Source organism: Lygodium microphyllum, chromosome 6 (assembly GCF_053477565.2).
Source record: "Lygodium microphyllum isolate KBCC chromosome 6, Lygodium_microphyllum_v1.1.10, whole genome shotgun sequence".
Classification (NCBI taxonomy): Eukaryota; Viridiplantae; Streptophyta; class Polypodiopsida; order Schizaeales; family Lygodiaceae; genus Lygodium; species Lygodium microphyllum.
In genome coordinates, this window is record NC_141140.1 from 7,245,007 (window position 1) to 7,389,185 (window position 144,179).

Here is a 144,179-nt window from a genome sequence, read left to right on the forward strand (position 1 = left end):
TGTTCAAATCATAGGCATAACCTAAATAACTGAAGTGGTATGGCTTGATTGTGAGGCACCTTTTGCACCCATGAATGTTGACATGCAAGAGAAGAAGTTCCTTCTCAAACAAATCAAGCCACCTAAATTCGATGGTAAGGGAAGGACTGTCCAAACTGATGCCGAGATCTGGATCAAATCCATGGAGGATTATTTCGAGGCAGCAGGTGCTCCGCTAACCAAGCCATGCTCACCAAACTTAAACTTACAGGTGAAGCGAGACTTTGGTGAAAACAGTGGTGTAGAGATCAAGCGATCTCGGAGGGGACAGTCACTTGGAACAAGCTTAAGGAAGCTGTGTGAGGGAGGTATCTGTCACCTATTTATCGCACATAGAAGATGAACAAATTCTATGAATTAAAGCATCTTGGACTATCCCTTGATGCATACTATTCAATATTCGTCTCTCTCTTAAAATACGTGCCACAAATGGATATGACGCAATAGGTGTCAAAGTTCTGTGCTGGGTTGAATCCACCCATAAACACTCGATTGGAATCAATGCGCCCAATGGACTTGCAAGACGCATTACTCCAAGCAAATCCAATCGTCCAAGAGCTTAAATCAGGCAACTATGATGTAGATGACTCACGGGATCAAGACAAGAGGTGCCACAAGTGTGGTGAGATAGGTCACATCCGTAAAAGATGTCCCAACCGTCGATGTTTCCACTGCAATGGACAAGGACACATCCAGGCAGGTTGTCCTAAGTTGGACCCTGAGAATCAGGAACATACAGTCAAACGAAGCTGTCTAAACTCCACTTTTGTCTCATATTATGAACCACATGATGATGAAGGCTTGGAGCCTGTTGTAACCTTTGAATATGACTAGATATCCTAGGAAGATCCTCTTGAGGTAATAAGTCTTGTAATAAATCCTATTGAACACTATGAGTTGTGACAAGTTGTTATTTTAAATTAAGAATTTGAGTACTCAGAGTAGCACAGCGGAAGCATAATGGGCCCTAGCCCACAAGCTCTAAGGCCGAGTAATGCTTGTCTCCCCCAGGTCTTTTCGAGATGAGGACATCTCGATTCCTCTAAGGGGGAGAGGATGTAACGTCCCCACGCCCCCCATAGGAACTCACCCCCCTTTAATTTTTGACAATTTTTTTTATCTCACCCCCTCTCTTCCCCCCTGTCGTGTGCATGGCGGGAGAGAGAGAGAGAGTGTGTGTGTGTGTGTGTGTGTGTATGATGTGTGGAAGATAGGGGGCATACAACCCCCCAGGTGGTGGGTGGCACCGCTGTGCCACCTCCCCCCTCCACCTATAAATCTCCCCCCCTCCGTTGCAAGTTTCATCCCCCTCCTCCCTCGCATTTACGAGCATCTCCCCCCCCTGTGCTGGTCTGCAGTCGCACCCCCCCTCTGCGCCTACGATAGCAGCAGGCTCTTGTCGGCAACAAGATTTTTCTCCCCCCCCCCCTGTCTTCAGAATTCCAACCCCCCCCCCAATCGGGTTATCATCAGGTGCCACCCCTGCCCCCCTGACATCAGCACCCCCTTTTGTCGTCGACTGCCCCCTGCCCCCCGTGACATCAGCACCCCCTTTTTTTCGTGATTGAAATGAAACCCCCCCTACCGTGACTAGTGTGAAGGATAGAAGGGAGGAAGAGAGGGAGAGGGAGAGGGAGAGAGAAGAAGAAGAAGAAGGAGAGGAAGAAGAGGAAGAAGGAGAAGAGAGAGAAGAAGAGAAGAAAAGAAGAAGAAGGGAGGAAGAGAGAGAAGAGGGAGAGAAGAGAGAAGGGTAGAAGAAGAAGGAGAAGGAAGAGAAGGAGAAGAAGAAGGGTGAGAGAGAAGAGAGAGAAGAGAGAGAAGAGGAGGAGAGTCTAGGGGAGATAAATAGAGAGAATATAGGCTGAGAGAGAAAGGTTAAGAAAAACAAATAGGCAGAAATAAAGGGAGAAGGTGAGAGGTAGGGAGAGTGAATTGATAGTGAGAAAAAGAGAGATAAGGGACAGGGATAGAGTTAGATTTTGTTATCCTCCCTCTTGACTATCATCATCACCTTACCCTCTTGATATCATATCCGCAATTTTTGGCTAGCTACTTACCATGGCCCCCAAGCATCGTGAAGGAGTGAAGACCGTGGGAGCTACCATAGTTGCTCAAGGGACAAGTACAGATGGAATTCATGGTGGAATTGGAGTCGTTGGAATTGCCGCCATTAATGGAGCACTGGGTATAGCCAACGCGGAATTAGCACAACTCCAAACCTCGTCTCGCGGAACCAGGTTCTCCTTGGCCTAGGGAAGAACTATTGATTTCATTCCGCCACATGAAATGATAAGTCTTTCATAATATGTCACATAAAATGATAGACTTTCACTTAGTTTAGTGCATGATTTGTTAACTATAATTCATGGTTTACTTTCGTGATTAAAATAAATACATGAAACATTAGTTTCCATTCATAGGATGCAACTGCACAGAAGCATAGAGGACTTGTCACATATCTTGCATTCCACGCGGAAGATAGGTCTTGATCTTGCATACCACAAATAGGTTGTCTTATCCTACGATAGCCAATGTTTATGTTTGGAGACTGCATGAAATATTAGGGTAAAATTGCATTTAGAATATTAACAGGTTCTTAGACTTTCATGGATCGCTTACAAGGAAAGATTTTTATGCTTTATATGATTATCTTTTACCTATGTTAGAGCATAGAGGTGATAAGTGATTTGAGTTTAAACTTTTATATACTCAAGTCACATGAGACCCTGCACTTTAGGAACAAGTACTCATTGCCAGATATGAAGAGAGTTAAAGATTGTTTAGGCTATACTAATATATTAAACGCACCATGTGCATGCGAGATAAGTTTGATTAGAAAATTTAGCATAGCATCGCACTAAGAGAGGATGGAAAGAATGTATGACAAGTCTTGCAATATATTCAATGTACTTTAAAGATTACCAAGTATGTTAAAAGACCTGCAAGAAATCAAGGATTCACAACTTGGAACCCTAGGATAAAACCCAAGGGAAAGAGAGATTCAAAAGAAGTTGGGTGATTAAACACACGTGCTTATGAGTTGTTTTTAAGGATCTTGTCTTAGATTATTGGAAGTGGATATCCTCCAGGTTTAAGCTAGGCTAGTAAGCTGACTCTAAATGGAATGTGGATCAAGGCTTATGCTTGGTTGTTTTGAAAAGGATATTTCTAAGTGAATTGACTGGTTACCTTGGTAAGAGGAGATCCTACTGACGACAACTGGTTTATAAGCAAAGCGATTGCTTGATGTAGAAAATGATATTTTCTTGATTGGAAAATGAAAGGGATGTTTTCCCTAGAAATTGTTGCTATGCTGGTTGCTTCATCTGTGGTTGATTTCCTAAAGGAATAATTAAGAAAGGATGGCACTAGCTACCCCCCGCGAACCACCAAACCCTAACCAAGGGGGTTGTGAATCCGTGCCGGGAATGTGGACCGAACCCATCGCGAGAGGTCTCTCTGTGGAAATCACTTGGCATAGGAGGACGCTTGGGTGCCAGTGGGGGCTCTGGCTGCCGTAAATCCCAATGCCTCCGGGCCCTACACAAGTGTTCTACGTGACTCAAGATGGGATCTCGAGGCCTTGATACTAGTTACAAGGTGGAATCTTGGGAGGATAAACCTTCGGGTTTTATTGCTAGAAGACGTAAGGATTTTTCTACGGAGGCAAAAAGGAACACTTAATTCTCCTGTATGGGCAGGAGGCAAACATTAATCTTAAGATAAGTTAAGGAAGTGTTTGATCTTGTTTTATCTTGTCTTCGTGTCAGTGTCCTAAATTACGTAAAGGAACATGTGACTAACGGGTTAGTTAAGGAAGCTGCTTTTATGTGTCAAACATAACATGGTAGGTAATTAGATAACTAAAACAACCCCCGAGGAAAGCGTGGTGGATGTGACCAATAGGTCTATCCTATGGAAGGGTGATCTCGGTTAGCCGAGAGCTTTCCTCAAAAGGAAATGTTAACGAGGAATGTTAGGGAAGGACTGACGATGACCTTAGACAATGTGGTTAGAACCCTGATTCATACCGTTTTAGGGGACCGGAATGGGACTATGCCCTACAGGCAAAGAGGTCGAGAGATGCATCCCTCTCGTTTCCCATTCTCTTTGAACCAAGTGCGGTATGAGTCTGCTTGGGTCTAGTTGTATCTACGCAAATTGGAGCGGCTGTAGACCGACGCTAGAAGGCTGTTAGGAAAAATCGACTACTAGGAACCCGGACTTCAGGTCGATCCTAGTGGGAACGACCGGATAAGTTATGTTGCGGGGCAGACTCGAGAGACCCTAGTTGGCAAACTCCGTGTCATTCCTTAGGAGTGTCAGGCGGTGTCTTCTAGATTGATCTCTCGATGGGTTGCTAAGACATGTCTCGCAATTTGAGGGGTGGGCACGTTACAGTATACTCTCAAACTCAATAGGATTATAATTGTGCAATTTCCGAAGAGGGCATATGATTGGCCCCCAAATGGGGTGAGTTTGGCATTAGTGGGTTGTAATTGTTGTTTGCCAATTTGGGTCCAATATGCATGAGATAGGATATTAAAGTTAGCCCCCTCATCAATCAACGCACTGAGGGTGGTCATGTGCTTAGCAATGACTATCATTCTTAGCTAAGCTAGTTCTACCATTTCCTCATCCTCATCTTCAATCTCTATAATTGTGGCAACTCATACATTGACAAGGGGCTCCAACATTGGAGGCTCATGTAATGGGTGTGTGGGAGGGTAATACTTCTTGATGGGACTACCATTGAAGAAGTCTATGCCCTCTCCTTCTAGGGTTTCGAGTTCCACATTACCAGTTCTACTGATGGCGCGGACCTTGAAAGGCCCCAGGCCTCTACACTTCATCTTCTATTTATGACCCTTGACAGAATACAAGAGTACCAAGTCTCCATGTTCGAAATCTCGATGTTTGACATGCTTGTCAAACCAACGTTTGCGTCTCTCCTTCTCACATACTAGCGCGTGGGTGGCTAGAAGTCAAGCTTTTGATAGGTGTTCTAGCTCAACTAGGCGCTCTGTCCATGCCTCCTTTCCATCCCATCTCTCTTGATGAGCAATTCTCAAGCTAGGAACAAGGAACTCTATAGGTAGAATTGCTTCACTTCCATAGGTCAACCTAAAGGGAGTCTGGCCCACAATCGTTTTATATGTTGTGCAGTAGGCTCATAAAGTGGCCATGAGCTTGTTATCCCAATCGAAGTAGAGACTACCTTTGTCAGGACATTTACTAGAATTTTATTCGTAGACTTAGCCTGGCCATTAGTCTGAGGATAGTACAGTGAGATTTCTGATGGATGATTAAAAGGTGGATAGGAGATGAGCAATCACTTCATTAATGAAGCGTGTGCCTTGGTCACTAAATGAATTTAATGGGAAAGTTGAATCGTGAGATCACCTGCTCCAAAAGGAACTTAGCAGTGGTCCTAGAGTCATTCTTTATTGTAGCTCATGCTTCCGTCCACTTCGTGAGATAGTCTATGGGGCAACAATAATGTATTTTGCTTGTGAATATTGTGTTGCAGGATTGATTGGCCCAATGAAGTCGATTCCCCATTTCTCGAATGGTTGCCTTGCAATGATCAAACTCAACTCCATTTTGTCATTTCAAACTGGGACCTTAGTCCTTTAGAACTCATCACAGTGCTTTACCAATTGTGTTGCATCTCGGAAAATATTAGGCCACCATAGCTGTGTTGAGATATCGAACTCCACTCATGATATGCCAGGGTGACCGTTGTGCATTTATGTCACTGACTTGTCAGTTGTGCAGATGCGGTTGGTACACCGCCCATGAATAATAGCTAGATGATAGCTATCCTTATCTACTCTAGTTCGTGGCTCAGTTAGTATGCCACCTTAGTTAGTTGAGTTTGGTTTGAAACCCATATATAGGGTTCTTCTATTTCTTTGTACGAGAGTTCTTTTTGGCTTACACAACTAAGAAGAGGAAAATTGTTTTCAGCCTCCACCTGTGTGTGTATTCCCCCATTGTGCAAGCAAGAAAGCTACAAGTGAGACTCCTTCCTTCTCTCCCACAATCTTGACATGGTATCAGAGTCTTGTTCGTGGTAAGGAGCTCAAGAAAGCAAGCCAAGTTCGCGGTGTTCTGGTAAGAGGACCAGTGTTGCTTTCATTTTTCTGTTTTGGGAGCAAGTCTCTGCAGGTAGCACAGTTGGGAAGTGAAAGAGTGCATTGTCTCAGATTGAGACACCCTTCGCAGTGTAGCAAGAGGGCAGTATATGCTGCAGGATAGGGCTTTAGCCCTAGATTGCCCTGTTTTTTTTATTCGAGGCCATTTCGGGGCCTGTTTTGGAGGCAGAAGTTTTCTGCGCGCACTCAAGAAAAGGCCCTATTTTATGCTGTGTGACCACTGTTCTACAAGTCGGTGAAAAGTTACTATAGAAATTGTATCGTATGCCTGTGCACAGAGACATTGGGAGTTACAGAATCATCCTTGTTGCCTATTGATGCAAAATCGTCACTAGGAAGTGACTGTATGGTCAAATACCACTTTCGTCAGTTTTGCAAATTTGCCCTTGTGAGGTTGAAGCTGTGTTTTTTGCAGTGATAGAATTTTTTGCAGTGTTCTATAATGGCGTCTGATTCTCTTTCACAGATTGTCACTGAAAAGCTTGACAAGAACAACTTCCAAGCATGGAAGTTTAGAATGACGAATTTTCTTATGGGAAAAGGATATTGGGAATTCGTTGCAGGAAATGAAGAAGAACCAGTTCTTCCTGATGTTCCCAATCAACAACAAATGCAGCCATTTAAAGCATGGCATGAGAGAGCCAGGAAAGTTATGTACTGGCTGTCTATCAGCATTTCAGACTCTATGATTGTGCATATTCAAGATGCAAGTACGCCAAAGGAGGCATGGGATACTTTGTCAAAAATGTATAGCACAAATATGCAAGCCAGGAAAATGCAGCTCAAGCAAGAGTTGCACAATGTGCAAAGAGAAAGTATGAGCATCAATGACTACCACATGAAGGTGAAGAAGATTGCAAATGCACTTGCTTCCATTGGGTCGCCAGTGAAAGATGATGATTTAGTTTCTGTGACCTTGAATAGTCTAGGAAAGGATTATGCACAGTTCCGAACATCCATTTCTGTCCGTGAAAGATTTCCTGATTTTGAGGAGTTGATTGCTTTTCTAATTTCTGAGGAGCAGAGAAATGGTGGTGCATCTTCTTCAGGAGGAACTTCAAAAGAAGTTGTCTTCTACTCAAATGCTGGAAGAGGTAGAGGCAGAGGTAGAGGAGGCCGATCTGGAGGCTATGGTGGAAATCAGAATATGCAGCAAACTCAAGAAAACCAGTCCTATGGAGGAGGACGTGGTCATTCTAGAGGCAGGGGGAGCCAAAGAGGTCGTGGTGGATGGCAAAGAGGCCAAAATGCAAACAGCAATGTTGAATGCTACTACTGTGGTAAAATGGGTCATATGGCCAAAGACTGCTATAAAAAGCAAAATGACATCATGAATGGAAAATTGCAACAAGGGAATTATGCATCTTCTAGTAAACAGGGTGATGACAGAAATGAGCATTTGTTTATGGTGCAGCACATGAACAATTCTGTGACAAGTGCAGAAGAAAGCAACGAAGTGTGGTATGTTGACTCAGGTGCAGTCAAACCACATGACAGGTCATGCAGAATGGATGCAGGATGCAAGGAAAATGGAAAAACCAGGATTTGTGGAGACTGGTGATGATACTGCACATCCTATTGTGTAGATTGGAAAAATTCCTTTGTCTATGCAGGATGGGAAAAAGAAATACCTATCGGATGTATTTCATGTCCCGAATATCACCAAGAACCTGGTTTCTATTGGTCAAATGGTTGAGCAGGGCTTGCAGGTCAGATTTAATTCTCATGGATGCTTTGTTGAGGATATGAAAAATAAAGGTCGCTTGATAGCAAAAGGAAAGAAGAAGGGCAGAATGTTTGCGTTGGATGCAGACATGCCTGAATTGAGTGCAGCAATGTTTGCACATGGGACCGGTGTAGTTGCAGATATTGATATCTTGCATAAACGCATTGCCCAAAATATTGTTGCAGGATTGCCTAAATTCAAGGTTGCAGAAATGCATAAGGTATGTGAAGCCTGTCGATTTGGAAAATAGGCAAGGAAACCATTTCCTAGACATGTTCAAGAGAGTAAGAAGCCATTGGAATTAATCCACTCTAATGTGTGGACTACTAAAGCTACATCTCTTAGAGGCTGTCATTATTTCGTCACTTTTATTGATGACTATAGTAGAAAAGTTTGGGTGTATTTTATGAAAAAGAAAAGTGAAGTTTTTGGGCATTTCAAAACTCTTAAAGCTATGGTTGAAAAAGAAACAGGCGTACAAATAAAATGCCTAAGGTCAGATGGAGGGGGAGAGTACCTCTCAAATGAGTTTACAAGGTTCCTGCAGGAGCATGGCATAAAGCAGCAATATTCATGCAGTCATACCCCACAACAAAATGGAATTGCAGAAAGGAAAAACAGGCATATTGGAGAGGTATCTCATGCCATGCTCAATGAAAAAGACCTGCCAGATTTTTACTAGGCTGAGGCAGTTGCTACAACAGTCTACATAATGAACAGGACTCCCATTGCAGTAATACATGGGATGACTCTAGAGGAGAGGTATACTGGTAGGAAACCAGATATTTCTCATTTGAAAATTTTTGGTTACATTGCCTATGTTCATGTGCCAGATGAATTGAGATCCAAGTTGGATCCAAAAGCTGAGAAGTGTATCTTTATTGGTTATTCTCTGCAGCAAAAATGGTATAGATACTATAACCCTTCTACTCGTAAGTTTACAGTGAGCAGAGATGTTGTTTTTTATGAGATGAGTAGCTCGTATAAACCAGTAAATGTGATTGATGATATAGATGCACAAAATGGTAATGCTGCACAGAAGTCACAGCAGCAGTCACAAAATATTAGTGGACCTGGAGTGTCCTCTAACAGTGTTTCGCATTCTCCGCCATGGACAGGCAGTTTGAGATCAGGAGAATCTTCTCAAAGCAATGCAGATAGTGGTATGCAGGTATCACGAAAAGGAAAAGAGAAGGTAGATCAGCCCATGTTTGATGTGAATGCAGGTCACTTTTATGTGGATGGTGAATCCAGTGGCTCAGAACAGAGCATTGATGATGATTGGGTATTCCTTCTATTGTTACACCTGGAGTAAGGAAGACCAGGGATGTTTTGAGAGCACCTGGGAGTGAACCTACTTTGCGCAGGTCTACTAGAGCTAGGTATCCTGTGGATAGGCTGAAATATGATGGATTTACAGCCATTCACTATGCATATATGGTCAAAGTGATACAGGAACTAGAACCCACTTCTTTTGAGCAAGCCATGGGAAAAGAAAAATGGGAGAAAGCCATGGATGAAGAAAAGGATGCCTTGGAAGCAAATGCTACATGGGAATTGGTACCTTTGCCTAAAGATAAGAATGCAATTGGTTGTAAGTGGGTTTATAAGGTGAAACATAATGCAGATGGTTTTGTGAATAGATACAAGGCAAGATTAGTAGTCAAGGGGTATGCACAAACATATGGCATTGATTATGAAGAAACATTCAATCCGGTTGCAAGGATGGCAACCGTAAGAGCAATCATTGCTATGGCTGCATCAAAGGGATGGTCTTTACATCAGATGGATGTAAAGAATGCCTTCTTGCATAGTGATTTGCAAGAAGAGGTCTATATGGAGCAGCCACCAAGTTATGTGCATGCTGTTCATCCTGAGTTTGTTTGCAAGTTGAAGAAAGCCTTGTATGGCTTGAAGCAAACACCTAGAGCATGGTCTGACAAGATAGGACAGTATCTTGTCACTATTGGCTTTCAGATTTCCAAGGCAGATTTCTCACTTTATATGAGAAAAACAGAGAAATGTATTATGCTACTTGTCATTTATGTTGATGATTTGATTATGACAGATGATAGTGATGAAGATATCCTTCGTGTGAAAATGCTATTGAAGCAGAAGTTTGAGATGAAGGATTTGGGAGAGCTACGTTATTTCTTGGGCATTGAGGTGATTAGATCACCAAGTGGGATATGGCTCTTGCAGAGGCAGTATGGATTGGACATGTTGTCCAAATATGGGATGACAAGCTGTAAGCCTATTTCAGTTCCTTTGGAGAAGAATGTGAAGTTGAGCGCAGATGCAGGTGAGCTTCTGGAAGACCCTACTATGTACAGATGCATAGTAGGAAGTTTGATTTATATGACTATTACCAGGCCAGCTATGTTGTTGGATTGGTAAGTTAGCTTATGCAGGCTCCAAGGAAACCGCATTTGGATGCAGCTAGACGCATACTCAGGTATGTGAAGTCCACATTGCAGTATGGACTATTTTATGAGACTGGGGTTCAGATACAGTTGCATGGATACACTGATGCTAATTGGGCTGGTAGTATTTCTGATAGACGATCTACCAGTGGATATGTGTTCTCTTTTGGGAGTGCTGCAGTCACTTGGAGCAGCAAGAAACAGCCTACAGTTGCCTTATCAAGCACAGAGGCTGAGTATAGGGGTGCAGCAATGGCTGCAGGTGAGGTAGCTTGGTTGCACAAGCTACTTTATGATATGCATAAGCCTATAGATGGGCCAATTGTCATTTATTGTGACAACATGAGTAGTATACACTTGGCAAATAACCCAATCTATTATGCTAGAACAAAGCACATTGAGATGCATTATCACTATGTGCGGGAGAGGGTTTTACTAGGTCTTATTGATCTAGTTTATGTCAGCACAGAGGATCAGGTAGCTGACATATTTACTGCGCAAGTTCAGAGACCTGCTTGGTGTGCAGGAATTGCGATTGAGCTTGAGGGGGAGTGTTGAGATATCGAGCTCCACTCGTGATATGACAGGGTGACCTTGTGCATTTATGTCACCGACTTGTCAGTTTTGCAGATACGGTTGGTACACCACCCATGAATAATAGCTAGATAATAGCTATCCTTATCTACTCTAGTTCGTGGCTCAGTTAGTATGCCACCTTAGTTAGTTGAGTTTGGTTTGAAACCCATATATAGGGTTCTTCTATTTCTTTGTACGAGAGTTCTTTTTGGCTTACACAATTAAGAAGAGGAAAACTGTTTTCAGCCTCCACCTGTGTGTGTATTCCCCCATTGTGCAAGCAAGAAAGCTACAAGTGAGACTCCTTCCTTCTCTCCCACAATCTTGACAAGCTGAGACTGTAGCACCTTTCGGGTTATTGTGTCTCCACTGAAATGCCCTCTTGCTATTCTGTCATGTGCTTCTATGAGTGCATTGTGTATTTCATGCTCACACACACATCTACACAACAATTCGTCTTGCCCTAGCCAATAAAGTTGGCTTGCTATTAGCTAATAGGGTTGGATTTTCAGGATGACTCGCCTAAGTTGGCCCTTTTCTATTGGTCATTCAAGGAGTCCATGCTAAAGCACTTGGGTTATGTCATCTACCCAATATGGTGTCAAATCAGCTTTAAATAGATCTCTTTTGATGGATAAGTTAAAGAGATGGGCATCAGGTAGTTCATTCATAATGCCTTGTCTAGAAATGCAAGACATATGGTCAGTCATGTAATGATTTTTTCCCTTGCATCGTACGAACATGGAGAAGTCAAACTCCAAAAGAAAAAGTAGCCATTGAGCGATGTGTCATGTAGCACAAGGTTTGTTAACGAGATATAGCAAGGCTTGATGGTCAACAAAGAAGGTAAAGGGTGTAGCCAAAAGATAGCCTGAAACTTCTTCACAACAAATACCATGGCTAGCCCCTCTCTCTGTATTGTCGAATAATTTATTTCTATATCCGCGAGTTGTTTACTAGCGAAACTCATAGGATAGTCCAAGCCGTGTTCACCAGGCTGGCACAACACTGCTCCTACAGGCAACGAATTTAGAAGCATCAATGTGAACATGAAAGGTGATTGTCCAATCTGGGGGCCCATAGGATTGGTGCAGTGATGAGAGCCTTTTTCAATTGCTCATACACATGCTGGAATTCTTTGGTCCATTTGAATACAATTAGCAGCTTATATAGAGGTCTAACGGTCAATGCATAGTTCAACACAAACCACCAATAATACCCTGTATGGCCCAGGAAGCACTGAACTCCCCTGTAATTAGTTGGTGGTGGAAGATCGACGATGACCCTAACTTTTGAGAAGTCAGTGGCGATGCCGTTCTTCAACACCACATGCCCTAGGATGCATTCGTGCTTCACCCAAAACTAGTACTTTACGGGGTTTAACGAGAGACGATATAGTCAACACTTGTCTATGTGCTTCTTCCAAGTGGAGTGAACACACAGGTTGTCAATAAAAACCTCTAACTCATTTCTTAGCATGTCCTTGAATATAACACACATGAACCTCTGGAAGGTAGCTAGTGCATTAGTCAACCCGAAGGGCATGAATATGTAGGCTAAGATTCCCCATTCAATGGCAAAGGCAGTCTTGTGCCTATCGTCAAGGTACACTTGCACTTGGTTGTACCCCGAGAAGCCATCCAGGTAGCTGTAGTTTGTGAGCTACTCTTTCAAGCATGTGTTTGGTATACGGCAATGGATAATTGTCTCTCTTCGTGGTAGCATTTACCTTTTTGTAGTTGACGCACACTCTGATTTTCCATTCTTTTTCAATACGATGATTATGGGTGAAACCCAGACTGTGTGCTCAATCTCGTAGATGAATCTTGCTCTCATTATCTTATCGATTTCCTCCTTGATAGCGTGAGTGTGTTTTGGGTTCATGGGATACGGTCGTTGCTTTGACCAGTGTTGCATCGGGTGTCATGGGTATATTGTGAGTCATTACACTCAGATTTACCCCTTTGAGTTCTTCCAATGACTAAGCAAAGATGTCTACATACTCTTCCAAGAGAGCAATGAGACTTTCTTCCTCTTCCTTGATCAAGTCATTGGCTATAAAGACAGGTTGAGGTGTCCCCCCTTCCCTAGCCAAATTGACCTCCTTGACCTTGGCAGGTCCTTCTATTGGTTCGCTAGCTTGCCCTTGGGGTTTGGCTCCTAGCAAGATCACTATCCTATCACCTTTCTGGAACTTAGTGGACCTCTTTGGTAGGTCTTGTGGTTTTCTTTGCCCTTTTGCCTGCATGTCCCTAGATTGTCTCCTCCTTTAACCTTCTGCACCTCTAGTGAACAGGTAGTTCCCCTTTGGTGCGTCTAGTCTTAGTAGGTCTCAGGATCACTGTCTGAGCTCACTTCCAACTCAAAATCAAACTATCCTTCTTCACTAGAAGAGAGAGTCTCTCCTGGTGGTCATAGCTCAGAAGGTGAATCCATCCTATATATGGGCGTAGCACTTGGTTGGGCTAGTCCTGCTTGCTCATAGTCTATTGCACCTATGTACTCTAACCAAGTGCGATTGCAATCCATGTGCATGACTCCTTTTCCGATTCTAAAGGCATTTCCCTTGTGCGATATGCTTGTATTTTCTCGATTATTTGTCTCTCAGTGTCGTATTCTATCATATCAATCTTCCCTTCACTCTCATTATTACTAAAGAAGCAACAGTTCTCGTACTCGTCATTAGAATCGCCCTCATCTAACTGTCCATCATCTCCTAAGTCCTGATACTCAGGCTTCTTCTCATCGGTGACTAAGGCCCAATTGTACATCAAGTTTAAGTCATGCACTTTGGTCCATCGATACTTAGGTTTGTTCAAGAGATCTTCGAGTGGTTTAAGGTTTGCTGATGAGTTACCAGGTAACTTGTCAGTCAGGTTTTCTAAGATTTCATGGAGCTCTCGTTCGTTGTTTGGTACTTGGAATGAGATTGTGTTGGGTCCCCTCTGCGTGCTCCTAGCCATCATGCAGATTGCCACTGAGGGCTCTTCTCAGGTCTTATCAACTGCTTTAATGACTTGCTCATATTTCTCATCATCTGGCAGGTCAATAGTAGCAAGGACATGCATCCAATCTCGCTCATTCTCAGGGCAAGGGATGTACTTAGTCAATGGCCCATAAGATGTCCTAGCCTAGCCATCACCCTTTAGCATAGAGGAGATGGTGTCTAGGTCAGTTGTCATGGTCTTCCAAGTATCCATCTCTACTCTTACAGCTTCAGTTTGATTGCCTAGGAAGATTAACCCATTGCCCTAGTCTTCTATGACTCTCATATTGCGCATCCAGGGTCGGCCTATCAGGATATCATAGTCCACTCCCTTCATGACTATAAAATCAACCAAGAATTAGACTCCGGTAATTTTTACTCGCCAATTCTTTAACACACTAAATGGCTTCACTTTCATTCCATTAGTGAGAGTGATGTCGAACATGGTTGTCTCAACTAGTGGATTACCCCAGGTTTGGAGCACTACATGGCTCAACACAATGACTCCTACTCCCATATCTATGATTCCTTTCCTTGTGGTGTTGCCTGGAGCTAAGACCGACAAGATCGCATGTGTTTCAATGCCCTCCCAGAAAGCATTAACGTGTAAGGATGTTGGCATTGAATGCAATGTCAAACTCGGTAGTTGTATTTCAGCATCGTGTTCATTCAAGTCAATAGCACCTCGCCCTATTGGTTCTTCAACCCACTATTTCAGCTCCTGCCACAGTAGTCGATGCTACATAAGCAGATCTCCTAGGCTTACATCACAAGGGTGGTTACCACTAAGGTGAAGAGATTGCTAGCTGCTTTCTGTGCTCCTGTCTCTATGCTTCCTGGTCAATGGCCTTGGCTAATCCACTGGCCCATAGCGTTTAGGCTTTGTTTATGTGGCACTATTTGTGGTGCCACCGTATCTCTTGATTTTGGTTGTGGAGGTGATACTGTCATGCTTATGCTTGAGAGATCATCGATCTCGTCCTCCAATATGGGCTCAGCATCTTTTAGGTGTTCTTGAGTTTCCTCTACCCACTCCTTCACCTTTTCTACGGCTTCGAGTTCGCGCCTTGGGTTGGGGTACTCCCCAACCCTTGCACTTTCTTTCTCAGTCGTCTTTGGAGTTGACGTTTCTGCCTCTGTGCCGGTCACTTTCTTTTCAACAGGCAGCATTATGGCACTCTGAGTTTTCAGCAAGACATTTGCATTTGGTCTCTTCTTTCTTCGTCTCCAGCCCTTTTTCCCTATTGAGGCTACATCTAAGTTGCTAGGCCATAGCAATGATATGCCGGCTTGCTTGGTCCATACGTGGGTCATGACATGCAATGGGATAGTCATGGACTCCCAATTGAGTGTCTCAACACCAAACAGTCCCAATGGAACTAATGGCTCGTTTGCAGAACTAGAAGATGGCTTCCATATAGGGCAATCAACAAATAGATGAGTGATTTCGAATTCAGTGCATCTCTAATCAGCCTTGCCTCGATTTGCTTGCTCCCATTTAGGGCAGCGTGAAGAGATATATCCTAAGTGACCACAAGTCCAGCATGTGATTGGTTATGGGGTCTGCCCTCCTAAGCTTCTACCTCTCCCTCTTCCTAACGCCATCATTAGTACTAGTCGGTAGTCCATAAGGATTGCACTGCCTTCCTTGTCGTGCAATACATAAGGGTATGCATAAGGCTCTTTCTTGTTCGGCTCTTCCACGTAGTGGATTAGAGCATCACTTGGTGGGTGGGTCACATAGAGTCTAGGTGGTCTAGGTATGCCTATAGGGTTTATCTCCATCCTAGGAATGGCTAGCTTGGCATGATTAGGTGTCGGAAGAGCCAATGGGGCTCCTTTTCCGAAGAATTTTGGCAGTCTATTATCTAGATAAGGCTGATTGTACGGTTGCGAACAAGTATGGAAGTCTCCTCGATAGTCTACAATGCATGGCATCATGGCCGGAACCTACCGCAGTTCGCACAAGGTCGGGACCTAGGGTCCTGACCCTCAACTCACAAGTGGTTTTCGCTGCAATACACTTATTGGATGTGAGCGCGTGTCGGGATTCCTAGAGGTAGTCTCTTCTTGATTGGAGCTCCTGGAATTTCTCTCCTTAAGTTGATCGTCCACTCTAATGGCTCCTTCAAAGACCCTCGTCAACATGTCTCACTGCAAGCTCAAGTTGCCGACCAAGGCCTTGTAGAGCTCTTCATTTCGTATTCCATTAATGCATACTATGGACACTGCTCTCTCAGTTGGTCGCTCACCAGTAGGGATCCTCTTAAAGAGACTCTTCACAAGGGTCACATAATCTCGGATATCCTCCTTATCCCTCTGTTGCTTGACATTCATCGGCTGCACTAGCAGGTTGTCAGAGTACCCAAGCTCAAAGAATCTCTTAATGAACAGACTCTTGAGGTTGTTAAAGTCAGTTTGCTCGGCAACGTCTAGACTCATGTACCAAGTCCTACCCTTGTCTCCTAAGCACAGACCAAAAGCTTGCAAGCGCAAAAGTAAGATCAGTGAGGCCATTGGCCTCGCAGACTTGCTCAAACTGCTCTACGAAGCTATATAGGGGTCATCGTTAGGCTAGTACTTGTCTAGCTACTTTTTGCAACTATCGGATTTTAGATTGGCTCTTGGAGCCCTGAGTAACTCCTAATCTTGCAAGCAACAAGGTTGCCATTGCAGTGGTACTTCGCTCGGCAGAAGCGTTATCTAATAGTCACTTCATGAGAAGCTCACTCAGTGTACCCACTAAATTTCACACACTTCCATGTTTTACCACAAGTTCCTAGCTTGCTGTTCTTGATTGTAGGTCACTAGGCTTCACAAAACTTCGCTTGCTAGTCTCCTCTTCTCTCCTAGGTCCGCCATCACATCCTTAGATGTCCTGCCGTGGTGGTTTGTCCGAGCCTATAGGTCGTAATTGGTGACCAGCCCCACTGGATTTCATTTGGGAAACCTCCTAGATCAAGCTCCTTATCGTATCCGTGGTTAGTGCTTGTTTTTTCCATGTCCGTGGTCTCTCTCTCCACCAAGTTGTCGATGAGGTTGATTAGATCGGGTAGATCCACTCCTCCAATGGTGATTGTTCCTCCTAGATTTCCTATTGCATCTTCTGATCAGTCCTACACATGGGGTTTTGATCACCTGACTATGTCTCTATATCTCCTCCTACTGGTGGGTTTGTTGTGGGGCTATGTTTGGGTGAGTTATTTGTTATTTACAAGCATCTCGGAACTTACAATCACTCAGTGTGTGTGGGTGTGCTCTTTTTAGTGCATTGTGCATAGTTAGGCTTTCGGCTCTTACCAAGTGGACTTCAAGTGCTGAAAATAGTACGAGTGCAAAGACAAAATGACTGTTTAGCTTTTGCACTCTCTCTTGTGCTTGTGGCCTGATGGGGTGCTAAGCTTAGTTCTTGGCCTTCCTCGCCACCACTTGTTAGGGTCTACAATGTGTCGTTCAGCTTGTTTAGGGTCAATTTGGGGTCTTACAACCAGCCTACATCTCTAAGCATGTCAAGTTTGTTGAAATGTGCATCAGCACGGTTTCTAGCTATGTGGTTATGATTCCTAGGTTTGTAACTATTTTAAGGCATTCCGTGAGTTCCCCTATGCCAAGTCATGCTCTTCGTCGGTCAGGGTTTGTCAAATTTCTACATTTTCTCTCTCAGGCTGTATTCGATTTACTAGAGTCCAATTTTGAGAATCGGACGTTCGATTTACCAGTGTCTAATTTAGGGTGTATCTGATTCTAGGAATCAAACAGGGTTAGGTCTAATTGTCACGATCGGATAGGGTATGTCCGATCGGACAGTGTGGGTTGTCCATTGGTCCTGGTCCTATTTTCGAGCGTCCGATTCTAGGGTATCTGATTTTGGGATGTCCGATTTTGGTAATCGGACGTCGGATTTGACACGTGTCCGATTCTAGATGGTCTAATTGTCATGATCGGATGACACTGTATGTCCAATCGGACGAGCTGGTGTCTGATTCTCGTCTCTCTGATTCTTAGAATTAGACAAGGTGAGTTGTCCGAGTGGTGACATGGAAGGTCTAATCCTAAGTTTCCAATTTTGGAAATCAAACAAGGTGGTTCGAGCATCCGATTCTTGGAATGAGACATCCGATTTTGGAAATTAGACATTGTTTTACGACCGTCCAATTTCGACAATTGAAATGATAATTCGATCACAATTCGATCAAATGCCACTAGTGCGAACAATGCTAACCCTCTAGATTTTCCAAAACACAATTAGGGAAGTAGAGGAAGGGCCTCATATCTATCTCAAGCTATGATTTGGGGATGAAACTCTTACTTCGATACTCAATTTGAAGCGTGCAAGCGCTCAACCTTGAATCTATGGTCCCAAAAAATGGAACCAAAATGTAAACGGAGCTCTCGCTCAACCGCTAAGACCCACTAACTGCTTATTCCTTCAAGCGTTTCAAGCGAGCACTAATGGCTACCTCTCACATAGCCAACGCGCTATCCCTCTCTATGAAAGTAATGAGCTTACCTTGATGCCCGATTGAGTTGCTTCCTCTCTCAAGCACTCCGATAGCTCCAGATTCGTGATGCAATAAGCTCAAGAATTCTCAAGCCTCTTCCTCCAAGCTCCATCCTCCATAGCCACGCACAAGATGAGAGAAGAGAAGAGAAGAGAAGAAGAGAGGAGATGGTGGAGGGCTTCACCTCCAAGGTCCCTCACCCTCATCACTCACACTCCCTCCCTCAAGCACTCACAAGCAAGCAAGCAAGAGAAGAGAAGGAGAGAAGAAGAAGAACCCACTTTGTCACACACCAAAGAATGAGCTCTTCATTTACTTTTCAACTTTATATACAAAACCCTAAATCCTTTTTGAGTGATCATCCCCTTCTCCCCTTTTTTACATGACTGGCCATTATGCAAGGTCCTTTTTTCATCTCCTCCTATGTGCCTTCTATTTGCCTTCCTTTCTATCACCCATCTACCTTTGCAATTTGCATAGGAGGGAGCCTAGTGCTCTTTTACAAAAAGTTTTAGGGGGCACCTTGCATTTAAGAATGTGTTTCTACCTTTGACTTAGCTTGCGCGTTTTCACTTTTCCGCTTTCTTTTTATGCTGCGGTTAACAATGATCAATGGAGTTTGAGAGTTTTTGGGAGCTTATTGAATGATTCTCAATAGTTTTGAATGGTTTTAGTTGATCTAAAGGCTTTCTAATGACCTTTTGTATGGTTTTGCAGACCCTCTATTGACATCTGTAGAGCCTATGTTTTTGTTCTGTTATGTTCTATATGCCTCTATAAGTGTTATTGGGAAGAATGTGTATCTTGGGAAATTTTTCTAGCCTTTGGAAAAGATAAATACAAGTTCAAAATAGATCAAAGAAATGGAAGAAGTAGCAGCTAAAGGCTCAAGTGAAGGCTGAAGTGACAGTGACACTATTAAGTTGTGAAAGGACACTTTAGTGGCTCTAATGACCTTTCATGGTAGGCATACCTCTTGGGAGGGATATCCACGTTCAAAGAGGGGTTATGGATGATTATTCTTCATTATTCCAATGTACTATTGAGAGATAGCATGTGTCACATGAAATATAAAAAACATGCTTGTTGATAATACAATACAAATTTTCTTATAGTAGATTCTCCATTTTCTTGGTGTTCGTCTTGGGGCTCCATGTTTTTGGTGCACAACTAGGAAAATTTGCCATCAACAGGCATTAAAAGGGAATGAAAATGAAGGAAATGGCATTGCTAAGAGGAGAAGAATTCAATGGATGCTTGCAAAGTTCCTTCAACCACTAAAGAATTGGATATTCTCATTGCCAAAGCCACTTTTCAGACATCATCAAGTAGAAAATTATAAAGAAGCTTCAGGAGTCGTGATTAGTTAAAGTTCACAAGGATAAGAAGGAAAAGAGTTGGAATCTATTCATGGATGCCCAACAGCAAGATATGTGGGATGCCTGGTGCACTGATAACCTTATGTTTGTACAATTAGCAATCCACTGAAAGCTGGTAGACAAAGTGTTCTTCACAACATACACTGTTCAAACCATCAGAAGCTAGTATTACTATGATGATTGCACCACAAGGATGCTCAAAAGAATGAGTTTCGATACCTTCAAAACTAAATATCTTCCCCTCTGTAGTGGAATGAAAGCTAAATTCAAAGACATTGAAAAGAAGAAAGTAAAAGAAATGTTGGCAAGAGAGTCCTCCAGAGACTAAAGCCCCTTTGATTCTGTTCTATTGAGTACAAACAAACTTGGAGGAGCTAACTCATTTATGAATGACGTGATCAAGAGGCCAAGCACTAGAATGAGTCCAAAGGTACGTGAAAAGAGAGAAGGCAAAAATCAAAGCTAAGAACAAGCTAGCAGTAGAAGTCTTCTTTGATGCCCTTGCGACACTCTTTACATAAGTCCCCATGGTGACTCAAGATCCCCTTCCTAGTCAGATCCATCCTGGAGATATTGATAACATGCCAGCAAATATAGTCATGTTGCCCACCTTTATCTTTAAAGGAGAGTACAATGAAGACCCTGATCTTCATATAGCTAAGTTCACAATAGCATGTGTAGCCAACAATGCCAGAACCCCCGAGCATTGGTTGATAATATTCCTCGCCGCTTCGCGGCATTTCAGCGGTATGGAAAACAAGCAATATAAACTTTTGGCACATGAGACAGCCTTCCTCACTAAATTTAGGCATGAAGGTTTTGAAGAGTGGATGTGAGAGGAGTTCATTAACTTAAATCAATCCTCTGGTGACTGGGTGGAAGCATATGTCTCTAAAATGGAATCCATATTGAAGAGATGGACTAACCATCACTTAGATGAAGGTATCCAAATGGGAGTTTTTCTTAGAGGCCTACAACCAGAAGTTCATAAGTTTGTGGAGCTGAGAAGACTAGTCAACCTGCAAGAAGCTACAGTGTGTTGAGAGTGTAAGCATGTGAACTCTCCTTATGCTGGAGGGGATAAGGGTAGCTGAGTGTGAATGGTCCTAAGGGGAAGGGAAAACCCTAACCCTAGCCAACTGGGGCTATATAAATAGCCCATGGGTCTTCATCAACTGATGAGTGAGGGTGACACAAGTTGTACTTTCATGAGCAACTTAATAAGCAAGACTTGTGTAAAATATTACACGGCGCAGCGAACAGAATCTGAGAAAGAGATAGAGAGTACACAACAGATAAGAGGGGAATCAGTAAATTCTTTAACTCCAAACAACTGATACAAAGATGGCTCTGTCCACCCGTGCGCTTCCACTGTGTGAAGCTTAGATGGCGATCTAGACAGAAGATAGGTGACGAGCTTAAGGCTAGCTGGAACAACAACTCTGACTGGGTGAAAGATGAGTGAGTGATGGCTGCGAAGGGGTTTAGCTTTTATAGCCTGCGAAGGTCGCTAGGTCGGCCTGCTGATCGACCTACCATATGAGCCTCCACTAGTCGGCCAGGGAATATTCCAGGGAATATTCCCTTTACCATCGGGCCGAGGGCCCAGGGGCCGCTTCCGCGGCCCCCGGACCCCACAATAGGGGCCCCTTTTAACTCCCTTACCATGCAACTCAATGCAATGTGCCTCGAGTTGCTACCAGCTTAACCACTCCGTCTAACCCAAAGATTAGACCCACAACAGTCACCTTTTTGCCATCCGGTCACATAGACCTCATCTGATATACAAGTCAGGACTCAACCAATGTCCGGGCTCACATTTGGCTTCTCCTCATAATGGGGGCCTTACAACTTTGAGCACCATGGATCATTGGTAGCACCTAATGAGGGTGGGGCATTGATCATATCCAACAACTTGTTCTTGTACTTTTGAGCTCTTCTCTCCCTCTTGTGCACATCTCAATGTTGCTTCACTCTGATTTTCCACATGGTATCAAAGCCATCTCTGATCTCCTCAACTTCCTTAGCATCATTCATCACTAAGTGCATATGAGTCTTCATCATACTCTCCACTTCGATAGCTACCTACCATACGCACCTCTGTTTTGGAGGACTTGGGGAGAGCAAAAGAGAGCATTTTAGCTCAAGACCCCTTCTAAAGATCACTTTCCTAGCTCAAGTTGCAGCAGTGTGGCACATTAAACCCTAACATTATGGTCACAAGAGCACGGCATTGCAGCAGACGTAGATTTGGTGCAATTTTTGGCAGCAACCTACTTCAAGTTGAACCACGAGCAACATAGGGCACAATGGAGGTGGCTATTATGGGGCTTTCATAGCCCCCCAAGAGGGCCATCTAGACCGAAGAGGGTTCAGAGAAATTTCCTCTCTATTGCCTATAATCAACAAAACCCTAATTGTGGGTTTCCTGGCAGCCATAGCCAAGGAGCTTCAAGCTTTCCTATTCTCACTTTTTTCAATCTGGGAATCATTAACATTGATTCTTATCACTTGAGCATATGCTATGAAGTGTATTCTTGATCTTTGAATAGCTCCAACGCTCGAGGGACATCATAATCTCACCGAGAAGCCAGCTCTCAACACTAGTAATTAGTTAAGTATTTCACCAAGCTTGACAAGGTAAATACCTAAACATCTCAAGTGGTCTTAATCTTGAGATGAGTGCTTCTTAGCACTAAAAAGGCATTTATGGCATTAGTACTACTTCCTTATGATGAAACATGAACATTTATGTGATTGAAATCTCCTTGGACTCTTCACCAAGTGTCGAAGTTATTAATCGACCTTGCTCAACCAAATGTTCATTCATTAAACCACAAGGTGGGGAGGAGCCATAGGTCCAATCAAAGTTCACCTCATTGAAACCTAGGAAGACAGTAAAACTTAAATCAAGGGTTGTCCGAAGGAAAGGATCACCAAAATCTTATCTTGAGGTACTACATATGTATGATTTCCAACCCTTTTCATCCTTACAATTTTAAAAGTTTACTCAATTGCATGGCTATCATTTCTGGCAGTTGGTTCGTACTTGGCCATTTATAAAGGACTAGACACTGCCATTGCCTAGGGCAATCGGTAATACCTTCCTATTAAGGCCATGGCTTATGCCAATGTTAGGCCTCAAATCCACAAGTTTAATGGAAAATATCTCCATCTGTAGCAAGTGCTTATCAAATTTAAGATGATGGAAAGGGGTTACTAGCCTCTCATCATGGGGACCAAACCTATTAATCCTTCCCAACCCAAACAATGTGGAAGATGATCAACGAGCTCATGCTATTACCATGCTCCACCTTGAAGAATCCTTAATACACCATGTAGATCAACACTCTACTGCTAAGGACAAATGGGATGAGTTGGAAAAACTCTATAGTGCTCGTGGAAAAAAATCACAAACTTTTCTTAAAATTGAATTTTTTAGCTTAGAATATAATGCAAGGGAGAATCTTGGAAAATTTATCTCCCATATGAAGGGGCTTATGGCTTAACTAGCTTCCATACAAGCATGAGTACAATAGCAGAACCTGATGCTATTGCTATCCTTTTGAAGGCCATCAAAAAGGTTTTTCCTACTCTTGTAACAACATTAACAAACATCCCAAATCCAAGGGACCATCCAATCATGTCCGGATGAAGAGAAGAGGAACCATAAGAAAGGCATTTTAGCATCACCTTCGTGTGACCAAGTGTGAGTCCATACAATTTCTACAATGTGCTCTTTTTGTCATAAAAAAGAGCATATTGTAAGTAATCTCTGGAAGAAGTACCCAAAAAGAATAAAGTCCAATAAATGCAAAAAGACTAGGCATATTACCAATAAAGTGTCCCAATGTTCTAGAACCACCTAAGGATTGGAGGCTAACTTTTCCTCCCAATCAACTGAAGATCGGCTCTTTTGAGTCTTGTAAACTCTCTACCTATAACAATCTTTTGTAGCCTAATTTATAAAAGGCATCTCATTATGGATTAAGGGGGGACATCCTATCATGCTTTATCCAATACCACTTGGCATTGAGGGGGGTTGTTGAGAGTGTAAGCATGTGAACTCTCCTTATGCTAAAGGGGATAAGAGTAGCTAAATGTGAATGGTCCTGAGGGGAAAGGAAAACCCTAACCCTAGCCAGTTGGGGCTATATAAATAGCCCATGGGTCTTCATCAAACTGATGAGTGAGGGTGACCCAAGTTGTACTTTCATAAGCAACTTAATAAACAAGACTTGTTCTTGTACTTTTGAGCTCTTCTCTCCCTCTTGTGCACATCTCAATGTTGCTTCACTCTGATTTTCCACAAAATGGAAGGTGGAAGACTGTATGATGAAGTTAAAATAAGGATATCAATGACATCAGGAAGAGAAGCATTACCTTCTCTCATGCCAGGAATGGTATACCCACCAAATGTAGTCCCAAGGACTATTCCCTCAGATGCAAGCCACAGTACAGTGCACCGAATCCACAATGGCCCCGCAAACAGTAGTACCTCAAATGATGGTTCAACCACAACATCAGTGGCCTCAAACAATTCCTCCAACAACGACTCAACAACAATAGTGGAATCCTACCAATTGGAACCAACAACCCCCAGTCTCAAGAGGAACTCTGAATCAAAATTAGAACAAAGGACCCTCTGGCTCAACCCAACCAATTTATGCAGTGATTACAGAGGCTTCCCAAAACCCTACTACAAGTACTCCAAGAGGAGAAATTTTGAAGGAATGCTTGTCCCATTCAGTTGTGCAAGCATCAAGAAGGAGTTGATGGATATGATTACAGAATAGCTATAGACGCTAAAGGTGAATACCACCAACATATCCAATCTTGCAAGAGGTGCAAGAGATGTGATGTGATCTAATACATGGTGTAGAAAGTGCCATCAAGCGAGACATTTAGCCACTGAATGTACCCAAAAACCAACTATCCCTAGAGCCTTCTATTCGAATTGTTTAAGAAAGAATCGTACATAGGATATCTACTCTCTGAAGGAGATGCATGAAAGAAGAAAGGAAGATGAAGAAGCAAGATTCAACTTGTTGGAATCCAAGATGACCACCCAGGATATTGGACCAAAGCCTAGAGAGTTTGGTCCTAATTTTGTCCTAAGGAGGTTTCTCTCTCAAAATTACAAAGGATGATAGTCTAGCGATGGCCAAAGATCAAAAATCGAGTATTACAAATGTGGAAAAAAGGGACATATCTCACCAAACTACTCAAATCCTAAGAGATCTATGGACTATAAACTCTTATGCAGTCGCTCAATGCAAAGGAGAAGGCCACATTACAAAAGACTGTCATAGTCTAGCTTCTATGAAAGCTACCACCACTGATATCCAACAGAATACCCAAGAACCTACTTCCAATTTGGTGGATTTGGAAGTTGCCACAATAACATGTGCCACAAAAAGAGAACCCATAGTTCCAAAAGAGAATGTTCCCTCTACCAAAACGGTGAAGTTCAACCTTCCCAAGGAGAAATAGAATAGAATAGTCCAACAGTACAGAAGGATACAGAGATAGGACCAAAGGTCCAAGAGAGGATGTAGAAGTATCTCCAGTAGTAGAAGAAGTGGTAAATATTGTCACGTCTAGAGAAAAGAGGGAAGATAAAAGTGGGCATTGTTCTATTTCCTAGCTGATTGGAGAAGCTTATAGACCCTATCAAAGAATATGACTTGGTCAAAGACCTAGACACCTTTAAACCAAACCTAACATTCCGACAATTTTTTATGTTGTCTTGTAACTATCAAAAAAATTTTAAAAGCATACTGACAAGAAGATGTGGCCTAAGGATCCCTCAACAACAACCAAGTCCAATAAGACCCTAGAGCCTGTGAAAGAAGTGGATGTGGCTAACACCTTCTTGGATCCTGGTACCCTAGAGATTTGCATGTGGATTGAAGGATGCTTTATAGCGGATGCATTAATTGATGGAGATTCATCAATAAACATAATGACGAATGTGACAATGAAGGATTTAGGCTTGCAAGGTATGTAGCCTACACAATGGCTTATTTGACTAACAAACCAAAGCAGAATTAAGCCTTTGGGGATTCTCCCACATGTGAATGTTGGGGTAAAGGCGCCTCCGCCGTGCCGCCCCGTGTATTACTACACTGACAGTACCCGCCACTGCACACTGCAGGTGGCGAGTGCCCGTCATGTCACTTTATTCTTTACATTCATTTTAGTGACTAGTAAATAAAGGAAGGCCCGGTCACACATTGTGACTGTTGGAGTTCCCATTTCTTGTCTCTCTCTTTCTTGCTCTTGCTCTCCCGCCATAGCTCACGTGCAAGCTTCGATCCTTCTCACCTTTCAACTGGTATCAGAGCTTGGCTTCCTCTTGCTCGAGCTCGACTCGGTGCTTCTCTACCTTCGCATCGACTCCCTTCATGCATTGGGTCTCCATCCCGACAGCCATAGCTGATCTCCCGAGCTTGCGACACTCCCCAGCTTCCCGAGCTCCCTCGACATTGTTGGGGTTCTTCAGGGCCTTGCCCTTGAGGTATTGCATCAGAGTTTGAAGGGTTTTACTTCAGTTCTCAGTTTTAAACAAGTGGAAGAAGAGGGGCAGCCATCATTTGAAGCTTCAAAGCTCCATATCTCCCTTGCCCTTTGCTTTGGCCATTCATGGATTTGTTGTATGCCCTCTTTGGGGCCTCTTTGAGCCTCCCATCCACACCAACATTACCATATGGAGCAGCCACTTCCTAGGACAGCCTGTGCTGAATTTGCGCCAGATTTCTGCCTGCCTACTCATCAAGTTTTCAGCCTATATGCCTTGGCTCCTAAATGAGCACTTAAACAATGGTTTCTAGAAGGCATTTGAGCTACTTTGAAAGCCTCTTTAGGCCTTATGCTTGGCATTGAAGCTTTGGGGCTAACATTCTCTAATTTGGGACTGTCATTTACTATTATACAGAGCTAGAAACAGGACAGCCACACTTGGCATTGGCATTTGATGCTTATACTCTACTCCGGTTACCTTGTTTGATGCCCGTATGTGGCCTACATGATGCCTACTGCCTTGGGAATGTATGCACATGATTATGCCATGATTTTGGCTTGAAATATTGGTTGAAATTTCTCAGTTTTGACAGTCAAACTTGGCTGTAGGGGACGACTTTGAGCTCATGTTTGAATCTATGGAATGTATTTGAGCTATGCATAAGCTCCGTCTTGGTTGGTATTCACTGGCATTTGGACCGACTTGGCATGCTCTTGGACCGCTTATGCCTCATGTTTATGCTTGACAGTTAGGCTTCATACATTACATGCTTTGGTTCGTGATATATGCCGCTTGGTTCGTCTATGCTTTACCGATATTGGGAGCTTTGCCTTGGATGTATTTGAGCATTTCCAACTCAGTTTGATCATTTACTTGGTTGCTATCGGATGTCATTGAGTTGACAGAGATCTTATTTTGGGATTATGTATTGCTCGTTGGTTGCTTCCATCAATTGCTTCATGTATGATTTACACGCGCTATTTAAATCCCGCAAAATCCAAAATGCAATTTTTAAGGATAAAATGATAGTTTTGTCGTTTCGGGTGGGTGAAATGTGTTCCTATGGGGGGAAATGGAAAATAAAATTGAATTTTAGTATGCTAAAATGATTAGCATGAAAAAAATCAAAAAATAATAGTGATTATTGACAAATAAATGCTAAAAATAAGAAAAAATAAGGAAAAAAATAAAAATACGCTTCATAAAAATAAGAAAAAATATAATGAGTGTTGGTGAATGTATGATAGTGGGCAAAGCATGAGGTTTAGCCTTAGTTTTCCCTATCTCTTTGTCAAATTTTGTGATTTATCGCTTTTCATACACATCAAAACATGACAAAATGAACCCCTGCACCTATACAACGTAAGCACTACCTAAAAGCAGGGGGTGGGGTGTTTGAATGATGCGATTTGGGTCTTGTTTATTGCTGATTTTATTGATGCATATCATGATATAGGTTTCATTGTATTTTAATTAAGAGGATAGTAGCATGAGCGTCGTCTTAGTGCTATCATTACATCGCCGCAGTGAGTTAGTAAATGAGCATTGGAAAGCATGATTGTGAACGACGTGTTTCTAATTGAAAATTATATTTGAGCACTTTAGGATCATCCACTTTTGCATGTGCATACCAACCATGGTATCAAAATTCAAAGAACTGGATGCATAGCACATGTTTTCCGTTATGATGACCTACTCTTGAGTGTGTGAGAGACAACCTAAGCTATAGGTTAGTTGATCGTTTTATTGGGGAATTGTTTAGTAAGGACACATGGTATCTCCTAGAATATGTTCAAAATGAAAGAGTGGAGCTTATATCGTGTGTACTTTATGTTAGAGCGACGCATCTTGGGACCAATCCCCAAGGTGTAGGAGAGTCGCACTGGGGCCACGGCAATCAATCGATGGGGTGCCTCCTATGTATGTTCTTCATGGTATTTATAACCGATATGTATGGGATACTCCCTTTGTTGGAGTTTGGGAAAATGACCTTTGGACTATATATTAGCTACAAATGCATAATTAAGTCTATCTAGTATACATTAGTGTATTATAGACGCTCCTGGCCTGCGAGGCCATGTGGTGGGGTTGTATGTTGTGTGCATGAGGTCCAACTAGTGCCATAGCCAGTGCCATCCCATTTTAGATTCCATCAAACCCTCCTACATAAGCTCCTGAGGAAAGATGCAGAGTTTACGTAGACCACTGATTATGACAAGTTCTTAAAGTAGCGTTTGATTGAAGCACCCATCTTATAGCCTCTTGATTGGATGAAGGAATTCCATATGCACGTTGATGCATCTGTTGATGGCTTAGGAGTGGTCTTATGCCAAAAAGGATCCTCAAAGTTAGATCAATCCATTTATTATGCCAGTTAGAAAGTAACTGACAGAGAACAAAACTATACAGTGGCAGATCTTGAATACCTAGCAATGGTGTTTGCCTTGGAGAAGTTTCGACACTACCTATTGTCAACACATTTCAAATTCTATGTGGACCATGAGACCTTGTCCTTCCTAATGAAAAAAAACAGATGTAAAGGGAAGAATAATGAGATGGCTTGTTCTGTTTCAGGAGTTCCACTTTGAAGTGGTTACTAAGCTTGGTCACTCCCATGTCCTAAGCTGATCATCTGTTGCTAATCTCTTAGAGCCATGAAGAAGAGTAGGATGATCCTGACCTCCCTAATGCTTCCCTTTTCCTAGTCGACGAAGCTGTAACCCCATGGTATGAAGACATAGCCAACCTCTTGGCAATGCAATAGTATCCTCCTGGTATCTCTAGCCATGAGAAGAAGAAGCTATTATTAAAATCATCCCCTTATACTTGTTAGGTGGTATTTGTATAAGAAAGGCAAGCATGATGTACTAAGACGATGTGTTTCAGGAGAAGAGATTGGCATGGTGTTAAAATCAACCCATTATACCTTGTTAGGTAGTACTTTGTATAAGAAAGGCAAAGATAAAGTACTAAGACGATGTGTTGCAGGAGAAGAGATTGGATATTGGTGGCCGACCCTCCACACAAGGATGCCTATGACTATTACAAATGTTGCAATGCTTATCAACGAATGGATGGGAAAGCCTACAAAATCTAGTGCTATGCCACTACAACCCATCCTTTCCCTCAAGTCATGCGAGAAGTGGGGAATCGACTTCATTTGCCCCATTAATCCGCGAACCAGAAGGAGGTAAAACATATACATTTTGATCTGTACGAACTATGTGACGAAGTGGTGTAAAGCCAAAGCTCTAAAGCAGGATGATGGCAGTAGCATGGCTCTGTTTTCATGTTCATGAATATCATCACTTGTTTTTGCAGTCCCTTAGAGTTAGTAAGTGACAAAGGTACTCACTTTCTAGATAAAATTATGGAAGAATTGATAAAGTTGTACAATATCCGTCATAGTATCTTTTCCTAGTCGAAACTATAACCCCATGATATGCAAACATAGCCAACCTCTTGGCAACTGTTAACCTCATCACAAAAAGAAAGCAAAAAAAGTGAAAAAGCGTAAGCTAAGTCAAAGGCGGAAGCGCATTCTTAAGAGCAAGGTGCCCCTAAAACTTTTTATTAAAGAGTGCTAGACTCCCTCCTATGAAAATTGTAAAGGTAGATGGGCGATAGAAAGGAAGCTAGGAAGAAGATAGAAGGACAATGGGAAAGAAGGCCGGCCATGTAAAAAAGGGGATGACCGCCCAAAAGGGATTGAGGGTTTTGTATATAAAGTTGAAAAGTGAATGAAGAGCTCATTCTTTCTTTGGTGTGTGGCAAAAATGGGCTCTTCTTTTTTCTCTCCTTATCTTCATTTTTCTTGTTGTGAGTGCTTGAGAGAGAAAGTGTGAGTGAGTGAGGGAGTGAGTGTGTGAGAATGAGGGATCATGGTGGTGAAGCCTTCCATCATCTCCTCTCTTCTTCTACTCTTCTTTTCCCTTCTATCGTCTCACGTGTGGCTATGGAGGATGGAGCTTGGTGGTGGAGCCTTGAGGTTACTTGAGCTCGCATCACGAATTGTAGAGCTATTGGTGTGCTTGAGGGAGGAGGACACTCAATCAGGCATCAAGGTAAGCTCACTACACTCGTAGAGAGGGATAGCACATCGGTTATATGAGAGGTAGCCATTAGTGCTCACTTGAAATGCTTGAAGGAATAAGCGGTCCATGGGTCTTGGCAGTTGAGCGTGAGCTCCCATTACATTTTGGTTCTATTGCCAAGACCAACGAATTCAAGCTTGAGTGCTTACATGCTTCAAATCGAGTGCATCAAAGTAGGGCTCACCCCAAAACGACGCTCTTTGTAAGTAGGAGATTTGGGAGTTTAATCTTTGTTGAAATAAGTAAGTATTTTTTGTTTTGATGATTAGGCAAGTGGGAGGAAGCATTATAGTTTTCTGTTTTGAAATTCTATTGCATTTAGAGTAGATTAGGACCAATAACTTGAAGGGAAATAGTAGGGTTTTGCTGCTGTAAAACAGGCCCAAACAGGGCACAAATCAAGGAAAAAGAGTGCCAGAAGGATTTACATCACTAGGAGAATGATTGGAAAGGTTGAGCCTTAGCAGAAGAGTTTATAACCCAAGAGCTCAAGGAAGAGCTCATTTGCAACTGTTGCATTCTAAGAGAGCTTGAGAGAGAGAGAGAGAGAGTTGCAAGTACAGGGCAAATTGAGCGCACTGATTCGATCTTGTAGTCCATGTAGTTCAGGGCCTTCCTTGTGTTCTAATCAGTAGTTCTGGAGGGTTGTAGGTTAGGCAACGAAACCTAGGGATCTCCAGTATCAATCGCGTCGGCATTTGGGGTTGCACCCATCGTGCAATCGGACCAACAGTCGACGGCGTTCAACTCCATGAGTCGAACCAGTCGAACACTCCGAATTGGACCACTTGAATCAAGTCAATCAGATTGGACCATCTGATCGGACCGGTGCTAGCAATCCTGGGGACTACCTTGTGTCCAGCCAAACAATCCCCAGTCGGACAACCCCCAGTCGGACAACGAACCGCAAACCACCAGTCGAATGGACAACCTTGGTCAAACAACTGGATCACCTTATGTCCAATCGAACCACCTTATGTCTAGTCAGATGAACAAACCCCAGTCGGCAACCTTGGTCGGACAACCGGACCACCTTATGTCCAATCGGATGAACAACCCCCAGTCAGTAACCTGGATCCCTAGTCACAAACCGGTGACCACTTTGTATCCAATCGGACCACCCTGTATCCAATCGAACACAACCCCCAGTCGCGGAGACAACCTAGACCACCCTAGTTGGGGTGGTACCAGTCGAACAATTGGACCACCCTAGTCCAATCGAACATACCTAATCAGACTCGAATCATTTGACTCAGAGAGTCAAACCGGTTGGATCAACTAACTCGGACAATCCAAGCCAATCGGACCAACTGCATTCGGTGGACCACCAAAGTTTGAACTGTCCGACTCTAGGAATTGGACCAATAGGGCAAAATAGAACTAGAAAAAATTTACCAACCTCTGACCAAAACCAATCAAAATCGACCCCGAGACCAACTCACAGACTATAGAATTACCCTAATCGAGTAGGGGGGAGTAGTAGAGACCCTAGACAATTATTACGACAGTCAGGGAAATCATCTAGAGCCATATTAGGCTGCAAACAAAAAAGGGGGGATAACGTGAGTTGCATTCACACCCCATGTTTCATCACTTAGCATGTACTGAAAAGCCAAGAGCCTGATTTCTCATAGTGCACAGAAGAGAGCATGTGCACACATCCACCGAGTGAGTTAAGTTGAGGAGTGCCTGTAAATACAAGGAACTCACCCAGACATAACCCAAGAATGAACCCACTAGTAAGAGGAGATCTGGAGACATAGTCGGGTGATCAAAACCCCAAGTGTAGGACCAAGTGCAGAAGACGGAGCAGGGAATCCTGAAGGAACAATCACTCACCATTGGAGGAGTTGATCTACCCAATCTAATCATTCTCATCGACAACTTGGTGGAGAGAGAGAGATCGTGGACATGGCAGAGACAAGCAACAAGGAGCTCGACCTAGGAGGTCTCCCGACTGAAATCTAGGCTAGTCGCCAATTACAACCTACAGACCCAGATAGACCACCATGGTAGGACACCCGAGGATGTCATAGCAGACCTAGGAGAGGAGAGCAGACTAGCATGTGAAGCTTTGCGAAGCCTAGTGACCTACAATCAAGAATAGCAAGCCAGGAGCTTGTGGCAAAACATGGAAGTGTGTGAAATTCAGCGGGGTGCTAGTGCTAGCAAGAAAAAACATGACAGGTCCTGATGCTAAGAGGGAAAGAGCGCTTGAGGGAGATCTTATGATGACTAAGCTTCTTATGAAGTGATTGTTAAAACAATACTTCTGCCGAATGAAGTGCCATTGCAATGGCAACCTTGTTGCTTGCAGGATTAGGAGTTACTTAGGGCTCCAAGAGCCAGTCTAAAATCTTGATAGTCGTGAACCAACTAGACAAGTACCATCCAAACAGTGACCCATTTAGCTTCGTAGAGTAGTTTGAGCAAGTTTGCAAGGCTAGCGACCTCACTGATTTTACTTTTCACTTGCAAGCTTTTGGTTTGTGCTTAGGAGATAAGGGTAGGACTTGGTACACGAGTCTAGATGCTGCCGAGCGAACAACCTCAATAGTCTCTTCATTAAGAGATTCTCTGAGCCTGGGTACTCCGACAACCTGCAAGTGTGGCTAATGAATGTCAAAAAGAGAGATAAGAAGGATATCCAGGATTACGTGACCCATAAAGGGGAGCTACAAGCTCTACCCCGAGACCTACGGACCACTTATTGCTCAAGTGTTTCGAACCGAGCGGCCATGGCTACCTCTCACACTGATGCGCAATGCCTACCTTACGGGTGTAGTAAGCTTACATTGATGCTCGATCGAGTACCCTCCTCTTTCTTGCACACCGGTAGCTCCATGATCCTTGAGGCAAGCTCAAGCAACCTCAATCCCTCTCCCATGAGCTTCATCCTCCATAGCCATGCGCGAGACAAGAGAAGAGAAGAGAGGAGGGGAAGATGAAGAGAGAAGATGAAGAGCTTCTTCTCCAAGATCCCTCACTCTCACACAATCACTCCCTCACTCCCTCACACTCTCTCAATCCCTCTCTCAAGCACAAGGAAGAAGGCAAGAAACAAGAGAAGAAGAAGAAGAAGCTTTGGCCACACACAAGAATGATCTTCTCATTCACTTCTTGAACTTTATATACATGCCCTACTTTTCATGGGCGGTCATCCCCTTTTTTACATGGCCAGCCATTAGCCTAGGCCCATTTCTCACTTCCCACAGTTCTAAACTATCCTATTCCCAACTAATGCATACAATTTGCACAGGAGTGAGTCTGGTGCTCTTTTACAAGGATTCGGGAGCGCTTTCACACTTAATGGTGCGCTTTTTACTCTTTTACTTTCCTTGGGCGACTCTAAGACTTCCTGAGGGTCGTGCCCGTGCTTTTAATTTTTTCAGGGTCTGGTTATCGGTTAAGGCGCCTTTTTCTTCCTTTTGTCCTGTGCCTTTTGCTATTTCCTTTTTTCCATTTCCCGCTCCTCTATGCTATGGTAAACATTACCCCCCTCCTAGCCAAGTGCCAGTCCCATGGCACTGTGGTGGGAAGTAGTGGGATAGATGATGATGTTGCTAGGTGGAACTGGTGGGTAGATCACACTGATGCTTGTGAATGAGAGGTGATGGAGTTTGATGACGATGACCAGGAGAGATTCTGGCGTGCTTTAGACTTTATGAAAATGCTCGGGATTTCACACACAGTTGTGGCTCCCATTCTGCAACGGCTAATAGAGGTTCCAATTGGATGGTGGAAAATAGGTAGCCGGTTATCCTTTGGTCAACAGAAACGCTTGATCAATAAGCAATCCCTTAGGAGAATGGTGTTGGAGGGATTTATCCTGAAGAAACCTCCCTGAACTCTGTCTTGACAAAGGTTTGCTTTGTCTTCGCATGGAAGATCTTTGTCTTTGTTTTGAAGATCTTGTTATCCTGAGGATCCTTGTCTTCGATTTGAAGATCTTCAGGTTTGATTTCAAGATCTTCAGGTTTGATTTCAAGATCTTCAGTACTGAGCTAAAGATCTTGAACCTTGCATTGAAAATCTTCAGGCTTGTGGAATCAATAAGCGATCCGTAGATCTTGAGGCGGTAGGCATGCATCTTTGGAAGATGAGGTTCCAAACTCTAAGCCAATGGCAGATCCATCACTGGGTTTTCCTTCTACTTGATTTGGTTCAGTCATGGCAGCATCAGTAGGCAGATGATTGGCAACATGAAATCTGTTGAGCCATTTAAACCTTCGCAGCGAAGCTTCTGAAGTTGCAGTAATGGAGTCATGTCCGACTCTTGGAAAATTTCCTTGTCATTGGAGGATGTAGTGGATGATCTTCTTCAGCCAAGCAACCAGTTCTTGAAACACGAACATAACCTGCAAGAAAAGTTGTGCACTTCCTAGGGGGTGTGTCTGTCTCACTGTGTAGTGCATGGTGCCCGTGCCAGTGGAACTGGGAGATGGGTCTAACCTTGGGCAAGCCCTTGGTAATATCCCACAGTTGAGGACCTAGTTCGTGCATCATTGGAGGTGCGGTGCAAAACTTAGGGTGAGAGGTCTGAAAGTCCTGCCCTTGATGTGCCCTAAGCGTGAAGTGGGGAAGGGGCTAGGGAGAACCCTAGATGCAGTGAGTGTGGTGCACAATAACAATGAAGGGAGACTGCAAGCACATGTGAAGTGTTCTCCTTGTTAACCTGCTTAGCAGTAGATTCATCTTTCAGCTTTGCTATTTTTTGCTCTTGTCTTTCTCTCCAGTCACCTTGTCTTTGTTTCCTTGTGGCTTTTTCTCTCTTTGCTTTCTTTTCGTTTTTTTTTTTTTTTTTTTTGAGAATGAGAGAGGGAGTACAATTGTCAAGGCATATCACACCCATTTAATCACTGGGCAGTCGCAAGCATTGAGATAAGAATGCGCGACTTTGTAGGTATTCTTTAATATCGGCCTTAGCTCTCAGAGGAGTGGTTGATAAGAAAGGGTGATTACACCTTGTGAAGCAGGTGTCACTCATATTTTCTAAGAGCTCTAGACAGAAGGAAGGAAGGAAGGAGAGTAGCCCGCATCATTAACCTAGTCACAGCTCTACTATCTATTCCTAGGTTGATATCAAAGAAGAGTGGGGGGGAGATAGGCTTCCTCTGCTGTGGGTTTTTGGAGTAGCAGGAATTTGATAAGTCGGAGGTAATTACGAGTGGTCAAAAACGCTGGATCTGGGCAGGAAGAGAAGTCTACAATGAAACGATTTATAGAAGGAAGTATATCTTCTAACCTAAACACTAAGCATTCCTCAGGGCTTCTAGCATTTACATTATATATTTTTGGGAAGTCGTAATCCCCATGCAAGTCTCTATCATAGTCCACTCCATGCCTACGGGGGTAGGGCATGTAGATAGGATCATTGCGCTCTTCAGGGAGTGAACTGCAAAAGGCAGTCCATGCATCAAAATTGGTGTCCCAAATCCTCCTCCGCCATTTCGGTTGTGCCTCGTAGCCTTGGACAGTTTTGGGAACCAGATTGACCTTATCTTCCCAGTAATCCTGTGGTTCTTGTCGCCACCTAGTTATTATCAGGCTCCTCTCTTCAATCCACCTGTTTGCAAGTTCATTAGCCAGATCCTTGATCTTGGCTAAGACTCCTAGAGGCAGGGCCCGGTCCAGAGAGCGTGGGAAAGCAAATGAGCAGATGACCAACTCCTGGGGCCAATCTACAGGATGTGCATCACCTCTCAGTGGCATGGGCTCTTCAGAAAGTTGTCTTGGAATTGTGCGTGCTTGGTGTTGGGCCTCCTCAGCTAATTCTTGTCTTCTCCTCCTTGCTGCAACTATATGCTCAGGCAGATGGGCATCTACAGGTTCTTCCTATGGGAGATCGAGTTGAGGCGGACTCGGCATTCTTTGTTGCTCTTGTTCATCACCTTGCTCGAAATTCAGACCCTCTTGGACATGCCGCTCAACCATAGATAGGATGACTGGCGGCGGTGGTGGTGGCTGTTCATGCTCCTCAAAACCTAGCTCCTTGAGCTCAGCAGTGGAAAGGCCCGTACAGCATAAGTAGTGGAATTGTTGCTCCTTAGTGATCCATGTACTCGTTGGGAGCTCCCGCTCTTGAAGACCATATCTTAGAGCTCGGGTGGTCAGTTCCAACTTTCTTTTCACCTTTTCCACTGGATCATCGCCCTCAACTTGTGTGACATGGAGTACCGTGTTGAGGAAGGCCTGCCGCTGTGTTTTAGTAGTTATTTCGGCAGCTTCAACCCTGGCTTCTGCAAGCACCCTTTCGCATTATGCCACTGCCAAGCGTTCGGTCAAGTCTCTCACCCTGTCAAAATTATTCCTTTCCCAATCCATAGCTCTTTCTTCCATCTTTTTTCTCTCTTCCTCCAATTGGCTCGCCAGGGTGGTCACTACCTGTTGTGCTGCTCATTTGTTAAAAACCACAACTGGTTCCTTTCTCTTGACTTCTGAGCCAGCTGCTCTTCAGGAATCCCTTTGGCTTGATCTACAATGCTGAGCCTTTGTTACACCTCGGCCAGTACTTCTGATTTTTCCTGCACCAGCTACTCTTAGCTTTGGATCTCAGTAAGGAATAGCCTTTTTTGATTGAAAGCTATGGCCATGAGGGCCTCTACATCTTCCTGGGAGGTCTCCAATGCATCTTGTAATCTTTGCACTTCATCTTGTAGCCGTTTTGCTTCTGCTACTGAGACTCCTGGCCCTTCACTCTTCAGAAACTCGATTTCACTTATTAATTTGTTTTGTTCTTCTAGCTCCTGCCAAAACGGAGCTCCATGGTATGTTCTTGTGGTGTACTGGCTTCGCCTTCCTGAACCTCCTGTCTTAGCGTTTCCACTTGAGCGACCTTTTGATGTAGATCATTGTATTGCTGCACTAGTAGCTTTAGACTCCTTTGCTCTGCCACCAGGTTCTGCTCTTCGTCTTCCCACCTTTGTCTAAGATGGCTTTCGTTGTCCTGGGCTTCCTTTGCTTTTGCTACTAGCTGGTCCTGCAGGGCCTTCATTTCTCTTTGTCGGTCGACTCCCTGCCTTGAGACTTCTAGCCTATGAGCAGCTGATATTTCTTTTTCTTTTTCTAGCTCCATCAAGGCCACTTTCTTCTCTTCCTTTGCCTTGTCTAGTTGTGCCAGTAGCTCAGCCACATATGCGTCATAGTCAGTGTTGGCAGGCATGGGAGTATGGGGTGTGGTGGTTGATGCCTCCAGCCTTTGTCTTTTAGGGTCTTGTCGTGACTCTGCTTTTTCAATCCGGTTTTTGGCACGATCTCGGCCACTTTGCTCACTAGCATTTGCATCATGTTCATTAGCTGTGCCGTGTTGAGGGGAGGTGTGGGTTGTGTGGTGGTTGTAGTCATGGTTTCAGTCATTGCAAGCACAAAAGAGGAAGGAAGTGGATGTAGTAGGGACTTGCCCTTGCCTACAGCCACTGGAGCTGCTTCCACACGTGAACTAGCTTCGGCTTTATGACGGGGGCTCACAGGTTCGAGCTCTCCATCCCCGTGGGTCTCTTCCACAGATCTTCGTGTAGCCTTTGCCAACTCGGCCAGCTCCTTCAGTCTCTGCTCTTCAGCTTCTTCTTCCGCCCTTCTTTTCCTGTCCTCTTCTGCCTTCTTTGATTCTTCTCTTATCTTTGCAAGCTCTTCCTCCTCTTTCCTCCTTCTTTCTTCCTCAGCCCTCCTAGCTCTCTTTGAGCCCTCTTTATTTCAGCTCATTCTTCTTTGCTTAATTCCTCTTTCCTTTCCTTCTATCTCCTATCCCCTTTCTTTTGTCCTTCTGGTTTGCTTGCTTGTGTAGGCGGCACCTCCTGTTCTCCCTTGTCACTTATCCTTCTTTCACTTGATTCTTCTCCTTCGTGGTGAGGTGGGCTTTGATGTGCAGCTTGCTCTTCCATGACTCCAGCATCCTTCATTGCTTCATTTATGATGGCTGTCAAAACACCACCATATCTAATTGTGGCCGCCTTTGAGGCAGGTTTCTTCCTTGTGGAGCATGCTGTTGAGGCAGGGGATTCTCCTCCTCCTGGTGCTTTCGCTGGAGTGAGAAGGGCAGCTGAGCTTTGAATGGTTTTCTGCATGAACCCATTCTAGTCTACCTCCTCAGGGACTCCTGCCACGATGCTTTCTAACAATGGGACTCCGATCCTGTTCATCAATGTGTTGTACCTTTGGCTTGAGAAGAGTGTGTGGATCATCTTCGCTTGCACCTTCACTATTGGATCGGGGATATCAGCCAAGCTGATTCCATCCACTGTGTGCACCTCTTCTTTCTTTACCCCCAGCATGGCGTAAACATCCCTTCTCGGTCGCCTCTCTTTCCTGGGTACGAGCCCCAAGGCCTTCTCTATGATTGCCGCATTGAGGGGCACTCAACTCTTCTTTCCTGCTCCCCTGTCCTCACTGTGATAGTGCCAGTTTTCCTACCCTTGTCAAAGTTCCTCAGAAATTCAGCACACATGCCGTAATCCATGGCCTGCCCCACCTTTTCCACATACTCATGGAGGTGGCATCTGTCCACCAATTCTTTGACTGCAGATTCCTCCAAGATGGCCTCATCCAGGTTTAGCGTGTGCTTGAAGGTGAATTGACTGAATCCTCGTGTCTCGATGCTGATGCCGAACTTGGTCATCTCTTCTTCAGAAAATGGGAGTTTGCCCCCTTTGTCTTATCCTGCCATGGTGGTTACCTGTCAACACACCATGCCAACATTAATGCTTAAAAATCGGCTTATTTCTAACAAAACTCAATTTTGAGAGAAAAATGTATGTGTCAAAAATTGGTATACTTGCTTAGAGGCTTGAATTTTAGAGACAGGCTCACAGCAGCAATTGCTATTGTTTTCCCTTTGCAGTATCTTCCATTGAAACTCAATTAATCATAACATTCTGCTAGATAGCATGACTCTCATTTTGCTGACTCTCATTTTGCTGACTCTCATTTTGCTTTGCTCTTGCTCACATTGCTTCCCCCCCGTCTTGGATCTTTCAAGGAATCCTTCCTAAGATTAGCACAGGAAGTACGAGGCAAATGCTGTTTTTCGTGAATTGACTTACTTAGCCAATAACCAATCATAGAAGCTTGGATTGTATTTGAGTTGGGCATGACAATCAAGAGCAGATGGTTGGATGGAGACTTGGGAGATGTAGGTCAAGACATCATGAAAGAGATCTCCAGTATTAAGGCGACTTGCAACATGTAATTCCTCTTCCGTAAGGAATTGGTCAATGTAAGGGTGAGTGAGCACATGGTCGTCTAAATGCTGGTTGCGGGTGATGGCCAAAACCCTAAACGAGATAGGTGCCACATAAGTAGGGTCATATTCGATGGTTTTAACTGCCTTGCATTGCTCAGCATTGGTCATTATCCGGCAACCTTTTTTCTCCCATTGGATTCTCAGAGCAAACCACTGCTGCAAGAATGTGGAAGGCGAGCTTGCCATCTGCGTGAGCTCTTGCAACTCGTGCTCAGGAACAGAACGAGGAGGCTTACGATATGAAGTGATTAGTCTTCTGAGGACATCTTGCTCCTTTGAGATTTCATCGTTTGTTATCAGTTCAGCAACAATTTTGGGGAATTTACCTGTCATAAGTTCGTATTCTTCCCAAGTGCATGGTAATGCATGAACATCCGAAGCAAGTGTTTTGTCAAGAAGACCTAGGTCTAGCCTCTCTTAACTTCTAGCGAATGTAGTGAAAGTTTTGTCCAACATCTTGATGCAGGTTACTAAGTCATCCCCAGAAGTCGCGGCGAGGTCTTTAGCCAAGGAAAGGAAAGGTCGTGTAGGAAGGTTTAAGACCTACTCGTGGGAATGGTGCAAATGGACTGGATAGTGGTGACTCCATCATTGGTATCACAGATATGGCTTTGCACTCCGAAGCACTTTGAGGTGCTGTAGGAAGCTCTGGGGGCATGGGAGTTGTGCTGGGTTCTGAGTGAGCAGTCATGGGGGTATTTAAGTTCTCTGGATTAGGTAAGTCTAAGGCTTGTGGTGTTTGCTTTGGTCGATAGATGAGCTGGGGCTTACTAGCCACAGCAGGCAATGGTTTGCTGACTATGCCCTGGGCACCATGTGTGCAAGCCTCCCTCACTGGGGTGAGATTGCTTGTAGATAAGCTTTTAAACTTGCCATTTTTAGACACCCAAATCCAGGGGTTGCCCTCGTATTATCCTTGTGCTCGCAAGAGATCATTGGGGATCCATCGCGGCGTGGTTGTGTCTCTACTTTGATAGCGTCTAGACTGCCTCTTAGGCCGTGATGGTGGCTAATTATTTTGGCGTTTAGAATCACGTTTGGGTGGTCTACCCGGATGTGGTCTTTGCCGTTTTGGCACCCATATAAGCTTGGACTCCTTGGCCTTGTGAGCACTCTTGGTGGGTTTGGGCCTAGGGTCGAGAGCCTGGCATGAGGTCTTAGTTTTCTTCTGTTTAGACTTGGGCTAAAGCGTGGTCGTAGGAGTTTCTACCAATGGCTTCGCAATGTGGAGGAGTCAGGACAGCCCTTGCTGAAAGTTGTCACTATACACACATTGCCTATAGCAAGATGAATGCAGTTTAGGTTGTAATCCACATTATAGTTCGTTTGGTTCTTGAAAGTATGACCTAATAGTGACATATTACCGGCTCCTTTAGTGTCAGGCAACACATGGAAGAAAGCTGGTAAACTTTCAGACTCGATAGAAACGACTGCCTTGCACTTCCCTAGGAGTGAATAAGCATTACCCCCAAACGGGGTGAGTTTGGCATTAGTGGATTGTAGTTTCGGTTGACCAATGCATGTCTCATGGTCGTGCGTCAAGATGTTTTAGTCGGCACCTTCATCAATCAAGGCATCGAAAGAATACGTCGCTCCTGCTATGACTGTGATTCGTAGATACGCCGGTGCCACTGCTTCTTCGTCCTGATCTGTAAGGTCGGTTACAGTAGCCATGCAGACGTTCATTGGGGGTTCTAGCATAGGTGGCTCATGTAATGGATGGGAAGGAGGATAATACTTCTTTATGCGGCTGCCATTAAAAAAGCCTATTCCTTCGCCTTCAAGTGTCTCTAACTCAACATTCCCTGTTCTACCAATCATGCGTACTCTGAAAGGCCCTAGCCCCCGAAACTTCATCTTCTGTTTATGTCCTTTTACGGAGTATAGCAGAGCAAGGTCCCCTTGTTCAAAGTCTCGTTGTTTGACATGCTTGTCAAACCACATCTTTCGTCGAGCCTTCTCACAAATCAGAGAGTGAGTGGCAAGGAGCCGGGTCTCCATTAGGCGCTCTAACTCCACTAAGTGATTGGTCCAAGCCTCTCTTCCCTTCCAACACTCCTGGACTGCTATCCTTAAGCTAGGGATGAAGAATTCTAAGGATAAAATGGCTTCAGTTCCGTACGTCAGCCTAAAAGGTGTCTGTCCTATAGCCGTTTTATAAGCGGTGCGATAGGCCCACAAGGCCGCCATTAGCTTGTTGTCCCAGTCACTTCTTGAAGTAGACACTACCTTTGTAAGCATGTTGACTAAGATTTTATTCGTGGATTCGGCTTGACCATTAGCCTGAGGGTAATAGGGAGAGGACTTCCGATGAATTATTAGGAAGGTAGAGAGTAGGTGGGAAATCACCTCATCAATGAAGTGCGTGCCTTGATCGCTTACAAGTTTGATTGGACAGCCAAACCGTGAAATGACATGCTCCCACAAGAACTTTGCAGTTGTTCTAGCATCATTCTTCCTCGTGGCTCGTACCTCTACCCACTTCGTTAGATAGTATGATGTAGCGAGCTTGGGAATATTGTGCCACAGGACTGATAGGTCCAATAAAATCGATGCCCCATTTTTCAAAGGGTTGTTGGGCTATGACAGGGATCAACTCCATCTTGTCTTTCCGCATAGGCACTTTGGTCCTTTGGCACTCATCACAGTGCTTTACGAATTTAGTTGCATCGCGAAAAAGGGTGGACCACCATAGTTGGGATTGTAGCACCTTTCGGGCCGTTGTGTCCCCGCTAAAGTGTCCTCCAGCGATTCCGCCATGTACTTCTTTCAATGCATCGTGCATCTCGTGCTCACATACGCATCTGCGCAATAAACTGTCTTGTCCCAACCTATAGAGTTGGCCGGCTATCAGTTGCTATGGCTAAATTTTCAGGATAAGTCTTCTCAGCCTGGCCTTCTCAATTGGTCTCTCACGTAGTCCGCTCTCTAGCACTTGCACTATGTCATCGGCCCAATACGGCGTCAGATCAGCTTTAAACAATTCTCTCTCGCTAGACAGGTTAAAGAGATGAGCATCCGGTAAATCGTCAGGTATGCCTTGTCCAGCGGCTTCTCCTGTGGGTATACGGGACATGTGGTCAACCATGTAATGCTGCTTTCCTTTGCATACAACCACAGAGAAGTCAAACTCCAGTAGAAGGAGTAACTATCTAGCTATGTGTCCCGTAGCGCAAGGCTTGTTCACAAGATATAGCAAGGCTTGATGGTCAACAAAGAAGACAAAGGGATCCCCTAAATTTCCTTACCACAAATACCATGGCCAACCCCTCCCTTTCTGTCGTGGAATAGTTCATATCGGTCTTTGTGAGCTGCTTGCTTGCAAAACTCATCGGGTAATCTAAGTTATGTTCACCAAGCTAGCATAGCACGGCTCCAATAGCAAATTTAGAGGCGTCTATGTGTACATGAAATGTTATGTTCTAGTCTAGGGCTCGTAAGATTGGTGCAGTAGTAAGAGCCTTTTTCAACTCCTCATATGCGCGCTGGCATTCCTCTGTCCCCTTGATGTGTAATTTAGTACAAAGTGTCGATAATATCCAGTGTGTCCTAAGAAGCACTGAAATCCCTTGTAGTTATCGAGTGGCTGTAAGTCAACAATGACTCTGACTTTAGAAAAGTCAGTGGCAATGTCGTTCCTTGACACTACGTGCCCTAAGATACATCCGTGTTTCACCCAAAACTGGCACTTTAAGGGGTTCAACGAGAGGTGGTACAACCTACACCTTTCAAAGATAGCTCTCAATTTCTCTAAGTGTTCGGCCCAACTAGAGTGTACACATAAGTTGTCTATAAACACTTCCAGTTCACGCCTAAGCATATCCTTAAAGATAGTGCACATTGTCAAGATTGTGGAAGAGAAGGAAGAAGTCTCACTTGTAGCTTTCTTGTTGCACAATGGGGGAATACACACAAAGGTGGAGGCTGAAAACAGTTTTCCTCTTCTTAGTTGTGTAAGCCAAAAGAACTCAAGTACATAGAAATAGAAGAACCCTATATATGGGTCTCAAACCAAACTCAACTAACTAAGGTGGCATACTAACTGAGCCACGAACTAGAGTAGATAAGGATAGCTGCCATCTAGCTATTATTCATGGGCGGTGTATCAACCGCATCTGCAACTGACAAGTCGGTGACATAAATGCACAACAATCACCCTAGTATATCACGAGTGAAGCTCGATATCTCAACACTCCCCCTCGAGCTCAATCGCCATTCCTGCACACCAAGCAGGTCTTTGAACTTGTGCAGCTTCTCGGCACCCAATGCCTTCATAAATATGTCAGCTGCCTGATCCTCTGTGCTGACATAAACTAGATCAATAAGACCTAGTAAAACCCTCTCCCACACGTAGTGATAATGCACCTCAATGTCCTTTGTTCTAGCATGATAGACTGGGTTATTTGCAAAGTGTATACTACTCATGTTATCACAATAAATGACAACTGGCCCATCTGTAGGTTGATGCATATCATAAAGTAGCTTATGCAACCAAGCTACCTCACATGCAGCCATTGCTGCGCCTCTGTACTCAGCCTCTGTACTCGACAAGGCAACTGTAGGCTGTTTCTTGCTGCTCCAAGTGACTGCAGCACTCCCAAAAGAGAACATATATCCACTGGTAGATCATCTATCGGAAATACTACCAGCCCAATCAACATCAGTGTATCCATGCAACTATATCTGAATCCCAGTCTCATAAAATAGTCCATACTGCAATGTGGACTTCACATACCTGAGTATGTGTCTAGCCACATCCAAATGCGGTTTCCTTGGAGCCTGCCTAAACTGACTTACCAATCCAACAGCAAAGCTCAAATCTGGCCTGGTAATAGTCATATAAATCAAACTTCCTACTATGCGTCTGTACATAGTAGGGTCTTCCAGAAGCTCACCTACATCTACGTTCAGCTTCACATTCTGCTCCAAAGGAACTGAAATAGGCTTACAGCCTGTCATCCCATATTTGGATAGCATGTTCAATCCATACTGCCTCTGCAAGAGCCATATCCCACTTGGTGATCTAATCACCTCAATGCCCAAGAAATAATGCAGCTCTCCCAAATCCTTCATCTCAAACTTCTGCTTCAATAGCATTTTCACATGAAGGATATCTTCATCACTATCACCTGTGATAATCAAATCATCAACATAAATAACAAGCAACATAATACCTTTCTCTGTTTTTCTCACATAAAGTGAGAAATCTGCCTTGGAAATCTGAAAGCCAATAGTGACAAGATACTATCCTATCTTGTCAGACCATGCTCTAGGTGCTTGCTTCAAGCCATGCAAGGCTTTCTTCAACCTGCAAACAAACTCAGGATGAACAGCATGCACATAACCTGGTGGTTGTTCCATATAGACCTCTTCTTACAAATCACCATGCAAGAAGGCATTCTTTACATCCATCTGATGTAAAGACCATCCCTTTGATGCAGCCATAGCAATGACTACTCTTACGGTTGCCATCCTTGCAACCGGACTGAATGTTTCTTCATAATCAATGCCATATGTTTGTGCATACCCCTTGACTACTAATCTTGCCTTGTATCTATTCATAGAACCATCTGCATTGTGTTTCACTTTATAAATCCACTTACAACCAATTGCATTCTTATCTTTAGGCAAAGTTACTAATTCCCATGTAGCATTTGCTTCCAAGGCATCCATTTCTTCATCCATGGCTTTCTCCCATTTTTCTTTTCCCATGGCTTGCTTAAAAGAAGTGGGTTCTGGTTCCTGTATCAGTTTGACCATATATGCATAGTGAATGGTTGTAAATCCATCATATTTCAACCTATCCACAGGATACCTAGCTCTGGTAGACCTGCGCAAAGTAGGTTTACTCCCAGGTGCTCTCAAAACATCCCTGGTCTTCTTTACTCCAGGTGTAACAATAGAAGGAATACCCAACTCATCTCATCAATGCTCTGTTCTGAGCCACTGGATTCACCATCCACATAAAAGTGACCTGCATTCACATCAAACATGGGCTGATCTACATTCTCTTTTCCTTTTCGTGATATCTGCATACCACTATCTGCATTGCTTTGAGAAGATTCTCCTGATCTCAATCTGCCTGTCCATGGCGAAGAATGTGAACCACTGCTAGAGGACGCTCCAGGTCCACTAATATCTTGTGACTGCTGCTGTGAATTATGTGCAGCATTACCATTTTGTGCATCTACATTATCAATCACATTTACTAGTTTATACCAGCTACTCATCTCATCAAAAACAACATCTCTACTCACTGTAAACTTACGAGTAGAAGGGTTATAGCATCTATACCCTTTTTGTTGCAGAGAATAACCAATAAAGATGCACTTCTCAGCTTTTGGATCCAACTTGGATCTCAACTCATCTGGAACATGAACATAGGCAATGCAACCAAAAATTTTCAAATGAGAAATATCTGGTTTCCTACCAGTATACCTCTCCTCTGGAATCATGCCATGTATTGGTGCAATGGGAGTCCTGTTCATTACGTAGACTGATGTAGCAACTGGTTCAGCACAGTAAAAATTTGGCAAGTCTTTTTCGTTGAGCATGCATGAGATACCTCTCCAATATGCTTGTTTTTTCTTTCTGCAATTCCATTTTGTTGTGGGATATGACTGCATGAATATTGCTGCTTTATGCCATGCTCCTGTAGGAACCTTGCAAACTCATTTGAGAGGTACTCTCCCCCTCCATCTGACCTTAGGCATTTTATTTATAGGCCTGTTTCTTTTTCAACCATAGCTTTAAGAATTTTAAAATGCCCAAAAACTTCACTTTTCTTTTTCATAAAATACACCCAAACTTTTCTGCTATAGTCATCAATAGAAGTGACAAAATAATGACAGCCTCCAAGAGATGCAGCTTTAGTAGTCCACACATTAGAGTGGATTAATTCCAATGGCTTCTTACTCTCTTGAACATGTCTAGGAAATGGTTTCCTTGCATGTTTTCCCAATTGACAGGCTTCACATACCTTATGCATTTCTGCAACCTTGAATTTAGGCAATCCTGCAACAATATTTTGGGCTTGCATTGATTTAAGTCGTTGTACATTAGCATGACCAATGCGTTTATGCCAAAGATCAATATCTGCAACTACACCGGTCCCATGTGCAAACATTGATGCACTCAATTTAGGCATGTCTGCATCCAACGTAAACATTTTGCCCTTCTTCTTTCCTTTTGCTATCAAGCGACCTTTATTTTTCATATCCTCAACAAAGCATCCATGAGAATTAAATCTGACCTGCAAGCCCTGCTCAACCATTTGACCAATAGAAACCAGGTTCTTGGTGATATTCGGGACATTAAATACATCCGATAAGTATTTCTTTTTCCCATCCTGCATAGATAAAGGAAATTTTCCAATCTGCACAATAGGATGTGCAGTATCATCACCAGTCTCCACAAATCCTGGTTTTTTCATTTTCCTTATATCCTGCATCCATTCTGCATGACCTGTCATGTGGTTTGATGCACCTGAGTCAACATACCACACTTCGTTGCTTTCTTCTGCACTTGTCACAGAATTGTTCATGTGTTGCACCATAAACAAATGCTCATTTCTATCATCACCCTGTCTACTAGAAGATGCATAATTTTCTTGTTTCAATTTTCCATTCATGATGTCATTCTGCTTTTTATAGCAGTCTTTAGCCATATTACCCATTTTATCACAGTAGTAGCATTCAATATTGTTGTTTGCATTTTGGCCTCTTTACCATCCACCACGACCTCTTTGGCTCCCCCTGCCTCTAGAGTTACCACGTCCTCCTCCATAGGACTGGTTTTCTTGAGTTTGCTACATATTCTGATTTCTACCACGGCCTCCAGATCGGCCTCCTCTACCTCTGCCTCTACCTCTTCCAGCATTTGAGTAGAAGATAGCTTCTTTTGAAGTTCCTCCTGAAGAAGATGCACCACCATTTCTCTACTCCTCAGAAATTAGAAGAGCAATCAACTCCTCAAAATCAGGAAATCTTTCACAGACGGAAATGGATGTTCGGAACTGTGCATAATCCTTTCCTAGACCATTCAAGGTCACAGAAACTAAATCATCATCTTCCACTGGCGACCCAATGGAAGCAAGTGCATCTGCAATCTTCTTCACCTTCATGTGGTAGTCATTGATGCTCATACTTTCTCTTTGCACATTGTGCAACTCTTGCTTGAGCTGCATTTTTATGGCTTGGGTATTTGTGCTATACATTTTTGACAAAGTATCCCATGCCTCCTTTGGCGTACTTGCATCTTGAATATGCACAATCATAGAGTCTGAAATGCTGATAGACAGCTAGTACATAACTTTCCTAGCTCTCTCATGCCATGATTTAAATGCCTGCATTTGCTGTTGATTGGGAACATCAGGAAGAACTGGTTCTTCTTCATTTCCTGCCACGAATTCCCAATATCCTTTTCCCATAAGGAAATTCGTCATTCTAAACTTCCATGCTTGGAAGTTGTTCTTGTCAAGCTTTTCAGTGACAATCTGTGAAAGAGAATCAGGTGCCATTACAGAACACTGCAAAAAATCCTGTCACTGCAAAGAACACAGCTTTAGCCTCACAAGGGCAAATCTGCAAAACTGACGAAAGTGGTATTTGACCACACAGTCACTTCCTAGTGATGATTTTGCATCAACAGGCAATAAGGATGATTCTGTAACTCCCAATCTCTCTGCGCACAGGCATACGATGCAATTTCTACAGTAACTTTTCACCGACCTGTAGAACAGTGGTCGCACAGCATAAAACAGGGCCTTTTTCTGAGTGCGTGCAGAAAACTTCCGCCTCCAAAACAGGCCCTGAAATGGCCTCAAATAAAAAAAACAGAGCAACTCAGGGCTAAAGCCCTATCTCGCAGCATATACTTCGCGAAGGGTGTCTCAATCTGAGACAATGCACTCTTGCACTTTCCGGCTGTGCTACCTGTAGAGACTTGCTCCCAAAACAGAAAAATGAAAGCAACACTGGTCCTCTTACCAGAACACCGCGAACTTGGTTTGCTTTCTTGAGCTCCTTACCACAAACAAGGCTCTGATACCATGTCAAGATTGTGGGAGTGAAGGAAAGAGTCTCACTTGTAGCTTTTTTGCTTGCACAATGGGGGAATACACACAAAGGTGGAGGTTGAAAACAATTTTCCTCTTCTTAGTTGTGTAAGCCAAAAGAACTCAAGTACATAGAAATAGAAGAACCCTATATATGGGTCTCAAACCAAACTCAACTAACTAAGGTGGCATACTAACTGAGCCACGAACTAGAGTAGATAAGGATAGCTATCATCTAGCTATTATTCATGGGTGGTGTACCAACCGCATCTGCAACTGATAAGTCGGTGACATAAATGAACAACGGTCACCCTGGTATATCACGAGTGAAGCTCGATATCTCAACACACATTAGGCATTGAAAAGTCGCAGGTGCGTTCATCAGCCCAAAAGGCATGACAATGTAGGTGAATATACCCCATTCCGTGGCAAAGGCAGTCTTGTGCCTGTCGTTAGGGTGCACTTGCACTTGATTATAGCCCGAGAAACCATCCAGAAAACTGTAGGCTTCTTTACCTGCTACCCTCTCAACCATGTGCTCGGTGTAAGATAAAGGATAGTTATCACTCTTTGTAGCGGCATTCACTTTCTTGTAGTTCACGCACGCTCGGATTTTTCCATTTTTCTTCATGACAATCACGATAGGTGATACCCATTCCGTGTGCTCAATCTCATATATGAATCCTGCCCTCATGAGTTTATCAATCTTCTCTTTTACTGCATGGGCGTGTTTGGGATTCATGGGATAAGGTCGTTGTTTCGTTGGCACTGCATCAGGGACCATTGGGATATTATGAGTCACAACCCTAGGGTCGACTCCCTTAAGTTCATCCAATGTCCAGGCAAATACGTCAATGTACTCTTGCAAGAGTGCAACAAGTTTGGTCTCCTCATCCTCCGTCAAGTCATCTGCAATGAATACAAGTCTTTGCTTTTCACCTTCCCCAGCCAAGTTAACTTCCTTGACTTTGGCGGGTCCCTCGATCGGTTCACTAGCATTTGTGGCTTTCATGTTTGGTGGGAGAGATTGGCATTACTAACACTCCTATCCTCCACTGTGATAGTCTTGGTGCGAAAATAGGATTTTCTCTTTTCTTGCAGTGCAAACTTAGTGGAACACAAGAGTGAAGTGCTGATGCAAAAAGCGTTTAAAGCGAACTCCACTCTATTTCTCTCCACATTCTTAGCCTAATTTGAGTTCTAAGCTTGGTTCCCGGCTATTCTATGGTCTTTCTGAAGGTCTGTGCTGTGTTTTCTATTTTGCTCTAAGTTCGATTGGTCTTTGAGGTTCTAATGGTCAAACTGGGTCTTGGGGGTGTTCAGGGTTGTGTCCTGGGGGTCAGGTCTGTGGTAGGGTCAACTAAATATCCTTATTTTTCCTTCTGGCAGGATGGTCCGATTCCCAGAATCGGACAGGGCTGGTTCGACTCTAGTAGTCGGACGGTCCGATTCTTGCAGTCGGACAAAGTGGTCCGAGTCCAGCAGTAGGACAGGTCGGGTCCGATTCCTAAAGTCTAATGGTCCGACTATGATGCGTGGTCTGAGTGCCACATGGCACGTCTGATTGGACTGTCCGATCCGGTAGTGGGGTCCGATTCTAAAATTGTTTGGTCCGATTCGAATGTTGGATGGTCCGACTAGCACGCAGTCCGACTCCCTCAGTCGGACGGTCCGATTCTTGGAATCGGACGGTCCGACTCCAGGACTCGGGTGGTCCGATTCTGGGAATCGGACCACTGAGACCTGGTCCGACTACGTCTAGCGACAGGCGCGATTTCGACGCGTTTCGATCCCACTTGACGCCTGCTACACACAGTCACAAGAGACTTTCCAGATATGATTAGGGCACTACTAAGAAGCACCAGACTCACCTAGAGTAACACAAATCGATGGCACCCAGAATCGTGATAGCGCTCCCTCTTCCTGGTAACCAAAAGCTCTCTCTCTCTCTCTCTCTCTCTCTCTCTCTCTCTCACACACACACACAAAGCTAACCAGTGAAATGAGGTTTGCCCTGGCCTCCCAAGCCTCTTAAGGTCCTTTCCTAGCACTACAAAACCTTAAAGCCAGTTCCCTTTTCCCTGTTTTACCCATAAATTTAAATTTGGTCCCCTATTTCCCTGTTTCCAGCAGCAGCCAAAACCTTCTGTTTTCTCTTTTCTTAACTTAATCTAACCTTAATCTAGTGCGGCCAAAATGCAACACAGAGATGCATAATGGTAGTCCTACACTAATGCTTCCAACAAACCAAAACACTTACTTGTTTCACGGATTAAAACCTCCTAAATCTCCTAGCTATCTCGAGCACCGGTTCGGGCTACAAACCCTACTTCTATGCTCGATTTGATGCGCACGGCGCTCAAGGCTCGATTCCGTCTGTCCTAGCAACGGAACCAAAATGAAGGGGAGCTACAAGCTCTACCTTGAGATCTACGGACCACTTATTGCTCAAGTGTTTCGAACCGAGTGGCCATGGCTACCTCTCACATAGCCGATGCGCAATGCCTACCTTACGGGTGTAGTGAGCTTATCTTGATGCTCGATCGAGTACCCTCCTCTTTCTTGCACATCGGTAGCTCCACGATCCTTGAGGCAAGCTCAAGCAACCTCAATCCCTCTCCCATGAGCTTCATCCTCCATAGTCACGCGCGAGACAAGAGAAGAGAAGAGAGGAGGGGAAGATGAAGAGAGAAGATGAAGAGCTTCTTCTCCAAGATCCCTCGCTCTCACACAATCACTCCCTCACACTCTCTCAATCCCTCTCTCAAGCACAAGCAAGAAGGTAAGAAACAAGAGAAGAAGAAGAAGAAGCTTTGTCCACACACAAGAATGATCTTCTCATTCACTTTTTGAACTTTATATACATGCCCTACTTTTCATGGGCGGTCATCCCCTTTTTTACATGGCCGGCCATTAGCCTAGGCCCATTTCTCATTTCCCACCGTTCTAATCTATCCTATTCCCAACTAATGCATACAATTTGCACAGAGTGAGCCTGGCGCTCTTTTACAAGGATTCGGGAGCGCTTTCACACTTAATGGTGCACTTTTTACTCTTTTACTTTCCTTGGGCGACTCTAAGACTTCCTGAGGGTCGTGCCCGTGCTTTTAATTTTTTCAGGGTCTGGTTACCAGTTAAGGCGCCTTTTTCTTCCTTTTGTCCTGTGCCTTTTGCTATTTCCTTTTTTCCATTTCCCGCTCCTCTGTGCTGCGGTAAACAACCCATGTGAGGAGTCTCTTCAAGAGAATCCCTACTAGCGAGCGACCAACCGAGAGAGTAGTGTCCACAGTATTCACTAATGGAATGCGAAGCAAAGAGCTCTACAAGGCCTTGGCTAGCAACTCGAGCTTACAGCGAGACGTGCTGAGGAGGGTCTTTGAAGAGGCCATCCTTCCTTGCAAACAGTACTTTCTAAATCTATACTTTCACAGCTAGTTTCTGGTGTTCAGTTTGCTTTGGAGACTTCCATGACTTCCTAAATCTATATAGGAGTGTATATCTCAGTGCAAGACAAGGTGGATTCTCTGACTAGTTAGCTTAGCAAAGCTCTGGAGATTTTAGCTTTTGAAAATACTACTTTGAGTGATATCCATATACAAATGACTGTAGCTACAACTTTGATGGATTCACAAAAGGCCATGATTAAGGAGTTAGAAGCTAAGGTTGCCACTTTAGAGGAAGAGAATGTGAAGGAGAAAAGTGCCACTCTTGAGGAAATGATAGAATCAGCTTGTAAGCTTGGTATATGTGAGGGCCAGTATTGCATCATTCCCAAGAAACTATAGAGTCGCAAAATAAGTTTATTGAAGAACTCAATCAGAAAGTTACTACTCTTTCTGTTTCTCCTCTAGCCTCGGTGATGTCTTCTTTGTTGTCTAAGGAAGAACTAGATCATTTGCAATAGAAGCCCAAACTGTGTGATGGATTTTTTGCCAAGGTAGAGCACCTTCAACAATGTATGAATTCTGTTCATGAAGATTTTGTCTATTATGCTGACTTGGTGTCACCTTCATCATCCTTCCGGATTAAGTATCAACAACATCGCTTTGCATTGTACATTCTTTGGATAATGTGAACTTAAAACCTCCAAAGGATAGGTGGCAGAATATGTGATTAGCAGATTTACTTAAAGTAGTGTTTGGTAGATTTGTTGATGAGTTAATCTCTCATTAAGCTCAATTATTATCTTCTATGTATCTTTGAGGAGATCTGCACATCCCTGATGAGGAGAACATGAATATTTATGTAGGAGATGTGATTTTGTAGGCAATCATGTATATACATTTAGTTGAAATGACTTTGGTTGATGGCCTAAAGAATTATCATCATAGCAGACATTGTAGTGTAAAGGCTATGCTTGGTATCCTCCTTTGGAGGATGATATTCTACATCCTCGCCATCGACGGAGTGTCTTTCACAAGTTAGATATTTAGCCATTGAGATCCCAAGTGTTGAACCATATTGCTCACAATCCCTTATTCACTTAGGATTTCTTTTTAGCTTCTTTTGATTTTTTATGTTTCATCTATCTATATGATCCTCATGATATCCTATCTTATTTCCTTAATTTCTTATCGATTACCCTTGTATGTTCCATCCTCCAAACTAATCTAGATAATATCCCTCTCTTATCTTTTACCCATGCAATTTTCCCTCAAATTCTAGTTTTTAATATATGCCCATTTATTGTGCTGATCCTATATTCTCACCTAATCCTATTGAACTTACTCCTCTTGTCCCACTTGTTCCTTTTGTTTTTCCAACAGAATCCCTTCAGAAATTTATGCTTTCTTTCCCTTCTTTCCTATCCGCATTATCCCTTCAAATATCCTCATTTTATGATTTATCTTACCCACATCTTCATTGTTCCCCTATTATTTCCTTATCATCTCCATTTGACTATATTAATCTTCCTCCACAATCAGTGATGGATACTCTTGGGTATAATAGTGATATCCTCCCTTGACGGCAGTGGACATCGAATGATTCTTTAACATGACCAGTGTTTAATTGGCCTATTATTCCTAGTTTCTGGGACACTTCTGCACGATGTTCTACTTCTTATCTTCACTTTACTAGAGCACATGCTTGTTCTAAGGATACTTCGGTACACTTGGTGTCTCATTTTTATTGGTATCTTGCTTTTATGCATCAGAGTCTCACCTGAATACTCGGAAGAGTATTCCAAACTTGATTATTAATCCTAATGAGGATGTGATCGTTGCTCATATGGATGTTTTGTATTATTTTGCACAAGCTTTTCCTGCCAAGTTTATTATATTGTTGGAAAGAATGTGTTGTTTATAGTTTCTCGAGAATGTGCCTTTACATTTTGTGAATGCGAACAAGAGTCTAGAACGTCTCAAGCCGAGTATGAAGTTTAAGAAAAAATATATTCATCCTATATAGCCTATGGACACTCTCTTGGATGTACTAATTCTTTTAATGAAAATCTTTCTATTTGCTCTTCATTTTTTGGGACCAGGTGTTCTTAAGACTACATTGTCTTGTGTCTATGTGAATTTTGTATATATTCTATGGTGTATATGTGGTGTTTTATCATTCTTGCATGGAGTTGAAAATGAAGATAGAGCTGATTGAGAAGTTGATTGATGGTGGTTTGTGATTCTATCTGAGGAATGGATGCTTATGACAAAAACAAACCTCTTATATCCTTTAAAAGTTTGTCATGCTTTTCTGTTTCAAAGTTGTGTTAATGGATAAAGGTGTTTTCCTTTCGTTGCAATTTTTTAATAGATGTAGGTTATGAATTGGGGTTGTGTTTGGATGGTGTTTCTTGAAGATGCTATGGAAGATCAAGCTGAGCTATATTTTGAACTTCTATTCTCTCTTTTCTAAAGGTCACGAGGATGCTCCCTGATTAAGTGTGAGGATATGTTGAGGGTTGAGATGACTTGATTTTTTGGCTAATTTTTGTTGTTTTCTAGGACTCAATGGTTGACTTTTGATGGATTTTATATGATGATTAGTTGGTTTTGAAGTATTTTTTGATATTATTTTAGATAAGGTTGATTAGGTTTGAGAAGCTCATGATGTTTTAGTGGAGATACGATGTTTTATTTAGTGTCCAATTGGTTTTGTTAAGCTTCTATTTTGCTCTGTTTCCTTTTTGTATGAGGGGATGGAATAATGATTGATGGAGTTTGAGAGTGTTTAGAAGCTTACTAAATGATTTTTGATAGTTTTGAATGGTTTTAGTTTAGCTAAAGGCTTTCTAATGACCTTCTGTATGGTTTTGTAGAGCCTCTATTTTTGTTTCGTTCTATTCTATATGCCTCTGTAAGTGTTATCAGGATAAATATGTAGCTTGGGGAAGTATTCTAACCTTTGGAAGAGATTAATACAATAGCTCAAATAAGTGAAAGAAGTAGTTGCTAAAGACTCAAGTGAAGACTAAAGTGACATTGACACAGTTGAGATGTGAAAGAAAACCGTAGTGGATCTGGTGACCTTTCATAGTAGACATACCTCTTGGGAGGGATATCCACAACCAAAGAGGGGTTATGGATGATTATTCTTAGTCCAATGTACTATTGAGAGAGAGCATGTGTGATAGAGAGAGAGAGTGAGAGAGTCAAATCTTTGTAAAACAATGTATCTATAAAGTGAGAGATTGTGAGCGAAAGCTATGGAACTATTGAAGAATGATGTTATGTGATGATTTTCATTCAAACTTGTGTATTCTATTGTGTTTTTTTGGTCTCTTAATGAATTCTATGAAGAATATAAAGAGCATAATCAATTTTGTTCAAGTTATAGCCGTGGGAGAATAAGCTACATGAAGACTTGAGAAGATTGGTGTTGCTTCCCTTGTTGTGGTCACATAAAATATGAAAAACATTCTTGTTAATTATACAAGTTAGATTTTCTTGCAATAGATTATTCCCCGTTTTCTTGGTGTTTCTCTTGGGGCTCCAATGAGGGCAAGGGACCATGGTGGAGAAGCTCTTTATCTTTTCCTCTCTTCTTCTTCTCTTCTCTTCTCTTCTCTTCTCTTCTCTTGTCTCACATGTGGCAATGGAGCATGGAGCTTGGAGCTTGAGGATCGAGCTTGCTTGAGCTTGCACCTTGGATCTAATTTGGCCTTAGACAACCTTTCACTCGGACTCGGATGGCTGAGCACCAAACCACTCGGACTCCGATAGTCCAAACTTGGACACTCCACTTAGACAGTTTGAGTTAGACACTCAAATGCTGCAACTTGGACAAATAGGACTCGATACAAGTACCCAACTCGGACATCCAACTCGATACAAGTACCCAACTCGGACATCCAACTTGATACAAGTACCCAACTCGGACATCCAAGTCTGCAACTTGGACACTATCACTCGTTATGCAGAACCTAGATTTTGCCAAATTGGACCCACACCCAAGGGCATGCAGAGGCTAAGCTTGATCTAGATGACACTCTGTAGGCCTGCAAATGCGTAGAATGACTCGTAGGGCCACCAAACTCACAAATCGTAATCTAACGGCCTAGAAACCACCGACTGCGGCATCAACCCTTAGTCCCGTGTCCCGATAGAGACATGGACTCATTGACCAAATCTAGTAGCCCTCAAACCACATGTTTAAGATGATGTAGAGACTAGAATGAATGAGTTAGAGTGGTTTTTAAACACACGAAAGGTTTAGAAAAAGTGTATGCCACATTATACTGTTTTCATTGGATTCACACACTACATCAATTAAACACTTAACGTGTATAGAAAAGCTAATAGCCTGATTTCGCACAATGCACTTTGAGGAGCACGTCACTAGCATTTGAGTGCACATAACATTGAGAATCATTTTAAATAACAAGGAATTCACACAAGATGAGATAAGCTAAACGAATCCACTAGTAGGAGGAGACCCCTAGACATTGAATAGTGACCAAGGTCACCAATCACCAAATATTGAGAGACTTGAATTATCAAGTCATTTAGGGAGAAACAACAACATGCACAATTAGGGGCATAGCTCTACCCAACTTGATTAATCTGATCATCAATACCCTAGTTGCTCAAGAAACTGGCAACATGTTAGGAGCCAGCACCAACTCGTAAAATGATGAGCTTGACTTAGGAGAATTTCTAGTCGACATCCAACAATGACCCAATATGACCTGCAAACTAAAATGGAGCATCATGGTGGACCAACCAAGGACATCATATCCGATCTCGAGAAAGAGTAGAGGTTGGCAAGGAAAGCATTGCAAAGCATGGCTACCTACGACCACGAGAGCAATGAGCTCAAAAGTTGAGACAAGACATAGAAATGAGCATTGCAAAGCATGGCTGCCTACGACCACGAGAGCAATGAGCTCAAAAGTTGAGACAAGACATAGAAATGTGAGAGGTCCAATGTGTCTTAGCTCTCACTAATAGAACTAGGATAGGAACAAATGCTGAGAGGGAGAGAACACTAGAAGCTGACCTTACATTGAGCGAGCTTCTTACGAAGCAACTATAAGACAACATGGTTGTAAAGGAGAGCGAAACAGCCCTAGCAACTTCGTTGCCAGCAGGACTGGGAATCACTCTGAATTCTAAGAGCTAGACTAAGATACCTATGGTTGCTAAGCAACTTGACAAGTATCAACCCGACAATGACATATAGATTTGTGGGTCAATTTGAGCAAGTATGCAAGGCTAATGGCCTCACGGACCTTGCTCAACACACACAAGCTTTCGAACTTTGCCTAGGAGACAAAGGATGTGGTACACTAGTCTAGACAATGCTAAATGCTATGACTTCAATAACCTCAAGAGTCTCTTCATCAAGAGATTCCCTAAGGCAGGATACTCTGAAAACCTCATTGTTAGATTGATTAACGTCATTCAAAAGGACAAGGAGGATATCCATGACTATGTCACCCATGTGCGAAGTCTCTTTAAGAGAATCCTAGTCATAGAGTAACCTAGCAAACAAGCAGTCCCCACTATGTTCATAAGCAAAATTCGAAGGAAAAGTTTTATAAGGCCTTGGTGAGCAAGTCAACCCTACAAAAGGATGTGCTAGTTAGGATCTTCAAAGAAGCCATACGAGTGGATGACCTACTCAAGGACAAGGGCTCAAAACCCATAACTCCAGACATCACTACCTCTAGAATCTTAGAAAGAGCTGCGCCGTCATCAGTAAAAGATCTAACCAGAGCACTCAAGACAAGGGAAAGAATGTCAATCAGAGCTAGGAGTTGGAGGGCATGAAGCTAGAGTTGGCTAGGCTGCAAGAGATTATGAGAAGGCCTGCACGACCTCACATGCAATGTATGCGTTGCGGAGAAAACCACCTTTCGACGAGTGTATGGATCCTAGATCTAGACCTTGTGCCAATTGCGATAGGTTTGGCCATGATGCAATGCATTACCAATCATTGATGTGATTACCTACTCAAACCAAACAACCAACCCTACTACCTAGGGAGTAGGCCACAATATTTCAGAAGGGGGGCTTCACTAGCTCTCCCAACACCTAATGATTCAAAGCCAATTGTCCCTAGGATGGACATCAATACCACTTGGACCCATTGTGACCCATCCATTGAGTGATTCTCCAATACATTACCCACTATCGAAGAGATAGAACTCATTATCGAAGACAAGATCGATGAGCTCTCTAGTGTGAGCACACATGTCTTGCCTATTGAGTTCAAATCAAGAGATGCATCCACACCCCATGTAACACCACATAGACAAAGCCTAGATGCCATAGGTGGGCAAATTGCCCAAGACCTTTGGCACAAGAGTATAGAGCCTAATGAAAAGTAGGAAGTTGGCAACTTGCTCACGATGTTGATATTAGCTCTTCTGATCCTACATCTGAGAGAGCTACTTGGGCCGAACCCGATGCTATGGCAATTCATATGGGCCACTAACAAAGTATATCCCTTGCCCCAAGGACGAGCGAGATTGGATGCATGTGCCAGCTACCATCAATCTACTGTTCTCAAATGAAAATGAGGATTATAAATAGGTTGCTAGGGTAGCCAATGAGTCCCACAAAGACCCATCATCTTAGTTGCTACCAGAGTAGGGTCCCACCATCAGTACCATTCTGCATGATGGCCAGGAGCTCTAGCAATTAACCAACACCACCGCACCCACCACATGAGCTTCCAATGCTAAACCTACCTATAAACGTAAGAGTAGCCAACACCATTGAGATTGAGAAAGAGGATGAGGAAGAAGTGACACCTGCATACCTACACATATCGGTCACTGGTCACATGACATATGCCTTTGATGTACTCATTAACAAGGGAACTGATTGAAGTATCCTTACGCACAATAATTGGACCCTCATTGGTTATCCCCAATTGCAGCCTACTAATGCCAAACTCAAACCTTGGGGGACAATCCTACCCACTACTGGGGAAATGCAAAATAACGGTCTCTAGCGAGTCTAAAGCCTACCTACGATCTTCTAAGTGATGCCTAACACCAAGGCCACTGGTAAGGAATCACTACTGGGACGTGCATTCAAGAAACAAGCACACTGCAATGTCAACTACTATGACTTGCAACGCATTCACCTCGCCATTTGCAATGTTCGAATAGTGATTTCTTTTAGCAAGGGCAGTGTAGCTCCATCGCAGATATGACCTTTTATTCCTCCCAAGTGCATGGCAAGGAGCGCTCCTTGCCATGCACTTGGGAGGAATATAAGGTCATATTTGTCAAGATTCCCGAGGTAGCTGAGGAATTGATCCGCCAATGAGATCTCTCGAGAGCAAGCTTGCAAACAACGACTGATCACATCAAATATACCAGGAGCAAAGTCTCTACAACAAGCCAGGAGCTAGAAGAGCTAACAAAGCTAGCCGAATCTGACTCTTTGTTTTTGCGAAATTGGTATGCTCTGCATCTCCAATGGGAGCATGAGGGCTGCCAAATTATGACCAACACAGTGCAAAGACACACAATCAAAACAACTGAGTATGACCCTACCAACGTGACTCCTACCTCGTTCAGAGTCTTGGCCATCATGCACTAATGACCTTTAGATGAATATGTTATGGCCCATTCCTATTTCAATCGAATCTTGATTGAGGAAGAATTGTATATCACTAGCAGAATAAACTCTGGTGACTTTCTCACTAATGTCTTGACCTACATTACACACATAGGCATTAGACCTCATGACATGGACCATCACTCTCACTTGGAGTATAACCCAAACTCCTAATGGCCCACGACAAAGTAAAGCACCACAAGCAAGTGCTTCATGCCCTTAACCCTTCATCCTTCAATCCTAAGAAGGATTTTCCTCATTCTCGAGGGGGAGGGGGTAAGGTGGAAAAGAAAACATTATTTGAACTTCAGAACTTCAAACCGAATTTCAAAAGCAAAAAATGACAAATAAATGAAACTCATACTTCAAGAAAATCTTTTATGGAATTCGTGCTTGGAATGTGTGGATAACTTGAAGTATAAAAAGTTCCATTCCTTACTGGAACATCTCATCATTCCATAATGTTTGATCTTAAACATTTTTTTTTCTTTTTTGCAAAAAGTAATCTCAAAGGAGCTAATTGTAAACTCTTGTGCCATAACAGGAACTCAAGGTGGCATGCCAACTCTTGTTCTCAGAGAAGAGCACAATAAGTATCACCTGGCCACTAAAACACAAGTCTACAACCAACTAAAGTATTGCAACATCAGCAATTTGAGAGAGCTAGTGAACAAGGAGGGTGCATTGAGACTAATAGTCGCCCACAATGCAATCTCCATAGATACATGGAGAAGGTTGGCCAAAAATTTGACCACGGAAGATGCACAAAATTCCTAAGAACTTTTGATGTAAGAAGGAACATTGGCACGGTGACCGCTGTCAAGCACCCCACCATTCACCTCCAGGCTAAAATAGTCCACACCCTTTTCTCAAGCCAAAGATGTAATGCTCTCATGAACAAGACAGGCATACCATTGCTAGAGAGTCTTGCATCCCAACGCCTTGGACGACATAAATTGAAACACCTACGTCCAAAAGACAATATAAGCAGCATCGACAAATGTACTAGCCACATCAATTAGGGTGGAAAAAGGGGAGTCTTCGGCTACCACAGCAAAGTTCGAGAGGAAACAACATGCCTCCAAGGCTTCAACGGTAGGCTTTTGAGAAGTGTTAATTGCCATCATTTAGGAAGCTCTGGGGGGGAGACGAAAAGAGAAGTAGCATAGGAGACCCCAGAGCCGCCGTCACTCACCAATCCGAGAGGAGCATCGCTCTTCCACCCCAACAAGCCCAACCATCTCACTTTCAACAGGTGAATAGGGGGAAGACGATGTCCACAAGGAACAATAGGACAACATGGAGAGTTTTATTAATGAAAAGGAGAATGACCGGCCATCTCAAAATCCCCATAAGAAGAACTCAATCCACCTCTAGGATACTGGAGAGTTGCAAAGGGTGGAGGAGGAATCGAAGAGGCTAGAAGAAGAGCGTAGGAAAATGCAAGAAGAGGAGAAAGAATGACTAATGCAATAGGAGGAGGAGAAGGTTGCTCTAGCAAAAACAAACAAGCTAGCCCATTCCAAGAGTGAACGCCTCTTGGTGGAAAGTGTAAACGCCCCGAACGATGTAGTATGCTTAACAATTATGATATTCGCTTGTTTTCGAGATTTAATATAAAAGAGAATGAACACTTAAAGCTGAAAATGAAAATTACTCACAAAATTACAGCCATGAAAATGTAAAAGTAATGGAGACAAGATTGAGGGTTGAAGATGGGCCAACACACCCCCCCCCCCCCCCCCGAAGGAATGTATTTTGTATTTCAGCTCAACCCAAGTCCCTTAGGAAAGAGCTCAGTTACAATCAACCTGAGAGTGAGAAGAAGTAATTCTCACTCTCACAAGATCATGCAAAGATGTACAAACACACACGCATTATCTATTATGCAATGATAATAACTGATTTCTTTACAGTATGAGAGAAGAAAAAGGGAAATCAGCCTTCTCCATCGTTGAACAGTAGTACATGGATAGGGCTTGCTTCTTGTTGCTAAAATGGAAGAAAGAGCTTGAAAAGGAGGTGCTGTAATGAATTTACAGGCTTGCTGTCCTGTAAAACAGCAGTTGATAGAAGAGGGAATATGGAGGAATTTGATAATGGAGAAGTGAGGGATGATGATGGGGATGGATGGGGCCAGTTTCTGGCTATCTGTGGGTACTGTACATGAGTTTACATCAAAGAAAAATGATGCTGAATGAAGAAAAACGGGCTCTTATTTATAGGAGAGGAAAGAGCTAGTACAAAAGAGGAAAGTGGAGTAGCACAAGACAAGTGTCCAGCCACATGTCATGAGATGTGACAAGTGGTGGGACACTTGGAAACTTGTGTGATAAGTGTCTTGACACTTGTCTCTTCTCTATGGCCTTCCTTTTTGGGTTGAATACTATCAAGAATAGAAACAACCAAATTTAGTGAGCACAGTCAGAGTACAGAACTTACTATTTTTAGAATGACATCCCTATTTTTTAGGACTAGCATTTTTAGGCTAATTCGAGGCTCCTAAAATTTAGGGATCTCCTAAAATTTAGGGAACCCCCCAATATGGGTGTCATATGAAAGCTTTTTTCGTGTACATCGCAAAAATGGTATCCGAATCTTCATGTGACTTTCCTATGCAAAGATATGTGCATTTCAAGCTTTCAGCCCACACATGCATATTATACAAGCATTTCATGATCATGCCATCTTGTTGATTGTAACTGTCTGTTCTGGTGGATCTAGCCCACACTTCAAGGCATCAATCTTTTGTGTGTGCGAGTCTAACCCTGATATGCGTGAGTTCTAGTCACAGGCGCCCAATCGGGCCATATAGGTGGAAGTGTGAACTATCTTTTCTCTAACCCACCGCTGTTGTATTGCTGCGCATTCGAGGTGTGTAAACCACCCAAAAGTTGTGCATGGGATTTGGTACTTTGTACATACTTAGTTGTTGTGATTACATTTATTTTCTGCGTATGAGTATAGTGGCGAGCATGAAGGATTGCTTTCAGGCAGGGTCAAGGAGAGAAGACATTACAACTATACAAACAGATGTAAGAGGAGGGCATTTTCTCAAATCTGTACACGATCAATCTTATTGCTGTGAATAGCAAATACTGCAATGTTTCCACTGATAATAAGCGTGTAATTAATATTGTCAACAGCAAGGAATTTGGAAAGGTTTCGGTTTATGTAAGGATCTTCTCACAGAAAGAAAGTTGATTGTTTAAGATGGCTTTTGCGGCATTTGGTACAACAATGGTGGGAAGCATTACTTTTATTAGAAATGAATGGGATTGCATTATCAGATGTACAAAGAGTAGAAAAAGCTGAAATCTGTTGCTAAACCCACTAGTGCTGAAGACCTTTTCGGTTCCATGTGATGATTGAAGGGTCTAAGAAGGTTCTAAGGCACTTGTTGGGATATGTTTTTTTTGGGTTCTAGTGTTTCATATTTAGTGGAGGCATATTCGAGCTCATGAAAGGAGCCGTGCTTTGAGGGGAAAAAGGAGAAGCTTTTGGGCTATTTTTAAAAGGAGGCTTTTTGGGGGGAAAAAACAGAGAATTATTGAATGGAAAATAAAGAGAATTCGAGAAGGGAAGAAGAGGGGACACGCAGGAAAAGAGCTCGGCAATTTTGGAAGGATCCTTGCTAATCATGATGTCGAAGACGAAGAGGATGATTTTCTGTATGGGAAGGAGAGATGGTACTCTGTGGTTCGACTGGGAGGAATAGGATAACGGAGAGCTGAAGTCGACGACAGGGCGAGAGACATTCCAATTCGTCAAGTAATGGTTGAACATGTTCAATTCGTCAAATAAACGTTAAGCGTGAAAGGTGTCTCAACTGTTGCAGATGAGATCAAATAGCAAAGGACTATCGATGTGCTCGTGTTATCATACACGAAGTAGTCGTCTTCCTCAACTACAGGGAGACCTCAATTTGCAGTTGATCGTGAACATGATTTGAAGCGGATGCCGCGCCCTTCTTATTTTTTTGTTTTCTGAGGTTGCCAGGACTGGAAAGGTAACAAAAGCGGGAAGAGATAAGGCTTGGGCAGAGTTGCAAACAGCTGCGGCACAAGGAACAAGGACAGAGACACCAACAGCCACAGCTGCAGCGATTGCTGCGGCATTCTTCTTTACCTTCAGATCTAGGCTATCAGAAACAACAATTGAATGAGGCCAATCAGTGTCCTCAGCCAACTGCCGTTAAGGCTTCATCAGACACTTTGACTGGGCTTGTGAAGAATTTTGCTGACATCTCTTTGACGACGGGACCATCGAGTAGTGAAACAGCAAACAAAGGCCAGCAGAATGGATCTGCTACAACCAGACAAGTGCTGGAAGGCAAAGACAGAGGGGAGAAAGAGTCGAACTCCATGCCTGCTGTAGATGATTGAATTTCAAAAAGGCTCCTTCGAATGCTGAGAGAGAGGAAGGGGAGTGCTCGGCAATCTGGAGATGAGGGAAGGCAGGAAAGATCTTTTCGCAGGTGGTAGTGGGCGAAGGTCCATCAAATTGAGGAGAAAAGAATCAAAGAAGTTTGTCGTGAATGCATCTCTGCACAGGGTGCCTCGCAGATTTTCTGTTAATAGTGGAAGTAATGCAGCTTCTTTGTTTACAAAAAGAAGGCTCTTTCTGAGATAGAATCTGAACTTGTTACTGCGGAATCGGAGTCGCCCAGCTTCAAACATGCAGATGTTACCAGCTGTAAGCTGATACACGGATCCATATCCAAAAGAGGTGCCCAAAAGCTCTGAACATGAGCCACAGGAAGGCGGAGGCGAGAGAGAGCGCGAGGGACAAAGACAGAAGGAACAGAAGACGAGCCAGAAGTATGACTGTGTTGTGATCATCCCCAACGACCAGGGCAACCGTACCACCCCTTCTTATGTGGCCTTCACAGACACAGAGCGGCTTGTTGGCGATGCAGCCAAGAATCAAGTCGCCATCAATCTCCAGAACACAGTTTTTGTATTGCAGAGGACAAATATGATGCAGATCTTCATATTTTGGAACTGTAGTTTGGTCCAATTTATCATACTCCCTCTCGCTCATAGCTTATTGGGTGTTTAGAAGAGCAAATTCAATCCAATTCGATTCAGCATTCAGTGCAGTTTACCTGGTGCTACGCCTAGCTAAATTTTGCTAATTGCTCATGAATTTTCTCGTTCAAGGACTTTTCTTTTGTGCATGCTGGAATTAGCTATTTGCATAGATAATCCATGTAGTGATTGGGCTGCTGCTGGTTGCAGTACATGGACTTTCAAAGTTCTGAACTTAGCACTGATGAAGGAGCTTAAGACATAGTAATATCTATGAATGGGAAGAGATCAAAGATTACAGTAAAAGCACAATAGAGTTTGACAATCTGACTTATAGTAAACAGAGAGATAGAGCTTTCATTGCATGTTCAGGCCAGAGCAATCTTGCTGTGAGAAAAGACGGATCTTCAACAACTGTGGATTTGAACTTAGACAATAATTAACTGCTTGAATTAAAAATTCATGTTGTCACAACAGAGCTTTACTAATATTGATCTTCTATCCTGAAATTATTCAAAGTCCTCTGTGGTTGCGACATTGCTTTCACAAACCCTTCGACACCGCGTGGGTCCACCATAACCTGTGACCACTCGTTAGTGCCCAGCTCCAATGCACTTTTCTTTATATCTAATTAGTGCAAAGGAAATAAATTTAATAAATCATTATATAGACAAATTAATGAAAAAGGATACAAATTCAGTTTCTATAGAGTTGTGACAGAAAGCAAAGCCATGGCTGTCGAGATAGGAATGCTGGAGCAACAATGTGCATTCTTGAGTATACCATTGAATGTCATGCAACTAAGAGGAGATAAGGCATTGGAATAACTAAAAAGAAAACTAGAACTAACAAGGAGATGCTGCAACATGGATTCCATGCCACGGCACCCAAGCCTAGCATTGGCTTGGGAGTAGAGGGAAATAAACAGAACATCATAACTCTCTCTAATGCAGATCTTTAGTCCAGCTTTTTGGTCTTCTAATTTTAGTGAAGCAATCTCATTGAACATAGGCCCACTATCATCCATATGCTCATATCACTTATATTTAAGGGGGGGAGAGTATATCTATGTTAGCCGCTTACTCCTTACTTCCTATTTTTGAATGCTAACCTTGAGAAAGAAGGAAAGTAGAGTATATTTTGAAAAACATAAAAAATGTAAGAGGTTTGCGAGTCACTCTATGATTGCCCACAGACTATTCGACCCGTCTATAGTCCATGGAGGATCTCGAACCTATTGTTCACGGTTGCTTATAGTCAATTCAGTGGCATGTAGGGACAACCTGCTCCTCTGCACCACTTACCTACTATTCACGGCCGCTTAGAGTCAATTTTTAGTGGCATGCAGGGACAACTTGCTCCTCTGTGCCACTTGCTACCTTGCCTTAGGGAGTGTCTCTTGTTTGTGGAGTCTAGTGTGGCCACTTGCCATCTCTCTCCCACAAGTGCTTTCACCTTGTCTGTGGAGTCTCCAACTTGCTATTCACTACCTTAGGGAGTGGTCCTACACCCCTTCCACAAGTGCCCTTGCCTTGTCTATGGAGTCTCCAACCCACCGTTTGTTGCATGCTCGTTAGCTTGGAGCTTGGAACCTATAGAGGATTTGTCAGTAAAAGAGAGACTTGGCATCGGTGCAGCTCGTGGGAGCATGAAAGAAAAGAGATGCAGAGAGAGAGAAGTCTCACAAAAGCTGATGACTCTTGGAGTAAACATGCTTTACCTTCAATGCATCATGTACATGCGTGCGCACACACACATACACACATTCCCCTGCACCAAAGAGAGAATGCTTTCTCAAAAACCTTTTTAGAAAGGGAAATGCAATGTTTTCTTTTGTGAAATAAATGGAATACCATAGCTCTCTCTAATGCTTTTGGTCGTCTAATTTTAGTGGAGAGACCTCACCATGCGTAGGTCATATGCTCATATCGCTTGTATTTCTTTCAATTATAAAGTAATAATAATAATAGTAACCTATGGCGCTCTATCCCATTACTCCCCTGCATGAAAAAGAAAAGGGGCACGAAAAGTCACGAGGCGAAGGAATGGATGCTGGCCTACACGCAACATACCTATGCACCCACTTTCACAGGACCAAAAGAAAGAAAAGAACTGCAACAAGAAACAAGAGAGAAGGGAAGCTGGCAGTGGCAGTCTCGGGACCTTTCTCTCTCTCTCTCTCTCTCACACACACACACACACACACACACACACACACACACACACACACACAGACACCCATTTTCACAGAACCAAAAGAAAGAAAAGAACTGCAACAAGAAACAAGAGAGAAGGGAAGCTGGCAGTGGCAGTCTCGGGACCTTTCTCTCTCTCTCTCTATCTCTCTCTCTCTCACACACACACACACACACACACACACACACACACGAACGCACACACACACACACACACACACGAACGCACACTCACAACAGAACGTTACTTACCAAGCCAAGCTTTCAACGGAATGGACAGAAGGCCCCCTCGTTCTAATAACAATTCAAGCACCCCCCTCTCTTCTGGATTTTCTCGCTTCGGCCAGGACGGTTCGACAAGCCTGGTAAAGGAAGAGAGTCTCACAATTCAGCAGCGAAGGCTTAACAACAAGGAGTGGAGCAAGGGCTTTCTGCTCGATGAAGCAGCTACGGCGGCTCGGCAGTAACCAGGGTCCACTTCGGAGTGCTTGTGATGCGCCGTCTGAAGAGCATTGCCTCTGGCCGTTCCTCCTTCTCTGACAATGTATGCTCCTCAAACACTTACAATGTGTCTGTGTGTTGAGAGAGAGAGAGAGAGAGAGAGAGAGAGAGAGAGAGAGAGAGAGAGAGAGAGAGAGAGAGAGAGAGAGAGAGAGAGAGAGAGAGAGAGAGAGAGAGAGAGAGAGAGAGAGAGAGAGAGAGAGAGAGAGAGAGAGAGATGATCTTACAGTTGTGTTAGTCCACGGTAAATCTATGCCATTCTGCACTATGTTCTTTTTCAGCTCTCTGACAGTAATAGCAAGAGGGTGAAACTGGAAGGTGAAGGTCTCCTAAGGGCTACAGGAGAGCAGACCAGAGACACATCAAGCAGCTCAGCTGTGACACAGGGTACACAGGCATACATGGCTCATGTGAGCACTGGACCTGTGAGCGCACAAAAGCCTGGGAGCACGATGTTGCTCACAGGCACGAAGGTTGGACCTATTGATGTTGAACAGTTGCCCAGGGAGATGCACGGAATGACAATCCGGGATCCCAAGGCTGAGACTGGAGATGACAAGGTGAGATGGGCTAGATTAGTGCACATAGGTTTCTTAGATGTATCCAGTTCCTGCTGTTTGCCTTCAAACTAGTTCCCTGTTTTTCAAGTATAGAGTTATGATTCTGGGGATTTGCTGCAGGACATAGAAGCTGCTGTTGTCGATGGAAATGGGGCTGAAACAGGCCATATAATTGTGACTACCATTGGTGGTAAAAATGGCCAGCCCAAGCAAGTAAATGGCACGCTTTGCATTCAGTGTGATAGCTGGTTTTGAAAAGAATTTTACTGGAAATCACTGATTTTTCTGTTGTTTGGCAGACCATCAGTTACGTGGCTGAACGTATTGTTGGCACTGGTTCCTTTGGTGTGGTTTTTCAGGTCAGTGGTAACAAAACTCTTTGTATGTCAAGGTAGAAGTGTTTAAAAGATGCTCATGCATGACTAAGGGGCATAGCCAAACAGCTCCGACAAGTCCCATACGTTAATCGTAACTGGCTGATTCAAACTCCTAAAACATTGGGAGAATGGTTTATGAAGGCTAATTGAAATTCAAACAGAGGTTGATTTTTGCCCCCCAAGTTACACAGGCTAAATGTTTGGAGTCTGAAGAGACTGTTGCCATCAAAAAGGTGCTTCAAGACAAAAGATATAAAAACAGGGAGCTGCAAATAATGCGCATTCTTGATCACACCAACATTGTCTCCTTGAAGCATTGCTTTTATTCATCAACCGACAGGGATGAAGTGTATCTTAATTTGGTCCTTGAGTATGTGCCAGAGACTGTTTATCGCATCACAAAACATTACAACCGGATGAGCCAAAGGATGCCTCTCTTGTTTGTGAAATTATATACTTATCAGGTTAGTATGCCCCTCCAAGGTTCTCATGTGATGCACTTCAACATGTTATTCTAGCATCTGGGCTGATAGTAATATGTACATTTCGGTTTTCTAGATATGCAGGGCCTTGGTTTACATCCATGGGGCTGTTGGTGTCTGCCATCGAGATATCAAACCACAAAATCTATTGGTACAGCAGTCTATCTATAGTAAACAGAATACAGTTGCTAACCTTAGTCAGCTTTATTTGTACGCTTGTGGGTTCACTAATTGATACTTACATGTATACTCTCATTTTAGGTCATTTCTTGTTTAAGCTTTGACAAGGCCCTGTGTTATCATCTTGGCAGGTGAATCCACACACCCATCAGCTGAAGCTGTGTGATTTTGGGAGTGCCAAAGTTCTGGTTAGTCTCTTTCGACTGAACATTGGATGGCCTTCATTGTTATGACAGATTCATTATGATAAGGTCATCAAGTGGCCAATGCATACACATGAAATCCTCCTCCATGCAAGTCTGTGGATGTGGATGCAGGTGAAAGGGGAAACAAATATTGCCTACATATGCTCTCGCTACTACCGAGCTCCTGAACTTATCTTTGGTGCAGTTGAATATACGACCGCAATTGATATTTGGTCTGCTGGGTGTGTCATGGCAGAACTTATGCTGGGACAGGTACAATTGATTGAAGGGTTTCTATCAGGAAACTGCATGAATCAGAACTTCCACACGATTGTCTAGATGAATGAACTAGTTTCTTTTCGTGTTTAATTTTTCTCAACAGCCTCTTTTTCCTGGGGAGAGTGGTGTTGATCAGCTAGTAGAGATAATCAAGGTCTGTTTACTAAAATTTCTTTTCCTTTCCATCAGTTGATATACGTTGAGGATCTGTGTTTGGATGGTCCTTGAGTTCAGAGTTTTGCTGTTGTTATGCCAGGTTTTAGGCACTCCAACACGTGAGGAAATTAAATGCATGAATCCAAACTACACAGATTTCAAGTTTCCGCAGATAAAAGCTCATCCATGGCATAAAGTAAGTGTTAAGACTTCATCTAATAATCTCTAACGCTGATGTCATCTCTTGTAATGTAAGGGAATACCGGATTTTTGTGAAAATTGCTCTCTTTATGCAAGTGATAACAGTCACAATTTTGGATGATAGTAACATATTTCTCTTAAATATGGTTAACTGAATTTTGTAATCAAGCTTTGTTTTTAGTCTTTAGACTGTTAGTTTGAAGAAAGGCATTGATGGCTTGTGCTTTTGGTTTACTGAGGCAGTTTTAAATCTTCTTGATAATGCAGTTGTTCCACAAGAAAATGCCTCAAGAGGCTGTGGACCTGGTATCGCGACTATTGCAGTATTCTCCAAACCTTCGCTTTACTGCAGTGAGTGTTCTCCATTACTTACCTGTGTCAGCCTTATTTGCATATCTCTTTTGATTCCCATCTCTCCCTTGTTTTTGGTCAATCTTTGCAGCTTGAAGCCTGTGCACATCCCTTTTTTGACGAGCTACGGGATCCAAACACGAGATTACCGAATGGACACCCATTGCCTCCACTATTCAATTTTAAGGCACAAGGTAAGCAGTTTGAAAAACTAGGGTTTGGAGCTTCAATATATGCATAATAAGAGAATTGATCAGCATGAGCAAAAAAAGTAGGGCGGCCTTGAATTTCACCATTCAACCTATATTTAGGGAGGTGCTTTTACACTTTGTACGAATGCCATGTGTGTTTCTTTTCCAAGTGTTTCTCATCAATAATTAATCACACAATGTGGGAGTGCCAAATGGGGGCCTCATAGGCTATAAATGCATGAGAGTGAAGAGAATGGGCATGTACAAGAGTCGAGAGGGTTCAATATAAAATGACTCCTTAGAGGTATGATACATCTTTTTAGCACTCCTCTTGATATGTAACACAAAGAAGACTCATGGATGAAGAATGGGATGAAGACAGAGCTCTCACAAAGTACTAGCTCAATAATGTCCATGATAGCCCAAGAGTTGTCAAAGTTCCGTAAAGACCATCAAATAGTTTATATATAGTTCGAAACACCTTAAGATGTGAAAAAGTAGAGTCATGCCCCAAGGCATTAAACATAGGATGGAGTCAACTTATGAATCATCTCTTGCAAAACTTATGTATCATCTTCAAGAGAGCACATGTGCTAGATTCGAGCAAGAGATAAAATACAAAAAGTACAACTTGGAAAAGATAGTGGTCACATAATGATGTGCATAAGAGGGCCTCGAGTCCTATGAATAGGACTCATTTTCCGTAACCCCAAAATGCTCCTAGTGCATTCACACTAGGTCATTTTATGACCATTATGGCCAATGCTTATAGCACCCATTCATGGCTAAGTAAGAAACAACCTAGAATGGCTAGCTCGTCTTGTGAGGTTGAGTATGAGGCAACCTTCACTACAACAACGGAATGTGTATGGTTGCGCAGTTGTTGATTGATCCATAAATTTCTTTGGTGGGTCCTACACCCATTCTTTTTGACAGTTGAGAGAGCTATTGCAATGGCATAGAATCTTGTGTTTTGTTCATACTTGCATGAAACTCATCGAGGTACATTATCATTATGTTAAGAGAGAGATGGTATGCAAGAGAGATTAGTTTGATGTATGTTCCTACACATGAGAATGTTGCAGACATTTCCACCAAAGCACTTGTGGGAAGTTTGAGGATTTTCAAGCGTCCTTTAACTTACTATCCTTTGGTGATTGATCTTCTTGTATTTCTACCTCATTGACACTATATGGGTTTGTTAGAAATTGCCAATTTTGTGGGCAATGTTCAATCTTTTAGTTAGTTGGTTTGTAATGTGAACACAACTACATTGATAAGTTGTCACCACTTCGACTATTGGTTTTAGAGTTAGCTACTTGGGTTAAGTTAGTGGTTTGATCTACCTTAGACATAAGATTGTACTTTCACTCTTACTTTTAGTTCAGCAAGTACAATCTATTGTTTCAGCTCACAGTGTCTACTCTCTCTCTCTCTCTCTCTCTCTCTCTCTCTCCATTTTCAATTAGAGAATGTTGACGAGAGGGAAAATTCAGACTTCTATCGTATCACAGCTTGCATAAGGCTTGAATGACTCTCTCTCTCTCTCTCTCTCTCCCCCACTTGCATGGGCAGCCTTCCAAAACAATTTCTAGCATTATTCAACTTTGTTAAATTAAATTTTTAGAATATTAATGCTAAAAATTAATTTAATAAACTATTTATCACTTAGAAAAATAATTTTGATTGGCCAACAATTAAATTGGCCAGGCCAATTTATCACCCAAGTGATTTTGAGCACTCCTTAGCCCAAAAGAGGCATTAATTAATTAATTAATTAGTGCCAATTCTCTAGTGTCACCATTGACACTAATGGCCAATTAAATTTTCTAGGCTAAGTTTTGACACTAAATACCACCTACTACATGTTAGGATAACTTGTTTAATTTTTGCCAATGTTACCTATTGTCATTGGGATATCTTAGTTAAATAACATTGCTTGCTGTTGTTCTACTATGCTATTGCCTAACTCATGCTGAAGTTTCCAGCCCTCATAACTAGGTCATAATTGACCGAAAAGAACTCTTAACTGCTTTCAAAACCATTCGGATGTATCCATTAACTATATCTCAAAAGTATTCTAAAGAAACAATCAAAATACAGCATAAACTAAGCATAAACCACTGTTAGACTTTTCAATTATGGGCAGTGCCCAATCATCAATGTAATTTGTGTGGTGTGGACACTAATTAAAGTGTCAAAGTATAGTGTATCCAGGACTTTAAAAGTAGTGGCACTAGACTATGGAGCTGAATTAACTCTAGGTTGAGTCAGGGATACGTCTAACTTATTAGTAGATATGTGAGTTCATGTGTGAGTCTGTGCATGCAAAGGCTGGACACATTATTTAGGATATTGAAGTATTTTTTATTTTTGCCATTTTATGGTCATTTGTAGCATTTATGACTGGCCGACCAGCATTTTATGCTCCTTTTTCAGCTTATATATTCAAGCTCCTCCTCACTCAGTCACTCATCTGCCATCATACGTGGAGACTCCGTGGAGAGAGGAGCCAGTGCTAGTGCCCCCGCAAACTCATTGTTGTATGCGATTGTCTTGTGTTGGATATATGGATTCCATTTCTTAAGCATACATCCGAGTTCTCATTTGTATTGTGTTCTTCGGTGTTCTTTCTTTCCCTTTCTCTTTTGTCTTATGTTTCAGCACTTTATTACAGCATATGTTTACACTTCCATTGCTGCTCCACTTCTGACACGGTATCAAATTTCAGGTTCTATGCTATTTCTGCTGTCATTTGCTGATTTTAGGACTGATTATCTCTCTTGCTGATCAGCCGACAGCTGCTGTCCACCATTCAACCTGTCCGACATCCCCAACTGCCTGCGTTTTTGCCCAAAAGGCTGTGTTTACAGCTGGCGACACCTTTCAGCCTGCAGGCAACATTATTGCTGCATTAGATTTCTGTTCAGCTTGCGTTTTTACATTTGCTGTCATCTTTTTTTATTTTCTGAGTATTTTATTGTAGCGATTTCAGCATCCTACTACTGCTGGGCGACGACATCTTCCGACATCTGCCATTATCCGTTTGCTGTTTTCCATTTTTTGCAGTTGATTTTGTGTGATCACTTGTGAATACTGCATGTGAACTCATTTTTGTGTAGTCTGTGCTTGTGTTTTGGCAGTGTTCCCTCTCCAAATACCCTCTTTTCTCTACTTCTATTCTAAATCCTCTACAGATGGCTTCTCTGTGCACGTTGTCTCACGGATTATGTGCAGGAGTTCATGAAAGTCACTCGCTGCAGGGACATTTTGCGAGATGGAAGCCCTCCTTCCTGAAAATCGCTTGTCGCGAGAACACTATGCAAGAAGCCCTCCACTCTCCTCTCAAGATATAAGGAATTTAACAAGGAGAAGAGTAAGGCAAGGACTCTTTTCAAGATTCAAGAAGCCTCTACAAGGAATTGGGTACGGTAAGGGTCTCATATCAAGATCAAGTTACAAGAAGTTTTTCAAGGAGTAAGGTGAGGTGAGTGCACCACTTGTGCCTCCCTTATATAGTTTTTTCTTGACACTCACGTTCTCTTGTTGTGTTTGCTTTCTAAAAGCCAGAGGCTTTTTTTAAATGTTGGCTTTTCTCTAAAGGCAAAATCCTTAGTTGTTTAGTCTAAAAGTTTAAGCCTTAAGGCTTTCTAAAACTAAACATTCTGCTTTTTCAAAAACGCCGTCACACTTGCCATGTCAAATTGCTTTCATAAAAGCTGTCTGTCCTCGTGAATAAGGTCGCTGTCATTGCTTGCAATGGTAGTTCGATTAATCAGGCTGCCTTGAAATGTGACAATCATTGTTTAGATCATCAAGTCATCGTTATCCTCACTGTGATAATGGCGCAGTCCCGTGTGTCTACAGAATGCCACCCTCCTAGTCAACGACAACCATTTTACTCGCAGTGCTTCAAATTCACCATTGACATTGTTCATAGGCCGCCATTCAGGCCAACTTATTACGCCGTTTGCCATTGCATTGTGCACGGTGTCATTATGCTTCATCAATCAGTAGCTATATTGCATGATTAACCTATCATCACGATCGATAGTCGCCATCCTGTCTGCCAGAATATACATCGCCATTATTATTGTGTAATTCAATAGTCGAACTACCTTCGATGCCTGCCACATTACTTCCCAGGAAGTCGCCAAACCTTCTGCCATTCTGCAACTTCGTAATCCTCAGGAGTCAAGACAATTGTCTTGAGAAGATGACTAAAGGTTCCCCCAAGCCTTGCAAAATCATTTGCATACAGATCCGAATTTAGAAACAATTGTACATTAAAGCTTCTATTGCCTCCTCTGCGTAGGAAGCCAATGGATGCATCTTGTTCCTTTCCTACATTTCTTGAGCCTCCTGGACCAAATCCTTTTGATAAAAATCGTAGTAGAACAGTGTATGCTGTGACCAGCACAGAATTGTTTGACAAGCCAAGGGGTGGCATATTTCTTGTAGACCCTTATTCTTAGCCACAAGGTGTCTCAAGGATCACATAAACACAGATTCTGATGTGTGTACTCTCTCATATGCAGATTGACCCATGTCTTTATCTGTTGAAAAAGGAACAAATTCAAGCAGATGCTGACAGAGCTCCCACTCTCACTCTTCAACCTTGCCAATTGCTTTTGATAGAGCCAAAGCAGCCTGTCTCATGTTATTTTCGGCACAAAAAACTTCGCGGAGGCCTGGACACCAAACAATTGGCATCAATCCTTCAAGGTCGTACTTGTTTGGTTCCTTCCTTGAAAGCAGCTCTTCTAAACACAATCAAATCCATTTGAACTGCACCAATGCATTAAAATGTCTTGTGTGTAAAGGAAGTAGCAAGCCAGAGCCAAATATGGATATGAACTTGTAAACGGGCATTCCACAAGAATGTCAGGAGCTGTTCTACATCCATATGCAAGCCCAATGATAGATGCAGTTTTGAGCACTATCTTGATCTAGAAATGACAGGAGCACATTGATTGCGTTGTCCATGCTCTTGATATCATGGGGTGGCTGAAACCTGAGAAGCTCCATGAAAAATGGAATAAGAGCTCCTTAGATCACATAATTAGCCTGAACTTCTGAATCAGGCGATCCAAAATCCTCTCTTGATTGAAAGTAGGTTTGCCATCTACCTGCATATCTCTTTGGCAATCCAAATAGAATCATCTCCTAAAGGCTTGAACCTTTTTAGCCTTTCTATAGGTGCCATGGCAGTAAAAACTTCCTTGCTATAAAGTTGAACAAGTCTTTGCAGGCATCCTAGCAGATACCAAGCTCTCAATAGTGCATAAAAATAACAATCCCCATCCTTCAATGTAGGAGGGGCTGCAATGGTTCAAAACCTGCAACTGGATACTTGAAAGGCCTAGCTCCAAAATTGAGTTCACACCTTTCACCTTTTGATAGAGAGATAGCATGATAATATGGTAGCTTGGGCTCCACATTTCCAACCATACATAGTCACAAGGGTGACAATGGAAAACAAATTCCTAATGATGTTGACTAATGAGTTCAAATTCCTGGTGAAAAACTCCGCCCTCAGGTTCGGGGTGGTGGACATGCAACGTCACGACAACGTACAATGATGATAAGTTACATGGACTTGATTAACTTACATGGAGTGCTGTGATGAGACTTGGTTTATACAGAAGCGATTATGGTACATGGTTTGCGGAGCTATTGAACGTCTCAGAAGCCTTCTCTTGTTCCAGCTGATTTTGATGAAGACAACCATGAGGAAGCGATGCTTATATGGGATTTGGACAATGCACGTGCTTACTCGGCCTTAAGTATGGATGAAGTTGCAGTTGATGTACGTGGCACCTTTCACCATGAGGGCAGTTACTCTTTATGGACAGCTTCAACAAATTTCGTTTGAGGCCAAATATACTATCCAATCTTTTCTACTTCGTGTGACCTAGATCATCAGATGTAGGGCTGTCCTCTACACTGAGTTTTACATATGGAGGCAATGGAACCCCAATTGTTTTTTCCCCTTTCATATTGAAACGTTGCAAAACCTTGGAGGTATACTTCTGCTGAGATAGATAGAGTAATTCTTTTGACCTATCTCTGAGTATTCACATGCCAAGAATGTGATTTGCATCACCAAGATCCTTCATGTCAAAGCTGCCATGAAGACTTTGCTTCAGTGAGTCCAAGTCATGAGTATCCCTGCCAGCAATTAGCATGTCATCAACATACAGAACCAAGATAATCAGGTTGCCATCTGCTACCTTCTTGGTGTACAAGCAATGATTCACTTGACTTCTATGAAAACCTTGAGACTGCATAAATGTATCAAACTTATGATACCATTCTCTTAGTGCTTGTTTCAGCCCAGATAAACTCCTTTTGAGTTTACATACCATCTTCTCTTTCCCTTTTGCCACAAACCCTTTAGACTGCTGCATATATATGTCTTCATGTAGATCACCATGTAAGAATGCAGTCTTTACATCCATCTGGATTCTGTATGAGCTCCATATGTTCAGTTGCAACCAAGCCCAAAATGGTTCTCAATGTAGTAATCTTGACTACAGGAGAGAAGATCTCATCAAAGTCAACTCCATGTTCCTGCTTGTACCCCTTCGCAACCAATCTTGCTTTTACTTTGGCGAGGAATCAGAAGTGATCTTCATCTTGTAAACCCATTTGTATGGAAGAGTTTTCTGCCCTTTAGGCAAGTGCACCAAGTCCCAAGTGCCATTTTTCTCAAGAGATTCCATCTCTGACAACATGGCTTTATACAATTTCTTGCTATCCTGTCTGTCCATTGCTTCCTTGAAGCAAGACGGTTCACCACAGTTTGTCAACATGACATAATCAGCCACATTGTTTGCATCAGGAACAAATCTATCAGGTTGTCTAGTAGCCCTAGAGATCTCCTAACCCAATGATCATTGTTTGTTGGCTGTTGAGCCTGCAAATTTTCACTTTTAGCTTGCTATCCTGGCATTTCAGTCTATAAATCAGCATTAATAGCTTGCTGTCCTGGCTGTTCTTGCACATCCAGTGGCTCATCATTATGGGCAATTGACTGGCTGATCATTTTCAGCATTATTTTTTGCATTTGCAGGTTCATTTACAGCAGGTATTTGCTGCTATACAACGGGCACATTTTGTTGTCCAAAGGGTATTTTTTCCCGGAATACAACCCTACAGACCTTCTTAGTCTTTTCGTGCTGTTTATGCATGCAATATTCCCGGAAGATAACATCATTGCTGCGTACTATTTTCTTTTTCTCGGGATCCCATAAGCTATACCCCATTTCACCCTTGTCACCATATCCTAGAAAAATGCATTTACATGACTTTGGCTCAAGTTTGGTGCGTTCTTATTTACGACTGTGTACAAAAGCCTTGCAGCCAAACACTTTCAGATGAGTATATGAAGGTGGTGAAAGCTGAAATGATGAATGGGTTGTCTCTTACCCATCCAACCTCCAACTAAAGAGGGGTACCACCTAGCCAAAGGGAGAATGGACTAGGACATCCCTTTACTCAAAGAGAATCGAAAGAACAAAGACACAACTTTACAAGAGAGAATATATGTACTAGACACCATATTAGAATATGAGAGAGAGAGATGAGAGGAGAGGGAGACAAGAGACGAAGAGGTAGAGGAAGCTTTGCCATTGTGCTACATAATAAAAGAACTTACTCATAGCTTACCTCAAAGAGATGGACTAGCATAAGGGTATTCTAGAGTGCTCTCATGTGCTTATCATTGTCATTCTTTACATCTCCACGGGCTCCTTATATAGCCTTTATGAGGGATTAGATTAAGCTAATCTTCTTAATTAACATAATCCTAGATGATGTATGGCATCTTTGAAAATATAGAGAATAGTAGATGGGACAAGTTCTCACCTTGGTCATTATGCAAGAAGCCAAGGATGGTGGTAGACAAAATAGAGAAAGAGAGCTAGATTACAAGAGGTGGATGTCCAAAGCACATTACTATAATATATTTACAAGAAGGATAGAATGGACAGTTGATGTGGTAAAAGAGAGAAGAAAATTGCGCCTTCGTAACTTCAAATCGGTGAAGAATCTGAAAAAAGTTTCTTCTGTAACTTTGTAGATCAGGTCGAAACCAATCAGTTAACGCATGAATTTTCTTGAAATCCGCTTTCCCTTGGGAGTTATTGAGATTATAAAAAACAACTTCCAAAAGCTGCTTTGACTTTAGTTCCTTATATATATATAAATACATATAAGCATGTGATAGAAGGAGTCCATGCTTGTAAGCTTTTGTGTAAGATCCAAATGACACAATGATGTGGATATTGACTTGTATACTAGGGTGAGATGTCCTCTAATGATGGTGATAGATTCCAAATCTTAGTGATGCAGGTGGAACCCACGTGTAGTTGGAGGCTAGTCCTTTGAAAAATCTATGCACTCACTCAACTCCTAGGTGTAATCCATTTCCATCTTTACTAAGATAACCATCCCTTTTATTCTTTACATCGACATCCCTCTTAAGAAATTGTTTCCTCCATTTGCTAGAGTTATCATAATCGAGAAGCAATGTAGCATACCTAGTACTTGAAGAGTAAATCCAAAGTGATATGGTAAGGCTCTTGATAAGAGATTTGACCAAATTTTGTGGTAGTAATCCGGTTTATAAAAAACCCGGATTAGTGGCTGGCCCGAGCACGCTGCTTGGAGAACTCCCTCCCCGCCCCCCCTCCCCCCCGTCGACCTGTTTGGTGACCGATTAATTAAGTGAATGGTTGTCATAATAGCCTCTGCCCAAAAACCATGGAGTACTGCAGCATGAGACAACATCATATGGACCTTATTTTGTATGGTTCGATTCATACGCTATGCAACTTCATTTTGGTGTGGATTATGAGGGGCAGTGAACTCCCTCTTTATCCCTTTGCTGTTACAAAATACTTGAAAGGGCTTGGATACCTATTCCCCACCATTGTCTGAGCGAAGACACTTAAGTGTCTTATCAGTTTAATTTTCAACTAATGCTAAGAAATTTTTAAACCTCTCAAGCACTTTGTCCTCGCTACGAAAAGGGTAAATCCATATCTTCCGTGTAGCATCATCGACAAAGGTGACAAAGTATTTCTTTCCCCCTAAAGATAACCTTGGCATCTGACATACATCAGAATGTACTAATTCTAGAGGAGAAGATTTCAACGAAAGAGACTTCTTATGAGACGTCTGTGCATGTTTACCATAAACACAATGATTACAATGCCTTAAATCAACATAACAAAGACAAGGCAAGTAACCCAAACAAGAAAGCACTTTCATTCCAGTTTGACTCATGTGTCCCAACTGGCCATGCCACAAAGAAACACTATAACAACATGGTCACGCACACTAGATACATGGAGAGAATACAAGGTATCACTTTTACAACCTCTGGCAATCACTCTAGTTCTCTTATAGATCTTCAATTTCCCATCACCAAAGGTGGTAGAAAATCCATTGTCATCTAGCTGTCATGTGCTAATCAAGCTCTTCTTGAGCTGAGGTACATGCCGTACATGTTGAAGTGTGAAGATAAAACCATGCTGAAACTGCAACTGCTCGTTGTCAATACCTGCAATGTCACATGCATAGTTGTCCCCAAGATGCACAATACCATGTCGACCCCTTTTATAGTCAGAAAACCACTCACGATGAGGGGTGACATGAAAGGAAGCACCTAAATCTAGAATCCAAGTGCATGTCATCATCCGTATCTGCAAGTAAATCATGTGTACTAAAGTGTGAATAGACAAAGAGTCCATCATTCCCACTGTCACTGTCATGAGTGACTACATTCACCTCTTGAATTTTGACAATGCTCTTCTTAGGTTGACTCTCTTTTTTCTCTTTCTTGCTGTCATATGTCTTCTTGCCCTTTTCTTTCTTTTTCTTCCATTTGTAGCAGTTATGTTTAAAGTGACCCTTCTTGCCACAATGATGGCATTCAACATCCTTACCAGGTGATTTACTGCGTACCTTGCTATCAGATTTGCCTTTCTACTGTGATCTGCCCCTAGTATGCTAAGCATTGGAAGACTTACTGGATGCATTGTTTTGCCGATTCATTTCTTCGATGAGTAGAGCACTCTCTACATCAGGATATAAAAGCATCGCATTAGAATTGGTCATAGTAGTCTTGAATGTATCTCAACTCTCTGGCAGAGTGCAAAGCAAGAACGTAACCTTAAATTCTTCATCAATCTTGAACTTCAAGGCAACCAACTTGCTGAAAATGGAGTTAATCTCACTCAAGTGAGTAGACATTACTGTACCTCTTTCATACGCAAATCCATAAGCTTTTTTAGCCAATAAATTTTGCTTGCGGGACTCTTCTGGGCATATAGTTCTTCCAGTCAAGTTCAAATAGCATAGGCAGAATCCAAACCTTCAATGTTAAACAGCAAGGCATCAGAAATCGATAGCTCGATGGTTAAGTGTGCAAGCTCATTTAACTCATCCCAATCGTCCTGTTCCACATCTGCGGGCTTTGCTCCTTTGGTCTTAATTGGCCTTGCTTGCTTCTTCTGCTAATCGGCCTTGCCTGCAATAGGATATTATAGCACTATTTTTGCTAGACTACAAAGTTATGTGCTACTTCAAGCTTCTTAATGTGCATGAGATGACTGCTGTCACTGCTGCCAGCCATGATTTTCAGCCTAAATGTGACCAAAAAATTCAGCAAATGCAGGCCCAAACTGTCGCACAAGTGACCAAGGTATAAACAAGTACCAACCAACAATAAATAACCACGTAAAAGCAGAAATTTCAGATCTGTAAATAAATTTTCAGAAGCACTAAACCTTGTGCTACAGCACTCCACAACTGATTACAGCTGTTCCAAGGACATCACATTACATGAGAAGTCCCAAATTTTAGCTGCAATTTTTGTTGTACATGCACCCACGGGCACAAAATTTGACACACACGGTCAAAAGCCCCAAAATTTTTGTGCTCAAAGCATTAACCATACATCTGCACTCTCTCTAACATGCATAGAATAGGCCAATTTTGCCAAAATAGAGCAATTTCAGCAAAACCCCCAAAATTTTCCAAGTGCTAGATGTCCAAATTGCATGGAATTAAACCTGCATGTACATAAAATGACCAAATGGCGTACAAATTTCGCCCAAACAGCAAAGGCCCCAAATTGCATGGGGTCCAATGTGCATCAATGTCGAGAAATTGAGTAAATTTCAGCCCAATTCTTGCATGTACATGAAAAGCTCAAAATGTCGGAGGCAAAATGTCACAAATTCTTGCAATTTTTGAGAAAAATTACATTGTTGTGTCTTGCTCGCATCAAATCTGGAGAAATCCCCAAATTTTTGGCACAAATCTGCCCAAAATTCTGAATTGTGCTTACATGCACGAATGCCTGTAAGTGAGCAAAGGCTTGCTTGTAGGGAACCTTTGAAAAATTAAAAATTTCGCAAAAGAAAAGTGACGAATTTGCTGAATCTGCCCCGTTTACAGCCGCCAGCCCGTCGCCTACTCGTGACCTGAAAAATGATGTTTTGACCTGCGCGTAAAGTGCGTGATCTGTGGTGATTGTGTCTGACCAGGAAATGACGATTTTGACCTGCATGCAACTTGGAATTGTCGCTTGACTGAAAACGTGGCGTGTTGACCTGCTCCTGACTGCACGAGCTATCGCCTGTCTGTCCAATGAAAGAACAATGATGAGTTGACCTGCACGGAATCTGAGAAGTGCGAACACCTTAGCTGCAGCCATGATACCAGTTTGAAGTGAGTGATGCACAGTGGCAATGCAATGTCCTACGATGAAAATGTTAGGTAGAGAACAAAACGTGAGCAAGAGTAGAGAGTGAGAGTCAGAGAGAGAGAGATGCACGATGTTCTTGGGTACAATCTTTTTTTTGTGTGTAGCTCTTTAGGTTTAAGATAGATATATATGAAAGTACAAATGTGCTAAGGGTGTGTTCATACCCGTGTACATATAAAAGGCATGATGGCCCTTTATTCCCAACATTGAGGAGGAGAAGCCTAGAATATATAGGCATGAATAATGCCGGAAAATATGTCAAGTCGTCTAGCATTAATGCTGGTTGATTGGCAGCAATAAATGCTATAAAGCATAAAATGCTACACAATAAAAATGCCTAAAATATCTACATAATGTGCCCAACCCACAATACATGCTCAGACTCACATGAGTTGACATATCTACTAATACCCTCTTAGATCATGGGTGATTTGATACAATACAATGGTACAATGAGAATGAATCATAAACCATACAACATAGAATCACCAAGTAGAACTATGGATACCCAAGCGATGGGTGATCAAGCCACTACTAAGGTGCCTCAGAGAGAACCTGTTGTTGATGTCGATCATACTAGCTTCTGAAGATAGAGAAGATCATAGTAGCTCTTAATGTCCGTCAACAATGCCTTTGATGTAGCACATGTGACCATCCTATCACCAATGCTGTAGCACATGAATGACCATGGATTCCTCTCCTTTGGCTAGACCGCCAAAGTGTCCCCTCATGTGAGCTCCAGAAAAAAGCCGCCCGCTCTCTGTCAAATAACTAGCCCATCATGAATCTGGATGCCAATCCTAGCTCTAGGATTTAAACCTACTAGATTCGGTCGATGCATCAGGGACGTCCTTCTTTAGATCTTGTGCATATGTATAGAAATATAGACGAGGCACAACTGCCCCATCTCACCACCCTCTCACACTCCCCTCTTTGACACTAGAGAGTCGTGAGGGATGACCTCATCACCACCACTAGAAAGTAGTTGAGGAAGGCGCCACCAAGCCCTTTCCACGATTCGAAGAAGAGGATCCATTCTGCACCTTGAACTTCACCTTGGCCGGAGGATTTGAGTCGGAATCTGAGGCAGATGATGACTCGTCGGAGGAGTCTGCATCCCACTTCGTCTTTTGCTTCTTTTTCGTCCTAGAAGCTGCTAACTCTTTGCACTCCTTTCGTAAATGACCTTTCTTCTCATAGTGGTAACATTGGGTCTTTAACTTCTTTTTGGAACCCCTCTTTGAAGTTGTAAGAGCTTCACTAGAACCTAACGAAAGCCTCCTGTTGGAAATAAAGGGCCATCGTACCTTTTATATGTGCACGGGTGTGAACAGACCCTTAGCACATTGTACTTTCATACATATATCTATCTAAAACATAAAGTGGTACTCTTGTCATTGTACTGAAAAACGTGTTCACTCTCTACTTTGCTCACTCGCACTCTCTTTGTCTCTCTCACTGCGCGTAAGGTTTGTCTACCTTGATCTTCGTGCCTATTCTTTCCCTTACACCTTCCATGTATTTGCAATTGTATAAACCAAGCCTTCACCACAACACTCCATGTAAGATAATTAGATCCATGGAGCTTGCCATTAGTGGATGTGCATAGAGGAGCCATTTGTAGAGGATTTAGAAGAGAAGTAAAGAAAAGAAGGTATTTGGAGAGGGAACACAGCCTAACCACAAGCACAAATTGCAAAAAGCAAGAGTTCACATGCATATAACCCAAAATCTCACGAAAATAAGACAAAAGCTGTTGCAAAAAGGCAAAAAATCAATCAAAAACTGCTTGATAATGCAGTCCCCCGGCTAGGAGGAGATGCAGAAACACCAAAAGGCAGATTGGAATTGCTACGCAGGGAGAAGAGCGACTGACACAGGCTGTATGGATGCTGATGTCAGCAAAAACGCAGACAAAATAGGTCGCTTGGTTGGAGCAACAGTCACTGGATCAGCAATGGTCAAAACAATCTTAAATCAATTAAGAAAATACAGCAGGAGCATTGATCCTAAAATTTGATACCATGTCAGAAGTGGAGCGCAATGGAAGCGTAAACATATGCTGTAATAAATTGCTGAAATACAAGACAAAAGAGAAAGGGAAAGAAAGAACATTGAAGAACACAATACAGATGAGAACTCAGATGTATGCTTGGGAAATGGAATCCATATATCGGACACGAGACTGTCGCATATAATATTGAGTCATTGGCTGCGTGGTTAGCATTGGCACCGGCTCCTCTCTCCATGAGACAAATTGCTGAAATACAAGACAAAACAGAAAGGGAAAGAAAGAACATCGAAGAACACAATACAGATGAGAACTCAGATGTATGCTTGGGAAATGGAATCCATATATCGGACATGACACTGTCGCATACAATATTGAGTCATTGGCTGCGTGGTTAGCATTGGCACCGGCTTCTCTCTCCACGAGACCTTCAGGTGGTGAACTGATTGATTAAGGAGGAGGACCCTTGAATATATAGGCATGAATAATGCCATAAAATATGTTAGGCCAGCCAGCATTAATGTTGGCCAACCAACAACAATAAATGCTTTAAAGCGTAAAATGCTACATAATAAAAATGCCTAAAATATCTACATAATGTGCCCAACCCACAATACATGTTCAGACTCACACGAGTTGACATATTTGCTAATACATTGCGGTTATACGGGAGGTGAGGCTCTTGCAGCTTTAGATTGGGGTTTGAAGAAGAAGTGGAAGACCCAATGCTACCACAGTGGAAAGAAAGGTCATTTACGAAAGGACTATAATGAGTTAGCGGCTTTCAAGAAAAAGAAGGAGAAGCAGACAAAGCTGGATGTGAGCTCACCCAACGAGTCATCATCTACCTCAAACTAAGACTCGGATCCTTCGGCCAAGGAGAAGTCCAAGGCGTGGAAAGGATCGGCTTCTTCGGATCGTGGGAAGGGAGTGATGGCTCCTTTCTCAGTTCCTTTCTAGTGGTGATTATGAAGAAATACTCTAATACAAAAACACAAATAACACCGTACGACAAAGCACATAATGATGGAAGAACACAATTAGGGTAACTCAGAGACAATGAACATAGAGAATTAACGAAGTGATATGATTATTGAATATACTATACTCATACAACAAACACACTATGCAATGAATAAATACTGCACCTCGAGCTCTTGTATCTTAAAGGTCGTGGCAGAGATAATGAGTTGGAGAGTGTGGCATACTCTGAATGGATCCCGAATCATTGCAAGGCAACCTCCGAATGTTGAGAACACCAACAAACGCAGCCAAGGAAGGTTGGATTTAATGTCTATGGTAGTACAAGAGAGAGAGGCTAAAAACGTAGGTGAGGAGAGAGAAAGACTAAAAACGCAGGTGAGGAGAGAGAAAACAGTGAAAGGCTGGATTTGATGTCGATGGTAGTGCAAGAGAGAGAAAGGCTAAAAACGTAGGTGAGGAGAGAGAAAGACTATAAACGCAGGTGAGGGGAGAGAAAACAGGGAACACAGGCTTGAAGAGAGAAAACACAAACGTAGGCTGCAAGAGAGAAAAAAGCAGCGGCAGATTGAGAGGAGAGAGAAAACTGGCAGGGCGGCAGCCATGGCATGTAAATGCATCAGCATGCCAACGTGGCAGGTTACACGACAATTGGATGGGTGGACATCAGTAGTTGTTTGGCTAGAAATAGTAGCAAAATGATGATGGAGAGTTGGAAATAGATGCGAGATGAGTGAAGTTTGCAATGGACAGCTTGGATTGCAATGCCCTTCGTGAATGGGGTGTGGACAACAAGTTGAAAACACTTGAAAGCTACAAAAACGAGATTTAGGCCGAAGGAAAGGTAGCATGTCTATTTATAGAAAGTTTGGGCCCTCCCAAGTGGGTATGTGCTTATGGGATACAGATACTTTCTAGGAATGCATTTCTTTTTAAACAACCAAGGTTTCTTCCTTAATTAAACAAGTTTTGGGGTATAAGTGAAACTAAAGCATTTTTAGCTCAAAATCCCCTCTTAGGCCCAACAATGGCGCCTCGAGAAGTAGGCTTGCCAAGCCTGTTTTTCTTTATCTTTTATCCCAAGGCATCCCACCCCAAAGAAGCCAGAGCATTGGACAAAGGGCGTGCATTAGCTGCCCAATGGCCTACTAAGACTATAGAGACAATGATTATCTTACCAAGGGAGACCAAGTGATCACCCAAGAGAGGCCAGGGCATATGCATGTCGGTTGCTAGTGGCCTATCAAGTCCTGTAAAGGCGGATGGAATCATCTATGGAATTTTTTTTTGAGGGCTTTGTAGTTCTGATAGATTTAACATTAAGTGAGGGTTCCAAATTAGCTTTCGTCCTACTGAGTATCCATGCTCCAAATGGGAGAGTGATGAGGGATGGTTAGACCCAAGACCTTCACAAAACAAATATACTATCCCTATCATTATTGGGTGTTGGCGAAGAAGGAAAATGGCTAAGGTATGGGTGACACAAATATAGTAAAGATATGAAGCAAGTAAGACAAGCAAAGCAAGCTAGGGAGAACTGCTATATGCAATGCCAAGAATAGGGTGGATCTAGAGTCGACCACTTCAAAAGATCGAAAAGGGATAAATGTGCACAGATGCATGTTTACATGAATAGAAAGCCAATGTATGGGGTAATGCAAAGAGAGATGCAAGATGTCATGGTTACACAAAATGCAATGTAACGGTGCCACTTGGATAGTGTCCTCGCAGGGGAATTGTTCAGTTGCCCAAGTGTCCTTTTACAATCATGTCATCTTGATAGTGCGGATGAAGTCATAAATGTTCATAAGTACAATACAAAAGAACGAACGAATGAATGAATGTCTAATAACTATAAGCATCATCACTGTTAGTATCAAGAGAAGTAGCTGCTCCCTCTCAAACTAGAAGATAAAGCAAGAGGAAAGCACCCTCTTCTCGTTAATTTAAAGTAGGGGAGGGTGCATTCAAGCCGATCGTGGGTAGAAGGGACTGAAGAACTGGCTGGTTGATCACTTTGGTCAAAATGTTTGCAAATTGTATGATGAAGGCACAAATTCTAGATGGATAGTCGTGAGCTCAACTTACTCTTTGGAACAGTGCAAGTTGACTTTCACATGTTATGTCCATGGTGTAATGATTGGATTGTCCACAAGGGCAATGGCACTCTGGTTGGCGTAGTAGACAATGGTGGTGGGAGAGTTAGAAGGGAAGTGAAACGCTGCTAGTAAGCTCCTTAGGTAGATGGCATCGGTGGTGCCATCGAAGAGAGCCCTATACTCGGCCTCAGACATGAAAGCTGCCATTGTCTCTTGCTTACAACTAGACCAAGAAATGGAAGCTGTGTCCAAGGTGAAGAGATAGCCACCATGGGAATGGCGGGCGTCAAGATCTCTCGCCCATTTAGAATTAGTGTACCCTTGCAAACATAAATCAGAACCATAAGTGAGGCCATAAGAATAAGTACACTGTAAATAACGCATCACACAAAGACATGTAATCCAATGTGATATCCTAGGTGCTGTGAAACGCTGACTGAGAAAATTGACCGAGTAAGTTATGTTTGGCTTAGTATGCATTAACCAAAGAAATTTCCCTACAATAGACCTATAGGTATGTGCATCTCTAAAGTGGGATATGATAGGCCGAGACAAAGAATGTCTCGTACGGGGTGTTCTAAGGAAGAGCCGCAGTCGGGCATCGATTGAGGATGTACACCACAGTGTTAGAAGCCTCAACCCAAAGGCACTCAAGGAGCTCTGTTGCAAACAACATAGAGCATGCCATTTCCATGACTGTTCAGTTTCTACACTCTACAACTCCATTCTGAGAGCAGGAGTTGGTAGAGGTGAGTTGGTGAGATACCATGCTGCTGTAGAAACTCAGAAAACTCAGGGGAGATAAACTCACTACCGTTATCACTCATCATGCAACCAATATGACGGCTTGTCCGGTTATGAACTAGCAGCACCCAAGCAAAGAAATATGTGAAAGCATCAAACTTGTACTTGAGGAAGTACTCCCACATGTATCTCGAATGATCATCCACTATAAAAAAGAAGTACGATGCGCCAATGGATGTTGGCCCACAAAGATCAATATGAATCAATCTAAGAGGCGCCTCAACTCTATGTGTAGACTGCTAAGGGAATGGGGTACGGTGCTGTTCTTGAGTTGACATGCTTTATAGACATCTTGAGCTAGGTTTAGGTGACGAAAGCCCTCAACAACGAGACAACTCATAAAGAGAGTCATAGTCAAGATGCCCTAGGCGAAAATTCCAAACACGCTCATTGCTTGGAGGCTCTCGAGATGTGGCTAATGCCTATTAGCTATGAAACACGGAGCCCTTGACTGTCGACTTGGAAAGAAAATGGGTCATGTGGTATAGGCAATTAGGCTTTGCCTCACTGCGAACAATCACTAAACCAGTCTGAGAGTCAAGGACCTCAACTGTGATCTGGACCCTTGTCAGTGGGAAACCTGATGCAAACTTGAGCCTGGATCTTGACCGAGGAGTTGTAACTTGTTTCCTACGCGGACCCACTCGGCTATAGGGGCTTGAATACGAAAGATGTTCTCTATAGGAGTCATGTGATGTGTAGCTCCATTGTCCACAATCCAAACACGTGTTGATGTGCTCGGCTGTGATGAGTGGGTCTCTACAGTAACCTCGTCCGGAGGCAACTCACAGATTTGGATGAGACTCTCATCGGATGTCTCTATGGAGACAATGCGGGACTCTATAGATTAGTCAAACAAGCCCTTTAGAGTTGAGAATGTTGTCGACTGAGGTGGCTGGCGGTAGGTCAAGGGAGTAACGGATCCTAGGGTGGCAAGAGGAATGCCAATGTTGATGAAGTCTGTTGATGAAGATTGCTGATGAAGAAGCTCCTCACGATCTTGGAAATCCCACTTTGAAACACTAGGGGCTAGGAAATCCACAACTGCATCACCGAGATCATCCCCCTGTGAAAGGGAAGGGTGAAGTGAGTGATGCGCTGCGGAGATGCAATGTCCGGCGATGAAATGTCAGGTAAAGAGCAAAACACGTGAGCAACAGCAGCGAGTGAGAGCGAGAGATGCAAGATGTTCTTGGGTACAATTGGAGTGTGTACCACTTTAGGTTTTTAGATAGATATATATATGAAAGTACAAGTGTGCTAAGGGTGCGTTCACACCCGTGCACATATAAAAGGCACGATGGCCCTTTATTCCCAACAACCTCCCACCTAAAGGCAATGTGCCTTAAGAGGAGAAAAGAATCAGCTAAGTCTAAGTATGTACAAAGCTGAAATACATATATCTATCCAACTCCCATCATCTGTCGGCAATGAGCAAACCGCTCTGCTGGAAGACCCTTCGTGAGAAGATTTGCAGGATTATCATCTGTATGCACTTTGACAAGCTCAATGCTCTTGCTGTCAAGTACATCTCTGATGAAGTGATACTTCACCTGTATGTGCTTCGTCTTTGCATGAAAGACGGGATTCCGTGCTAGCATGATAGCACTCTGACTATCACAATGAGAAGATTTGCAGGATTATCATCTGTATGCACTTTGACAAGCTCAATGCTCTTGCTGTCAAGTACATCTCTGATGAAGTGATACTTCACCTGTATGTGCTTCGTCTTTGCATGAAAGACGGGATTCCGTGCTAGCATGATAGCACTCTGACTATCACAATGAAGAACGGGTAACTCTGTAATGCCAAGATCTCCCACCAGACGTGAAAGCCATAAAGCCTCCTTGCATGCCTCAGTATTGCCACATACTCTGCCTCTGTAGTAGACAATGCAACACACTTCTGTAGCCTGGAGATCCAAGAGACTGCTCCTCCTGTGAAGGTAAACACATACCCAGAAGTGGACTTTCTACAGTCCGCATGACCAGCATAGTCTGCATCCGTAAAGCCAACGACAGATGCCTTCTGCTTTCCAAAGCAGATGCACAAATCACTTGTGCCTTTGAGGTATCTCATAATACCTTTCACTGCTTTCCAATGCTTTTTGCTAGGGTTTGCCATATATCTGCTAACCACTCCCACTGCAAAGGCAATGTCAGGACGTGTAGCAACCATAGCATACATCAAGCTGCCAACAGCTGAAGCATATGGAATCTTGGCCATTTCAGCCTTCTCATCATCAGATGTAGGGCTGTCCTCTGCACTGAGTTTCACATATGGACGCAATGGAACACCAATTGGTTTCCCCCCCTCCATATTGAAACGCTGCAAAACCTTAGAGACATACTCCTGTTGAGATAGAAAGAGTAATCCTTTGGACCTATCTCTGAGTATTCGCATGCCAAGAATGTGATTTGCATCACCAAGATCCTTCATGTCAAAGCTGCCATGAAGACTTTGCTTCAACGAATCCAAGGCATGAGTATCCCTGCCAGCAATCAGCATGTCATCAACATACAGAACCAAGATAATTAGGCTGCCATCTGCGGCCTTCTTGGTGTACAAGGAGTGATCCACTTGACTTCTTTGAAAACCTTGAGACTGCATAAATGTATCAAACTTATGATACCATTCTCTTGGTGCTTGCTTCAGCCCATACAAACTCCGTTTGAGCTTACATACCATCTTCTCTTTGCCTTTAGCCACAAACCCTTCAGGCTGCTGCATATATATGTCTTCATGCAGATCACCATGTAAAAATGCAGTCTTTACATCCATCTGTATGAGCTCCATATCTTCAGCTGCAACCAAGCCCAAAATGGTTCTCAATGTAGTCATTTTGACTACAGAGAGAAGATCTCATCAAAATCAACTCCATGTTCCTGCTTGTACCCCTTAGCAACCAATCTGGCTTTGTACTTTGGCGAGGAACCAGAAGTGACCTTCATCTTATAAACCCATTTGCATGGAAGCGTTTTCTGCCCTTTAGGCAACTGCACCAAGTCCCAAGTGCCGTTTTTCTCAAGAGATTCCATCTTTGACAGCATGGCTTTATACCATTTCTTGCTGTCATGCCTGTCCATTGCTTCCTTGAAGCATGACGGCTCAGCACAGTCAGTGATCATGACATAATCAGCCACATTATTTGCACCAGGAACGAATCTGTCGGGCTGTCTAGTAGCCCTAGACGATCTCCTAACCCAATGATCATTGTTTGCTGGCTGTTCAGCCTGCATATTATCATTTACAGCTTGCTGTCCTGGCATTTCAGCCTGCAAATCAACATTAACAGCTTGCTGTCCTGGCTGTTCCTGCACATTTAGTGGCTCATCATTATGGGCAATGGCTGGCTGATCATTTCCAGCATCGTTTTCTGCATTCGCAGGTTCATTTACAGCAGGTATTTGCTGCTGTACAGCAGGCACATTTTGCTGTCCAAAAGGTACTTCTTCCCGGAATACAACCCTACGAACCTCCTCAGTCTTTTCGGGCTGTTTATGCATGCGACCTTCCCGGAAGATAACATCATTGCTGCGCACTGTTTTCCTTTTCACGGGATCCCACAATCTATACCCCATTTCACCCTTGTCACCATATCCTAGGAATATGCATTTACAGGACTTTGGCTCAAGTTTGCTGCGGTCTTCCTTACGAATGTGCACAAAAGCCTCGCAGCCAAACACTCGTAAATGAGCATAAGAAGGTGGCTTGCCCGACCACGCTTCCTGAGGGACTCCCCCCCCCAAAGACTTGTTTGGTGACCGATTGATCAAGTGAACGGCTGTCATAACAGCCTCTGCCCAAAAACCATGGGGTAATGCAGCATGAGACAGCATAGTACGGACTTTATCCTGTATAGTCCTGTTCATACGCTCTGCAACTCCATTCTGGGGTGGATTATGAGGGGCAGTGAGCTCCCTTTTTATCCCTTTGCTGTCACAAAATGCCTGAAAGGCCTTGGACACATATTCCCCACCATTGTCAGAGCGAAGACACTTAAGTGTCTTATCAGTTTGATTTTCAACCAATGCCAAGAAGTTTTTAAACTTGTCAAGTACTTCATCCTTGCTACGAATGGGGTAAACCCATACCTTCCGTGTAGCATCATCGACAAAGGTGACAAAGTACTTCTTCCCCCCCAAAGACAATCCTGGCATCTGACATACATCTGAATGTACTAACTCTAGAGGTGAAGATTTCAAAGAAAGAGATTTCTTATGAGATGTCTGCACATGCTTACCATAGACACAATGATCACAATGCTCAAAATCAGCATAACGGAGACAAGGCAAGTAACCCAAACGAGAAAGAACTTTCATTCCTGTTTGACTCATGTGTCCTAACCGGCCATGCCACAAAGAAACACTTGGCTGCTCGGTTACTGCGACAACATGGTCACGCACACTAGATACATGAAGAGGATACAGAGTATCACTCTTTGAACCCCTGGCAATGACTCTAGATCCTGTACTGATCTTCCATTTTCCATCGCCAAATGTGGTATGATAACCATCATCATCTAGCTGCCCAGTATTGATTAAGCTCTTCTTGAGCTCAGGTACATGACGAACATTCTGAAGAGTAAAGACAGAACCATGCTGAAATTGAAGCTGCACACTGCCAATGCCTGCAATATCACATGCTGAGTTGTCCCCGAGATGGACAACACCATGTCGACCGCCTGTATAATCGGAAAACCAATCTCTGTAAGGGGTGACATGAAAGGAGGCACCCGAATCTAAAATCCAGGTATGCATGTCATCAGCCGAATCGGCAACCAATGCATGGGCATCAAAACATGAAGATACGAAGAGTACATCGTTCCCACTGTCACTGTCCTGAGTGACTACATTCACCTCTTCGATCTTGACGCTGCTCTTCTTGGGCTGGCTCTCTTTCTTCTCTTCCTTGCTGTCCTCTGTCTTCTTGCCTTTCCCTTTCTCTTTCTTCCACTTGTAACAGTCACGTTTGAAGTGACCCTTCTTGCCACAGTGGTGGCATTCCACATTCTTGCCGCGAGACATGCTGCGACCCTTGCCATCAGATTTTCCCTTCTGCTGTGATCTGCCCCTGGTATGCAAGGCACTAGACGACTTACTTGATGCATTATTTTGCCTATTCATCTCTTCCATAAGCAAAGAGCTTTCCACGTCAGAATACATAAGCATAGCATTCGAGTTACTCAAGGCAGTCCTGAATGTATCCCAACTCTCTGGTAGAGTGCAAAGCAGAAAGGTAGCTTTAAACTCGTCATCAATGACAAACTTCAAAGCAACCAGCTGGCTGAAAATTGAGTTGAATTCACTCAGATGATTTAACATAGCAGTTCCTTCTTTCATCCGCAAATCCATAAGCTTTTTTAGCCAATACACCTTACTAGCTGCACTCTTCTGAGCATACAATTCCTCCAGTCTAGTCCAAATGGCATAGGCAGTGTCCAAACCCTCTATGTTAAACAACAGAGCATCAGAGACAGATAGCTCAATGGTCGAGCGTGCAAGCTCGTTCAACTCATCCCAGTCATCTTGTTCCACATCTGCGGGCTTTACCCCTTGGGCCTTGATCGGCTTAGCCTGCTTCTTCTGCAACAGGATATTGTAGCATTGCTTTTGCCACACTGCAAAATTATGTGCACCCTCAAGTTTCTTGATGTGCATAAGATGGCTGCTATCGCTGCTGCCAGCCATGATTTTCAGTCCAAAATATGACCACAAATTCAGCAAATGCAGGCCCAAACTGTCAAACAAGTGACCAAGGTACAAACAAGTACCAACCAGCAATAAGTACTAGTTAAAAGCAGAAATTTCAGATCTGCAAATCAATTTTCAGAAGCACCAAATGTTGTGCTACAGCACTCCACAACTGATGACAGCTGTTCCAAGGACAAATACATCACATTACATGAGAAGTCCCAAATTTTAGCTGCAATTTCTGCTGTACATGCACCCACGGGCATAAAATTTGATCCGCACGGTCAAAAGCCCCAAAGTTTTGTGCTCAAAACATCAACCATACATCTGCACTGTCTCTGACATGCATAGAGTAGACCAATTTTGCCAAAATGAAGCAATTTCAGCAAAACCCCCAAATTTTTCAAGTGTCGGGCGTCCAAATTGCGTGAAATTAAACCCGCATGTACATAAAATGACCAATTTGCGCACAAATTTTGCTCAAACAGCAAAAGCCCCAAATTGCACGGGGTCCAATGTGCATCAATGTCAAGAAATTGGGTCAATTTTAGCCCAATTTTAACATGTACATGAAAAGCCCCAAATTTCGGAGGCAAAATGTCACAAATTCCTGCAATTTCTGAGACAGAATCTCACTGTGTGTCTTGCTCGTGTCAAATCCGGACAAATCCCCAAATTTGTGGCTCAAATCTGCCCAAAACACAGAACTGTGCTTACACGTGCGAACTCCCGTCAGTGGGCAAAGGGGGCAGCTTGCAGTAAACCTTTGAAAATTAAAAATTTTGCAAGAGAAATTTGACGAAAACTGTCCCGTGACGTGACGACTGCTGCGTTTTGACCTGCCGCCAGCGTTTTGACCTGCCGCCAGCTGCACGTGGCCTGGAAAGTCACGAACTGACCTGGCGTGACCTGTGTGACCAGCGCCTGTGCAAAACACGTCACTTCTGATCTGCGCCTGACCTGCACGCTGCCTGGAACTGCACGCCTGACTGCACACTGTCCAAGAACAGTGACGAGCTGACCAGAAAATGACTGACTGACCTGCGCGCAACCTGGGAAATGTCGCCTGGCTGAAAAACGTGACCTGTGGACTGCGAGAAGCACGAACACCTTAACCGAAGCTCTGCACGGACTGCGAGAAGCGCGAACACCTTAGCCGAAGCTCTGATACCAGTTTGAAGTGAGTGATGCGCTGCGGAGATGCAATGTCCGGCGATGAAATGTCAGGTAAAGAGCAAAACACGTGAGCAACAGCAGCGAGTGAGAGCGAGAGATGCAAGATGTTCTTGGGTACAATTGGAGTGTGTACCACTTTAGGTTTTTAGATAGATATATATATGAAAGTACAAGTGTGCTAAGGGTGCGTTCACACCCGTGCACATATAAAAGGCACGATGGCCCTTTATTCCCAACAAAGGGGGTATGAGGGAACCATCGGAGGAGAGGGTGGGGGATGGGAAGGAACCTGTGGAAAAGAGGGTGCATAAGCGAGAATGGGTGTAGCAATAGACAACTGTTTCGGAGGACTCTATATAAGAGAAGGGGGATGGAGCCTATAAAGCCTGCGCTCTTGCCAACTTTTCGCGATAACAACCCTTGTAGAAGAATCCTCAATACAAATGGCTTGCTCGGTGAAGACCACCTCTCACATGGTATCAGAGCATGGTATCTGAGAGTGACATAGAGCTCATGAGGCCATCCACATCTACGTTTGCTGAAAATGCAAGCTCCTAGTAGCCAACGATTGCATATGGTGCTCACACATCATCATCTGGAGCCTACTAGGTGGAGGCGACTATCTGTTGGCTAGGCGACTACCTTCTATAGTCAAACGCAACCTTTTAGGAGCAAGCGACAACATTCACATTAGTGTTTTTGAGCAGTCAACAATATTTTCTCCCTTAGGCGGACCTTCTACATCAAGCTCTTTGACTCTGTAGCCAATTCCTCTTGTCTCGGTGAAAGTCGGGAAATAAAGGCAAAGTGCCAACACCACAAATAGGGACCGAAACAATATCACCGACAGTGATTGAACCCTTAGAACGACATAGATCCCTCAACAAACCACCTCGTGGAGTCATATGACTAGAACCTCCTTCAAAGTTTGTGATGTTCGAGCAGATCATGGCGGCAAGATTTGTTCTAACCCATTTTGTAAGTTTTATAGGGACCATGGTATTTTGGTAGAGTATTCCCATTTGAATACACCATTTGAAAATGATGTGGTGGAGCATGTCAATTGGACCATGCTTGAGATAGCTCGCTCAGCATCCTTGATTGGGCAGAAACTAATTGGGATAGGGTGCCTCTTCCTCTTTTTCTACTGTCGATGCTACCTTAAAGCAAAGGCTAATCCCTTTTTATCAAATGAGAAGGGAGTGTAAACAGGCAGCTGCCTACCCATGAGGGGGACTGATTTTGAAAGCACGAGAGTATGTCTTTGATATGGACGACCTAGTGGAGATTATCCCTTTGGTAGTGGGTGCCTGATTTTTGGCACAAAATCCTTATATTAAGCAACCAAGGAAGCTCTCTTTTCTTCTCTGTTTCTGACAGGTATAGAAGCAACCCCCCTTCTCAAGCCGGCCTTAAGGTTGATTGACAAGCAGGCCTCTTGCTTATAGGCAATGAGAGTCTTCCAAAATGACAATAAGGAACAATTGAGATACACCTTCAATGTACTAGATACCCTTGAAAGCTTCAATCCCGAGCCTCAAACCTCTTGAGATACACCTCCTTGTCTCGAGCTCCTTTACCTCACATGCAGCATTGGATGCCTCTCTACCTCACAAACCTCAAGGATGTGTCTTTGATATGGACTACCTAGTGGAGATTATCCCTTTGGTAGTGGGTGCCTGATTTTTGGCACAAAATCCTTATATTAAGCAACCAAGGAAGCTCTCTTTTCTCCTCTGTTTCTGACAGGTATAGAAGCAACCCCCCTTCTCAAGCCAGCCTTAAGGTTGATTGACAAGCAGGCCTCTTGCTTATAGGCAATGAGAGTCTTCCAAAATTACAATAAGGAACAATTGAGATACACCTTCAATGTACCAGATACCCTTGAAAGCTTCAATCCCGAGCCTCAAACCTCTTGAGATACACCTCCTTGTCTCGAGCTCCTTTACCTCATATGCAGCAGTGGATGCCTCTCTACCTCACAAACCTCAAGGATGTGGCATTGCATTTTCTCTATGCTTTGTGTACCTTCCGATGTTGAAGCATCCTCATAACTTGAACCCAAATCATTGTATGATGACATGCTTGATGTAAATGCACTCAGCTGATCACAATTTCAGCAATATGCAACTTCATTGACTGGCACACAAGTGCCTTAGGTCCACCTACTCAAGCGAGTTGCTGGTATCTCGGCTATGGAACCATGCAACCGGCCGTCCTTCTCGGAGAGGGTGGTAATGACCTGATTAATCAGCAATCCTCTTTTGTTGTTTTCCTTTATGAAGATGCTCCTATGGACCAAATTGGTTGGAACACCCTTGATCTAACAAGTGTCTCTTCTAATACAGGTATAGGTTTAAGCTACTTAACGTTGTATACATCTTAGTGAATATGACATGGATTGTGATTTCATGGCCCATGGGTCTCACGAGTTGAAGATTATTTGGTATTTTGTTGAGCATTTTGATTTATTATTTGGGATAGATTGCTAGGTCATCTTTTGTTTTCCACATTAGATGGACAGTTACTATGGTTGAATCCTATTGACTGCAGAGCTGAAAGGTGCAACTCTTGACATTATCCAAAGGTTGATTCCTGAACATGCAAGGAAGCAGAACCCCATCGTGGGTGTGTTGTTGTAAGATCTGGTTGGGAGAAGCTGCAATTGCTGGTTCTTTTTTCACAAAGCAGAACAGATCAATCTCTTCTTCTGAGGATCTACCTTGCAAAAGGTGACTGGATGCCAAACTCTGAAGGTGTTCAAGATGCGTGGTGATGAGTGGCTATCTTTCTAATTACACAGCCAGCCACCCTGTCAGAAAACGTTGGGGTCTTTCCCAGTAAATTTGGAACTGCCCATTGAGGACTGGTCTCACATGTGCCCATTGAGGACTGGCTGAAGCCGGTCTCACATGTGTCTATTTGTGGGATCTCCTTGTGAACTGACAGATTTAATGGGCAGGGATCTTCTCTCCCTTACATAATTTGCTTTTGAGGGAAGACTCTATAAAGAGTTTGAGTATATGTTTCCAGCAGCAATTGCTGGGTTGCCTTCTTGGCATCTTACAAGAAATGTCTTTTATGAAGAGGTTCTAGGGAGCAACTTCCAACATTTGTGCATTTTCATACATTTACTTGTACTCTTCCCAATGTTGAAAAAGTCATTCAGTGGTCATGAGTTTAGGAATAACATATCAAACAGGTTTTGGATGATGGGTGCTTCCCTTGAAATTTGAAGTTGATGCGAATGTAAATTGAGCAATAGAGCTATCAGCATGTTTTGGATATTAAGAGTTGTTTTCTTCCAGATTCTATTGGTCTTGGAATATTCAGTCTCCCATTGACATTGACATGGTCAGGTTTACTGCTCCAGTCTACGTTATCAGCGATGTAGTCATAAGATCCATAGTAATACATTTTCATTGCTGGATAATCTTTCCAATGTATTCAACACATGCTCTCTCTCCCTCATGCAGTAAATAACACTTCAGTATTCACAGCACACAATGATGGGTATAGTCAAGATTGGGCCTCTGAAGTAATGCAAACCACGCTAGAAATATTATAAGATCCTCTGTGTACACTCATGCAAACCACATTAGAAATATGATAAGACCCTCTGCCTATTGAGCAAGCGAGGAGAAACTTCTGAAGCACCACTAAAGCCAAAAACTCTGATTGGAGTTTAAGCTCAGAATTGTCACCACTAAAGCCAAAAACTCTGGTTGTAGTTTAAGCTCAGAATTGTCATGCAGTCCTGACATCTCTGTTATTTCCTCTCCTTGTCACCTACTGAATTGGATCTCAAATCCTCAATTGAGCATCTAATGTGATGATCTATGACAAAACCTGAGGGTAAGTAATCCAATGATTGTTTGAAAACCTATTTTAACTCTTAGCAGGCCGACCTTATGGTTTCAAGCTATGGTCATGATATTAGTTGAGACATTCTCACATAGAGGTGATTGAAACTCACATGGAGGTGATTGGGCCTCCTAATATTAGGAAAGGAAAAAGAAACAACTGTTCAGATTGTCAGATTCAGTCCTGATGTGGAGGAGATTGAAACTTTTGACAGCAGTAAATAAAGATGAGAAACAGTTATCAGCAGTTTCATGAGTTGAAGCCCAGGAATGTAGAATTTCTGTGGACTACAATTCCAGCTTTGTAATATTATTACTTTCCCCAAAAAATAAATTTCTACTAAATATCACCTTACAGAAAATCTGCCTAACGTCTAATACAAAGTGCAAAGAACCTTGTGGAGAGTAGCTAACTACATCATAAATACAATGATTGTGTGGACAACTAATCTTGTGGGCTATAATGCTCAATGATTTGAGGGGTTGTGTGAAAAAGGGTGGAATTCTTGAGGGGTGATGCGATAAAAGCTGTTGGAGTCCTAGGTCCTAAGAATGCATCTCGTGCTCTAAAAGCCACCTTGCAGCCTCCTCTCTCCCTTTTGTTGAAGAGTATAAATAATTTCTTCAAATACTTGAGAGAGTATCTACATGGAGACATCCTAGAGGTCTATGGCATGGCTACACCTTGTAGTCCAAATGTACCAAGCAAAAGTGCTAGCAATCAGCTTCTATTTACAACACTCTTTAGGTCTACTATCTCTACTACACTAATTAGCTTCCCAATGTGAAGATATGTTTTGCAATACCAATTTAGTTCCTAGTGTGGATAAGTTTTGAGCTCTCAATAGTTTGCCACATCACTAAGGCTAAGTTTCAAGCTCTCAATAGTCAACCACAACACATGACATTAGGGTTTCTGAAGAATCTTCTTACAATCTCTCACACTTCTTCCTGTCTTCTCAAAATCTACACAACTAACCTTTGTAGTTCCCATGCCATGTAAAAGGAAAGTTTCACGTGAGAATATCCACCAACTATAAATCATGAAATGTATTTTGTAAGGAGAGAACAATTTGTTCAAGAACTCAAAAGAGTGGGATCAATTTTTATACCATGATAAAGCTTGTTTTAGGTATGAAGTCCTCTTAATCGAAATGAGTATATAGTTAAATAATTATGTAATTCATTGGGTATAGAGGGATTCCCAAGTTTGTGTACCAAAAGCCACATTTTAGTAAGGATGGAAAGAAACATGGCTATAGCATGTTATGCTTACTTTTAAGACACAAAGTATAGTATGCGTTGGGTGTGGCACAACCTTTGTTTGTTGGTATGTAGTATAGTGGTTCTATCAATTGTTGGAAGGTTGTAGTAGGGAGGAGAAATAGAGATGGGGATTGATAGGTGTGAGCCATAGAAGTCATGGGTTGTTTGAGATAGGAATTGAGGAGCTTGTGGGTGAGGAGTGAAGGAGCATATGCATGTCATTGCACGATTAGGCACATGCGAATGTAATGACAAGGAATGTGAATCAATAGGATAAGTTTGATCAAGAAGTGCAATAATATAAATAATTAGGGTAATTCACATAACTTGACTTGAAGGTCATGTTTAGAACATTTGCAATTTCCAATACTATCAAAATCTTGGTTGCATTTGCATCGTGGTAACATTTATAGTTCAATTGAGAACACCAAGAACAATGATAAAAGTCTTGGTTTGCATATGTTGCCCTTCGAGGTGAGGCAACTATGATATGCAATTAGGATCAATAATAAATGTATCTATTGTAAGTTGCTCAATGTATACCATTGGAATAAAGCAATAACATGTCTACTGTTCTTGATCATCACATCTCATGATCAAGAGGGAATTGGTAAAACATCAAAATGAAGAGTGGAGATAGGGTGAAATATCATATGCTAAAACTCAAAGCCTTTTCATGAGCTCACATTGATGTTAGAACTCATGCCAAATATGGAGCTAGGTTGTCCTCATTGATGTTTTAGCATTATAGCCCACAAGATGTCATAGTCAAGTCTAGAAAGTGTCAAAACTACCAAAACACTAAGATCCACTATGAGATGAGTGAGCGACCACCAATTCTATCTTTTGCCTTGTCCATTGGTTACGTGAGTTATTCTCTTGCTTTTCTCTCTTTTCCAAAATAGGCCATATGAAGGAAAATAACAAAAATTTCCAAAAATTAGAACAAAAGCTTATCTTAAACCTCCGATTCTAGCATTGCCTACATCAATGATCTAGGCAAATAGATTAACATCGATGAGAATTTAAACTACTTTGTGAAAAATCTTAAGTGTGCCTTGCATAAATAATATTTATACTTATTGAATTCAAATGTCATAATGCAAATACATATTTTTTAGTTGATTGGGCTTGGTGAGTATAGAGATTGAAGTTTGAGCCATTCATAACTTTTCTATTTTCCCCTTTTTGTAGATCCATAAAATAGATAAAAGAAAGCAAGATAGAGAGAGTGATAATATTGCAAAACAAAGTTTAGGGAAGAGAATGGGAGTAGACTTATGGGGGAAAGCATAAGAACAATAATCAAAACCATAATGGCATGAAAGAGGCCTTTTTAAAAATTTGATGGTTGCAAGTACATTCTTTTATAGCTTTTTAGCTTGGATATACATTCCTTTATGCTTATTGGATACAATACTGTCATGTGCTTATAGCTCAGCCTCTAGCACCATACATTAACCCCCTCGGATGCTAGCTTAGTCTCTAGAAAAGTGTACCTAAGGATGTAGGTTGCTCCCCTTGAATGCATGCAAGTCCTCTAGTTTGTGCAGTGTCAAACAATGACTTTTACAAGATACTTGTAGAATTTTCTCCATAAGATGGTGAAGACTCTTGTACAATATTTGCTTTTTGATTCCAACAATCTTTGTCGGTGTGTTAAAAGTTATTGCATCGGGATTAATTATTTTTGAGATTCATTGGTGGATTTATTCATATGGCATTACTAGTTATTGATATTTATGAAGCATTTATTGAATGATAGATCATTATTTTTAAGCATTAGCCTTAACACTCTATCAATTTTTGATATTTAGTATGGAGGTTTTAAATTTTAGATTGATTAGGAAGCATGATTAAGCACTATTTTGGACATAACATTTACTATCCAACCAATATATGCATTAAGGAGACCCCTCTCAATGCATGGGAAGAGATTGTATTCAATTTGTAAAGTGTTCTTATTTTTAAGTTTTCTTTTTAGGAGAGAGAGAGAGAGAGAGAGAGAGAGAGAGAGAGAGAGAGAGAGAGAGAGAGAGAGAGAGAGAGAGAGAGAGAATTCATTACGTGCAGGATTCATGTTCGATCCACAGAGAAATACCCCCTTGCTTTATTAAAAAATCACTTCATTTATATGGCACTACATTTTTAGTTTTTGTTGTTATATATGCTCAAAGGATAGCTACTACAAATCAATGTGCTAGAGAATCTCAAACTATCCTTGATTAACAATTAACACATTATTTGGGCTCAAGAATGTTACACATTCAAAGCTAGTAAACACATGCATGCTCAAATATTTATTGAATGAGTCTATGTTTGGCTAAGAACAAAAAAGAGGAGACTTATGAATATTGAGAAGAAGCTATCTTGACACCTCCATTTTTAAAGGAAAAAAAACGTACAATCACCAGATAAATGTATGTAAGCATATCAATCATGCTCTCTTGAATGCTGACCGTTTTCTCTCACGGCCTCACACACCAAAAAAGATTTTTCACCATGTTTATATTGCAAGCCTAGTGTAACCAAGAATCTAATCTATGACCAAGTAAGGCTCTCAAATTAAACAAAAAGATAGACGTGGTCATGAGTCATTGAGTTGTACTCTAGAGATGTGTGATGAGGTCTAAAGCTCCTTTTGATGTTGATAGACACGCCTTCTCATAACTCTACTGTCCTTGATCCCCACAAGCTTCATGTGCAAAAGGTTAAACTCAACAACTAGTTCCTCCAAGCAGAGAACTCTTTCTCTCTCTATCAAATCTCTTTGACAAAGCCTCTCTCACACTCTCTCTACACACATAAATTGTGAAGGACAAAAGAAAGTATGATGAAGAAGCAAAAAACCATGTGTAGAGAAAGCTATCCTCCTCTCAATAGAAGCTATTCTCCTTCTCTCAATAGACTCAAGAGATGAAGGTGCTCTCTTCTCATAGGTTATAAGTACATGTGAGAAGCAATAGAAAAGCTAGAATGAGTAGGGAGATGAGCTATGACTGAATTTGCAACCATCAGAATGTTTTCTTTAAAATTTTCCTACTGTGATTATAGATTAGACTTTTTACATGTAGACATGCCCATTATTCTTGGGCATCATTTTCAAATACTCTATTGTATACAACCTTAGTTTAATTGACTCGTCATGCACATCTAGATTCAATTCCATTGACTCACGGACACATGACATCTTTATGTGCACAGAAGTCTCATTTACAACTTGCACGGGAGTGAGCTAGGCATTCTAAAACATTAAATTTATATCAGAGCGCTTGAACGTTAAGGGCTCCTAAACACTAAATTTAATTCCTGAAATTATATTGGAGCGCTTGATGTCTTCATGCATGCTATTTCATCTTTTTGCATTTTGAAGTGGGTTTTCACTTCAAGATTCAATTTTTATCTTTTGCATGTAGTCATTGCATGTAGTCAATATACTTTTGGGCACCTTCAAGTTGTATTTCAACCTTTACTTTTTCCACCACTATTTGTGGTGGTGGCTACTCTTGGCTCTTAGAGTGGCTTTTTAGATGCTTTTCACTTTTACAATGTTGCTATGCACTTCTAAACTTTGCATGCACCTTTGCTTTTTTTTTTTCCATGGGCTATTTTTAGTGTGCCCTATTTTTTGATTTTTTGATGTGCAATCAAGATTCTAATGGCATATCCACATAGCTCTTAATGTCTTGGTCCTTGCTATAACTTTGCCTTTTGGTTTTGTTGCCCATTGTTTTTTGCTTGTTATTGTAGTTAACCTTGAAAAGCATACACATTACCCCCCTCACCATTGAGTGCTAGTCCTTTGAAAAGATTTAACCGTTTAGGCCCTGCAGTATTGTTATTGTGGCTAACCTTGGAAATAGTTGACATTACTCTCCTCATTATTGAGTGCTAGTTATATGGCACTTGCTAAAGTGCTTGAAAGTTGCATGGAATGATGGAAGAGGATAAGAGAATGTGTTGGGCTTAATGGTCCTTCAGGACTACACGTTGCATACTTGCAAGATAGAGGTTGTGCTCTTATGGGGGTAGTGACTTTTAAGAGGTTGTGTTGCCATGAGGGTGGTTGGGTGGGTGTGTGGTTTAGAGTTGGGGTCTAATGCTATGCAACCCAATGCTTTCTGAGTATATCCCACATTTAAGGATCCAATTGTGTGAGGTTACTAGTGCAGGGTTGTGTAGTGGCATTCAAAGTAATTGGTTTGACTATTACACAGTTCTTTCAGACAGACAGAGTGAGAGCTATTGTACCAGCCTCCAGCCAGACCTCCGGGCTCACACTACAGCAGGTTGAGGACCAGCGTACCCGACGCCGCACGAGGATCCGTGGGTTTCGGACCCCACAGCCACACCGACAGGAGATCCGGAGGATTCTTGATCTACATCGACAGCAGACTGAGATCCGACGACACTCGACACATTGGATCTCAGATCTCCAATTTGCTCTTTCTCCATCGCCGATGTACCACATCCTGCATCCAGGAGGGATCACCTGCTATTAGCGACTTCGACGACTGCTACTACATCCCAGGATAGTATGTCTCCCTGCATCTGTTACATATACACATCGCACCACTTTATCACAGCCGACAGTTGTTCCCCTATCATAGCCGACATTTGTTCCCCTTTTGTAGCCATTATCTGGAGTACCAGAGCTACATACGCACATACACATACACGACACTTATCACACTCACAGCACCGTATTTTCAGTTTCCAGTTTTTAGCTTTTCATTCAACACTTTTATTTTGGATAGTTGGACCTCATCAGTTGTATCACAGTTTGTCTCATAGGCCACTTTTGGTCTTTAGAAGACGTTAATATAACTTTCTTTCTTTCTTTCTTTCTTGGGTGTTACCCTATCCTTGAGAACCTTGAATGATATGTGGGGGAAATGGTTAGGGATTTGGCAATGGAGCCAACTTATCAAACTCATTGGACATGTACAACTTGAGGACCCCTAGGTGCCTTAGTAGACAATGAGTGGTCTTACCTAATTTTCCATGCAGGCTTTGCTTGTTGAGATATTTGCAATCACACCTACTTCAGTCCCTTTGTGAGAAGCAGTGAGGGCTCAGGACCAAAATCCCATATGTACAGTAGGAGAAAGTACTACCACTCAATTCCTATAAAGCATTGTACTTGCACTCTTTTTCTAATGCAATGATAGTACTCTTTTCTTTCCAGTAAAGTGTCATGTCACTGTCAATACACAAGATTGTGTTTATGAGTCCAAGTCTCAATCTTGGAACCTAATTCACTTGTGTAACAATTTGTCCTTGTCAAGTTCAATGTCTTCATGAGTTTCTTTTTCCTCTTTCAACCTCCATAGCTTCCGCATTTGCCATGCTCTAGATCCCGTGTATTTTATCATGGTATCAAAGCCCAGTCGGGCATGCCACTGCTTCTCCAGCTCCATTCTACTCTCATCTAGCTCAGCTTGAGCTTAGTCCAGATTAGGTTAAGTCTAGGAGCTCATCTCCTACTCCTTCCTTCTCCACTTGATCTTGTGGCATCCATAGCCAATCTGCACATCCCTTCCTTTGAGCTTCCATAGCTTTCTGTAGAGGGCATATCTCTCCAAGCTCTCTTTTGGAGATTTATTCCTTGACTCCCAAGGCTTCTCTGTATCACATAGAACCCTGACATTGCCCTGACTCAAGCTCAGCATTGCCTCTTTTCTCAGGCTCTGCCATGTGCGACTCCATAGCCAGGTTATATCTAGCTCACTTGGAGCTTCTTGATCTCCTCCTACAAGCCTCATCTCAACATGCTATCTTCTAGAAAGTTGTTGCCCAAGTCAAGGCGCATCATCTTGACACAATACAACTCGACATTGCACACTCTATGCGTCGGCATTGCTGAAATTCATCGCTGTTGTCAGAATTGCGCTTGCTGCCGTTTGTGCTATTGCTGCTGTCGCTACAGGATGCGATGTTGATGACCACCATAGGGCATTAATAGTCCATCATTCAAGCTTCATTTTGATAAAAAAAGTTTTGAAAATAATCCAATGTAGCTCCCACAATCAGCAAAAAACCAGGGCTGGGTCAAAAACCCTAATTCAGAAGCCATAGCCAAACCTCACTAAAGCTCAAGAATCTCATCACTTTCTCTCTCCTGCTACTTGGATCACTCTATTGACATCCAAATTCACTGATTTAGTTAGTACCACATGCCAAGGAGGGGAAGTTCTTGGAGATCTTTGGAGATTTTTGAAGATTGGAAGACCAAGCATTCAACATCAAGCTCAAGACTCTTCTCCCACTTCATTTCTCTCACTCCTCTTGACTCAACAAAGCTGTTGCCACTCTGATATGAGCTTTTGGCTCAATTTCTAGCAAGGACTCAAGTTGACGGACAAGACAAGCATCAAGAATCAAGTCAAACTCAAGCAACAAACATCAAAGTTCAAACTAGTATCTTTTGATACTACACTACCATTGCTTGTGTCTTTTGACACATTAATAATCAACTCTGCTACTGAAATCTAGTGCTAATCTGTTGTTGCTCTAGCCTTCTAACATGAGAAAAGACTCTTCAATTTCTTGCTTCAAAGGAGTCGGGTTTTATACCTGGCAGACGCGCATCAAACTCATCCTGATAAAGAAGGGCCTCTGGGCCATTACCACTAGAAAAGAAAAGAAGCCCCGTGATGCGGATCTCGCTATCACTTGGCAAAAGAATGATGATAAGGCTCAGGCCATTATCAAACTGAAGCTAGATGACAGCTATATCCACCATGTGGATATTTGTGAGACCTCACAGGATACATGGAAGACACTTGACACTTTGTTCGGTGCACAATCTAAATCATCAAAGTATGGTCTCCTGATAGAGTTTTTCAGGCTTGAAATGAAGTCCAGCACATCAGTTGCCATGCATCTAAATTACATGGAAGGACTTCTAACCCAACTTACAGGAATCAACATTAAAATGGAAGAAGATGTTTGCATCAATGTTCTACTTAAGAGTTTGCCTCCTGAATATAATAATGTATCAACAACTCTAATTAATATGCCAAAGCCTGAACTTGTTGATATCCAAGCATCACTGTTAGAGGAGGAAAAGAAGCTAAAAACTAAGGAAGGACCAAGCACCTCTAGAGATGAACATGCATTATATGTTGGCAATAGGTACAAAGACAAGAAGGATAAGCTCTTCTGTGACTTCTGCAAAAGAACCGGATACATCGAGAAGTTCTGCCACGCAGAAAGGGGTCCCAAAAGGCTTATCTAGTTGCAGTCAAAGAAGAAGAAGAAAATGGAGCAAAGGAAGAAGAAGAAGACCACCAGGAGAAGGACAAACCTCATCAGTCCTTCTATTCAGATGGACTTTTTTAGTTTTGTATTTCCTAGCCCTAATGCCTCAAACATAAACTTGTAAACTCCTCAGTTATCCTTGTACTACAGCCTCTGTATACTTTGTGAGGCCCCTGCTACAGTCTCTGTATACTTTGTGAGGCCCCTGCCTCTGGATGTCCATCATGTTTGTGGTACCCCCAGTTAGCCTTTTCTGCGACAGCCTCTGGTGTTTTGACATGTTTATGGCGTGCCCACACTTTGCAAGTGTTGCTTTCACTAAAGCCTCTATATGCTTTGTACTTCTGGCTGTGATTGAGGAGGGGTGTTGAGATATTTGCAATCACACCTACTTCAGTCCCTTTGTGAGAAGCAGTGAGGGCTCAGGACCAGAATCCCATATGCACAGTAGGAGAAAGTACCACCACTCAATTCCTATAAAGCATTATACTTGCACTCTTTTTCTAATGCAATGATAGTACTCTTTTCTTTCCAGTAAAGTGTCATGTCACTCTCAATACACAAGATTGTGTTTATGAGTCCGAGTCTCAATCTTGGAACCTAATTCACTTGTGTAACAATTTGTCCTTGTCAAGTTCAATGTCTTCATGAGTTTCTTTTTTCTCTTTCAACCTCCATAGCTTCCACATTTGCCATGCTCTAGATCCTGTGTATTTTATCATTGCTCATGAGGTAACTCTTCATGGCTAGTCTAGTTGCTAGTGGAGTAGTGGGCAAGAATGGGTAGTTAGAATTTTTGAACTGATTTCCATCCATGTCCTCCAAGATGTTAAAATGCAATAATTTGGCAACATGGTGGCATGAATAATTAGTCTAACCATTGAGCACATGTCAATTCTTACATTCACATGAAAAAATAGGGGGTAGAGACCATCTTCCTCCAATTTTTTCTATTACTTGATTATAATGATGAGTGATTGTTAATAGTTGTGAAGGGAGTGAGCTACCCTGAAGTGGAATCATAGAGCAGAAGCAAGAGCTATGGTGGAAGGAGCAAGAGCAAGAGAGAGAGACACACAAGATGTGGGAACTTCAATAATCACAATGTGTGACCAACCTTTCCTTTATTCAAATGCCACTGAAAGAATAAAGAATGAAGTGACAGTGATGGGTGCTTGCCACCTACAGTGTACATGTGTGCAAGTACTATCAGTGTAGCTAATACATGGGAAACTAAGGACATGCGCCTTTATCCCTAACAACCTCCCACTTAAAGGCGAATGTGCCCCTAGTGAGGAGAGAACAAGAAAAAAGTGACAAAGTACTTATGTACATAAGTACAATAAGATGATGAAAGATGTTATCTCATCCAACACCCATCAAATTCCTAAGGAAGGCAAAATGCTCCGGTAAGAGATTTTTGGTGAGCAGATTTGTAAGATTTTGGTCAATTGACATATTGACAAGCTCAATGGACTTGTCCTCAACGACCTCTCGAATAAAGTGGTAATGCACCTCAATGTGCTTTGTCTTCGCATGGAAGACCGGATGCTTGGCTAATTGAACAACACTCATAGAATTTGAATGCAGTGTAGGGACCACATCAATAATGCCAAGGTCTACTAGATGGCCTAATGAGAGAGCCTTTTTGCAAGCCTCAGTGGGGTTGCAACATACTTTGCCTCTGTGTAGTAGATAGGACTGTGCATTTTTGCACCATGGACATCCAAGAAATAACACCTCTAGCAAAGTTGAAGACATAGCCAAAGGTGGATATCCTATTGTCTGCATGTCCTGCATAATCAAAGTTAGTGTATCCCACGACTCCTGTATCCTGGTCACCATAACAAATGTACATAGCTGCTATATCCTTTAAGTACCTCATGATACCCTTGATGGCATTCCAATGATGTCAGCTAGGTATAGCCATATAGTGTGCCATGACTCCCGCTGCAAATGCTACGTTAGGACGAGTGGCTATCATGGTATACACCAAACTACCCACTATGGATGCATAAGAAATCTTTGCCATCTCGGCCTTTTGCTCATCAGGCTACTGTGGATAATCGACTGAACTAGCCTTCACATGAGAAGATAAAGGATAGCCAATAGGCTAAATATCTTGCAGATGAAACCACTCAAGGACCTTCTAGATTTACTCCTTCTTTGACAAGTAGAGGAGCCCCTTAGAGGGATTGTGCATAATGCACATCCTAATAATATGTGAGGCCTATCCCATGTCCTTCATCTCAAAGCTCTTCTTGAGCTGACCTTTCAAGGCATCCAACTCATCATGAGCACTCCCAACAATCAATATAATATCCACATAGAGGATCAAAATCAGAAGGCTGCCATCACGAGCCTTCTTTGTGTATAAACATGGATCCATATCATAATGAGAATATCCCTATGAATGCATAAATACATCAAACTTGTGATACCATTCATTAGGTGTCTGCTCAAGGCTATAAAGACTTTTTTCAATCTACACACTAGGTGTTCCCTGCCAGTGTCTACATAGCCCTTAGACTGCTCCATGTACATCTCATCATGCAAGTCCCCATGAAAAAAAGTTGTCTTGATATCCATTTGAGAAAGATTTAAGTCAAGCTGAGAAACCAAAGGCAATACCAAGCCTAGGGTAGTCATATTCACAACAGGAGAAAATACTTTATCAAAGTCCACACCATGTTCTTGGTTTGGGTACTTTTCAACTTGTACATCCACTTGCATGGCAAAGCACACTTGCCACTAGTAGGAAAAGGAACCAATCCCACGTATTATTTTTTTTAGTGATTCATACTCTGACTACCTGGCTCTCTCCCAAAAGTGATTATCACCTCTACACATGGCCTCATCATAAGTAAGAGGCTCACCAGTATTTGTCACCATAACATTATCCATAGAGGGCTCAAATCGTGCAAGCTGTCATCTATCTCTAGTAGACTCCCTCAAAGGTTGATGTGGGGTCTGTATATCCTATGGAGCATTAGGGACCTAGGGCACTGGGGCATTAGCTATTGCTGCTGTAGGCTTCTAGGGGGCTGCATAGTAATAGGAAGCTCCTCCTCAAATATCACCCTGTGTACCTCAACCACATGCTCAGGCTACTTATACATTTTCTCCTCATGGAAAATAACATCATGGCTGCAAATAACGTTTCGAGCCTACTAGTCACGACAAACTAGTGCACAAATTGTCAAAGTAGGCTGTTGTAATACCTACAAACAACGCTAAAACCATTGGCACGTTAAGTTGAAAACAAGAGGTATTGACCAAGTAATGAACTATCCCCAAATCTAGTGCAAAGAATTGTCAAATGAAGGTGAGTTCTCACATAAATAGTGCAGTAAATTGCAATTATAACAAGTTGAAAATAAAGTATATCAGTAAAAGAGATCAATTCAAAAGAGGGCAATCACTAATATAAGACAAATTGCAATTGCCAAGGAATAGCTCCAACTAGCAGTGAGTGAATATGTGATTGGCACCGAGAATTGTCAAAGAATCAATGTGTCAGATTGAGATACATCCCATAGGCATAATCATCATGCATAGAGCGGGTCTCATGGGTAATAGAAGAGACCAAATAGAGGCACAACAGATTGAGCAATATAACGAAAGCTCAGTACATAACCAACCAAGATGCATATATCACGGACAACATTGTGACAGAGATAGGTGCTAGCCCAAAAAATAATGTCAAATCAGTCTACTAATTATCAACTGTGTACATAAAGCATGACAAGAGCATGTACATGTCACTAAGTCCCATGGTCTCACTGTAAGACCCTCAAGCTCAACTACATAACAAAAAGCTCAATGTAAGATCCAAATGTCAAGAAGTGGCTCCCACTGGAATGAAAGTCGAATGCTGGACGAGCAAACAAAGCTTAATACATAATGTGGAAGGAATCCATACATGCAAGTTCCAAGTAGCATGTATTCAAGAGCATCCGACCCAAGTAACTTACAAAGCTCTCCCATGAGCAATATGCTTATGCTTTTACTGATAAAATAACATTCATACATGCTTATTACAATAGCAAACAACCTCTATAAAACTAAGCAAAAGAGTGCTCGAATCAATCCCATAGCATTCCAATACATTGGCATAACTTCCCCAAATGATCCGACATTAAATAGACATCCCGAGAAGCATAAGTGGCCTCCGGAAAATGAGTGAAGGGTTGTCCAGAACTATAATATAGTAGACTATCATAAAATATGAGCTAATGGGCTGAACCCAAGAGCTCTAATTGATTTCCAAAATCATGCTAAAGGTGTCGCATACAATGCCAAGTTATTGCCCAAAGGCCAAGAGCAATGCGAGGAGCTAAATATGAGGTAGGTTGAAGGAGATTGATCAGGAAAGAAAGGTAGCAAACATGTGCAATTCAAGTTATATTGTTGGCCACTTCTACTACGTCTGCTGGGTGGAATGGGACAAATGGGGGGCAACGCAAGCTCCAAGGGTTGCCAAGGAAGGCTTTCAAGAGGTCCAATGCAACTGGAAGTAGCCTGGAAGACACAGAGTATCAAAAGCATACCTTCGAATGAGAATCCATGGTTGCCAATGAAGAAACCTTCAAATGTAAGAAGCTGAAGCAATATTGGGTTAAGCTCCTCAATGTTAGTTGTAATGGCTCTGATACCGGTTGTTGAAGGGAGTGAGTCCTGAAGTGAAAGCATGGAGCGGAAGCAAGAGCTATGGTGGAAGAAGAAAGAACAAGAGAGAGAGAGATACAAGATGTGGGAAATTTAACAGTCACAATGTGTGACCTGCCTTCCATTTTTTTAAAATGTCACTCAAAGAATAAGGAATGAAGTGATAGTGATGGGCACCTCTGCCACCTGCAATGTACAAGTGTGCATGTATACATGTACTATTAGTGTACACAGGCAGCTAGGCACATGTGCCTTTACCCCCAAACAAGTTGTAAGTGGAGATGAAGGTAGGGTTTGGCTGAACTTTTTCACAAAGCTCTAGGAGTCTTGCTCAAAGTTCACAAAGTACATTGCATTACAGTGTATTACAAAAATTATAGGCCCTTGGTAGCTCTGATCTCTCTCCCTCTTATCTGTCTAGCTAACTACATGTCTCTCTACATGATGGTCACCCATTTGGCATGAGTTGTGTAGAGATATATGTCCTCAAAAAGGGCGACAAGATATGCTTCTACAGCTTCGTAGGTAGCCTCCTCTGCAATCCTTTACATGCAAAATTGATATCCATAAGAGTGAAGGATATGATGAAACATTATACGGACATGATCATTGAGCAATACCACTAGATTTCCATGGATGAGCATATGAAGGGCACTTTCCTGCTTAGTAGGTCCATGCTCTTCTAGTACTTGAGGATCTCCTTTTATCCCTAAAAGCCAGTAGGTGATAGTTCTTCCTATGCTTTAGCCTTTGCCTTGGGTCTCATCTTGCTGAGCCTCGCCATGGTTTCTGTTCTTGTACTTGTTGGGCTTGGGCTTGGGGCTTAGATGGAGGTTGCTCAGTAATAAGGGCTAGTTTTGGAGCGAGGAGAAGGCGTATTGAAGGAGGAGGAGGAAGTTCTTTAGCTCGCTTTATTTTTAGCTTGGGGTGTTGCATGCGACCCTTACCACCTGTTGAGTGCCCTTCGGTTGCATCTCCACTAGCCTTTGGCCATTCTAAGCTATCTTAAGACCTATTGATGTTGTCATCAATGTTGCCCTCATCATCATTGTTTCCACCTTCCTCATCAGTAGAGGAATCTTCCTCATTATTCTTCGGCTCATTGTTGTCAACTTCCATATCCTCACTTGCTTCCTCCTCTTTAGAAGAATATTCTTGCTTGTGAGCTCTTTTCAAAGACTCCAAGGCTGATTGAGGTAGGGTCTTCGAGCCTTTGGATAGACGGGGGGGGGGGGGAGAATACGAGGATGATGAGATTGTGTTGCTATTAGAGTCATCTCATTAGGTGAAATCATGGATTTCTTTGCCTTGCCACAGTAGAGAAGTGAAAACTTGTCCTTGGCCTTGGCCAAGTAGTGGATGCTATCATGTAGTTTGCTTCATATAGGCCATTAGGTGGATTAGAAGAGAAGACAAAAATAAAAGTATAAAATAGGAAATAAACTAAAAGAGCTCTATTTATATGAAACCTAGCATTAGAGTTTAAGGGGGATTCATACGTGGATTTATATGCATGCCGATTTTGACACTTCCCTTTGCCTTGTCATGTGCCATGTTGCATGTGTATTCATTGCACATATGTTTCGCTACTTTTCCTTATCATACACATGAATTTTTTGCTTGAGAGATTTAGCCAATGTGGTAGCCTTAGCATTATCCAATGTGATGGAGTTATTGAAGGTGCATCTATAAAACCAATCAAACATTTCTACAAGATAGCTTTTCTTGACACGACAACCTCTATGACAAGTGTTCATGAAATATGCAATATGAGCCTAGTAATGAGACTTTTCCATACCTTGGGTGCTCCATATTTCCAAAGACCCACCATATTTCTACAAAAAATATGATCCATGAGCATATGAAATGCGCTGCAAAGGTATGGAGCATTGATACTAGATTTGGAGAATCAACATATCCAAATATTAAAGAACATGCAAGTAGTAGAGTTGAAGGTGTATTATGTAGTGGGTGATATTGAATTCTTCCCACACATTAACAACTAGCTTTGTAAAATCATTGACCACTATATGAAGTTCAACTTGAGTTGTGGAATGATTTGTTGATGGTTTTAACATTATACATACTAGTCTTTGTCAAAAGAATGCTGCACAGTTGTAAGACTAGGGGCTCCTTTCCAAATCTGTACTACTTTGTATAAATCTTTCCACAACTCTCACTTTAACTTTGATGGCTTGCCAATCATATTGCTTAGGAATCTCTTTGCCTTCATTTCACTCATTGATATTTTCTGTGCTATGTCATAAGTTAGGCCTAATTTTTCTTGGTCCTTTCTAAATTTTACATTGCCTCCATGTACACTTAATGAGTTTACTAGCTCCTTGATTTTCTCAACAGCTGCTTCACGTCTAGAAAGAGGCTTCATTGTGTATACATAATTGATATACAAATTCAATAAATTGTCAAAATATGTGCATGAGTTAATGCAAAGTGTAAAAATGGACATCCTCAATGTTAATTGGAAATATGGCTTTCCACTTCTTATCAAGATGTGATCTATTTAGTGGTACCTTTCTATTGCAAGCTAGTGATCCTCCCTTCCACGCAACATTATCTACCTCCTCATGAGAATTATTTGTTTTCATGCAAAATGGACAAAGAAAAGATGTTAATGCATTAGTGTCACAATTGAATATACACTTTAGAGTCTTGAGATCACTGCCCAAGTGCCAATTAACATTGAATTCTCTGATTCCTTCCATGTAGAGCTTCTCCCCACTTGTTTGCTTGGAAATTATATTCAAATATAGAGTGCATTGAAAGATCCACGAGAGAACATTATGGGTCTCCTTGGGCACTTTGATTGTTGCTAGCTACCAAATTTCATTTTCTGACTACATACTAAATGGTTGGTTAATTATCTTTTGCACAGGCCATGGTGTAATTCATCAATGTAAGGCCACCCTCTCCAACTTGCATCCCTTTACGATTTGGCATTCGTCAAGCTTGATAACAAACTTGAAAGTTGAAACAAAACGTGGCAATCATAGTTGGTATAAACTTGGGAGAAACAAGTGTACTATATTGAATCCATAATGTTAGATAAGGACAAGTCAATACCTTTCAAGCATTGCACCTTGTAGAAATGAGCCATGACACATTGCAACTTAACTAGGTCAACAAAAATATTGTTGAAGTTATCATATTCATAAAAAATCTTTCCAACTTTAGCTCCCTCCACTTCCATTTTTTTGGTGATAAAAAGTACTTTCCTATTGAATCAACAATGGATATATTTTGTGCTTGTCTCATATTTCTCAAACAAAATGAAAAAGGAAAAATCATGTGCTTTATTTTGCTACGAGCCAATGCAATTGTTATCATACCATATATGGCCTCAGCCTTGTTGGCTAACCCTAGCTGTATCACATGCTATTTGAACTTCTTCTATGGATAATAGTAAGAACTTCTATAAGAACCTCATTTAAAGCAGCAAGCCAGAGGGCTCAATGTTGAGGGTCTCTCAAAATTCCAATCACATGCTTGCATTTTAAGAATGCCTTTAGAAGCTCCATTTGTTGACTCTCACCTTGGCCTCCATCATCATTGAGAAAGTTCCTAACAAAAAATAGACATTTTTAGGAAATAAAGTAGATTCAGATTGTCCTTCAATAGAAAATGACAAACCTTAATGCTTGCACATGTCTTTTTCATGCACCACCATTCAAGGATAGTAATAGCATTGGAAGTAATCAATGCTTTTTTTTCTTTATAATCCATGGGAGTTTGCTTGTACCTTAGCACCTTTGCTTCTGCAATGTTCTTATCCTTCTCCATTTGCTGCAAAATCGATTTTAATGAAGCATTTTCCTCCTCAGTTGAATTTCTTTTTGTATTTGTTGCTATGTCTTGTCCATTGTCTTTTTATACCGCATAGCTTATAAAACACATGTGGGATAGACTCCCTTCAGGTTGACCTACAGAACTGAAGCAATTCTACCTGTAGAGTTTTTGGTTCCTAGCTTGAGAATCGCTCATCAAGAGAGATGGGATGGAAAGGAGGCATGGACATAGTGCCTAGTTGAGCTAGAACCCCTATTAGAAACTCGACTTCTAGCCATCCACGCATTAATATGCGAGAATGCAAGACGCAAAAGCTGGTATGACAAGTATGTCAAACAATGAGATTTCGAACAAGGAGACTTAATACTCTTCTTCACGGTTTTGCAATTCGATTTGTTGATCTTATAGGGCTTTTTGCAACAAATTTAAAGAACCCTAGGATTGTAGCAAAGATTGATGATTGCTATATAACATTGATTGATAATATTGATGCATATGAATATTTTCATCTAAGGGTTTGCAATAACCGAGTGAACCATTTTCACTATCCTCGACAAATGTAAGTAACAAAGAAGTGAAATTGAAAGGTGGAATTAGCCTAGTGCTAGGATAATTAGGATATAAGGAACCATCCACCCAAAGATCAATATTTTCTTTCCCTCTCTAAATGATGTTTGGAAGTAGTTGTTGCATGTAGCCCATGCTTGCTATAAGGGGACATTGCAAGAGTATACCCTTCATCTACATGAATATGTAAATCCACCTTTCTCTTACACTTGCTTATGTCCCTAAGTGGTTCCATATTAGAGCAAGAGAGAAAATGGAGTAGATTAAATTTTCATGGGATCATACTAAATTAGAATGGCTAGACTGTAAAAGAGAGCATAAAAAATGCTTTGACGCATATATAATATGGTTAGACACCACTAGAGGTGGAAAATACCATGTTTTGAGAAGGGAGGAAAAAAGTTATACTTTTTGGGTTAAAATTATTCCGCTCTATTGACATGGAAATTAGGAGGAGTAATGAAGCATAAACTAGGTATGTAACTACCTTTGTAAGGTCCCAAATATCACATATATGATTATTAAAAAAATATAAGCTTATTTTGAAGGCATTCAATGCAACAAAGATATAGAAAGTGAGTATTTCAACTTATTATATGATTGGATACCTTTTGAGAAAAAGAAACCTATTTTTTGTGAAATTTTTAGAAAGTTATTTTTGGGGATAAAAATAAATTCGAGTTGTTGATGTGGTACTTTTGGAAGAGTGGTGGTCCCTTCTTAGAGGATGAGCTGATGTAGAGGGCCTTTACTGCAAAAAAATATATAGAAAATGAGTATTTTAACTTACAATATGATTGGGTATCTTTTAAGAAAAAGAAACCTAATTTTTGTGAAAATTTATAAAAATTTATTTTTTAAAATAAAAATAAATTCAAGTTACTGATGTGGCACTTTTGGAAGAGTGGTGGTCCTAATTTGGAGAATGAAAAGGATTAGTTACTAGGGTGAAAAGAAAGGGAGACTCCCCTTCTTTCTAGGTAGGGTCCACCACAAAAAATGGGTAGAGCCTAGGAATGTAGGGGAGCCAAGGGAGAAAAAGGCATGCAATGATGATTATTGAAGAGGGACTAATCCAAGATTAAGGGTTCTTAATTAATTTCTTACAAGGCCCTTTTTGAGTCCATATTTTCCCTAATGGAAGGAAAAAAGGAGCATCTGTTTATTATGTTGTTGAGAAACACGGATCCTTGAGCAAGGTTTAGCTATGGAGGATGAAAGTCAATGATGAGATGCATGATGACTGATACTAAACACACTGATTGTTACTCAAATGAACTAGGTTCCAAGATAGATTAGCTTGGACTCATAAACACAATCTTGAGTAGAGAGAGTAAGTACAATGGCATTCTCATTCAAATGATTGTCAAGTACATTCTTTTATAGTTGCACGATGATGCCACTTTTCTCACTATGTCTATAGGATAAAGGCAACTTCTCCTAAGCTATTGCATACTCTGTTGGTACAGTTATTGTGTATCATTCCCCTTCTACATCTACTTAATCTTCCCTAAATTCTCCTAAAGAAGAAAATGGAGTGCCTACTTTGGATGATCTTTCAACTCCTCCAGACTGTGTAGTGGAAAGATTACAACATCTAGTGTTAGGAAGTAGAATGTTGTTGAGGAGTAAAGTAGTTATTGCAAAGAAGTCTCTTAGTTTTGATCCCTAGCCTCCATTAAAGAAGAAGAAGCCAAGAGCCATGAATCCCAACCAACTACTCAATCTTAAGGTCAGGGCATCTAAGTTCTTTGGCACGAAAAAAGAAGACCCAAACTATCATGTTGCACAGTTTTAGATTAGGTGGGTGGCTAGTGGTTTCAACAATATGTTTGGGGATCAACTCAAACTGTAGTAGTTTGCAACAACTTTCAAAGATAAGGCCATGGATTGGTATAGCACTTATGATGGTGGACATTTTATCACATATGACGATCTTAAAATAGGTTTTTTGAGTAGATTTAGAAAACATAAGACAGCTACATATGTGTTAAAGAAGCTGAAACAAATCAAACAAAAGACAATGCTAGTGGAGGATTATGTGCATAAATTTAAGAACCTATTGAATAGGTTGAATGAAGAAGATAAACCTTCCTTAGATTTGGAATGTTCATACTTTGTTAAGGGATTGCATAAAGTTATTGCAGGAGCAATTGCTAATGTGGAAGTTGGAAATAATAACACCATAGATGTGCTAGCTGAAGAGTAGCACAACGGGTGGAAGAAAGGTTGGCAAGAGCAAATCTGACCCGAAGAATAACAAGGATTCCTTAGACTCTGATTTTGATGATTCTAATTTAGGGGACAACAGTGATGTAGAGAATACTTCATTAGGTTTTGAATTGAATACCGAATCAAGTGACTTGAAAGATGATAGGAGTAGAAGGAGGTAGAAGCGGCGAAAAAAGAAATCTAGGAAGGATAAGAGTATGTATGTATGTTTGCATGAGTGCATCTATATGTGCTTCAATGTGCATGTCTTTGTGTATTCATGCTTGTACGTACCTTAGTGCTAGCATGTTTGTGAGAGAGGTGTCCATGTGTGGGTTAATGAGTGCATGAAGGGCTTATCTCAAAAATCCTTTAGAAAGAATTTTTCTTATGGCACGTGAAGGGCATGAAGAAAAAAGTAGTAAAGAAGACAAGGGGAGTCTTCTAGAGACTCGTAGGGATGACAACTCAATCGAATTGAAGATCACAAAATTTGAGATCTTCGAGGGGAGGTCTGCTATAGTTTTAAAGGCCCATGAGGAGCTTCTGTAGCTCCTGGAGAGAGAAGCTATGAGCTTGGGTCTATTTGGTTCTATGAGGAGGTGACACTCGATTGTGAGGAGGAGCTCTTGCAAGACTTGAAGAGAGCTAGATAGGTGAGATCTTGGGGAGAGTCTGCTGTAGTCTCAGTGGGGGGAGGAGGGATCAATCATCCTCTACCCTAATAAAATTCTAGGTGGATTGTAGAACAAGAAGTAGGTCGGATATAGCGTGGGGGGGAGGCATGGGATTGATCATCCTCTTCCCCAAGAAGATTCTAAGTGGCATGTAGAACAAGAGAGGTGCTGATTCTACCAGCTTGTGGAGTTGTAGTCATAATAAAGTGGCCTATTGCAATACGATTTCATCCTCCACAGTGGGGGGATTGATCATCCTCTGCCCCAAGAAGTTTCTAGGTGGAGTGAACAACAAGAAGCAGGTAAGATTTATTGTGAAGGAGGGGAGATTGATCATCCTCTTCCCCAAGAAGTTTCTAGGTGGAGTGAACAACAAGAAGCAAGTAAGATATATTGTGAAGGAGGGGGGGCACAAGGATCGATCATCCTCTACCACAAGAAGATTCTAGGTGGTGTGTAGAACAAGAAGTAGGTCAAATATGGCATGGAGCCATTGATTCTACGAGCTTATGTAGTTGTACTCATAATAATATGACTTGTTGTAGTATGATTTTCTCCTCCACATCATACATCACATGCACATGGCTCCTTCCCCTCCAGTAGAAGTACTACCCCTTGTCTATCCAATCCTTCCACCTCCACTTTGTCAACCTCCAACCCATGTTCTCCTTCGTACCCAATACTTTAGGTGTATAGTGCTACGAAACTAGCAAAAAATTCTAGCTTGCATTGGTGTGAGTGCACAATGGAAAGAAGAAAGTGAACACAAAGAGAAAAAGGATGCAGAGACCATGTGGAAGAGAGAAGGAAAATTGTGACTATAATGGCTCAAAGTACAAGGCTGAAATAGTTAGGCCCAACATGCAACTCTATGCATCAATGTAGGTGCCAGATGGTAGTAAGGGGATGAGATAATGAGGAGGGCTAGTTGATCATGAAATGTCATAGACAAAAGTGCAAAAAAGGAATGCACTAATGTGCTCTCCATCTAAAGTATCTAAATGACTTAAAATGACGAACAAAGATAATGCTAGAGCTCCTAATGTCCTTATCTCAAACTGAGGCTCATAGGTAGGAGATAGAGACACAAGATATACATGACTGCTAACATCCCCTCTTAGATATTGGATGTGGTAAAAGGCCAAAGGAGATGCGGATCCAAGGGTAGATGAAGAGTGTTGATGCTAATGTAGTGTGTTGGATGAAAAAATCCAGCCAATGAGCAAGATCCCCTCTCCATAGAAACATCCAATCTGATGGAAGGCCAACAAAGGGAAAATAAAATAGAGATGCCTCAAACAAATCACTCCAAAAAACTCTATTTGGAATGGGTGAGCCAAGCCTTTGAACCCAACTATGATATAATAGCAACAAGGAACTATTGAAGGTGCCATAAGTTGCATAGAAATACCAGGGACCAAGGGCCAAGTGATTGGGGATGATGAAGAAAAAGGACAGCCACATAAAACAAAAGGCCTAAAGCAGATTGAAAATCTTGAAGCAACTCCTCATGATCTTGGGAAGCTCCCTCTAAAACAAAAAGGGCTAGGAAATCCACAGCCACATCACCAATATTGTCCCTCTTTGAAAGGGATGGGAGGTACGAGAAAACCACTAGAGGAGATGGTGGGGAAGAGGATGAAAATTGTGGGATAAACTGTGTACAATTGGGAATGGGTGTTTACAATAGAAAGTTGCTTCTCAGAGGGCCCTACACAATGGAAGGAGAATGGAGTAAAGATAGCCTCCTCTCCTATCAACCTGTCACAAAAGTCACTCCTATAGAAGAATCCTCAACAAGGAGGGCTAGCTCCATGAAGACAATGTGAGTCCTGAGTCTAGGAAGGCTATAAACTAGGAGAAGAGGGAAGCCCAAGGAAAGAACATGTAGGGCCTTAGAAATGGAGCTCAATGGAGGGTTATACAATAGAGGCAAGGTGCCAACACCATTAATAGGTACCAAAGAAATGTCACCCCAGTAGTGACAATACCCTCAGATGGACAGAGGACCTATGGCAAATCACCTCATGGAGTCATATGACTCAAGTCAACACAAGCAATGAGCCAAGGCTCCTTAGAGGAAGAGAGTCAAAGAAGGCTTCTTCACATGATAAACCTCCATCACTTCTCTTTGGGGTGTGAGGTCTTCCCATGATGAGGATATGTGGGATATCCTCTACACTTCCCCACAAAAGCCATATCAAAGTTGAAAGATGACTCCAACTTCTTCCTTAGATTTTTCTTCTCCTAGGCTTGTCATGTACCTATAGATAAAACAACATAAGCATGGCCATGTTATGGGCTCCACAATGCTGCCTAGCTGAGAAGAGCTGTCACCCAACCTTAAAGGCTACCACCTAGAAGAAAGGAGATTGCCTAGTAGTAAAACCACAAATCCAAGGGGTTGCATATAGAAAACGTAGGCAATACAGGGCCTATTCCTACAAAAAGTGTGTCAGGGACTGTGTGCATAAAAATGTAGGTAATATAGGATTTGGTTTGGCATCACTTGTGCAAGGGGCTACCTACAGAAAATGTAGGTTTGTTTTGGTGTTGCCTAGCCAATAGAATGGCCATGTAGCCTGTTGACACTACTTGGGTGCAGTAATGGTGTCGCTCAACCTACTAGAGAATGCCCAATAGTAAAACACAAAATTTCCTTGGTAAACATAGTCAAAAAATGGGTTGGAAATAGGCCACTCTACCCTTTTTGACTCCATGTGTAAGGTCTACAACATGTCGAGATGATGCCTCACAAGTTTTATCATGGATAACATACTCCTCTTTGAGATCTCTAACTCCCATGCATGGCTCTAATACCATGTGCGAGTGTGCAATGGAAAGAGGAAAGTGAACATAGAGAGAAGAAGGCAAAGAGAATGCAAGAGAGAGAAGGAACAATGTGACCGCAATGGCTGAAGATACAAGGCTGCAACATTCAGCTCCAACACTGAGCTCTATGCATCAATGTGGGTTCCAAATGGTAGCAAGGGGGAATAAGGAGGGTTGGCTGATCACAAAGGATCAATAATGGGTAATGGATAATGAAAGTGGGAGGGTAGGCTGTCTATATATAGGCGAAAAGGAGGCAAAATCCTAAATGTGGTCAAACCACTAAAAATTAGCCAAAAATGGACAAAAAGAAATGCACTAAATTTCGCTCCATTTAAAGTGTCTAAAACACATAAAATGACAAAGACAATGTTAAAGCTCCTAATGTCCTAATCTAGCTCACAAGTAGGAAATGACCGCACAAGATACACATGACTACTAGCAACATCATACCCATAATTTCAAGACCTATCTTTGCCAAGGATAGTGTTTGCATGAACTTCCTAGCATTCTTTTTCACATGGATACTCATTCTCTACCAGACCTCACAATTTCTCAACTTTATCTCTTCTTTTCATCTTGGATATACTTTTATTTTCACAAATGTATAATTTTAACATAATAAATCAAGGATTTTAAATCTATAATAAGAAAAACTCTTTCTAAAACCTATTTATATGTAGTTATTCCTCTATTACCATGATTATCCTTCTCCAACACACAAGGATTTCAAATTTTCTTCTTATCGATATTAAAATTTTTCCTCTTTCTTTCTTTTGTTTACAATAACACTCGCCAATCTTTTTCTTTTTGAATGAAATAAGTAAAGAGCTTAATCTTAATATATTTAATGAGGGGGTCTTACAAGTTATATCTTCTTCAGGTTTCTTTTATTGTGCTTTAGAGTGTGGTTGTTATTCATGTTGAGCGTGATGTTTTTCTGGTATGAAATTTGTTGAAAAATCCTAGCTTTTATGATCCATGTGATTTGATTTGGTGTGCTTTTAAACCTAGAACACATGATCTAGTTGTGGAGTTTCACTTTGTGTGATGTGTTTTGATTTCCTTTCCCTCTGAGCAAGATAAAGGCAATAAAGAAATGGATATAAAAAATAAAGATGAAGACTTGCTTGAGGTGATGGTGGTTCTCCTTCAAGTTGGTTCATGGGGGAATGCTTCACACTTTAAGTGTGGGAGGAATGATGACTTGAAAATAGCACCAAAACATGCTCATTATGGAAACATATATTGTATCATTGTTGTAACTTGTCAAAAATCAAATATAAAGCAATGTAAAAATATGTTTAGCCAAAGGATCACATTTAAAGATATGTTTAGCCAAGCCACTTTTGACTAGATTTCCAAGCCAACTCAAACAAGTTTTGCACTATTAGGTGGAATTTATGGCTAAGTTTAACTACTTTCACTAACCTTCTAAGTGTACACTCTTTCACAATAGTCCATTAACGATACATAATTTATGAGCACTTAGTAAACCTACTTAATTCCATTTAAATTTATGCATTAGCATTCAACTTTGCATGCTAGCACACAGCTAGGTCACTAGACATGAACTAGAGCTCTACCCTAAGCTAAATATGGCTTCCCCCCATCTTGCAAGGGTAGCTTCTTATAAGTTTCTCCTTAGCACTTTAGCGGTAGTTTATGCAATAGTCTAGTTTGTTGAGATTTTGAGGAGTTGTTTGAAGGTGTAGATCTATGATCGCACACCTTTAAAATTCCTTTTTAATGTTTTTATCCTTGCCTTTTGTAAATTAATTCCGTCCACACAATTGAAAGTAAAGCTGTGGGAGCTTTCACTCAACCGCCAAGACCCACGGACCGCTTATTGTTTCAAGCGTTCCAAGCCGAGCAGTAATGGCTACCTCTCATATAGCCGATGCGCCATCCGCATCTACGAGTGTAGTGAGCTTACCTCCATGCCGTTTGAGTTACCTCCTCTCCAGCTCACTCTGGTAGCTCCACAATCCAAGTGCAAGCTTCAAGTAAGCTCCATCCTCAAGCTCCATGCTCCAAGCTCCATCACCGCGAGCAAGAGAAGAGAAGAGAAGAGAAGAGAAGAGAAGAGAAGAGAAGAGAAGAGAAGAGAAGAGAAGAGAAGAGAAGAAGAGAGGAGAAGATGGAGAGCTTCTCCACCCCACAGTCCCTCACCCTCACGCACTCACCCCCTTACACTCTCACACTCCCTCTCTCAAGCACAAGCTCAAGCAAGCAAGAACAAGAAGAAGAAGAAGAAGAGGAGAGATACTTTTGGCCACACACAAGAATGAGCTTCTCATTCACTTTTCAACTTTATATACAAAACCCTAAATCACTTTTGGGCGGTCATCCCCTTTTCCTCTTTTTTACATGGCTGGCCATAGCCTAGGCCCTTTTTCCCATTGTCCTTCTATGTTCCTAGCTTCCTTTTCACCGCCCGTCTACATTTACAAATTGCATGGGTGAGAGCCCGACGCTCCTTGAATTAAACCATGATACGCTTGCGCTCTTTTACAAAAGTATTGATTCACCCTTTTTCTTGTGCACCTTTGCCTTCCATTTCTCTCGCCTTAGCCTTTGTCTTTGTCTTTGTCTTTTATTTTGGCTTTCCGGCTTTTCCACTGCATGGCACTCTTTTACAAGATTTCAAGGTGCGCCTTGTATTTTAAAATGCACCTTTCCCCTTTTGCAGCTGCCTAGGACTTTTAAGGTTGTCCTTGCACTTTTGGCCTTTTCTGCTCTTCTTTCTTTAGTCGAGCTACCTCTTTTCCGCCTTTACCCTGCATCTTTTTTATTTCCTTTTGCTTTCTTCGTGTTGGGGTTAACATTTACCCCCTCCTAGACGAGTGCCAGTCCCATGGCACTCTGCCTCGAAGGTAGCATGTGGAGCTTGCACCGAAGATGTGAGTGGAAGGGTTGTTGTGGGTTGCCTTGGAGGAGCTCTGATGTTGGTGCAGAGGAAGGGAGTTTGTGGCACTGTGCTGTTCCGATTGGCTGGTAATAGGATTGTTGTATATGGCGATAGGGCTATTCTTTGTTGGAAATGGCCACTCATGGCTAGCACGGTGTTTGGTGTGCATGGGATGCTCATGGTGGATCTTGCTCGTGATGATTTGCTGATGGTTTGCATGATGAAGTAAAGGACAAGAGTTCAGAGTTGAGTGTTGATGTAGAGTTGATAGCGCTTTCATTGGAGTCTTTAATACCTGCAATTGGAAAACCTCTCAGGTGGTCTCTCCCCAAGGGGTAGTGCTAGTTTCCGTAGCATGCACAAGAAATATTTGGATTAGTTTGGGAGACAGGTCGAACTCTAAGCAAGCCTGGAGTATTTCCCCGCACTTGAGGACCCAAACTGTGTATAGACTTAGGTGCAGATATTATGTGAGTGCGTGTGCATACTTAGATATTACGTAGTTAGAAGGCCGTGGGCTAGGTGCTCATAACAACGTGTGGATGAAGCCAAGTTGTCCCTGTTGAGAAGTTCTCGTGAAAGTGTAAGAGACATCCTTTGCATTGTGACTGCACGACATAGCATAATTGAATATAGGGACACCACACTTTCGGTAGCTGGAAGCTATAGGACTTGTTTTGTGGAGGACGGTGTACTTTTCATGGCCAGTCATGCGGTGCCTACCACCATTGATCGTAATGGTATTAAAGCAGAGTGCCGGAGGGGACTATGCAAGTGGGTTAGGGTGACAGGTCTAACCATAGGCGAGATAAGCTCACCTCGGTATGTCCTGCCCGTGATGTGCCCTGAACTTTTGTGGGTGATGCTAGGGGGTTAGGGGGCTAGGGACGGAGCCAGCCAACCAAGGTCACTGGACGCACCTCACTTAAGGACCCCTAGGTGCGGTGCTGTGATCGTGGGTGCTTCTTATTTCTCCGTTTTTAAAAAATAAAAATAAAATAAGTACAACCACTGCAATATGCTGAGGCTATGAGCTTTTTGGCTGGGAAATGTCAAGCCTGGAAGGCTTTGGAAATGGATATGACAACGATGATTGTGCCCGAGCCTCATTATTAGGGGAGCCGTTGTTGCAATATTGGTGTGATTGCGGGGATGCCCGTCGTGAGCTCACTATAGCACTTGTCCCTAGAAGAGAGTGTAGCCCACGACCATGCTTTGGTACGAGCAATGCGGGTACTCGCAAGGGTGATTTTTCGCGTTCTGCATTGTGGCTGTGTTGAGGTCCGTGTGCGGTTTGTGGTCTTGCGGTGGCCTGGCTGTTGGACACGTTTGCGCGACGATCTGTGTCATCCTGCATCCACTTCTCACTTCATGAGAGTATATGCTCGCTTGCGTTAAGTACATTGAACAAATGCAATCATGTTATGATATAATTTTTCAGAAGTTTATGATGTCTATTGGGATGCCTATTTCATTGCTTGTTAAGGTCGCATATATTAATGAGAGGTAATGGAAATGTGTACAAGTGGGGATCTTGCCCCTTTACTCATCAAAAACAAAAAGTTATAGCATGCTGACTTGTCGAGCTACTTGCACATCATTGGGGTTTAGTCGATAGGTACGAGGTAGAGTGAGTCTGGTTGGCTAGGCAACCGGGGCGGTGCTAGTGTGGGGTTCCCGTGAGGCTGTGCAAGGAACATGTCGGCCGGGACATGAATGGTGTAGTCTCGGGCCGCTACCGTTTCGAGAATATCTTTAAACAATTCACTAAATTCTTCCCTATCCCGGGCCGCCTTGTCACTTCGTGAGCACCTGGTGCCCGGGCGTGCGTTGGGGGTCTGTGCAACTGGCGTTGCCACATGCTGTGCGTTCCTTTGAGTCTCGATCTTCTTGGCCTGGGGATTCTTCGACCTTCGTCCTGGACGGTGTCGCTTAGGGCCTCGCTTCTTCGCGTACCTTTTGAGGGTGGGCACGTAGCGCACCGGTGGAGGGGCACATGCCGCATGTTCTCGGCGTGTGAGAAGAGTGTCCTTGCATGCCAGCTGACCGTGGTTCTCCATGTTTTTCCTCTGGAACCCTGCAAAATGCAATATAAGAGTTAGGCTTTGATACGGGATAAGAACGTTCGCATGGTGGAATTATAGTGTGGGTTATCTAACACATATGACTTAGAAGAGGCGGAGTGAGACGCGTTGTGCTCGTTGTAGCGGGGTGGCCCTCGTGATGACGTTGACTCAGCCTCCCGGCATTAGTAGGTCTTGGCTCACGCCGAGTTACATTGGCTGGTGGCTCTGCGTTTGGAAGGCTCCTCCTCGGAAGGATAGGCCGGGGAGGGGATCCTGGACAAAGAGAGAGAGAGACTGCACCTTGCTTACGTCCTTTGGACAGAGCTACTGTGGTGGTAATGCGGAGCACATGCTCTTTGCCCGGAGGCGGGCATGATCTGGTGAACGTGGAACCAACCTAGCATAGCTTGGCAGCCCTAATTTGTCTACCTGCACTTGACTTGTTATGGCTTGTGCGTGTTGATAATGCCTATACCAAGTGCTACGAAAATCATTATATATATATGTGTACACACATTTTTCCGAACCCTTGTCGCTTCACTAGGATAGAAACCAATGGTAGAACTCGGGATTGTACTGAAGCGTGGCACACGCATCTAGCACACGTGGTAGCTTACTCAATACTGATAAATATTTTGCCACATCAAGTAGCATGGAACCTTATTCGAGTCTACTAGCGACATGTAACTCCTCAGCAAGAACTTTATCAAACAGAGGGTTTTCATGGCTTGGTTCGGCCAAGTCCTTGCCCTGAATGGCAGTCAACACTCGAAGGGAAGTTGGTGCCACATAGGTTGGGTCTCTTTGGGATCGCCATTTGGCCAATTGCTCCTCAGAGACTGTCATGATCTGAGCCCCTAGTTCGGCCATTGCAATGTGGTTTTCACACCAACCCTGCTCAAATCGATTCTGGCCTGCTGACAATCGCTTTAGTTGCTCTATGTCTACGAGATTCGATTGGCAGAGCACTTCATTGAACGTGATGGTTAAGCGCAGTTCATCAGCTTCCTTGCCTGAGATGAGTTGCAAGCGTTCGTGTAGGAGCCTGCTATAGTGCTCATCTAGATGTTCCTACTCTTCCCAAGATAAAAGGAAGGGCAAGTAATCTCCAAGCTGCTCTTTGGGGATTGTGCCCATGTCCGCAAGGACGTAAACTCGTGCGAATACCTTGAGCTTAGCATCCAACTCAGTTAAGCATTCTGCGACACTTCTATGTTCAACAAGGGCTTGCTCGGTTGCTCTCTCATGCAAGGTTCTAGGAGTTTGCCTAGGCTTTAGCATGGCTGGGGGTTCAGGCCTATATAAGCAAGATTGGTCAACGCTAGGATTGCTCATGCTCTTGGGGTTTCCATGTTTCTCTTGAGGCTTCGTTATTGCATCATGGTTCTTTTTGGGTGTGACTGGTGTGAATTTGTCACCCCGTCGTGATAGTGTTGTATCCACTCTTGATTTGTCAATGCAAGTTCTATTGTCAGTGGATAGAGTGTTGCAAGCAGCCATTGATGGTAACGACTGCTTTGATTTATCGAAGCATATGGATGTGTCTGAGGTTTCACTGGTATTAGGAGAGGCATCAGTGGGCTCATTGGTGGATGGACTTGATGCTTTATTCATCAGCTCTCCAGCACTCTTCGTCCTAATGTTCTTGGGGTCCACAACCACCTACAACTGTTGTTGTTTTCGCTGTTTTCTCCTCTCTTTCTTGGTCCGTGTAGGTGCATCTAACATCTCAGGATCCTAGGCTATATCGACCGTTGATGTGCTTGGTCGCGGGCCTCAGCATTTCCCTTCTCTAGTGGGTCCTCATGGGACCTAGTCGTGGCCTACGGAGTAGCCTTGCCAGGTTGCATGGGTACAACTGTATCCCTTTTGGGAGAGTCTAGCTCTTCCGCCCATTCCCCGGTGCTTAACTCCTCCAGCCCAGGTTTTAGGCGCTTTGGAAGTGCTGGGGTTGTTAAGGAGGTAGGTTGCGACACCTCCTTCAGAGGTAAACTATCAGGGACACATTCCGCAAGGGGCATGGTCACGGCCAAAGGCTGTGACTGTTGTGGTCCCTGATTGGAAGTAGTGGTGGCTAGTACAGTGGACTGGCTATTATTGGTAGACTGTGGTACCAAGTCCTTAGGCAGATCAGAGGTGGTAGTGTCTTTTGTTGCCCTTTGCGCATTCACTTGTGCAGGTTGAGTAGCGGCACGAGGCTGTTGCTGCCGTGCTTCTCGTGTCCCTTTAGGTGAAGATGATATAGGAGATTTGGGACTCCTATGTGGGCTTGGCATTGACTAGAGAATTTGCTCATGATTGTTAGACGATTTTGTCATTAGCTTTGTTGAGCAATCAGCCTTATCATAAGCAATGTTGTGCCTGTGGTGCTCATTATCCTCTTGGGAAGTCAAAGGCTCCTTGGCCACTAGTGGACCTTGTGCGCACTCGATAGTTACCTCTGATATATGCTTGCTAAGCACGCTAGGCTGAGAATCTACTTTTTGATAGGTCATGCTCGGTTTTTTGATTTTAATCGTGAGGGGCTCAATCACTCCAATATTTTTGGTTCGAGACTTGGATTTTTGTTTAGATTTCCTCCTACGCCTCTTTGCCTTTGACATAATTGGGGCTTCTGACAGAGGTGGTTTAGCAGGGGGTTTTGGTACCCAAATCCATTGATTGCCTGCATAATACCCTTGAGCATGAAGCAACGCCTTGGATATCCATCGTGGCGTTGTGTTAGCTCTCCATCGACGCCTTCGTCTATAAGGCTTGGGCTTCCTTCTTGGTCTTCTACGATATTTGTATGAAATCCTATCCTTGGCCTTGTCTCCTAACCCTTTTGTTTCAAGTATGGCCTCACTCACTAGTTCTTTCTGTTCAACCTGCGCTTGTATTAACTCTTTCAACAACTCCTTGCTCTCATTACCAGGCTCGCTTGGCATGTCAGAATGCTCCTTGTCATTCCCTCGAGGTTCACTGAGGTCACCCTTACTAAAGGTTGTGACTATCCTCACACCTGGTAGTGTTAGGTGTATCTTTTGTTCTACATAGTCAGCCTCACATTTGGTCGCCCTTTTGAAGGGTCTTCCCAGGAGGGTTTCCTTACCATGTTCAGCACCATTTGGAGGAACATGAACCAAGATAGGCAAGCTTTCAGTTTCAATTGTTGCAAGGATATTCCACTTCCCTATGAGTGCTTGTGGAGGTCCCCCATAAGGGCTAAGAGTTGCATTAGTCGGTGTCAGCTCTGGTTGGCCTAGTAGGGTCCATGCCTCATAGGTCAAGACATTAAAATCTTCCCCTTCATCAATCAGAGCATCGATAGTGTGCTCTCTCTTTGCGGTGAGTTTGACCCTAAGATAAGCAAGTGGTACTATGTCTTCATCTTTTGGGTCTTGGCTTGTAAATTTAAGCCTTCTGACAAATGCCCTTGAGTCCACACTTGCATGACCAGACATGGATTCTCCACCAATGTCGGGTTGTCTGTGCAGTGTTGCTCAAGGTACATCTCTCGTCAAGAGTGTCATGTCTAGTCATCTTGGCATTTGTAGCTTGCTGATGTTGCATTTTGCTCTGACTAGACATGGTTTGAACACAATGTCTTTGTGTTCTTGGGGTGTGGCCTTTTTTCCCTTGATGGCAAGATTTTCCCGTTAAGGTTCTAGGGTCTCTGTTTGCCTCTATTCGAGTGCGGCCTTCTGGTTGCTCCTTTGCAAGGGAGCCCTCCATGCTCGCATAGGGTCATTACTGCTTGAGGGTCTAAGTTGGAGGGCCTGTCACAGTGCGCGTTCTCTCTCCAACCTACTTGGGGTGGAAAAGGAGGGGGTAGGGCCCCCTTTGCGGGGGTCCTGGAGGCGGTCCCCTCCTCGACCCACAGGGTCATTGCGGCAGGCACCATGCACAGCTTGGAGGATCGTTCCGCCAAATCTTGAACCACTTACTCGAGGGTTCGGCCTAGTCGTGGGTCTGCAGTGCGCCTTTCATTCTATATAGCCTGTGGGGTCAATTTTGGGGCTTGGTGCTCCTTTTCCACTTCGTTGCCTCGTTCGTTTTTGGGTCTAATCAGGCTTTCCCCCTCGGCGGATTGCGCCTAAGTCCCTGGTCTTGTGATTGCCTGCCTCTAGCTCCTAAGCAGTTGCGCCCTATGATTTTGCCTATTCCATGAGCTAGAATAGCGTTCTGGGTGTCTTATGGGCTTCCGACAGTTCACGCTGCTGCGTTTTGGCTGGGCCAGGTCAAATTTATGAAAATTTGATAAAAAATTGCACTCGAACCAATTGGTCTGAATTGCAGGGTCCGAGTGGGTCACTCGGACGGGCCGAGGCACTGGGCCGAGGGCCAAATTTCAGGGTTAGACTCAGATGGTTTTGACTCAGACGGCCAAATGGCGAATTCGGACAAGGTGACTCGGACGAGCCAAATGGCACTTGGACTGAGGGCTGAATTTGAGGCTCGGACGGGTCGTTCAGATGGGTCGAATGTGCCATGTGGCAAAAAGTTTTGATTCGGAAGGTCGAATGGGTCGACTCGGATGATTTGCCTCGGACGGTCGTCCGAGGGCCGTCCGAGGCGAGTTGGGTCCGAGGGCCGGCCGAGTCGTTCGAGGGCCGCGGAGTCGTCCGAGGGCCGTCCAAGGCTGAGTCATCCAAGGCCGAGTCGTCTGAGGGCCGTCGAGTCGTCTTGGCCGGGTGGGCCGAGTGGTCCGAGTGGTCCGAGTGGTTCGAGGGCCGAGTCTGGGCCTCGGACCAGAGTCAACGTGACTTGGATGCACCGAACGTCGCACGTGTTTTCGTTGAAGCTCGCAAAATTCGTCGTGCAGGGTACTGGGGGCCTTCCCCCTTGTTGAGAAACTCCATATTGGTCCTACTACTATAAGGGGAGGTGTAGAATTACCTGGGCTAGCCGAAGATCTCCCTGATGCCAAGATTGAAGCGGATTTCCTTGCCAAGTTTTCCTCTTTTCTCCTGCTCTCCTGAAACCCTGCAATGCACAATGTGGCCTTTCTTGCCACTTTTGGCCCTTATACCCTCTTCTGGGTATGGTATTGGCCCCCCCAATAACTCACTTACCGACCTTAGGCATCACAAGTAAGTTTTTTACCATTTTTGCACGATTCTTGCCTTGTTTCTGCCCTGTTTTGCAACAGTAACCCCAATGCTTATTTTCTTTGTTTTTCTTTGTTTTCTCCTACTCTAATGCATACAACTCACTAAGTAAACACCTAATGTACTCCATCTCACTACATAACTCTCAAAAAGCAAAAAACCTACTTCCCAAGGAGATCGAATACCATCTTCAACCCCCTCACTACCTACCTATCTCAAGCACCAGTTCAGGGAAACCCTTACTTGGCTGCTCGATTCAAAGTGCGCAAGCGCTCAAGGCTTGAATCCATTGGTCCCGGCAACGGAACCAAAATGTGGGAGCTTTCGCTGAACCGCCAAGACCCACGGACCGCTTATTGTTTCAAGCGTTCCAAGCCGAGCACTAATGGCTACCTCTCACATAGCCGACGCGCCATCCGTATCTACAGGTGTAGTGAGCTTACCTCCATGCCGTTCGAGTTACCTCCTCTCCCGCACACTACGGTAGCTCCACGATCCAAGTGCAAGCTTCAAGTAAGCTCCATCCTCAAGCTCCACACTCCAAGCTCCATCACCGCGAGCAAGAGAAGAGAAGAGAAGAGAAGAGAAGAGAAGAGAAGAAGAGAGGAGAAGATGGAGAGCTTCTCCACCCCACGGTCCCTCACCCTCACACCCTCACACACTCACACACTCACCCCCTCACACTCTCACACTCCCTCTCTCAAGCACAAGCTCAAGTAAGCAAGAAGAAGAAGAAGAAGAAGAAGAGGAGAGCTACTTTTGGCCATACACAAGAATGAGCTTCTCATTCACTTTTCAACTTTATATACAAAACCCTAAATCCCTTTTGGGCGGTCATCCCCTTTTTCTCTTTTTTACATGGCCGACCGTAGCCTAGGCCCTTTTTCCCATTGTCCTTCTATCTTCCTAGCTTCCTTTCCACCGCCCGTCTACATTTACAAATTGCACGGGTGAGAGCCCGACGCTCCTTGAATTAAACCATGATTCGCTTGCGCTCTTTTACAAAAGTATTGATTCGCGCTTTTTCTTGTGCGCCTTTGCCTTCCATTTCTCTCGCCTTGGCCTTTGTCTTTGTCTTTGTCTTTTATTTTGGCTTTCCGGCTTTTCCACTGCCTGACACTCTTTTACAAGATTTCAGGGTGCGCCTTTGTATTTTAAAATGCACCTTTCCTTATTTGCAGCTGCCTAGGACTTTTAAGATTGCCCTTACACTTTTGGCCTTTTCTCCTCTTCTTTCTTAAGTTGAGGTACCTCTTTTCCGCCTTTGCCCTGCATTATTTTTATTTCCTTTTTCTTTCTTCATGTTGGGGTTAACAAAAGCATTCAAAAGAATGAATCTAATATCCGAAAATCCATAATCTCAACCCCCTTTTTAAATGTAACCCCCCCCTCTCTATAGAATATAATTTATTGATGCAAATTAAGCATTTAAACAATTGATTTATATGGAATTTTGATAAGCACTTTATTCTTTCTTTTCATTCAACTTAATGGCAATCCAAGTAAAACAATTTGATTTTTTTAATCTTGTGTATAACACACAATGTCCATTTTCAAAACTAAGATTTCTTCTCTCTAAATCAAGAATTTAGTCTGTTGGCCCTCCTCTCTTTTTCATATGATCAAAACCAAAAAATTATTATAATATAAATTGATTAATTTATATAACATTGTCAAAGCTTGGGCTTACCCCCATGCCACCGTATTGGTTAAATGTAAAGATCCATTTTTTTCTTAGAATATCATGTTGAATTTATAGTGCAAATCTTTTCAAAATGTTTATTTTTCTAGAAAAACTAATAGTTATATAGATTAAAATATTAATAAAAGATTTTCATACATCTCCCATACCCTTGTGTGTCACGTATCTAAATAATGGACATGTTTTCATTTTGCGGCAAAACATGTGAAACATAAATATTATCAATGAGTATTTCTCTTACAAATTGATTTCTAAATTCTTTCTATCTATAAAAGCTCAAAAAACAATAGAATTTTTTTTGTACATATTTACAAAATTTAAACTTTTTTAACAAGTATATATAAATTTTCATTAATAAAAATCATTATTTTTAATTAAAATGATCAATTTTGGAAATGTTCAATGTAGTCAATATTCTTTAAAAAAATTCAAAAAAGTTTTTAGAGTTTTCATAGTGTGGATTTTATTTTTAAAAATCACATTTAGTGAATATTAATTGTACCTTATTATAAAAAATTATAAAGTTGATTTTTAAGTGATTTTTGAGCATTTTTTGCATTCTTATATTTAAAAAAATTCAATCAAGAATCAATCAATACCATCAACCAATGAAAAGTTTTTTGATTTTGGAAAATTATATAGTTATAAATTTTATATTTCATGCTTACTTGGAATGCCATGGTCATAGTTGCATCTTAATTGCAAAGTGTCCTCATGAGCATAGGTACCACGAATGTTAAGCATCATGAACACCGCTACCATAAGCTTTGCTATGCATCTGCAAAAAGGAAATACATTCTCTGCCACTAAATTGTGAAGTGTTCTCATGATCAAAGCTACAAGATCTACAAAAGCGAAAATGAATCCTAGTAGACACTGAAAATGTAGAAAAATACTTGCTATTTTCTTATTATAGAGTAAGCAAGCAAGATAAATACGTCTTTTAGGGTGATGAATACTTGTGCAATCTAACAATCCTCTTACTCACTCTCCCCACTATAGTGCATAATAGAGCTTCATCCAATCTGGGGAGCATGTCAACTAGGAAGCATTCACAACACAACAAGAATCCCTCTAGGAAATCAAATGTCACAATACTTTTCTACCAAAAATACTCCATTTGAAATAGCATCACTGATAAGTACAATGCCTATCAAAGAACCCATACAAGGTAAGATAATACCATAATACCAAATAGAAATCCTTTGTTTTGATTGCTAACTTTCCGTGTTGTATTAGAACAACCAATTAATGGTCCCTAACTCCAATCATTCCTAATTTTTAAAAAAGATAAGCCTTTTGTTCATTATCATTTGAGTCAAAAGAATATCTATATTTATTCTCCATCCTAAAAGGTTCCATCCTAAAAAGATGCAATGTATCAGATGTAGGGCATCCATTAAGGAAATTCCTATAGGCTACTAGGACCTCAGTAGAGGCAATGGTCATCTTCTTTTGTTTTTTTTTTCATTTGTTCCTTTATTTTGAGGGTTTGTTGTTTTGTTTTTCCTTTCTTTCGTTTGTTCATTGAAAAATAAATAGATATGCTCTTCCAAAGTTTACTTTTCTCAATCTGTTTTTTGTCACTTTACTTAGAGGAAATGACTAGAAGACTACAAACGCATCACAAAGTTGAGCTTTCAAACATCTTAGCGCGATAGTTTCACTTAAGGAATCTAATCTAGCATATAATATCAGTCACCAAGCCTAGGCAAATGAAAGGACAACAAACCAACTAGATTAGCATCTCTCATCCATGCTACTTCTAGTCAAAATTTCATGGAGGGAACCTTGTTACCTAGCTAACCAATATTGATAAAGAAAGTGACAAAGATACATGAGTAAACTCTATTGGATTCCTAATCGTCGGTCACCCATAAAATAAAACACACTATGAATAAACTCTATTGGATTTCCAACCGGTCACCCATACAATGAAACTCACTAGGTCATGTATACAAAACATCTCCTTAGATCACTTCCTAATGATGTTCAGCAATCTGAAGAGAAATCCAAGTCTGAGAATGAAGTATGTGAATCAATTCCACCTTAATGATGCTTGAATCTAAAGGCAGAAGAGAACAACTGTCATTACCTATTTTGTGTTTAGGTCCTATACATGCGTTTTCAGGAAATTGTTTTGTAAGACATGCAATGTGCGATTCAATTAAATAGGGCTTAGAAGTTTTACTTGCACCTCAATTGTCTAAATTCTCATTTTCAAACTGATGTGCCTGCAGCCTTGAGTTTATAAAGCTAACAAATAAATTAGGGACAGTATTGTTAGAAACATGAATTTGGGACAGCCATATACCATCATCAGATCTGATCACCTCAATGCCAAGGAAGTACTTTACCTCACTGTATTGGCAGTGTGCAGTTGCAGTTTCAGGATGGTTCTGTCTTCACACTTCAACATGTTCGGCATGTATCTCAGCTCAAGAAGAGCTTGATTAGCACAGGGCAACTAGATGACGATGGATTTCATACCACCTTTGGTGATGGGAAATGGAAGATCTATAAGGGGTCAGGCGACAACTGTGCGTGAGTGGGCAACTGCACGGCGGGCACGGCGACCAGTGCGAACGGTGAACAGGTGGCGTGACTGTCAGGCAACGCGACTGCAGTGGGCGCTGATGAGCGCAGCCAGCCGGCGGGGTTCCGGGCTCACGGCGACGCCTGGTGGGTCAATGGACCCATCCCCATCAGAACTTTTTCAAAAAATTCTTTTTTTTATAAATTGCTTATACCTAGTAACGGGGTTTCGCACTTGTATTTTTACGATTGGCTTATGCCAAAGTAGATAGCACCATACTGCACTCAAATGTCCTTGCCTCTCCCATGTCCAAAGGCTTTGCTAAACAAGGGAAAGAAAAAATGGTATGTAAACTCAAAAGGAGTTTGTATGGGCTGAAACAAGCACCAAGAGAATGGTATCATAAGTTTGATACATTCATGCAGTCCCAAGGCTTTGATAGAAGTCAAGTGGATCACTGCTTGTACACCAAGAAGGCAGCAGATGGCAGCCTGATTATCTTGGTTTTGTATGTAGATGACATACTGATTGCTGGCAGGGATACTCATGCCTTGGATTCACTGAAGCAAATTCTTCATGGCAGCTTTGACATGAAGGATCTTAGTGATGCAAATCACATTCTTGACATACGAATACTCAGAGATAGATCGAAAGGCTTAGTCTATCTATCTCAGTAGGAGTATATCTCCAAAGTTTTGCAGCGTTTCAATATGGAGGGGGGAAAAACAATTGGGGTTCCATTGCCTCCATATGTGAAACTCAATGCAGAGGACAGCCCTACATTTGATGATGAGAAGACTGAAATGGCCAAGATACCATATGCTTCAGCTGTTGGCAGTTTGATGTATGCTATGGTTGCTACACGTCCTGACATTGCTTTTGCAATGGGAGTGGTTAGCAGATACATGGCAACCCCTGGCAAGAAGCATTGGGATGCAGTGAAAGGTATTATGAGATATCTCAAAGGCACAAAGGAGTTGTGCATCTGCTTTGGAAAGCAGAAGGCAAAAGGCATCTATTGTTGGCTTTATGGATGCAAACTATGCTGGTCATGCAGATTGCAGGAAGTCCACTTCTGGGTATGTGTTTACTTTCACAAGAGGAGCAGTCTCTTGGATCTCCAGGCTACACAAGTGTGTTGCATTGTCTACTACAAAGACAGAGTATGTAGCTGCCACTGAGGCATACAAGGAGGCTTTATGGCTTTCACGTCTGGTGGGAGAGCTTGGCATCACAGAGTTACATGTTCTCCATTGTGATAGTCAGAGTGCTATCATGCTAGCACGGAATCCTATCTTTTATGCAAAGACAAAGCACATACAGGTGAAGTACCACTTCATTAGAGATGTACTTGACAGCAAAAGCATTGAGCTTATCAAAGTGCATACAGATGATAACCCTGCAGACCTTCTCACGAAAGGTCTCCCAACAGAGCGGTTTGCTCATTGCCGACAGATGATGGGAGTTGGATAGATATATTTATTTCAGCTTTGTACATACCTAGACTTAGCTGATTCTTTTCTCCTCTTAAAGCACATTGCCTTTAGGTGGGTGGTTGTTCGGAATAAAGGGCCATCGTGCCTTTTATATGTGCACGGGTGTGAACACACCCTTAGCACATTGTACTTTCATACATATATCTATCTAAAAGCCTAAAGTAATACACTCATCATTGTACCGAAAAACGTGTTCACTCTCTACTCTGCTCACTCGCACTCTCTCACTGCATTTAAGGTCTGTCTGCCTCAATCTCCGTGCCTAACCTTACCCTACATTCAATGTCAAGCTTTCAAATCAAGGCTTAGATATCTTCGAGTGTATCTAGCTCCGATACAATGTAAGAAACTACCAGAACAAAGAAGATAAACTCAAAGTGTACAACCAGAAACACAATGAAGACAATATAACTCAAAGGTGAAGAGAACTCAAAATGAATATATAAATGAATGCATAAACAGACTATGTTGATATGAATACAATGAACCTCAAGCCTCCATGTCTAGGGTGGACCCAAGAAGACATGAGCTGGAACTATGTTGTACCTCAAATGAATCTTGAATTGCAGCATGTACATGCAATGCAAACCCCAAGAGACCATCACCTTGTCCCATACCATAGCAATAATCTGCCAAAACCTATTACATCATAGTACATACATCAATGACAATTAGAGAGGACCATGGATGCCCAAGTAGTAGCACTACCCCCTTCTTTTTCTTCATGTGGCATGCCATCAATTAGAGAGGACCATGGATACCCAAGTAGTAGCACTACCCCCTTCTTTTTCTTCATGTGGCATGCCATCTCTCTCTGAAGCCGCTGTCGTAGAGTTCACGCAAGGGCTGCAGAACATGGGGTTCAAGAGACAGCAAGAAATGAGGCTAACAAGAAAAAAAAAAACTCAAATATTTGATGCCAAAGTTCACTATATTCTTTGTCAAATGAGTTACAAGATGATCATATTCAGAATAATCTGAAGTTTCTCATAAACTGTTTACATTCAGGTTTTTGAAGACAGTTATGTCTTTGGGACATAGGCTTGAGGAGACTTGAAGAGTTCTGCTTGGCAACAATTCTGAGCTTTTTCTCAATCTAATTCAGCAAGAGATAGCCACAGGAAAAGATAATAGCAATGGACAGCAGAGAATGAAAACACTTCTGCTGTATGACTGGAATCCAATACACTCAGCCCTCTGATTCGAGTGGAATGATCACCAGATATTTTCAGAATAAGATCAGTTGTTCTTGTAACCCATACTCTTATAGTGCAGTCTTCATCTCCAGTGAAAAGTACACAGTTTCAGCATTCTCAAATCAGCATCCAGTTTCAGTCATTTCTGCAACATCATCACAGTTTTGGTTGAATGTAAACGAATCAACATCCTTAAAGAAACATTGGCTGTTATAGAAGTCAAATGTCTTCTGGGTAACCAATAAGTAAGTTCATATTTTGCAATGCCTATCCTGCTGCGCCTTTGACAAGATTGTCAATCACCAAAATGATAATTGCCTTTCCTGGTAACTAATCCTCAAATAGTGACACTTTGTCGTTTGTAACCTGGACATTGTGGTCAAGCATTTACAGACTGAAGTATGAAGATGCTGCTCCAGTCATCACTAAAGGCTCAATATTGTTCTGGGCAATTTCACGACCAATCTCTGAAAAGGAAGCTTACGGATCAAGAGCTCTGTACTTTTCTTATACTTACGAATTTCTCTGAGGGTAATCCACTTAGCATGAATCACGCAAAGGTTGGCATTCTCAATCAGGCCTACAAGATAAGTCGCAGTAGCATGCAAAGGTTGGTGTCCTGTTTCGACGAGTGCAGAACGATCTTTGAGGAGGGAGTCAAAGGTATGACTATTCGGCTGGACATGTTCCTGTTACATTCAACGGCAGAGGTGGAAAACGAGGTGCAGATCTTTGAGGAGGGAGTCGAAAGCTGTGGCGATCCTTTAATGAATTCTCGCTGGGAAGGCGAGGTGTTTGGAGGCGGCAAGGTTCAAGTTAATGCTGGAGATCCTGAGCCGCAGAGAAGAGGAGGAATCGGGCAAGAACGGAAGCGCAGAACACACGCTTACAACCATCAGCCATTAGTATCTCAATTTTTCCCTCCCCATAGGCAGACTTCATCGATATTCACTGATCGGCCTTTCCTTCTTCTGACTTTCCCTTCAGCAGCTCCCCTATTTCGCAATGATTCCAGGCATGGACAAAGATAGTCGCTTATGAGTACTTCGTGAAGGCATTCTGTAGCACGAATTTTCTTCTACCAGCTGGACAGGGCCAAGGAATGGCTTCCCAAAAATCTCAGAGAGATCGTCCCCTCCATGTCCGTTTTTGTTTTTGTTATACTGGAAATCACATCACCGAAGGTCGTTTAAAGATCATGGCTCCACTGTCTGAGACGTCCAAATTTGAGTCCTGTTTTGTTGAGCGCAGAACGATCTTTGAAGAGGGAGATGAAAACCAGTGAGGAAGTATTCCGAGACATCGAAGTAACTTGAGATCCTTCCTCTGTCTTTCTTCGGATCAATCCCCTTACTCCCATCCCTTCAGCTCCTATTTTCTTCCGCTTTCTTCCTCCCTGGCGTCAGTTCTTCCCTCCATCCACTATTCGAATTCTCTCCCCAATTAGTCTTTTTTCCCCTTCCTTTTCTCCTCTGTTTTTAGTTTTTCTTTTTCTTGTTCACATGTCAAAATTAGGCAAGCGACCTTCCTCATTTATCTGAGACTCCAATCTCTTGATTTTTGTGTATATGTCTCGAGAATCCATGCAGCTTTTGTCTCCTGCCACAAAACCATAGAGTCTGTGGTCAATTTCAACAAAAGCTTCTCCTAGCTTCTTATGTAATCTCATGGAACATTGTCGCATCTTCTGTATCTCATTAGCTTCTTCCCGCATTCCAGCACTTTTATAAAGGTCTGACATGAGCATAATTTTTGTCAAAGCATTGCTGTGCTAGCAATATGTCACCATGCCTTTTGCATTAATTTAACATTGACATTCAAGCAACAAGATTATTTGCAAGAGGCATATCTTGCAGCAACTCTGCTGCCTCCTTTAAATGTCCTTCTTGTAGCATATCTTCAAAACACTTGCACCAAGGCTGTCATGTTGGAGCAAACTTTGACTGCAGAATCAAAAGTGACTTCATTTGGTTGTTTGTAAACAGTAACCTTTTTCCTCAACCCTGAAGTTCCTGGTTTTTGACCTTCATACCGAGATGTATAGCATGTGGTGATCTTAAAGACTGTCATTGCACACAGAACTAGAACAAATAGCAGCAGGACAAAGATCCTTTGGCATCAGTTTTTTATATTTTTCTAATACACACACATCATGCATCCAAACAAAATCATACACATGCACTAAGGGACTATGTACACTGGATGCGGATTATCAAAATGCATCACACAAACAATGAATCACACGCTGAAATTAACACAAATGCACAACAAAAGAAATGGAGGTGTATACGACTCGGATGCGTAGCAACACGACACCGCGAGTGCTCATGCTGTCAATATGAGATGGCAATCTCCCCTATAGCACAAGTGCAAACTCATACTCCAATGACATAGAAATCATATTTTGGAAAAACTTACCAGAGTCATCTGTTGAAAATAATAGGTACGCTCAGATAACATGTCAACATAAGTGACAATGCAAAGAGACAGTAGGGTTTGCAAGGAGTAGCACAAAGTGTGTATGGCAAACACTAAGAGAGAAGAAAAACTCAAAAACACAAAAACGGGATGATGCACTGAATCATGCTATGAGAAGAAAAGTTGATACAACGGAGCCGAAGTTCAAAAGATAACTACATTGTCCTGTCTAAATCAAGCGACAACGCTTATGGGAAATCTGCACAATGAAAGTGAAGGGAACGAAACGCAGTCCCCTCTAGGCAATGGGCTATTGAAATGGATAATGATGATGCCAAATGATGGAAGATGAGCCGGGATGCAAAAACGCAGGTCCCAACAGCCTCTGTGCAAATGAGTGATGCCAGGTGATGGAGGAGGAGCCACGCTGCAAAAACGCAAGTCCCAACAGCCCCTAAGATAGATGAGTGATGCCAGGTGATGAAGGAGGACCCAAGCTGCAAAAACGCAAGTCCCAACAGCCCCTGAGATAGATGAGTGATGAAATCATTGACGCTAGGTGATGTAGACTGTCACCAAAGGCTAGGATATTGACGCCAATCTCGAAATGATGATGCCAGACAAGGAGAAGACCTTGACTGAAAAACGCAGGTGAAGGTGGAGCGTAAAGGAGAAGGGTGCTAACGCCCAGCAAATGATAGTGACACCAGGTGGAAGATGCTCCAAATGCAAGGCCTAATGCTGAAACAAGGCGCCTGAGGCAAAGGAGGAAGGGTGAAGGCAGCCACAAGCCACGAACCACAATGTCCTCCTAAAGGGGTGTGAGGACAATGGAAGGGGCTGGTGAGAGAAGCAAAGGGTATCTGTCTAATGATGGAGGAAGAGGGGTGAAGAATGACTGAAGAGTGGTGGGATGGTGAAAATGAATGAAGTGAATACCTATTTATAGGCTGTTAATGCGAAACCCTAAATGAAGTGTGTAAATTGAAGAAGTGGTTTCTCAACATCATCAACATCCAAGCTTGTAAGGCATTCATTCACCACACGATCATACTCAAAGGACACCTTCTAAAGCACTACTCCCACCAAAAGAGTTTTGAGATGGGCACATTGCATATTGTGAAGCTAATTTCACATTTGGGTCACTCAAAGAAAAAAATGGTTGAATAGAATGCAATGGCTCGAAACACATGGTCTATAGCTGATCATACGATGTCCCAACCCACATGTTCATCAGAGCCTTGTACATGAATTAGAGCTTTGCCCACTAGGATTGCCTTGACGATACATCAAAGTGTCAAATATGTGTTAGCATCATCTATATCCCAATCCAATACAACTTCCTCAAATTCTTCTTTGTCCCAATTGGATAGTACTAGAGAAGGTTGTTGAGGAGGAGTGAAACATGAAACAAGGTACTATAACTGCTTACGCACAAATGATGCTTTTATGACAGCACTCCAAGTCAAACAATTAGGACCTTTGAGCTTCTTGTCAAAGTTGGTACAAGGAGCCATTGAATGATGAAGTGAAGAGAATTGAAGGGTATGAGAGAGTACTTGGGTCAATACACCAAAATAATCAAAGATTCAGTAGTTCAAACACGCAATTCACACACACAAAGCATACAAGAGAACAGATCAAGAAGTGAAGTGAATGTAGTGGAGAAGCTCAACCAACACATATTAACCCTCTCTTAAAGCAGAAATGTGAACGTGAGTTACCATATGCAAGAGCATGCCATGTAAAGAAAGACTCATCTACAAATAACAAACACGATTGTATGACAAAGCACAAATTGACCAAGAGGAACAATTCAAGGGTACGAAATCCCACAAATCTGAGGCTCTAACAGGTCAAGCTTCCCAAAAGAAGGGAAGTGAAAGCAAGAGGAGGAAGACAAGAACAAGAAGGACAAGGAGTCCACTTGCCACACTTGGGTAAGATAGATCATTGGAAGAAAGATTGTTTTGACAAGGATAAGAAGGACACCAACAAGCAGGAGGAGAAGAAAAAGACAAGAAAGGACTCTAGAGTGGTGGCTACTCCATCAGCAACGTTTCTACATTTGGATGTTATTGAGCCTTCTTCACCAAATCCGTTTGATGCAGCATTGATGGCCCCACAAACTCAAGAGTGGATTGTGGGTTGTAGTGCTTCCCACCATATGACTCCTTCTCCAAATGGCATTGCCTATATGTATCCTCCAATGCATGGGTATATTCTAATTGATGATAGTTCTTCGGTTCCTATACAAGGTAAGGGTGAAATGTAAATAATTCTAGATGGCCGCAACACTACTCATACTTTGAAGGTTCTTTACATTCCAAGCTTGGACTACCATCTTTCTTTGGTGAGTAAGATTTGTGGCTTTGGTCTCACGGTTGAGTTTGATACGGACTCCTTTTTGTTCAAAGATAAGAGAGACAGAGTGGAGCCAAAGTGTGAGCAGTCAACTCATCTCATTCATCTTCATTATTCAATCTCTACTAACATGAAAGATATAGTACAACCAGGTTACCACTAGCCATGAGTAACTGTGCTTAGGTCAACACCGACTTATTTAATGTCCCACAGATGAGTACAACTTGACACAGCTGTAGGTCATGTCAATCACACACACATACATATGAGCAATTGAGCTTAAAGTCTCAATACTCCCCCT

General features: G+C 42.4%; 1 protein-coding gene and 1 pseudogene across 3 annotated transcripts; one reads left to right on the forward strand and one right to left on the reverse strand.

Moving 5' to 3' along the window:
* The first annotated feature begins 66,833 nt into the window (after window positions 1-66,833).
* Window positions 66,834-104,570, forward strand: LOC148034283 (shaggy-related protein kinase epsilon-like). 3 transcript variants are annotated; one of them, XM_087679225.1, is made up of 13 exons: window positions 66,834-67,486; window positions 67,725-68,003; window positions 68,124-68,216; window positions 68,303-68,362; window positions 68,572-68,844; window positions 68,939-69,013; window positions 69,174-69,230; window positions 69,360-69,500; window positions 69,610-69,660; window positions 69,763-69,858; window positions 70,131-70,214; window positions 70,306-70,408; window positions 104,295-104,570. In XM_087679225.1, exons 1-13 carry the CDS (start codon window positions 67,436-67,438, stop codon window positions 104,369-104,371), a joined length of 1,440 nt encoding a protein of 479 aa, XP_087535351.1. In that variant the 5' UTR covers window positions 66,834-67,435; the 3' UTR covers window positions 104,372-104,570. The 3 variants fall into 3 exon arrangements, with proteins under 3 accessions (XP_087535351.1, XP_087535352.1, XP_087535350.1); XM_087679226.1 differs by having other exon boundaries at window positions 104,304-104,569; XM_087679224.1 differs by lacking the exon at window positions 104,295-104,570 and adding an exon at window positions 97,502-98,510 and having other exon boundaries at window positions 66,837-67,486.
* Window positions 74,541-75,856, reverse strand: LOC148034284 (E3 ubiquitin-protein ligase RKP-like; annotated as a pseudogene).
* Window positions 104,571-144,179: the final 39,609 nt, after the last annotated feature.

What these genes read in the sequence shown, in the direction of transcription:
- LOC148034283 (XM_087679224.1), top strand. Translation starts at nt 67,436, where the DNA reads ATGCGCCGTCTGAAGAGCATTGCCTCTGGCCGTTCCTCCTTCTCTGAC. An exon ending in AAAATGGCCAGCCCAAGCAA is followed by an intron (nt 68,217 to 68,302) that starts GTAAATGGCACG and finishes GTTGTTTGGCAG; the next exon opens with ACCATCAGTTACGTGGCTGA. An exon ending in TTGGGAGTGCCAAAGTTCTG is followed by an intron (nt 69,231 to 69,359) that starts GTTAGTCTCTTT and finishes ATGTGGATGCAG; the next exon opens with GTGAAAGGGGAAACAAATAT.